We start from the raw sequence: 125704 nt of genomic DNA, 5'->3' as shown, positions 1-125704 counted from the left end.
CCTTATCTCGTTGAGCCTGCTCTGGCATGGGGTCTTCCACGGGCTGCAGGTGGATATCCGCTCCACTGTTAACCTCCATGGGCTGCAGGGGAACAACCTGCCCTTCACCATGAGCTGCAGGGAAATCTCTGCTCCGGCACCTGAAGCACCTTCTCCCCCTCCTTCTTAACTGTCCTTGGAGTTTGCAGGGCTGTTTCTCTCACATTTTCTTGCAATTTCTACTTAAGTGATTCACTATTTTGAATGGGTCTTAAATTGTCAGGCTTTTTATTCCCAAATGCAGGAGAGCATCAGTACATAGGTGAAAAGCACAGAAATGAGCCCCATAATGAACTCGGCCACTTCATTGCTCTCAGACTTGTATATTGACTAAAATTCATCCTTTTCAGTTAGGAGGGACAAGCAGGTGCTCAGATTCAGAAGCTGGCAATAACAAGGCTGATAAGAAATTCATGCTCTTTGTAGAGCGTGGCCACATCCTCGTTTTATCCTCTTGCTTTGCAACAGGATAATCGATACAAAATACTGTCTATGTAATGGCTCCAGTTACAGTTCAGGAGAAGGCTTCCTGCCTGCAGAAACAAAACCAGGAAACAGCTAAGAGAAAAGGTAAGCTTTCCTATGGAAATTGGACACTTCAGCTTCTGTACTGCCATGTTTTGAAAAGATTTAACAGTAAAATTGTCATTAATTTTGACAAGATTTATGTTATCCCATATGATTCTTTGAAATACTTATCCTTCCTCTGCTAGCAGGTAGATTTCTAAGTAATGGCATAAATAAGATTAAAGCTTTCATAATAGAGCCTTCTATGAAATACTAATATTTAAGTTTTGCTTTGACAAAACTTTCCATAGAAGCTTTGGCTGATCTATTTTTGAGATTGGAAAGACCATAATGATATATTAATCTCACCAACTGCACATAATATAAGCTGTAGAAATCCACACCTTGAATCTTGTATTTTTCTGTATAAATTATTTAGTGCCACATCTGACCTTCCAGTTATTTTGTAGGGTAGATAATGACTTTTGGACTCTTGGCTAAATGTTCTTATAAAAGCTCTCCGTCCTGGCTCCAGGTCAGGTTCTAGAGCCTATTCAGACTTTTTAGTTCAAAGCAGTTAATGTATTGGGCCATGGGTATGCTAAAGACCAAACTTCAGTCTACCAACAACTGAGGCAGCTGCTTACCTCTTAAGCAGTGCAGATCACAACGTCCAGCCTAAAGTCTGAGGAAACCAAGATCTGGAATAAGCTTCCAGTGATCAGAACAGGTCCAGGTTATTTAGGGAAACACTGCAAATCCTTCAAAAAATGAAAAGATTGTTCTGTTCATTTATCTCTTTGAATTGATTTGGAATATCCTACGCTCATGTCCCTCTTCTTTACATGGGGAAAAAAAAAAGGGGGGAGGGGGACTCGTGTATGTTAACACCTTGGGGCTAAGAGGATCTTGAAAGAGATTTGCTTTTCATTCTGCCCTGCTCTCCATACAGGTTTTAGCACTGATAGCCATTTGAAGCACTTTTTTCCATTTTTAAATTTAGTTCAAAGCAACCAGGTTAGGCGGCATATATTTCAAAGTGAAAGACAGGTACATGGGGAGCACAGGAGAACTACCTGTGTTCTTGCTATGTCCCTTCTGCTTTTCATTTGTGTGAACATTCACCTATCTCCAGCTGTGCTAATTACTGAATTTTAACTCTGGTTTGCATAGATCTGTACAAGATGGATACAGCACCAGAATGTACTGCCTTCTCGCTCCCTGAGTGCCACAGGTCTGGTGTGGCATCTGAGCAGTTCTCTGAGCCCCAGCAACTTCACTTACGATGCTCAGCACTGGAACTAACTGTTGTGCTAAATAAGAGCAAGGCATTATTATTCAGCATAAGGCAACACAACTTGTTGCCTTAAAACTGTATGACTTTTAAGAGTAGGCATTAACCCTACAAGTCATTGAGGTACTTCTGAATTTATTACTGGTGCTTAGATCTCTTAAGAGATACTTGTTCAATGTAAAATAACAAAATAATGTCAATGGTGATGTTTGACTCTAATAGCAACAATAAAGTCGGTACAGTTGTAAGGTGAGCAGATTTAAGGAATATTACAAGCCTGTGGGGACAGCTAAGGGTCACACAGTTAATGCTGGAAATAAACACGCTGTTCTATTTTTATGAACAGGAATGTTAGTCTTATCTGAATAATCCTGCCATAAAGCACTTAAAATAAAACAAACACAGAAGTAAAGAAACCAGAACCTCAGAACAAAACAAACTACTCTCAGCTGCTTTCATAGGTATGCTCTACTGTAGTATGTTTATAAATGGGTTCTCTATTCTTCTGATCTTTCTCTGATATTGTTTTGGACACATCTGTATTGTAAATGCTGAAAAACATTCCTTTTTTCTTCCTAACAGAGTTGATGAAATAGAAAATAAAATGGTTCTCCTTTTCTTCCTACCTTTGAGTTGGCCAGAAAAATATACAAATAAGAATACTGTCCCCTCAAGATGTGGGTGTGATGCCCCATTTAGCTTTGTAGGGGAAGGGAGCATTTCAGGCAGTTTTTATACTTAACAATAACAGCTAGAACACTATTGTGGGGCTTGCAGGGGCAAAACATAGAATCATTTAGGTTGAAAAGGACCTTTAAGATCATCGAGTCCAACCATAAACCAAACACTGCCAAGTCCCACTAAACCATGTCCCTAAGCACCAGGTCTACACGTCTTTTAAATACCTCCAGGGATGGGGACTCAACCACTTCCCTGGGCAGCCTGTTCCAATGCTTGATAACCCTTTTGGTGAAGAAATTTTTCCTAATATCCAATCTAAACCTCCCCTGGTGCAACTTGAGGCTGTTTCCCCTCATCCTATCACTTGTTACTTGGGAGAAGAGACTGACACCCACCTCGCTACAACCTCCTTTCAGGTAGTTGTAGAGAGCGATGGGGTCTCCCCTCAGCCTCCTTTTCTCCAGGCTAAACAACCCCAGTTCCCTCAGCTGCTCCTCATAAGACTTGTTCTCCAGACCCCTCACCAGCTTCGTTGCCCTTCTCTGGACACACTCCAGCACCTCAATGTCCTTCTTGTAGTGAGGGGCCCAAAACTGAACACAGTATTTGAGGTGCGGCCTCACCAGTGCCGAGTACAGGGGCACAATCACTTCCCTACTCCTGCTGGCCACACTAGTTCTGATACAGGCCAGGATGCCATTGGCCTTCTTGGCTGCCTGGGCACACTGCCGGCTCACGTTCAGCCGGCTGTCAACCAACACCCCCAGGTCCTTTTCCGACAGGCAGCTTTCCAGCCACTCTTCCCCAAGCCTGTAGCGCTGCATGGGGTTGTTGCGACCCAAGTGCAGGACCTGGCACTTAGCCTTCTTCAACCTCATACAATTGACCTCAGCCCATTGATCCAGTCTGTCCAGATCCCTCTGTTTTTAATTACTTTTATGAAGAAATTGTAAGAGGAGCTTTCTACAAGCTCCATTCAATGCCACATGCAATAAAGTAGTATTGGTCATTTCTGTGGGAAAAGAGGCGTGACACCTGCTCCTGCATGGAGCTGTGGTAAAGGTCTATAGCAATGCTTTCCTTCACGCGAGTGTAAGGTGCCCCCTTCAGCATATTAAAACTTTATGTAGCCAGGCAAGCACTAACAGAGAAACTTACAGAGGAATGCATTTCCTAATGTGTTCTGAACTGTGTGGCTGGGATTACATCTTTCCTGTGGTTGAAAGGGGTTTTTGGTTGCTGAGATTTTTTAAATAATAGCCATGCTGGCAGTCACATAGCAATCTGATGAAGGTCTATTGGTTTTTTCCATGCATTTTAGTTTCCTAAAAGGCATTTTCAAGTATCAGACTCTTCAGTTCAAAGTCTTGAAAATGCTGGAAGTCGAGAGAAATTCAAGTAGAAATCACCAGCCTCAACGCCGCCATTTTCCCTTGTGAACATGACTGTCCAAACGTAGCCATCGGGTAACTCTGCTGGGCAGAGGTAAGGGGGTGTCCTACTTAGCATGCATTTCTCCCAGCTTCACCGGTGGATTTTCTTAGTAAGACAAATTGGTTTCCCCAGATACAGCCTGGTTAGTGCAGTAAACCACCCCGAGCACCGTGTTCAGCCAGGATGGAGAAACCTTACTCGGGCCCCGGCACCACCGTCACTCCCTGTGCTAGGGGATGAGGGCCGCTCCAGGTCCCCGACGGCCACACCGCAGCCACAGCGCTGTGAGCACCGTCCTCTCTCGCAGACAACCCCCGAGGCGTCGTGTGGAGCTCGGCCGAGGCGCCGACACCTCCGCCGGCGACGGCGGGACTGCTTCTGCCTCAGCGAGGCTTCTCCCTCAGCGAGGGAGGCGCGGGTGAAGCAGCCCCAGACCGACCACCAGCGCCTCGCCCTGCCCAGCGGGGCCCACGCACAGGCCGGTGGGGAGGGGATCCCTCGGGCTCAAATGCTGCCTCGTAAGAGAAGAGCCACCGCGGTCCCGGCGGGGCCTCACCGCGGCTCCGCGCCTCCCCGGGGGCCGTCGAGAGCCACAGAGAGCCGCGCCGCGCTGCGCTGCCTGCCCCGGGCGCCGGGCGCGGGCCGCCAGGGGGCGCCCGAGCGCGGCTCGCCCTGCGGCGGCGGCGGGGTGAGTGGGGCCGAGCCTCCCTCGCCAGCCCCCCGCCCCGCCGCCAGCGCACGGCGGCAGCCAGACCATCGCGGCACCGCACGGCCGCCGCGCAGCTGCGCTCCGCTCCGCTCCGCTCCGCTCTGCCAGCGGGAGCCTGCCGCGGAGGGGGCGAGGATGCTGCGCCTCAGCCGCGGGCGCGGGGCCGGCCGCGCCCGCCGCCGGCAGCGGCCGTGCCCGCTGCTCCTCCTGTCAGCGCTGCTCTGGGCGCCGGCGGTGGTGGCCTTCAACCTGGACGAGGAGAAGCTGACGGTGTACAGCGGGCCCCCGGGCAGCTACTTCGGGTACTCGGTGGACTTCTACATCCCCGACCCCAGCACGTGAGTGCCGCCGCCGGGCGGGCTGGGCGGCCCGCTCCCCTCAGCGCGGCGCCCGCGGCCCCGGGGGGCGGCGGGGTCCGGCCCGTGCCCGAGCGAGCGCCGCCGGGCCGCCCCTCCTGCCTGACCGGGGTGGTTGGGCGCCGACGGGCTTGGGGGAGGCTTTGGGGAAGGCGGTGGGCAATCGGCGGCGTCCCGCCCGCCGCCCTCGGGCCGGTCGCCGGGGTGACAGCCCCTGGCCCACCGTGCGGGGGCCGCCGCCCGTGCGTCCCGATCGCCCCCACCGCCCCGGTGACTTCCCGGTGTGTTTCGTAGAGTCAGTGTCCTGGTGGGAGCTCCCAAAGCCAACACCACGCAGCCAGACATAGTGGAAGGAGGAGCGGTGTACTACTGCGCCTGGCCCGCCACCCAGTGCAGGCAGATACCCTTTGATAATACCAGTAAGTAAATCGCTGAATCTCGTAACGCAGCGTGGTGTGTGTTGCTCGGCTGTGCTCAGGTCCCGCTTCGGCACAAGTTTCTTCCGCACTCACTTTAATTGTGTCACTTATCCGAGTATCTGCAGTTCGCTGGAGAAATCCCGCTCCTGGGAGTCTGTATGCATGTGCGCTTGCAGGGAAGGGTTTAATGGTCCCCAGAGAAATAACAGGAGTAGGACCTCCAGGATCTGTCCATAGTTCATCTTACTGCTTTAATGAAAGGTGTTTGTGGCAAATTCCTTCTTTTGAAAATACTTTTTTTTTTTTTGAGTGTTCAGAAGGCAAAACCCCAAAACCCATGTCTCTCACACTTCTCTGAATCCTGGAAATCACAGGATTGCTAGTCTTTCTTTGCTGTTATTTTTAGCAAGGGGTTTTCCGTCTGTTCCGATGGATGAAGTACCTCATGTGGCATGCTTATTTCATTCTTTTCAGAAAGCAAGAATTTTATTTCAGAATATTGGAAGCTAGATGCAAACTGATTTAGGCACAATGTGGATAGATTATATCCACTTCCAAAATCCCAAGACAGATGTTTCTTATTTAATTAGAGGGAACACACATTTTAAACAATTCAGGCTGTTTATGTTTTCTGTTTTTTCTTTATAAGTCTTGAAAATAATTTAAACCTAGTGTTTGCAGGGACTTTAAAACTGATTCTTTTATTTAGGCAGACTTGGACAGTTTAATCATTAAGCAAAAGTTATGATTCATTAGGTTATATTTAATCTTAACATTTGTGGTTTATTTAAATGCGAACACAATACAATTCCGTTTTTTTCTGAGAGCACAAACTAAACTAGAAAAGCTTACTTAAATATAGCAAGAAGCAGTGCAGTTCTCTACTTACCCTGTCCAGCTCCAGCCTCCCACACATTCTACTAGTATGTTAGTGTTTAGGAGCTCTATTCAGGATGACTCTCCCATCATGCTGGGCATTCTTCAAAACAAGTAAGAGATAGCTCCTGTATGTGTATGTGACTACTTGGGCATGTAATACTATGTACAGCATATAGTTAAATATAAATGTGAATGTACAGACAGAGAGAGTATGCATACAATATTTTTATTATAATATGCCCTGAGTGTACATCTTTGAAATAAAACCAGTTTAGGAAATACTCCTGTATTTCCATCTTATGATTAGATAGTTCATGTAACAGAAGTGGAATATATTATCTTTACAAATTAATTTCAGATTTGAATAGAAAACTTAACAGGCCAAATGAAAATTCCATCGCATTTTAAAGGGGTGTTTTGAAAAATGAATGAAAACCTAGTGATGAAACCTAGAAGGACATCTGGCTTTCCTGTGGGAAACTCCAGAAAAGTTGACTAAAGAGACTCTGGACAACTCCATACTCTTGGCAGAGATGTCCTTTTGCAGATACTATGTTTCAAATAAAGACACAAACACAGGCTGATGAGTAAGTATTATCAACAAGGCTTTGGACTGTATCACACAACTGTTTAGCTTGGAATCTCCGAAGTGTGGTTCATTCAGTCTACCTGAGACGGTTGTTCTTGTCCTCTGGATACATGCCTGACCTGTAGACAGCTGAAATTAAGCCAGAGAGAGCCCATTGTGTAGATATAAATGCGCTGTACTTGGAGGAGGGACTGCAGCATAGGCAGGTTTAGCAGTGTTATCATTAGCTGTCTAATTCCGGTACCAAGGGCAGTAAAGGTGTCATTTCACACAATTCAGCAATGGCCAGCTGCCCTCGTAGACAGGGACCCCAGGAAGGTTTGCATAGCTTGTACCAACACCCGTTCTTCATTGCCGGCAACATAAAGGCCATCTCCAATACACCTTAGATGACTCTTTTTGCTGAAGTATGGATGTATGTTTCATGTCAGTTTTTTCTCTCCAAAATATGCTACTTACAGGACCGAGTTTTCCATCTTTTCCACTATTCCCCCAAACAGAGCAGTCCACATGAGCTCTATCCTAGATGATACTACTTCAAATAGTCTGTTATACACAGTTCCTTTTGAAGCCTTTGGTCATTGTATGCCTAGTGGGACTTAGATAGTCCTCAGTAAATATGGGGGATATCTTCAGTTTATGGCTCTTTCTTGTACAGGCACCTTGTACTCACTATGCCTTCTCCCTGCAACATCACTCAGAAATGCTGCTTATTCCCATTTTATATTTCTATTCCCCTTTTTATATTTATTCTGATAAACAGAAAAAAGTCAGTCCGAGTTGTCAAAGATCATACAGGAAGTTGGTGATGATACTGGTAACAGACTCGGGATTTTTTCTTCTTCTTCCAGTTCCTTAACCACAAGATTATCCTTTCTCCCAGAACAAAAACACCCAGTAATTGTTAGAAGACTGGAAATTCAGCTCTAGCAGCTTTAATTTTAAAGATTAATGCTTCATGCCTCGTAGGAGATTTTTAAAAGTCTTGGAAAGCTGTGGGAATGTTTTCTGAAACAAAACAGAAAAGCTACAGAAGCTGCTTCAGAGCTGGAAGATTTCATTTTGATGCATTTTTATACAAAGCTTCCTTTTTTAAGTACTTTTTTCTTGACTCTAACTAAGTAATATCAGGTCTTTCAGTTAGATTCACTAAGCACAATAAAAGAAACAAAACTGCTGAATAATTGAAAGCATTTTTAATTAAGATCAAAAGTAAAAATTGAGTGGAACTAGTAAGAAAGGGAGAGTATAATGTAACACTTAAAAGGCAGTGTGACCCAACAAATAGATAAAGAATTTACTAAATCAGTATTTTTCAGCCATGAGAGTTCAATAGAGAACTTCTAAATTCTAAAGAATTTGTAAAGAAAAGCAGATTCACATATACTATATCCCAAGGCAGATATGTGAAATTGCTGCAGGTCACAGAAACTGTGACATTTCCACTATAACTTAAACATTCAAGAGATCAACAAATCCAAGCGGTTGAAAACCGCTGGCTTAAATTACGTATGAGCATGAGGGCTCATGTCTTCCATTTCTGAGGACTGGGTACACAAATGAAGGTCAGGTATGTTGCATTCAATGCAAGTTATGTTCTGCTGTTGAGGAGGAAACATACAGTGCACTTGCATGTTATTTGGACTTTCATTGCCACAAATAAATGTGTAAGTGGGCACCTAATTGGTAAGACTCATATGTAACTGTATAGATTATTCCACTGTTTCCACAAGAACAGTGGACCTAATTTCAAGAAGGTTCCTTCATTTGCAAATGCTTTGATGTTATTTGTATTAACACTAGTAATATCTCGGTCCTACTAAATGAAAACAGTGAGGATATTGACTAGTATTCTGTGACGACTTCAGTCAAGATTCTGGACGTTTTCAAATATCATGGTGTTACAGGTGTGGAGCTGCTTTGTACTAATTTATAGTTATCCTGTATTTGACAGATATTGAGATGTTTACTGAATGAATGGATAGATATGCCTTGTTATAGGGCTGTAAAGTATAAAAGCTAAAAAGGAACAAAATCTCTCTCCACAAGCATTTAAGGCTTGTTAGGAGGCAATGATGAACAAGAACATGCTCATGAATCAAGGAAGGAAGGAAAAAACAATGATGTGTTGAGTTTGTAAAGTATGTATTGCCTTAGATAGAGGGGGCACTTGTTCAAAAGGTGATTTGAGGGAACCAAGTAAGTGATAGGCACCTTAGTGAAAAACTTAGGTTAATATTATGATGGTAAGCACTGAGATAGGATGGTCTTTGGTCCTGTAAAAGCTGTTTTGTTGAAGAGTTTTGGTTTTCTCTGTGAATAATATCTATTTTTAAAATAACTAAAGTTTTAGTTTAAAGAAAGTTATTCTAGGTCCTGCATGCCATAGAGTCCTGAAAGGAGAATACAAATGCTAAGGCTAACTGGACCTGACATCCTGACACTGGTGTAAGACAACTGCGATGTTCCCCAGTGGATCAGAGATCTGATACTGCAAGGGTTGCACCCAGGCTCACTGGCAAGGTGCAGCTAACCTCAACACTACACAGGCTGTGACAGTTGAGACTAAACTCTATTCATTGTGTCATGTAAGCTTTAAACGACAAAAGACAAATCCTTATGGTTTGTGAAGCTCTCTTGCTCTTTTTTTCTCAGAAACTAAGATCACATGAGGGAGTAGACATTACATTGGTTACTAATGTATACCCAACAGGAACACTCAGTATTCACTCAATTCCCAGTGAAAGGTATGAAAACACTTTAAAAAATGTGTGTACTTCTGAGTGCCATGTTCTAGCTGTCGAACACAGACTGGGTTCCTTACTACTAGCACTGATACTCAAAACCAAGACTACTCCTGAAATCATCTCCGTGGCACTGTGCAAATGTTAGGATGCCCAAGCTGGTCTGAGCGCTATGAGCAGCTGCATAACTTGTGTTAATGTGGAAATGTGCGTGGGCTAAACTACTCTGCTGAGAAGATGGCTTGGTTAGAGTTAATAGAAGTGCAGGAGTATCTGCATCCCATTCTTAAAGGTCATACCACCTAACTGAAATTGTTCTATAGGCAGTTCTCCCAGATTGCCACTAATTTCTCAGATCGCCTATCTCTGTTCTTCATAGTAGCTAATCCAGAGATTTCCAAAACAATGAGGTGCTTTACTTGCAAACTAACAGCAATACTTAATCCTACTGATGAAATATTGTTCCTGACAAGGGACAGGGGGGCAGAGGAGGGAAGGAGCATGAAATTTTGACATGCTGTAGGATTTGAGCCGACCCATCCATAAGCAGGTGATGTAACTGGACATTCCCATATGGATTGGCCAGTGATATGGCCTCCAGCCAAGAAGGGGCTTTAGCAGGAACTCTGCGTGTTTCCTGCTGTTGATACAGCACTGACTCTGCAGTCCCATGTTTGCAGTTCTTTAAAGCTCCCTAAATCTGGGCACCGGGGCCAAGACTCTGGGAAGAAGCTGAAAGCACTGCCCCTGAGAGCACAGCTGGTGCTTTAACCTGCTTCACTGCAGCGGGGAACTGAGATAAAGTATAATGGAAGGGCTTTTAGTATCCCCTTACTCCAGGAGATATGGACTGAAGGGCAGAGACTCTTCTCCCTTGTTTCCCTGCTTTGTAAAGCTGTCCTGTTGCATTGCAGTGTAAGCCTGTGATACTCTTTCATAGAATCATAGAATGGTTTGGGTTGAAAGGGACGTTTAAAGATCGTCTAGTCCAAACCTTAAACTCTTTTTTCTTTTAAACCCCTTTGAAACTCAATGAGAGGACAGGGCAACAAGCATTGGCATTATATTACAGAGCTGTGATCTGTCTTTCCTCTCTTATCTACACAAAGCTAACTTCTCCTTTTCAGTTTCTTCATTGTAAACCGCATTTTGTAATGACTATTTCTGCTTTAGCACTGAGGTAGAATTACCATGTCCTTGTGTTTAAGCTGGGTGCTCTTCCATTCAGCTGCCAGGAGAGGTAGCAGGAGAGCAACATGAAGAAAACTTTCTCCTCACTTCATTAACTGGGGAACTTCTGAACCACTCAAAGCATCTTGCAGCCAGAAGCAAACTTAAATGCCCCCTGAAGTGCACTATTGCGTTTGAAATCTGGTAAAGAGCTAATAGTTCATATTTCAGAAACTCATTATAATGGTCACTTTTAATTGTAATACTTAACAGACTGCAACTTCTTATGTTTTAAATTAGCTCCAAAAGGCAGAATTTTAGATACCACTTCCCCTAAGTTTCCAGAACTCACTGGGGTGTTGTCTTTGCTATCAGTTAACTTTACCAGTTTTAGTAAAATAGGTTATATTTTTCCAAACTAGCTGGAGCAAATTTGAACAACCTCTGAAGAGAAACAGGGGAGGAGGTGTAGATCAGTTCTGGCCAAGCGTGCAGTTGATAAAAAACATGAGCTAATCTGGCCAGCAGTTGAGCTGATTGTAACAGAACCCAGGTACTATATAAGGAAAGGATGTATTGTGGGGCTCGAGAGGTTTAGTTACATGAAAAAATCATTAGCTGTAAAGATGGTAAGATTCTAGGGAAAACTTAGAATCCTGTTATAAAACAGAATTTGCATCTCAAGAGAAAGTGCTGAGGGAGAGCTTTGTTGTACTTTTAAATGTTGACACATTTCAGTCCACTATGCCAGTAAGACCTTATCTGGAGCCTCATGGTTCACTTATAGCATTCTAATTTATAATAGATCCTCATGAGTTTCTTTTATAAGTCTCAGCCTTATCTAAAGAAGGGAAAAAATACCCTTAGCTATGTTAGTTCAAGCCCTGAAGTCTTAATTTGTTTTTGATCTGATTGTACATAGGGAAAAAATCCTATTGGGTTTGATGATTCTTTTTTTCTTGATTCATGGAATGAAAGTCCAAATAAAGCTCTCTAGATATGATCTATTAAATTAAAATAACTCATATGAATAGCATCTAAGGCACAATAAAAACCAGAAATTAAATAGATGTTTGTAGAATCAGATAAATCTAAAAATAGAAGCAACTCTTCTCCTCATGCAAGGGTTTTACATATCCTTACTGTCTCTAAACACTATGGAGTCTTTTTTCCCCCCAGCATTAATGTTGAAAGCAATTGCTTGGCTTGGTTCCCTAGATCATAGTCTTTAGCTTTGCATTTGTGTTCTGTCTCTCTGTTGAGGGTCTAGTATCAATGACCCTGTGAATGTTACTGACTTACCTTTGCTTAGTAATGGGTGGTATCATTGGAGTCTTTTATGGTAGTGATACCAAAAAGATATCAACCATATGTGCCACGGTGATATGGTTGACGAGATTCCCTCACTTCTAGAATATGGGACCATGTATGCCAGTACGAACCCTTCCCTCTCTCTCTTAACCTCCTGTAAGCCAGGACCCTAATGATGCAGCAGGGCTGATTTCAAAGTTAAATTAGGTTGCTCAGAGCCTTATGTAGCCAAGTTCTGAAACTACCCAAGGATGGAGATGCCATAGCCTCTCTGGGGAATCTGTTCCAGTGCTTAATCAGCCTCACTGTGAAGATTATTTTCTTTATATCTAATCAGAAATTCCCTTGCTGCAACTTGTGTCTGTTGCCTCTTTTCTTTTGCTGCATGTCTCCATGTGAGGGGGATATTCACTTTCCTTGACCTGTATATATTTATATAAATATAAATGTGGGGGATTTTTTATGTGTGTATTCTCACTTTATATAAATATGGACAGGTTGAGGTGATTGTTCACCTCTACTCTGTCTGTATATAGTTATGTATAAATATATGAAATATTACATTTTATATTATCTATATTTATTTATATGTATGGATTTGCATAGATACATACACACACACACATATATCAAAACAGGTATTTAAAAGGGATTTGCCATCCTGGATGTAGTCTGAGTAGGTACAGATTAGAGGGCAGAGTGTAACAGCCTGCTGCAGATGCCTGGTTAATGGCCATCTGCGTTTGTCCAGTACATACAGGCAAACTCACACAGAGCAAGTAAAGATAATATTTTTCAAAGTTCCTGAAGGGTGAGAACTTACCCAAAAGAGTTGCAGGTGTATTACATAGCTGGATTTGTTGCTTTGATTAGAAGCATTTTGTTCCTATGTTAAGTTTGATTAAAATATTTTTATTTGCTTTTGTTCGAGTATTTTCAAATTATAATAGATGCTACATTTTTTACTTCTAGTTTTCAAGGGCTGAATGAATTGCAATAAGCCACTATCAGGGTTTGCAAGTACATCTGTTTTTTATGCAGATCCTGATTACTACAACAGAGAAATATTTATAAGAGTAATGTTTGATTCATGCCTGTTAAACAGTTTATAATGTGCTGACTCAGTGACTGAGAGGAGACCGATCCCCATAGAAAGTGCCAAATTTAGTCTAATGTGTGCAAATTATGGATTTGCATTAACACTTGTTCCAGGTTCAGGCTTTAATTCCTAAAAAGGAATCTCCGCACTGTTGTTCTTACATATGTTTGCTTTTTACTGTCTGAATTCAAATTTTTCTACTTGTCCAGCTACTGCTTTGGCAATTTAAGGGGCCTTTTTCCCTTTGGTAGCCCCTGGGTACCTCAAGTCTAAAAGACTGGGTGAAGGAACACTGGAAAAATTTCTTTACTGAAAGAGTAGTGAAACATTGGAACAGGCTGCCCGGGGAAGTGGTTGAGTCCCCATCCCTGGAAGTATTTAAAAGACGTGTAGATGCAGCACTTAGGGACATGGTTTAGTGGACATGGTGGTGTTGGGTCGATGGTTGGACTCGATGATCTTAGAGGTCTTTTCCAACCTTAATGATTCTATGATTCTATAATTTTGAGAATCATGTTTCACCGTCTCCAGAGCTGCTTCTGAAGCTGGATTGTGGGGCAGTACCAATGTACAGGAGTCTTGGCTCCTGCAGTAGAAAATGAGATGCTTTTGGGTTGCTGAAATGCAGTTTAAGGATGTCCTTGCACCTAAATTTATACTTGTACATCTCTCTGCTCTTTGCATGCTCCTGGTTGTCTGGGCGTCAGTCTGCAATACAGTCTTAGGCAGTACAATTAAGAGTGACTCCAGGGCTGAGTTTCAAGCCAAATTTGCGAGTCATCCAGACTGTTGACCATCTGGAACAGCTCCTGGGCTGGGTCTGAAGCAATCCAGCTGGTACTCAGGCACTCCCTGGACCGCTCTGTGGACAGGCTCAGGCGTTGTGTGCCCAGCCCAGCTGCTGCCTTGCATTCTAGCTATCCTTGCACTAGTGTCACGTATCGTGATACAAGATAGCCTGGACTCCTTCCTAAAAGGGGCCAGGCATTCTCCTCCAGAAGAGATGACATTTGAATGCAACCTGAATTCAAGCCAAGTTTTTGCTGCTCACAGAAATATAGCTTAGCCTGTGGGTAAGGTACAGTATAGACATAGCCTGTGGGCCTCAGATCCCCATAAATAACAGAAGGAGAGATATTTCCGTGTCATATAAGGGTGTTGTCAGGACACAGATGTGTTATTTTTTGAAACACTTAAATAACACAGTTTTGAGGGATGTACCAAAGACAGAAATAACAGATTTTTTCTTTTGGAAAACTGGATTGGGATTTATCTGAGTAAACAAATAGCTTTTGTTTGAGTCTAGACTAAGTTGGTCATCCTTGGCTATCTACAGTTGGTAAAAAAAATTAAGTACTTTTAGGCCATGGTTCTTCTGACCTTCTCAGATGTTTGTTTTAGGAGAATTGTGCCCTCAGTTGTAAGTGGATGACTGGCTCAGAAGTGGACATTGTCAGTGACTTCATTCAGAGCCTTGTTGTCTAATGGAATACAATCAGGGTACAGTTAATGACAGTCTGCGTGTATTCAGACAAGTTAATTGTGCATATAGCTTCATTTTGATAAAGTTATAGGGGAAGCAGTAGCTGGGCCACAGCAATCTGAAATACTGAATGGTTGTTATATACAAAAAACTAAACTGTATTTTAATGCACAACCTCAGAAACTAGGAATATGACTCCATTGCTCCAGCAAGGATCCTGAACAAAGGAGATTTGAGAATTTCTGCCAGAAGAGATTTATCTAGGGGAAAAAAGCTATTTATGAATTTGGGTGTGTGTGATATAATTATTTTATAAAGAAAATCCCATGCCACATGATGAAGGATTCATACTACACCATATACCACTAAGTGGGGTGGGGTGTGTGTGTGTACAGTTCTTGCAGATCTACTGGTAAATTCAGCTATGGTTTTTATAAATCTGCAAACGGTTGTCCTAGTTTTAAAAGCAAACATCTTCTCAAATTTGAGTATACTTTGCCAGTAAACAAGTATGCTGTTTTGATTGAAAATGTAAGCTCTTTTTAAGTTAGAATACTGGTTGTGAGTATCCTCAGAGCTGGATTGGCTAGCATTGGCTGCTGTAAGCTGACCGTGGGTGATTTTTAAGCTTCAAAAGCTTTGTTTCTATCAAGACCTCATCTGTGGACATTGATCATGTTCAGATCTGCTGGAGCATTAAAAAAAGAAAAAAAGAAACCTTTAAAGTTTGAAAGGGTCTGACTTCACTGGAAAAAATAATCAAAAGTGGTGTTTGCCAACAACTAGGTAGAAGCTGGCAGCTCCTGCAGAGCAGTGTGTCAAAGTCGCTGTCTCCCACACTGTTAAAGTTTAGGCCTAACTTAAATAAATTGTATTTTTAAAATTAATGTTTTTAGAGTGATTTTAAATTATTCTTCCTGAATTTTTAAGATCTAAATAGTCCTGAAATTTATCTTTCTTATCTCTCTAAGCATGGATTTCCATACTAGCTCCTGTAATTAGTGCAGCACAGAAAAAAATATTTGTATGAAGGAAGGCATTTTCTCAGAGACTTTCAAACTTTCACAGATTCATTCTAATTCAACTTTCCTTCATGTTTATTAGAAAAATACAGAGATAGAGTACCCTTGTTCTCCAGATAGAATGCATTTTTCTTTCTAATTCAGTTTATATCTGTAACATTTATGAGGTTACCACGAGCTGAGGTAACTGGTGATCCAACATCCTAGAAAAGCATTCAGATATCTCCTTTATTCCTGTTGGGCAAATCCCGGGAAGTGTTGGCTTTTTAAAGGTGACAATTATACCAGCTGCATTTTTTTTCAGTTTTTAAAAAATGTATGTAAATCCATACAATATAATCTGATATTACTTTTTTTTCCTACATTCCAAAGTAGACAGTATATGATTTTATTTTCACTTAGAGTGAATAAAAAAGATTGATTCTTGTGAAATCCCTCCTGATAGGAACCAGAAACAAACACAAAGGAATGCAGATACAAGGGGGAAGGAGTAATGCCCTGCTTATGTATAAATTGAGAAGTTCATTAGGAATGACTGGTAAGGGAAGAACATAGCTCATGAACATATGGGAAATCAGTTTACTTCAGAGAACTGAGGGTGAAAGGAAGGGATGTCTGCTTTTTATTAAAACCTGAAATGCATTATAATTGGCCTGAGTCTTTGCCCAGATGGGTTCTCTTATGCTGACATCTGCAAGAGTGTTTATAAAGCAACATTAAGAAGCTGTCTCTTGTGACAGTGTGTACACATGTAATTCTGTTAAAAACTAAGTCCTTTGCTATCTGTAGTGTTGGTCTTTGAATAAGCATGCTAAGAAATGTCATTTGTTTGACAAAAACTAATTATGGAACATGCTTTTTACATGGAAAGTTTCTACCACGTATGAGAAAACTTTTTGCAGCTTTTCACCTGTTTTTGTAGATTCTTGTTCATTCATCATAAATTCCAGGTAATTAATTTTTTTTTTTTTTTTTTTTTTGCAGGGAAAACACAGGGTTTCTTCTTCCAGTCCTTTGTATTTTTTTCTGAAGTTTAAGCGTAATTATTTTGACTTTTCACATGTGAATTTAAGCTGTTTTCCACTGACCAGTAAAAAGCTTAAATGATACTAGAACATCCATTTCCTATTAAGCTGGTAGGACGATGACAGTGGGTGCGATGTAATATATCCATTAGTCTGTTCACTTGTATCTGTAATTCACAGGGTAATACTTTTTAAAATAAGCTGTCAACATACTGCTTCTTTCTTTGTCAGACAACAGGAAAATTAAAGTCAATGGCACCAGGGAACCTATTGAGTTTAAGACAAATCAGTGGTTTGGGGCAACAGTCAAAGCTCATAAAGAAAAAGTTGTGGTAAGTCTTAGGCATTTGGTATTCATTTGGAGATAATGGTTATTTTTCTCAAATGTATATCTTTAATAGCTCTCTATGTGTAGATTATGGAAACAACTCTATGATTATGCATGAATTATAAAGCAGATGATGTATATAACTCAGAAAATGAAAGCAGTCTATAAAATCAGGTTGAACTGATCAAGTGAAGATGATCCCACTGACGTGTGAAAATAGCAGAATGCCATATTGTTATGGAAGTGAATAATGATTTTTTTTAAACAGATAACGGATATATTTTAGACATATACAGTAACTGATAGCTATATGCTATAAAATGTTTTGTATTATGAAGCTTTATTTGGAATGTTAAATGCAGAATGTGATGGAAGCCAAGAACCTGTGCTGAAGATCAGTTAGTAAGAGAAAGCACTGACCTCTTTTGTCACATTTACATTGTTTTGAACAGCTGTGTCATAGTCATGGTAAAACAGCTGCAAAAAAGTCATGATAAAAAAAGCTCCAAATCAAGATTGCTGTCAAAGTGCAATGTCTGTTTTCCAGTTGCACTGAACATTTTACCTGCATTGATAGAGGACCCCAGCAGGGGGCAAGTACTTTTATTGCTTAGTAAAGTAGTGGTGATGCTGCTTATACACAGACATTTTATATTTGCAATTTATGCACTATGGTTTACATTGGAAATTTTGCTGAAATAATTGTGATAAGAGTAGTTAGTTTGGTCATTAGTGTTATTAGTTTTTACAATTGCAAAGCAATAATTTGTGTCTTGGGATTTGCTTAAAACTTCCAATTATTACTTAAGAAGTAGTCATAAGGGAAGAAGTATCTAAAGGAAATGCTTTCCCTTATATAGCATGCCTTGTGGTTAACCTAGGGAAGGCTTTTGACATGAAACAGGTAATGAATAAAACGTCACCCTATTCTGTTACAGAGCTAAGTAAACATAAAAATTCTAAAAAATTCTAAAAATAGCTGAAGATTTCTCATTTTGTGTACTCTACTAAGCAACAGTTCACAAACTGAAATAAAATAGTTCTTTACCACCATTTTCTGAATCTTAATCAAGGGAGCAGAAAACCTCATCACCGACTGATGTGCTGTGTCTGTACTGACGGAACTTTGTTTTGCTTCTGATAACTCTTCTCAGGCTTTCTGAAACAGAGATATAGTCAACGCTTTTCAGGCAAAAGTTTGAACAGCAAAGCTAGAAAACTTTGTCTTTTAAGCTTTGTAGACTGAAATGAGAGAAAAAGAAAATGTCATCAAGCTGTCAGAAACTTTTTTTTTAAACTACAAATGTGATAGCAAACTGTATTAGGTCAACGTTTATGATTATATTGAGATCTTGTTTCAATCCATTTTGCTCGATGTCAAATGTACCTAAAATCACCCTCACAGGACACATACTCCTCTTTGCTGCAGTCTGGTTTTGCTCTCTATTTTAATCTGTAAGGTCTTCTAGGCAGGGGCATGTTAAGAGTCCCTGTTCCTTAAACTGTTGTTCCAGAGCTCTGACTTTTATGGTAAGCTCTGAGTAGCACAGTGGTTCATCCAGCTGGAACTGATTGCAGAACGAAGGCTTATACAGTAATGTGAATAATAACAATGCCTTGCCAGAGGTAGACAGGTTTCTGATTGGAAAAGTAAGATAAGGTAGGACACGAATGAGGGATTTGTTTGTATCTTACAGAGGCGAGGTTGTAGGGAGAGGTAGTGTCTTCCCCCCCTCCCCTGCCCCCAGCCAATTGAAAAGTTTTAGGGCACAGGAACCCCTGAAGAATGACTTGCATACCTGACAGCTTATCTTTTTTATTTTTCCAATTATCTGAATTACTTTGAAAAAAGATAATGTCTCTCTCTACACAACTTGTATATCTTTTTTCCTTACACTGTCATGTTTGTAACACCACTACCGTAACACAGAAGATTAAATATTAGTTCACTAGCCAAAACTTACTTAGCAAAAACCTGTTCACTCAGAGAGTGTTGAATGCATTACAGTTGTATCATGTCTCCAAAGACTTGAACCAGGGGTTTATAAGAAGGCAGACAATCTGATGATTGTGATGGACAATATGACACAACACCCTGACAAATCTCCTTCTGCTAAGTAGAGTAGAATCATAGCAGTTCTGCTGCAATGGCCATTATCATAAGACATATCAGGACAGAAGTAAGAATGTCTTCAGCCACATGTATGTGATCTACATCTTAAACTATGGGATCAAGTCTTGTGCAATGAGCAGTAATAGAGCAAACATATTACTTGTGAAGCAGGCTTAGAGGGTATTTGTAACATATGCTTAAATGTGAGTTGTAGTCCCTGACAGATTTCACCTGCTAAGGGCTATAAGTGAAAGATCAAACTACGCTTTTCAGGTTATAATGAAATTACAAGAAGCAGTGGTCCTGCATTTTCTTCTGTCAATATGTTATGATCATTGCTGTATGACTGATACAATACCAGAGAGAATTCTTGTACGCTGTTTATTAAAAACTACATTTGCCAGATGCGTGAGTGTGTGAAAGGTGTGTGTGACATCGTTTCTGTTTCAATAGGCTTGTGCTCCCTTGTATCATTGGAGAACCCTTAAAGATAGCCCTGAGAAGGACCCCGTTGGCACCTGCTATGTAGCAATTCAGAACTTCAGTGCCTATGCTGAATATTCACCTTGTCGCAACAGTAAGTATTAATAGGGACAATCCTGTGTTGGAGGACTTGATATTGCACTCAATGTTTTCATCCTTTCAGTTTTCACACAGTCTTGGTTGAATGAAGATTACTATATGACATTATTGCATTGGATGAGGGTTTAAAGAAAAATCGACATTAAATTATATGCAATTGGATGCTTTATTGTATAATTGAAAGAGGTGAAATTAAGTAAATTAAGCGTATGCAGTTATAGTGATGAGATATAATTGGTTCAATTTAAATGGCTTTTAAATGTAGCAAACGGATCTAGATAAGAACCAGACAGCATTTTAAACCAATTATTCATGCTTATGCTGAGTATAAATCTCTCACCACAGGATCACCATCTGAAGACCAGACCCTGCACAGAAACACACAAGCCTGTATCACCATTCATGCCAATATCATCCACAATAGCTCATTTATGAAGGACTTCCAGCATGGAAGAGAGCCATGCACACTAGCACTGCTGTTCCACACTCCTCTATGCTATTCTGAGGATGTGGTAGCCATCTCTGGGCCTTACTTCTTGGGGAATAGGGAAAAAATGCATGTATATTTAGAGCCAAGTTCACTTACCTAGAAGTCTGCAGAAAATGCCACACATTAGATTATATCAGTCATTCATCCTGTTCAGCATCCTATGTCTAAGTGTTTATGATGGTTATTAATACCCTCATTACCTCAGTGCTCCAAATTATTAAAATCAATGTGAGGTATCCAGTGAGTTTACTGAGCTTTGGACTGGGCTAGGTCTATGGCAGTTTCTGCACTCACAGATCAGAGAGTTGTTCTTTCAGTTACTTTTCTAAGGGTAATGTGGGTAAGATAGCAAATATGATGGGCTTACCTATCCCTTCCAGGGGAAACCCTTACAGCAAAGCTATGATGTTGTTCAGTTTAGCTGAGATGGGTAGCTGTTTCAAGTTGCGTGTGCTAGCCAATAACACGAGAAGTCTGAATGTAGTTCCTTGTCATGATACCCTTTGTACAGAGCCCCTGTTATTGCAGCTAGCATTCTTGCCATGTGCACATGGGCTAATTTCAAAACACACCTTTTAACTGTTCCTCTACTGCAAACTGTGCTCCTACCTTCGAGTTTCTCATGGATTATTTTGCCAAGAAAGTAACAGGCATTTTACAGAAAAAGTAGACACTTACTTCACATAATTAAAAGGTCTCTTTCCTGTGAAGATCTAGAGACAGCACCATATCGTGTAGCTGGATTTTCCTGACATCTGCCAGATGTGTGATAATGTAGCCCAATAATGCTTTCCATGGTCTACCAGAAAACCTCCACACCTATAGCAACATGAGAAATTTGCATGTACATTCAGTGTTACTCTGTGGCTTTCCTTTTCTCACATTGTAGTATAGCTCTAAACTGAGTTGTGCTATGTCTTTCTTTTAAAGCCTAATTCTTGTCCCTGGATGGACAGGTACAGAAAGAAGCTGAATCTGTAAGAAATGGTGATCATAAGATCTGCTTCATGGACTTCTGATGTCTCACTGGGGCTTTGCCAAAGGCTTATGCCATTTGAAGAGAGCGTTCAAGTTGCCATTCCTGCTCTCAGTTTCCCAATCCTGCAGACTTCCAGCACTCATAGGAAAGTCCTAAAATGCATGTCAACACACTTTATACAATTATATAAGGATTTGGAGACTAGAAATAAAAATGGACAGAAGCACGAAGGATGTTTTTGCATGTACAAATGTGCATCCACAATTATATTACACTTCAGTCCTCATTGAGCAAATGTGTATCAATTAAAGGGCTGACCCTTGTGAAGGACATGTGCCCTTTTCCCTTGCCATAGTACAGATAACCAAGATGTTGTCTGAATATTGACCCATGCTGACCCATCCACTATGTCAACATTTTTTGAGGATACCTTAGTAATACCTTATTTTTGTGTTTATGGCAGAGCAGACTGTGGTGACCATTCTAGGATTTCTTGTTGTTTACTTTTGTATCTCCAGCCAAATTCAAACTGAATCCCTGATAGTTGTTGCAAGGGTCCTTCCTTGGCAGTGAGAGGAGAAAGTCCCAAGTAACTGGTCCTATTTTTCAAAATCTTCACAAGGGGGCTTCATGTTCAGGATCCTGTAGAAGGTCTTGATTTGCTCTGCCTCTTCTAAAAAAGAATGCACATCTTTTCACATATTTTCACATAAGTTTTGCATTTACAGCCTTACAGCTCCAGGGGTGTGTAAGCTGTCTCCCACATGCACTGTGAAATCAATAAAATGCTTCTACATTCATAATTGCAGGCAATGCAGATCCCGAAGGACAAGGCTTTTGTCAAGCAGGTTTCAGCTTAGATTTTTACAAGGTGAGATTCTGCTTCTGAAATACTTTGACCAAATGTAATTCTGATATAGCCCCAGTGTTCAAGCACTGTCTCAGTGATCAAGAGTTTAACCCCATGCTGTTGCATATGGAAAGTTTTGTGAAGTTGTTGCAAGTTCTTTCCTCCTTTGCAAGCTTCAAACTTTCTGGTTTCGTTAATAAAAGAAATACTGCAGTCAGCACCTGTTTATCTCTTTGCAGCACTCCATCTGACTCTGCTCAGTCTATCTTAGTAGATAATTAGGCAAAAAATTGTTTGTCCTTCTATCTCAGTGTGTTCCACTTACGATGCTTTCCAGAGACCTGACTTTCAGGAAGTAATGGGTAGGCACCAGATAGTTTTTAAAAATTAAAATAGCTTGTATAAGGTTGCTTTTGGAGGCAGACTAGTCATTGAGTAAGACCGTTGTCTTGTGGAGGTGAAAGTGAAAGCGCTTAAGGGAAATAGCTAGTTGTTCTTATATGCCAGGAGGGCCCAGAAACAATACTGTGGGCCAAAGAATAAACTTTGCAACTATTGTTATTATCTGTGCCATTATTACAGCACCAGGACCTCACATAACTTTGATCACTGCCATTGTTTTCAGTGTTCTGCAGCTACGTTGTTACTGACATTATTAATAGCTGAGGAGTAAAGACCTCATTGTAGGGTAGACAAAAGTATATTTCTCTATAAAACATTACTCTTGCTTCATTGAATGTGAAGACCCTTTTTTATGCTGACTTTGTTTTGTTACAAATAATCAGCAATTTTTAGAATGCTATGTTAGTGCTAAAAAACTTATGGTTTCATTCAAGTGAAGATGCATAAGGTGATCTTAACTTTATTTAAGTGTGGATTGTCCTGCACATCCATGCACCTACATCCTTTCCTTGAACAGGGCTATTCTCCTTTATCATGATTCTGATATTCTTTTCATCATTTAAATTGTTTCTCCTATGCATGCTTAATTTTGTTGTGTTCTTTTGTTGTGTAATTTTATTCAATTCTCCTTTTTGTAGAATGGAGACCTGATAGTAGGCGGGCCTGGTAGTTTTTATTGGCAAGGTATGTTCATCTGGCTGGTTGACTTGATCTAAGAAGTGAAGCAGAAAGTATTGTGGAAAATGTTTTTCTAGATTTCTGTTGTTTTCTCAGTTTAAGATAACCATTCTCTGGTCTTATTTTCAAGAAATATAAATCAGAAGAATTGCTTAACAAGCAACTGAGCATAAAAATAAGTCAGGGAAGATTCAGGATGTAGGTTGTATAGGAAGCAAAACAAATAGAACTATTTTTATGTTGGCATTTTAGCACATTTGTCATTTAATTAATAAACTGACTTTTTCCCTAGAAATACTGCAATTTTAAAAATAGCTAATATTTGTACAGCAAATGTAATATCTTCAAAGTTTTTGTCACTATTTGTTTCTGAACACAACCTTTTATTGCTATCTGCATATATTTTTAGTTCATTTGTGCCATCACTGTAGTTTCCAAGATATAGTTTCTCATGTAGATAAAACCTGAAGTGGTTTTGGTAAAGAGTTAAAAGAGTGTTTTTGCTTTAACCCGTTTTGGCATGTATGATATAGCTGATTCCCAGACTCTGCCTACCAACTTGCCCGTTGTCAGCCTCACTGATGTGTGTTTTTGCATTGCCATTAAAGAAGGAAGATCTAGTTGATTATGATGGTAGGGAATTCATAGCTTTGAATTCTCCATTGAGAAATTGCTTCCATTGGTCTATTACATTTGTACAGTACAGCATCGAGAGGTAGCTGAGCCTGAAAATGCTTGACTTTAGTTTGAATCAGCACGTTGAAATGGGTCTGGAGATGTTTTTGTGATGGTTCAACAGAGTCTCAATGCCTTGTTGTATTGATTTATGTGTAGTCTTGAGACTTTCAGGGTAATAATGGAGAAAGATTGAGAGAAGATGTCTACTCTTCGCATCTGTGCTATATTACCCCTTCAGCTCTGTTCTGATGTTCTGCTAGCCCTATTTTGTAGAAACTGTCTCTCCTTTATGTCTGTTTCATTTACAAAGTTGTTTGAATCCAGGTCAGGTAATCACTGCAAGTATTGCGGATATCATTGCAAATTATTCCTTCAAGGATATTCTGAGGAAACTGGCACGAGAGAAGCAAACAGGAGTGGCACCACCCTCATATGACGACAATTACATGGGTAAGCTAAGCTCTATGTCAGTTAGCAATATGTTCTAAAAGCATGGGGCTTATATAAATGTGAAAACAAGCCCTAAATTACTAACGTCCCAGTTGTGAGAGGATTTGAACATGTTTTGCCTTAAGCACAACAGCAAATCAGCAGTTTGCTAGTTACTTTAATGGGATTATGAACATTCTTAAAATTATGCACAGCAACAGAGTTTGAGGGTTGAGATCTCAAATGGCTCATTAGGGTTCTTATTATTTGATCTTAAATAATTAAGCAGAAATACAAAATTTTCCCATTTATATCTTCTTTCATTCCAAGATGATGGATTGAGTTTAAAGTCATTAAAGACTATTTCAATTTTTAATAGATAAAATTCAGTTCTGCAGTATTTTGTACAATACTGCACAAATACCCAATCTATTCTCACTGATATTTAAAAGATACAATTGAAGTAAGCAATAACAAAAGTCAGTTTGAAGATATTATGTAATAAATAGGAAAAAAGGTCTTTATGTACCTTTTATTAGTACTGGTCTCTAAGAATTTGCATGATAGTCACATGTCTCTGCATGTAAGACAGGTTTTTATTCACATAATTATAGAAAAGATGCAGTGGAATTTGAAGGCAAAGATGCATCCTTTCATCTCTGCCCATAGATTTGAACTACAGTCCCTGATACAATCCAAAAGTTTTTACTCTGTCAGTAGCAATTATCTCACAGGTTTACTAAAGCTCTAGGAGGTACTTAACTGTATCTTTGGAAATCTGTCATCCATATAGAGCTAAAACAGGATACTCACACATTACAGTACAGTAATGTGGTTTAATCTCAGTCGGCAACTGAGCACCACGCAGCCGCTCGCTCACTCCCCCCCACCCGGTGGGATGGGGGAGAGAATTGGAAGAGCACAAGTGAGAAAAAAACTCGTGGGTTGAGATAAAAACAGTTTAATAATTGAAATAAAATGATAATAATAATAATATGATAATAATAATACATAAAGCAAGTGATGCACAGTACAATTGCTCACCACCCGCTGACCGATGCCCAGCCAGTCCCCGAGCAGCGGCCCCCCCGGCCAGCTTTCCCCAGTTTATGTACTGAGCATGACGTCACATGGTATGGAATGTCCCTTTGGCCAGTTTGGCTGTGCCCCCTCCCAGCTTCTTGTGCACCTCCAGCCTTCTCAGTCAGTAGAGCATGGAAAACTAAAAAGTCCTTGGCTAGTGTAAGCATTACCTAGCAACAACTAAAACATCGGTGTGTTATCAACTTTGTTCTCATCCTAAATCCAAAACACTGTACCAGCTACTACAAAGGAAATTAACTCTATCCCTGCCGAAACCAGGACAAGTAATGAAGACCTAAATTGTGTCAATAGCTATTAGGGCTATTTTGTCATAATAATGTGATAAGCAATTTTCCTTTTTTCCACACAGTTTTAGTATAATAATGTTAGAAAATTTGCATTCTGATGATCAGATGAACAGACAAATCTGATTGTCCTTGCACATTTTTTTAAAGAAATGGTTTCTCAAGTGTCTTGCTTGTAATTTATCTTTAAACAGGATACTCAGTGGCTGCTGGGGAATTTACTGGGGATTCTGAACAAGGTAAGAAGCTATATACTTGAATGGAAACCATATGGTTGTGCACCTATTAAATTCCTCATTTTGGGTCTCTACGCAGGAACATACCTTTTATACATTTGAAACACTGGTGAGACTTAAGCTATCTGTACCCAATATTCTCAGAGGCAAATATTTTCTTAGAAGATATAGCATGACAGAGCAGAATTTAAGTAACCCAAAAGTCTGAATCTGTTGTTATGGTATCGTGCCTATGCATCTGTTCAGCAGTTAGAGCTGTGACAGCATGGTAGGTGGGGCCACTTAATTTAGCCAGTTTGGTGACCAGTAGTAACAAATGGAACCAACAGTGCAGTCCTGTACAGTCTTTCGGTCCATACTCAAGTTACTCACCTGCATAGAGGCTGCTGGACCTCAGCATCTGGCTGGCCAGATACAACGTGGCTTGGAAACATTTGTGTATGCTGAAGGCACACTTCTGACTGCCACATAAACATCATAAACAGCCTAGGCTAGGAGATAACATTCAGTTGCTTCTGGACAAAGACATGTGTCTACACTGGCATGCTAGCTCTTGTTGGTGAAAGCAGCTCTTGGCTCTGTAAAAGTTTCCCTAGTTCCAGTTCATGTGCCTTAAGGATGGGGTGCCTGGGGCAGTTCATTTGCTGACCCTTTTCATACATTGTATTTTCCTGCACAGGCATAATGCAGTAAGAACAAGTTCCCTGTGCTCTTGCTCCTACCCTGAGCCTTATATTTAACAGCAGGAGACAGAAGAATTGAATTATTTTTATTAAAACCTGGGCTTAGAGGGAGAGAAAACATTCTACAGGAAGATGAGGTGTTCAATTAGTCCCTTGAATTAGGAAAAGCTGAATTCACAGGAATATAAATGTCTGAATATAGAATCATGCCTGAGACTTTGTGAAGGTTCTGGATCAAGTAAGTTTGATACAGGACATATTTAGAATAATTTGCATTTAGACAGCAACTGTCATCCACAAAGAACCAGACATCTCACAGACTTAATAGCATTGCTTAAAAACATCATCACTGTGAAACCTTCACCTGAAATATTTCATGATCTGTAAAACACCACCTTCTGGGACTCTACATTCATGATTTGCTAAAGTAGAGCAATGTGCACTGAGGAACAGATTTTGACCAAAATTAGAAGATAAATATTTTTTTAAATGTGCAGAATATCATTACATAACTTAGAATTCAGCACAAACACTGAGGTTCAAGTTGTTCCCTCTGGCAAAAGGTGACACAGGTTATTTATTAGTTTCACGTGGCCAGGGAAAACTGCCCTGGAAGGTGGCAGCTCCAGTAACATAGTTCTGTAATTCTCTAAGGACAAAGTCAGAGCAATCCATCCTGCAGGGGCTAGGTTTAGCAGCAATAGTTCCAACAGTTCCACTGGGGCTTTACCTAAATACCAACAAGACTTAAACCTCACTTAACTGATGTGCTGAACTCATAGCACAGAGTGCTGTGGCAGGAGAACTAAAAACAAGCTGAACATTGTCTGATTTTTAAGTTGTAAAGTAAGTTTTGTGGGTGTGTTAGAAATTGAACACTAGTTTTTCTGTGTCTCTGCAAGTTGAATCCAGTGTAGAAGAAAAGCTCCTGTCACAGCTGTCTGTTTGGTAGAGTATGTTAAAATAATCAATTATAAATAGAAATTTGTCCATGATTTAGATATTTTCAGGTGTTCTGAAATTGTACAGGGTTTCAAAAAATATAGTTAGCTGAAAATATCTGTGATCCCTGGTGTTTCATACCTTAAGAGCTATGTTCCTTGTGTAAGGCTGACAGTCTGTCAGAAAGTATTGCTTAAGGGGTAGCTTTCTTGAGGGGGTGAACAGCTCCATGGTCCAGACTCACAAAGCCAATAGAGACATAGTACATTTCTAGAAATGAACCCAGCTCCCTAGAACTGCTGCTGCTTAATCCCTATAAAGTTAGAGTTTCCTGTCCTGTGCCACTATGGGTTAAAAAAAAAATAAAATTTTGAGCCGAATGCTATAATGTGGGAAAAAGATGTGTCCCTGGTAATGGAAGTCTGCAGCCACCTATATATATATATATTTTTTTTTTTTTTTAATGCATACTCACATTTTTATAATGGAATGTTCTTGAATCAATAAGTCATGTGAATGACTGGCACAAAGAATTACATTGTTGGCTGACCTGGGAATTGTCCTGTGTCCTGTTCAGTCCTTCGCTACTACTTCCATCTCCCCTTGACCAAACACATTCAACCACAGGGGAGTATATAAACCCAGAGAGGAACAGAGGAATGCTAGGTCAATACAAGCAGGTGTCTGAGGTGCTCTGGTATCTGAAGTTCCTGCTTCTGTCTTTTGATGTGGATATCCTAATGAGGGAAGGTTTAGACAGTAAGACTGCAGGCTGTGACTTTGTTCTTTTCTTCTTTTTTTTCCCATTTCTTTCACTAGTTGTTTAAGATTTCACCATTGAGCAGAATTACATCCTAGAAGGCAGCTAGGTCCAATGTTTCATGTTCTTGTTCAATGGATTCCCCCAATGCCACTCACAAAAATTTCCTTGTAATGCTTTTAGATAGCCTGTGCAGAACTTGTCAAACACTTCCATGGCATCAAGCCAAATAACAGATGAGACAAACTGTTGTGCAGCCAGAAAGAAAAGACGTATTTGTAAGGACAGTTTTGTTTAGCTTCTGTACTCTAGTGTGTGATGCCACAACTGATTCTGGTTCCATCAACCCACAGCTGTCAGGTAACAAGCTGAATGGTACTAAGAGCTTTATTATACTGTGCTATGCTAAGTAATGCTAGGCAGAAAGAGATCTCTGGATTAGTGTATTCAACAGTTCAGATGTAGTATTTCATGCAACTAGATGCACCGAATGAATGTTAATAGCTTATGAATTAATGTCATGAAGTGATTTGTAGGTGTTTCTGATACAGATAACAAACCCAAATCCTAAGGGTTATATGTCAAGGAACAATTTAGGTGCCATAGGATGCATGTTGCATGCACCACTCAGATAGCATAACCAGTTCACTGTTGATCATTTATCTTTTCAGAGTTGGTTGCTGGAGTCCCAAGGGGAGCACAGAACTTCGGCTATGTATGTAACTGGGCCCACATTTTATCCTTTTTATAATGAGAATGCAGTTAGACCATTTGGAAGATTAAAGTCTACATTATTTTTTCTGTCTCTCTGATCCTAAACTTTCTATTCAGAGAAATCTGCCACTGACTTTCACCCTCAGGCTTACCTGGCTGGGTTGAAATGCCTTACTGATTTGGGCTTTGGATATTAAGCACTTAGTCCTTTCTGAAGTTTGCTTTCAATAGCCAATTACAAGCATGCTTTGAGTATGACTAGTATCAGTGTTATCTGATCTAAGCTTACCCATAGGTTAGCATATTTCATGTGCAATGCTGTGTCCACAGTGGAGAGGAGTCCAAGTTGAGATTATTCATACCCACTCTTTATTTTCAGTGCGCTAAGTATATACACTGAATACCAGATGCAGAGAGTCATGATATGCAGTTAGAAGTGAAGGGAGAAAACAATATATGTGTGTGGATATATCTTTTACCTCATAGGAAAAAAAAAGTTTCAGAACTAACCTGATTGAGAAACAGAGATCCCAGCCACAGACACATTCTCTAGTTTCGTGGACCCAAAACTCCTTGTGTCTCTGGAACTTATTCATACCATTTTTCAGAGGAAAGGGGTGTGTGTGTATATATGTATGTATATATATTTCTTTATGTTTTAAGTTCATGTTTTCATGCGTACTAATGTGGTCACTGATTAGCTGATAGTCTGTGATTTGCTGCTGTTCACAGTGTCCAGTAAGGAAGGAAAATGGTCTTTTCCCCATTTTATTCATGGGGGACCTGAGACTTATAAAATCTTAGTGATTTGTTCAAGATCATACAGGAAAACTGGTGAAACGAAAGAATTGTTTTTTTCTTGGCCTCTTGGACCATCCTTCAGTGTGTCAAATTGGTTTGCAGTGATGTTACAGTGTAGCATCTCCATGTGTGCCTGAAACTTTCCCTATTTTTCTGTTACCAGGTCTCAATTATTAATTCTTCAGACTTGACCTTTATCCAGAACTTCACTGGTGAACAGGTAATGTCAAGCAACTATGTGATGAAATATCTCTAGAGGATATAATTTCATTAACATAGTTTCAAGAATATATAAAATATTTTTTAGAATTAATGACCATAGAAACAAAGAGGATTATCAGTAAAAAATTTTAAAAATTTATATCTGATATGAAAGCCTATCTGTTGTTTTTTATTTCCAGATGGCGTCTTATTTTGGGTACACTGTTGCAGTATCTGATGTTAACAATGATGGGTAGGTTACCAAATATATTCAGCTCCACTGAACATTCATAGAAGCAATGCCTGATATTTATTAATAAACACAGGTTTTCAGGTGCTTCATACCTCAAAACGCTTCTCTTCACTTCTCTGCTTTTCTAATTTTAATTGTTCATGTAGGCTTATCTTTGTGCAATCACAGTAGCACAATTATTTGCAGGCCTAGTTTGGGTGAGTTTATCTTCCTGAATATTTATTCAAAGCAGTGTAGCAGAGCGGGAATGTCCAAAGTCTTAGGAAACAGATCCAGGTAGAAGAACAGTGAATAAACAGCACTAGCTACTGCTGGGAAGAGATAGGTGAAAGTCAAAAGTTCATTCTCCCATTCTCAAAAGCAGGTAAGTCTTCTCACAAGTGGACCATCCATAGCTTCACTTCTCAATTTTAAAAGCTTTCCAATATCATCAGTTCCTCACTCCAGAAGCTGCCAGTTGGCCATCCATTTTCATCCTCCAGAGGACCAGAAAGTGTCTATGGCCCGTAGTTGTTATGACAGGCATTGAGCTTGTCTGAGGGAGAATGCTGCTCAGCTCCCAGGGTCATGCCTAAGACACTCAGGGATTTCAGGCCCTGTGGAACAAAACGCTTCCTAACTTTGAACTCATGTAAAGTCTGATTAAATGTTTTAGAAGACCAGGACTTTAGTCAGTGAATATTGATACTAGCTTTCTAGCAAGGAGATAAAGATCCCTGAAGCTCAGAGCCTTGGAAGTCTGCACAAAGGTGAGCCAGGATTATATTTAGAGCTGTGGCATACTCTTGCCTATTGCAAAATGTCTCAGATGTGTCTACTTCATAGTCTTTTCTTGTGATTATTTCTTATTAGGTGCTTAAACATAGTGCATTAAATAATTTTTCTGGGCTAAATCATTGCTTCCTATCAGTGACTAGTGACCCTTTACAGAGTGAGGGATACAAAAAAAGAGAAAATTAACAAGGTGATAAAATGTTATTGCAGTTCCAAAACAAACAAAAAACCAACCAAACAAAAAAAGAACCTTCAACAGTTTCTGTGGTGGCTTCATAGTACTCAAATCTTTCCAAGTTTCTGAGCTCAAATTTTGTCATAGTACCATAGCTTTTGAAAATTACTATTTTTATGATATACAGAGTCAGGATTAATTTAGTCCTACTGTAATGCATTACTAATGCGAAAGGGTGGAGAAACATTGATCTAAGTTACAATAGACACTCATTAGACTTTCGGGGAACTGGCTATTTAACTTCTCACTGAACCAAACTATTTCCTGTGCAGGTTATTTCCTGTGAACCATAGGGTTACTTGGCAGGTCTCATCTTTTCTGTGTACCTCTAAGACCACAGTTTATGTCAATAATATAATCAAACTGCTGTTGAGGCCTGTGTGGTCTCCCAGTCTATATCTTAAAAGAAATCTAATGACTCTCTCTCAGATCCAAACATCCCACAGAAAACAAAACACAAAAAGCTCTACTTGATAAACATGTCTGATTAGATATGTAGTCTGTCTTTGCTGGTTTGCACATATAGTCGATAGAAATATTTATCTGAAAGGGAGAGTAAAACAGAGCGAGTAAAAAAAAAGGCAAAAGGGAAATGACCACTTCAAATTCACTTGGGTTTTTTGTGCAGCTAAGGACAAAGGAGGTAGTGATGGCCTTATCGGTACAAGAAACCTGATTAAGTTATACGCTGAAAAGATTAATAGGAATGATGCTTTGCTGTAATAAAACTGATGACATGGGTCAAAGATTAGGCTCATGCTAGGAAAAAAGCTCTGTAGACCTTCTGCTCCAGCAGTTCTGCAGGTGTTCCAGGGTAACTCTTGCACTTTTATCTGCATCACATCAGGATTGTAGGCAGAGCAGGGAAATTGAGGATATTGTTTGAACTACTGTTTAGTTGCCCACTGCTAATAATGAGAAATCCACAATGAAACTTAACAAATCAAGCTTTGCCATCAACTTACAGACTGCATTCCTAGTAAAGAGGAAAAAAGAGAACACTTTCAATTTAGACTGAAACAGTCCAATAAAAATAGTGGAATAAACTGTTTACTGGTCTTTTATTTGACCTATATCAAAGCTTCCCATAGTTATATTTTGACCTCTTGACATTTCCCATACTCCTGTTTTTTATTACTCAGCAGGATACAAAGAAACTGCATACAGTCTCAGCAGGTGGTCAGCTTGTGCTTTTTAAAGATTTTTTTATCAGAAGGGAAGCAATACTGGCTGGTTACTTTTCTGTGCTGGAACAAAAATAAATATATAATTTATGTTAACTGCAACATCTTAGTGCAGTAATGAAATAAATCTGATGAACCAGTTCAAAATACCACTGCAAGCTGAACTGCACTTTATGGTTTAATATTACTGTCCAGGGGCTTTTGCTTTTGTTTTGCTCTTATGGCCTTTTAAAAGGGATCACATCAATCTGAATTTGGCTCAGAACTCTAATTTTGTAAATATAAACTGCTATAATTTAAAAGCCAATTGAAATATCCTCCTTCACCAACAAAAATGCATAATTCTAATCACATAGGTCCTTATAACCCAACAAGTGACCCCCCCTTGACTGCTTGATGTCTAAATCCTTAAACTGTAGGAGCTGGAAGGTAAAACTGACTATAAAGCATGGTAAGCAGCAATTGCTTGCTTATCACCCATTTGGAGAGAAACCAGGAATAGGTAAATGAGGATCAGAGAGAGCAGGGTAGCTGAAGAATCCTTCCTCTCTGGCTATAGTACACTGCTGTGACAGTGCAAAAAAAAAAAAACCAAACCCAAAACCCTAGAATGGCCTGAGGGAGAATTTCTTCTTGCAGAGGACTTGCTGAAGCAGCTTGCCTTGACCTACAGAGCTCAGCACTGACAGAGAAGGGGGAAAATCAAGAGGATGAGGAAAGGAAGGCTTTGGTGTGGGTGGGACATGCCAAGACTTGGAGGGAAGGCGAACTAAGTGCTGTGGGTGTTCCAGATAGCTCTGCTGCCCGTAACCAGTTTAGAGATAGGTCAGTGTAATTCAGATGACTACCTTCCTCCCACCTTTCCCTCAGCACATCAGAAGACGAGCTACTGGGTTCTGGTCCCTGCTCCCTGGACTATTCATGCATTTTATACAATCATTGTCATTTATTTTAACAAAGTAGAAATTTTCCTAGAAAAATATCCTAACACTGTGCACTTCCAGCTGAGATGCTGTGATCCCTGCACAACAGACTCCAGCTCCTGTCTGCTTGCTTTCTGTCTCACCTGGTGAATCTTGTATTCCGGGTTAGGCTTCTGCTTAGAGAATTTTAGGCCACTGTGGATGATAGATAGTCTGCCTCTCTCTTTTCATCATTTTAGGCATTCTGGATATTGCTCTATAGACCAGAGTTTTAAAGGTATCTAGGTATCTAGTTATTTTACATCGATGTACTGGGAGCCTCCTGGCTCTGAATCTTTTGGTTCCTTACCACCTCTAAAAAAATCTTCCTTTAGGGTTACAATCCTTCATTTGTAAAATATTCATTAGAGCCAAGCTTATCTTTTACTTCATAGTTTATACAGCGCATAACACCATGGGGTCCCAATCTTACTGGGAATATCTTGACTGCAATGTAATAAAATAATAATTGATGATACAGCTACTGTGTAATGCTTTTAGTACATGGCATATGTAAAATAACTTGTAAAAAAAAGAGCATTCATGATCTGTTTTTGTTATTGCTATTGTTTCATGGCAACCGTTTCAGCTGACATTCTGTCCCAACCATGAACACCTTCCATTAGTAGAGGAGGACTTTTGATGTTTCGTGTGAAAGGAAAATCCCACCTTTGATGTCAAGTCAGCATCTGCTTCCTTCCTTTTTTAGCTATTCATGCCATGGGGTAAAATCTGACATATAAAGAATAGAACAACTGTACCAAAGTGACCTGACATTTTGAATTACAGTTTCCTTTATGGAAACATACTATAAAACTCAATGGAAAAATAACATTTCTAGAAGTGCTTTGTCACAATGTATAGAATGTGTAAGTTCTACAATGTGATTAAAAGGCTTCTAGGTGAGATATTCTGTACTAAATTCTATTGTGTGTATCTTAGAACCATAGTATATATCTATGGTAAAGTACTAGCTGAGCTACTCCTAAATCTTACGGGGGTTTTTCTATCAGGATTGGGAAAAACAGTGTAGTGCAGTTTTACTAATTGATTTACTCATGGATAAAGCCTTTGTGAAAACATCACTATTGGGGATATGATGAATTGAGAGTAGAAAGTTTTCTACAGGTCTTACAAAGTTTGAGCAAAGTTTCATGTTAGAGCAAGAGAATATGTTTTCCAAATTAAAAATTCTGGCATCAAGTAGTACTAGTTACTTGCAGTAACAGGGTTCCTTAATATGGATGACCAATGTCCACTGAATATAATGGGAATTATCCTATTAGTTTATACAGTCTTGAGCAACCTTCAGAAATTAATCTGATACTATCATTTCATATCTCAGAATAATCTATTAAGAATATTTCTGCTTGTTACGTGTCTAGTGTCTATCAATCTTGCCTGATTCTATTTTTTTACTGTCCAGTAAAGGGTCTTTTTTTCCCACTAAATAAATGTTGGTAACATGTTTCAAAACACCCCCATTTAGAACAACAACATGCAAAATATCCTTTGATTAGTCTGTCTTCTTTTACTGATTTTTCTTGGAGTAGCAAAATGAACAGAAGGACTTTTCCCTCTAAGCCTCATATTTTTGTGATTTTATGATGTCCTTTCTCTTTAATACTTAATACAGCAAATTACATGAGCACTGCAACTACTCATGTACCTAATATTCAACAGAAGTGTTTTCAGAAATAAAGCTTTGGCTTTGTCTCCAGCTTCCATTTGAATTAGTGATGAGGCATTCTTTATTAATTGATGCTCTACCCATGTTTTATGTATATTACTTCAAAAATCTGCTGGAAAGTGGCAATTTTTGTTCTGTTGTTCACTTACTGATGTATAATTTTTAAAAGCTAGATTTTATACTAAAATTTGTCTCTCACTAGCACTGTTATCAGGATAGATCTACAGAATTTGTTCTAGTAACACAGATCCCCTCTGACTTCTGGGTCATTAACTGCAAAGCATAGCTTTTCAGTGTCTATTGTGGGCATAAATTGAAGTGCAAGAAATTCCGTTTAAACCTAGGAAGAAACATTTTTGCTATGAGGGTGATCAAACACTGGCAGCAGTTGACCAGAGAGATTGTGGAGTCTCCATCCATGGAGATATTCAAAACTGCAGTGGGCACGGCCCTGGGCAGCCTTCCCTAGTTGACCATGCTTTGACCAAGTGTTTGGACTAGAAGAACTCCAGAAGTGCCGTCTTACCTCAGTTAGTCTATGACCCTATGATAATTATCAGCTTCCTGTTTAACAAATACATGAACTGTGTTGATTACAATCTCTCAGTGACACTGGATTTTCTTTGACTGTTCCAGTTTAGATGATATCTTAGTTGGTGCCCCTCTCTTTATGGAACGAGAATTTGAAAGCAAGCCTAAAGAAGTTGGGCAAGTTTATCTATACCTGCAAGAAAGTGCCTTCCTCTTCCGAGATGCGCAAATTCTGACAGGCACTGAAGTGTTCGGTAGATTTGGCAGTGCAATCACGCACCTTGGAGATCTCAATCAAGATGGATATAATGGTAATTTATATGTAATGTAGTACTATATATCTCTGTATAACATTGAAATTAAAAATGGCTAAGCAGTGAATATGAAGTGTCTGTGCAGTGCCTGAAAAAGGCTTTTTAACATGCAACTGCCTTTGAAAGTCAGCAGAATTTACACTAATCCTAATGAAACTGATGGCCAACTCATGAAAATCTTACCTATAGGAGGACAGTCATATTGACTACATTGCTATTTTTTACTAAATAGTAGCATGTTCATTTGAATAAAAATATTATCTGTTGTTTTATGACTATAATTACATTTAAATACTTAGTTAAGATGTTGTATTTGTTTAAAAGCAGAGTTCTTCTCTCCTCAAATGCTTGGATGAGTTTGAGAATTGAATGAGGCTCAGTAAATGGAACGTTTTGCCCACAATGAAAAAAGAATTGGACAAGTACAGACATACTATTTTGGAATCAGACTTCCATTGGTACTTGGGCACCGAAAGAAACAGGTGCATAATGGGACCTTTTTCAAATGCCTATAGCACACGCACACAACAAAACTTTCATGTAAGTTAACTGGGAGCCTAAATTCAAGAAAACAGTCCAAGTAAACTAACTTGCTTAATTATCTGAGATAGCCTGGATGCCTTGAGCACCTAGAGTTAGCCTCCTAGACATGATCAGTAACACCCTGGTTTTCCCTGCATGCATTTCCTTACTTCTTATTTCCAGGATGTTAGGGATCTGCAAAGCAGGCATCTCTGCATCTAAAACCCCAAGGAGTTTTTCCTGGAGGAGATATTTTGCACAGTAGCCGTAAAGATAGTTGCCCACTAAGGAAAAATTAATGGACTTAACTCCTCCTTAACTTGAGGGCTGTTTTTCATGGTGCTCTAGCTACTAGACTCTAGGGCAATGTCACCCATGTGTGGCTCCTGTGCAAGTGATAAGTCATGTCAGGAGCCATAGAATTGTATTGGCGTTCAGGGTACACAAAATCCGAATACCATCCTGTGGGTAGAAGCCATTGCATTGTGACTGCTGAGAATACCCTCACTGGATTGTCCTGGAATCCCACCATGGAGTTCAGCCCAGCTGGACCCCACAGTAGAGACTTCCTGTTTTCTACCTGTGAGCAATAGCAGATTCCCTCAGCTTTGCTGGGCAGGGAAGGTTTGTATCCCTGCTCCCCAGCATTCTGGTGAGGCAGGGAGGAGACATTCCTGCTTTTCTCTCTCGCTGTATAGAGAAGGCTTAGAAGGATCTAGAGCCAAAGTCTTCTGCTTCATAACTGAAGATGACAGTCACAGAGCTTTGGTATGCTCCTGCCTTCAGAGTGAAGGTGCAAACTCCACGTGCTGAAGTCAAGTTTAATAAAGGAGTCCAGCACCAGCTCCTAGATCAGAACCTAAAAATGAGAGCTGTAGATATGTATCCTCCACTAGTGTTTCCAGCTAGTGCAGCTGTTGAACCTCAATCTAGACACATGATTCTTTCCATATCCCATGCATAGGAACTAAGAAGAGCATTGTGAGTTCCACTTCTTGGATATGGCACCTCATTTTTTTAAGGATTACAGTGCTTAATTGCATAATGCCCAAGGCCTTCTGTTAAATTCCTGACTCAGTACTATTCCCATTTCTCAATAAGATGTTGGCTTGGAATAGATGAAAACATTATATTCCATTGTTCTCTTTTGCATACTAAAGCACTGGATGTTTGAGGGGCATGGGTTTTTTTGCCTATGTTGAATATTTTATCTGGAAAAAGAAAATTATTTTTATCTAACAGCTGTTTCTTATTAATTAGGTAATAGAGGGAATCAAGGAAAATTTGTGTCTGTTGAAAAATATGGACGTAGAAGCAGGCATTCATTAGATCTTGGTTTATTAAAGCTTATTAAATGCCCTGGAAATATGCTAGAGGAATCCAGTGTGGGCTGGCTGTTTAGTATAATGCAGTAACCCCTTCATAGGATGATTTTATAAGCTTTTGTGATGAAAATTTGACACAGGAGAGACACTGCAAACATTTTTGTATATTTGCCTTAAAACTAGAATCCATACAGAAGTACAGAACTTTGAAGTTCTTGCATGTATGTAGCAGAAGCCATTTATATCTGTTTTCCTGCAGGAACTTAATTTTTGCTTTATTTTAATTGTGTCCATTCTTTTTATTCTTTTATTACACTGCAGACATTGCTATTGGTGCACCATTTGCAGGAGAAGACAGAAGAGGGAAAGTGCTCATTTACAATGGATATAGTAATGGGTTAAATACTAACCCTTCCCAGGTTCTCAATGGAGCGTGGGCCTCACAGTCCATGCCTTCGGGATTTGGCTTCACTCTAAGAGGAGACTCAGATGTAGACAAGAATGATTACCCAGGTAAGATTTTTCCATTAGAAAGGGAATTTCATACTTCCATTCTCTGGAAAATGCATCATGCCTAAACTGCTCCTTTTGGAAGGCAGAGGTCAGAATAAAGAACAGACATTTTTGTGTAGTTCTAGCTTGCTTTCCTGAGAGTTAAAATCAGACAAAACTCCCTTTCCTGTCAAAAGACATGATCAGAAAGGCAAGAAAGGGCTTAAATAGTTACATTAACATAAAGCATGTGAAGTTTACAATAAAAAGCTTAACCCTTTCCCCCCACTTCCAAAAACTGAATGCTCTCAGCTTATGTTCGAACTTGTAAGGTCTCCTTCATTCTGGCATTCTTTCTTAATTAAAAACGTGTTGTGTTGTGTTGTAGAAGAAGGGATTGACTTGGTTGTGTTGCTAAGTTGTTTTTTGCTGTCAGAAGAGACACTGAGCTTAGGTTCTTAATGGCATTGATTACATTACAAAAAAGCAGAGAGTGCAAAGACATTGCTGAAAGGCAGATATTTCATTTGGGCCTTTCCATCCCTTTTATGTTTTCATTCTGCTATATGGACTCTTCCTTTTTAGGTTAGCTTTGATTCTTCCTTATTAGTTTAACTGACATGCATTCAAATTTATCAAGTTTGTAACTTTAGTTGAGTTTCGCTGGGGAGGTAGTTATTTTTTTAAGAGGCATGTTCGTAGTATCATAAGTGGTTTGAATGTTGGAGCTATTTTAAATGTGCTTGTATTTACTCTCTCTTTCCTCTAGAAGCAAATCTGTTTTGTTTATTTTCATCACAATTCAGAAGCCTTAGCAAGGGTGTGCAGTAAAACATCATATTTTGTTATTGTGAAAGCTTCATCCACAGTAAAATGCTAAGTCTTTACTTCCCTAACTTAGTATGAAATCACTTTAGTTAGCCTGGGTTGTTTCAAGGCTAGTGTTCTTAAAAGTTGTATTGTTTCAAAAGTGAAAATTGTGATTTTCAAAAGGACAAAAATGGGATCTCTTTTACCTTTTTGTGATGGATTGTAAAAATCTTGAAAGAGGTGTCTTTTTTCAGAAGCGGAAGAGAGTTTCTGGGAAGGGGTGTTTACAATAGAAATTACAGTTTTACAAACAGAAAAGCTGATTGCAGAGTAGTAAAGTGAGGCTATCACAAGACTGAAGTCAGAGGATCTTTAGCATTTGAGAAAAGAAAGGGCTTTTAAACACTGTTCTGACTTTTTGTTTGCATATTGTTGATGTTGCTATTAATAGTCTTTCATTGTCCTTGACTGATGAGGTTCTTTTGGACAACGGAGCTCTTTATTAAAGTTTCAGCATTTAAACATTTCCTAAAGCAACCACAAGGCCCCCCAGCAAAACCAAAGAAAACAGGATGTTGCATTCCTGACATTTCTGAGATTGAAAAGATAGAGAGAGGGAAGGGAGAGATTCGTTCAGGTCTTCTTTGAGTTACACGGGGAAGAAAGAAAAGAAGTCTAACTAGTGTATTAGCATACTTTATGTGGAACATCTTTTAAGCTAATTTGTGAAATGTTTGGGTGATGGGTCTCAATCTTTTTAAATGTGTACTGAGGAACTGCTATAGTCGATTCAGTTGTGAGATTTCTTGGAGTTATTCTGCTTGTCATTGTTGGCTCCACTATGCATCCTACTTGCAGAATTTCACATTGTGATATCAGCTCACTATGTGTTAGATGGTTTCGTTTTATTACATGAATTACTTATTTTAGCAAAAAAACCCCTCTGCATTTACTGTAGCTCGCTTTTCCCTCCATCCCTCAGTTGAATATCTGGCTAGGCAGTCCAGAGTACTGGTGAGAATCTGTCAGAAAATGACAGAAGAAAAAAACCTTACTGTCAGTCAACCACCTCTTCCTTAATTCACAAAGACTTGAAGCACCAAAACAGAGCTATAAAAATAGCACAACCATGGCACAATATTAGCACAAAAATAGAATGCCTTCCTATGGGAAAAAGGAAAAAAAAGAAAGGAAATAATATGGGGAAATGCAAGTCCAGGACAAACACACTAAGCAATGAAGTAAGTAATCCTTCTTGTGTCAAAGAGCTTTTCTTCTTCACCTCCTGACGGAAATGCTGAAGGGCAGCCCTTGTACAAGAAGGAAACAAGGGACTGAACTTGGAAGGAATAGGAAGGAAGTTTTATTTTAGATGTCAGCTGAGAGGCAGAGTATTTGCTGACTATAGAAAGTCTAGGAAACTAGCCTTTAAGTCAGTGCTTCCCAAACTACTGGTCGTGACTGTGATTTGAAGAGGGTTGTGAAAGATTAGGAAAAAATCTCCCAAAATTTTCATTTAAGCGTTTTAATGTGTATATTACAAAATAAACCATTTTATAAAAAGAAAAAAGTAATAAAACCAAACTATGCTGACTCATCACTCTCAGAAGTTCAGTTCCCATAGACTGGGAAATGAGAGCCAACTTTAATGTCTGGCTGCAGGTGTAACCATGTATTGCCACAGTCTAAGGTGACATTCACCAAGCAATTAGCTCTTCCATGGCTAGAGTTCAAGTGTTGTGTGAAGACAAATGAGCTCAAAAAGGGATCACGCTTGCAAGAAGTTCAGGACTGACACCAATTTGTGAGGACTCATATAACTATAGCTGTGCTTGTACAATTTATTCAAGCCCTTGTGCCTAACATTGTCCATGAGGCAGGCATATCCCTGCTAGGAAATGAGAGGCTGAGAGATGGGAGTTACTCTGCCATTTCATTTTTAATGCACTGTGTAGCATTTTCAGAGCTTTTAGAGTTTCAGACCTTCTTTAAATCAGACCATGTATTAATGTTCTTGGAGCAGGTCACAGACCTGGAGGCCAGAAGATACCACCTGCTTGTGTGGCTTCTTATCACAGACCACTGAGCTTCATTCTGGGCTCGCTGTATTGAGCCCAGGAACCAGTGCTCTTAGAGACTGAGTTACAAGTTGGGGAATACAGTTCCTAAAAAGTGAGGGTGAATCACAGTCAAATTTTTCTCCTGTTGGACAAAGGTTAAATCCTCTCTTGGTTGGGAGTTCAATTCAGGCTGAGATCCACCTATTAGCCTTCTGGGAAAGAGCAGCCATTTGGTACAGGAAGTGATATCTTTCCCTCTTCATCCAAATGCCTGTATAAGCTCAGGAACAGAGAAGGAAATAGGGAGCAGACAGAAGTTGCCTAATACTCAGTGCTGTTCAAATCCCCCAGCTTTCCTGTGGATGGAAGAGTGGTTTCTCCTTCCTTCTCTTCCTGCAACTCCTGGCCAGCAAAGGGAGAGAGACCACCTCCTGCTTCCTGGTCTTATCTAGGAAAGGCAGAGGAAGACCCTCTTGTCCCCCAGGACCCCAGTTGCATAATAAATATGGGAGAAAACTGAGCATGGACAGGTTTAATGGTGGAGTAACAGAGCAGGCAGGGAAGAACATAATACAGCCATACTGATACAGGTGAAAGATCTGTCTAGCACCGTAGCGTGTCTCCAGCAGTGGCCAACAACAGATATCCAGGAAATTGCTCAGTTGTTGTAATATTTCCCAGAATATTCACCCAGCTCTAACCAACTGGAGGAGCAAGGTGTCCCTGAGTCAGAGGTGGCATCTTCAAATTTAGTAGCGCTTGACAGACTTTTCTTCCATGAATTTGACCTATCAGTTTTAGAACTCGTGTGAGCTTTTGGCACCCACAGCAACCTGTGTCAAGGGGCCCCACAGCCTAACTGCACATTTTGTGAAGAAGTAATTCTTTTCACTGCATGCCATTCAAGTCTTGAATGTTCCACTGGACAGTTTCTTTGGATGTGCCCTAGTTCTTATACTGAAGAGACAGTAAACAATTCTTTAGTCCACTCTTATTTTACAGACCTCTGTCATATTCCCTCCCTCAGCCATATGTTTTAGCAATCCTGTAAGCCTTGTGCAGAGGCAAATGGCACACCAGTCCTGCTGTACCAGATGATGGTTCAGTCTTGTCATCGCTGCTGCCTCTTCTTTATACTTTTTTGTGTAAAAAGCAGTGTGTAAAGTGTGACTTATGTCTGGCTAAAGCATTGCTTCTAATAAAGATTTTACCATTGACCTGGGTTTCAAACTTATCTGACATTAAAAAAAAAAAAGCTGTATGTTCCCTACTGAGAAGAAAATCAGAATTAGTACTTGACAAAACAATAATCCCAAATCTTTTTCATTGGTATCAGTGATTATGTTTGTGCAAGAAAATAAAAAGTGAGCCACGAACTGTGGTCTGGCTTTAAGGCTACATGGCACAGCACAGCTCACCAGCATCAGATGAAACCCTCCAGCCCACTGAAACAGGATGGCCATATCCAAACAGCCTTTTGGGAAAGGTCCTTGGCCCAGGCTATTCCCCAGACCATTCCTGGCCACTGTCTGGAAGAGTACTAACTTGCACACACAAAATCAGACCAGAGTCTGTGCTAATATAAAAATCTGGACAGTACCAACACAGTGCTCAAGCTCATGCCCTGACTTTATTTTAATTTCACTTGTGTAGCCACTCACTGCACAGAGCACAGGATACAGACAGCTGAACAGCCACCTGGTCAGCATCGTACCTAAAAATGAAACTTTCTCTAGTAGGGTCAGCATGCAGACAGGGCTGCTTTTCCTTCTCGTTAGCAGTCCTGTCAGTGTAATGACCATCTGTCTTTAGCTGCCCTGGCATAGATGTTATCACTGTAATAGTAACAGACCTCTACTCTCAGCATTGTGAAAATACAGGGATTTTTCTAATCTTTCAACAGGGAGGATTTAGTTTTTGTTATTAAGCACAACCCTTGGTTTACATCTCCACAGCTTTCCAGGGAAGGACTTCTGTAAATTGTCATACTTGCAGACACTCCAGATGTTACGTGCCCAGAACTGTTCCTTTATCAACACAGCAGGGGTGATAATATGGTAGTCTCTGCTTTGCAGGCTTGGAGGTAGTGGGAAACTTTCAACCCTGGGAAGCAGCAGAGGCAGAAAACTGTGCTGATCATCCTAACAGCTGTGTTGCTCTAAAAACATGCAGCTGCCCTCTCTCTGTGTTGGTATTCATCACCTTCAGCCCCAAACAGAGCTCTGTTCCTCATCTAGCAGAAGAATTGCAATGCCAAACAGTGGTGATGGTGGTAATGAATGGATGGATGCTCCTTCCTCTGTAGTCATGTAAGAGTTAGGCAGAACCTGACCAAACTTTATAGTTGGATAAGGCTAGTGAGAGGGAAGCAGCAAGAGGAAGGCAGATTAAGCATGTCAGTCAGATTGAATGTACCAAGCGAACTCTTTGCTTTTTGATGCGTCTGTTCAGGGGAACAAACAACGTGCATCTTTCTCAGTCTTCCAAGCATGACACTGACAAACTTAGTACCATGCTTACCTGAGATACTCAGTATCTCTCCAGTATACAATATGTACCCAGTATTTGAAGGAAAAGACCAATTAATTCTCTTAAGCTACATCTACACTATAAATATGCTGTTCTTTGGTTCTGAACTGTCACTGAACAGTCCTTGTCCATACTATCAAACTCGCTTTCTTGCCAAAACAGGGTTGCTGCGTGCTCTCTTTCGGAGAATAATAATTGGCATGGGCCAACTGCTTTAGGGCCATTCTAATGATACCCCTGCACAGACAGTGCAGGTACGGCACACAGGCACATTCTCTGGCACTAATTTACTGACATAATTGTAACATCTTTCAGCAGACAATCCATTTCACAGTTTTTTGACAACTCATGTTCTAAGGTCATATTCAAAGGAGAGGATCCGATCTCACTTATGCTGCTGTAGTAAATACTGACTTAATGCCATTACTCTGGATTGACAGTCATGCAAAAAAAATAAAGGGGATTAAAGAAATAAAGGGGGGGAGCAGTGAATGGAGTGAAAAAGTGTAAAAGATGGGCTTTTTTCATCAGTTTAAGTGCAAATACAGTGGCAGTTGGAAGGAATTATGTGTGAGATTCTGTGCTGCACTTTTCAGTGCCGAGGTTAGGACATGGCAAAGCAGCATCATGCTGTATCTGAGGCCGTACTGGCGAGGCCCTTAACAGTTTATATAGCTCTGTAATAGCAGCTCTTCAAGGTTTGCCCAAGATATTCTGAAATCCCTGCCTCAGCACAACCTTCCTGGCTGTCTTCTACGCTGGAATATCTGAGCAACATAATGATAACTTTCAACACAGCTTCCACTCCACTCGCCAGTAAATCTGGGGCTTTTAGGGCCCCTTTGCTCCATCCTGAGCTTTATTTGTGTCATCAAGGCCTGGAGCAGAGAATGAAGCCTCAGCTTAGACATGTATTTTGAGTTGTAGTTTATATTATTTATAATTTTATTTGTCTTTTTCTATTAGCATAGTTCAATTTTCATAGGAACAAAAGAAATCCATAAATCTGTTTAATGGGAAAGAAATTTGTTTCTTTTGGCTTCTGGGCATCCGTTCAAAGCTGGTCCCCACTGAGTGCTTGGAGTCTGTGATTATCTAGGTGATGGTGCCACACTTCCAGCTGGTTCATCTATCTGTGCAGGGCTCAGGCATCTGGAGGCTGTAAGGTCTCCACCCTCACATTTCAGCATATGTTCAGTCACTTGATGGCTGATTATAGCTGAGCAAATAGTTTATAATGAATAACGTACTCAACTCATTAGGCTTGCTTTCTTCTTGTGGCATATCCTCCAGCAGGCTGTGGTTTCTTCAAATGTATTTGTGAACCAGGATGATTTAACCAGTTTCTTTTAACAGTGTGGGTGGATTCAGAGCACTGCTCTAGATGAATTCACTATTCAAAGACTGTTGATTAGTTAATTAGTTAATTGCTCAAATAAATTATGTACTATTGTTTCTGCTCCCTGCCTGTTTAGATGCTTGTGTAAGTCTTCCTTATTAACTTAGAGAGTCACCCTGGAATCAGTGCCACTGAAGCTTCATCTTCAAGGTATCCCACTTTTATACAGACACATCTGTTGGCCTGTTCTTTTGGTTATTCTTTTTAGTCAAGCCTTTGTCAGCACAGGGAAATGTATAAAGGCATCTTCATGCCTTGTTATTTTGGACTCAGTTATTATCTTAAGACTAGCATATAGTTAATATAAACAAATGACTCTACAAACATTTTAAGAGGGAAACAAGTATGATAATCAGACAAAATTTCCTCAGAACTTCAGTAACCAATGTAATCTTATTAAAATAGGAGAATATAACAGCTCCATCCGCTAAGTACGTTAACTCAAACAGCAGGAAGAAAACCCTCAAGTTTCTTTCTGAGAGGCAAGGGTTCTTCAGCATTCATAATTTTTTTGAGAACAATAGGCATTGTGCCAACAATATCACAAATCGTAATCTGGTGATGATTAAATTATGAAATTGGTCCAGGAGATTTGTGGAAGAAAAACAAATTAAATCAATGAGAAGCTGCATCTGCTCTGGTAAGAGAGGACTGCTGAGCGTGGGAGCCAGAACAAGGGCATGGGTTCTGCCAGCAAATGCAGAAAAGCTGAAGTGTTTCTACCAGATAATTACGTTTTCACATGAATAATCAATCAAAAATGTAGTGACAAGCCAAGAATTTCATACAAATATGTTAATTTTATGGCAAATTATTATCTGTGTAATTTACAGGTGTGCTTTTCTAAAATTCTTTGAGATATTTAATGAAATCACAAAATTGTGCCCAATGTAATATAAGAATGAAGCAGTTAATCCCAGTAAGTAGGGATTTACTGAAGTGATAGAACATTAACTGGATTTGTTTGTAGTATAATGAACAATAACATTGTATTATGAAAGGGACTCATTCAGACAAAAGGGGAGCATTGAAATGAGTTAGCCTTAGGTGTTATACTTAACAGACCTGCTACCACAATGATTGAAAAACAGAGAAGGATCAAGGTGGTTGAGAATGGTAGGATTGGAAGAAAGTGACTCTGTTTTGGGTGGTGGTTGTTTGTAGTATTTAACTAAAATTCTTGAGTAAAGTTGGCTGAACTGGACAATCCTGTGTCCTTTATTATGGTCAAGCCTGAAGTAATGGCCATTTAAAGGAAATTTTATTCTGGACCTTTCCTACTGAGATTTGGGAGTCTAATGCTCTCTGAAATCCTAGAAAACAAATAGAAATCTGATCGTGGGCCTTTTTGGCACCTGATCCACTGAGGGAAATAAAAACCAAAAAAACCCATAAAGATTTTTTAGCAGCGTTTCCAGTTATGCAGTTTTCTCACTCTCCTTTATGAAATTTCCATTAACACCTGTACTCAGATAGGATTCTAGTTGTTTTCCAGTTCCTATTTATACTATGCAATTAAACTGACAGACTACACAAAGTGATGTTTAAAGCTGTCAGCAAATCATTCTGAGTCCATAAAGTCAACACTTGCCTGCTTGTATTCTGGTAGAGTTGCAGTGGGGAGGTGACTCAACTATCTATTGTTTCATCTTTGGGTTTCTCACAAGTGAAGTGTGTGCCAATTTTGTAGTCCTCCATTGGCTGTTGTTCTTGGCCACTGTCCCCCATGAAACGAGATGAGATACCATGCCTTGGCAATTTCTCTTGGGATTAATGGACAGACTACAACCAAATGTGGGGTGCTGAGCACGCCGCATGTTCCTCCCTGCTCAGACTCCCTGGGGCTGCATCTCTCACAGGGGATGGAGATGTGCTTTAAAAATACCGGGGGATCAAAGAGTTTCCTCAAGTTAATAAATGAATATATCTTGTTGAGACTGGGGGTAGGAATTCGTTGATCTTCCTACTTCCTCCAGTTGGTTGAAGGCTTAGTCAGCATCATGGCAAGTTTCTGCCCGTTATCACATGGTGTTTCAGGTCTGGCACAGCCACATGGCAGAAGGTGCAGGTAAACAGACCAGCTTATAAAATCCAGTGTGCCTTTCAGTGCCATCTGTGAATACTCTTTCCTTAACTTTTTATGATAATTTTATCTCAGAAAATGTATTTTCTTCACCAGACAACATCTTGCAAGCCTTCCCTTCAGAGCAAAGTAAAATTTGAAATAAGCATTAGGATTGTTTAACTTTGCGCAGTGCCCCTTGACTTCAGTTAAGTACATGCCAAAGACACTTGTTTCAGGATTAAGCTCTGTGAACTCCACCAGCTGGGATTTTAGGGCATACAACTCCCAAGCTGTGTTGAGATGCAAGTTGAAAATTCTTTCGGAGTCACTCCATGCTTGTTTTCTTAGGTTTTGCAGTGTGGTTGTGACCCCACAGCTCATTTATTCCACAACAGCGATGAGGCAGAAGAGCGCGGCTGCTGCCACCAGTCTCTCCTTACAGATCTCTGCTTCTCTGAAGGGTAGCAGATGATAAAGGATCTTCTCAATGAGATGACATAGGCAAAGTGGTCATTTACTTAAACCTATGAGGTCCCTCATCCTCCTGAAAACATGAAATATGAGAAAAGGAGTGAAGGAGATTTTGTGATTCTGATACTTCTCTCTCTTTCTTTCTCTATTTATACATATTTTAATCTGGGCTTGAAACCCCCCCTCACAAATGCAAAGAAGCAAAGGTTTTCATATGCTTTTCTTCAGACTCTGTTTGGAAGGGTTATAAGTAGTTAAGCTGGCTTTTTTTGCTATGTAATTCCAAATTGCTTGTTAAACACTTATTTTTCAGCTAGTGACCTTTGCATCAGTGACATTGCGTGTGTAGCATTAACAAGCAATGAATACAGACAACTTCTCTCTATTTTTAGGAGGGGAAAGTTGCCAAACTTCAGATAATTTAGACATCTCATGCATTTTTTCATAGAAATTATTAATAACTTTTCTTCTGCAGAACACACAACAATTTCAAAACTTCTGTTTATAAAAGTGTTCTGATTTGATGTGTATTCAAATCTCATGGATTCGTATCAATGTCAAAAATGTTTTTTTCCGATGATGGGTATAGGAGTTGCACCCCACAAGGCAATGAAAGAAAGAAGAATAAAACTACTGCTCTGTAACAGAACAAGTAGAAGCAAAGCAAAATCCCTAATGGATCTTCCAGTGAATACTCTGCTTGAATATATAATGCCTTGGTCCTCACATTAGATCATAGATGTTACTACTGGGTATAAGTATGTTTTATTGTTTGTCTATTCATTCTTAAGTCCACCTTTCCTACTGAGTAGTTCCACTCATTCAAGCTCTTTGGGTCAAGAATCAGCATGGCTTAGACCAGAGAATAAAGGACATGTCAGGGAAAAAGTAAGAGCTTCTAAACGAGAGCAGGATGAGCACAGCCCTGGCTGCCCTTAGAGTATGCTCAAATAGGGCCTTTGTGATGGTGCCATGATTGAATGTCCTCATCTTTTTTGCTGTGTCTCCAAACCTGGCTGAGGTGGCAAAGCAGAAAGACTGCTCATGGAAAACCAGTCTTTTGGTGGCTGGGGCCTATTATTGCTCCTCTAGACCCATTACCCTCTGTCTTCAAATAATCTGGGCTCTGTCCCAAAGAAACCAGGATTTAACTATTAAGCAGATGTACAAAATCCCCTTTAATATTAAAGTGGGGATGCCAAAATAGTGGGGACCTAAGTCCGCACAGCTGTAGATACTGAAATAAAGAGTTCACTCGTACTAGTGAGGCTAACTGCATCTGACAGACTCATTCAAACAGACTACATTTTGTTAAGATTACTCAAGCTGTGTGTTCAAGCTTTTCCTTGTGCCTATGAAGGGTTGGAGTGCTTTATTTTTTAATGAAAGACCAGATTATGAAATCATCACAAGACCAGGACCTGGATAAGTCCTGGATATCTACCTGTTTTGTCTCTGCCATAACATAGCCCTGTACTGAAACCTTTTGAGTTATCAAGTGTAGTATGAAACAGTACATATCGTAAGTCTGTTGCAGAATTCATAAAGAGTATTCAGCTGGGAACAACAGAACAGAAACCCCTTCCTTCTTGTCTTTCACTTTCTGTTCTTAACGTAATGTTTCTTTTTCCTTTAAAAAAAAAACCAAACACACAAAAAACCCCAAACACAAAAACCAAAAAACCAACAGAATATTAAATCTTTTGGGGTTACCATGGGTGTTGCTATCAGAGAGCTGCCAGGGAAAGTTCTGCCGTGTGCATTGTGTATGGCTATGTCTCAATCAGTTGTTTATTTAACAGGAAAATATCTTCAGGTTTTGGTACTGTGTGCAAGTTGTCTATAAAAGCTGCTAAAGAAAAGGACCCATAAATGTCCCAAAAAGGAGATAGATACACTCATTTTCTTCTGCTATTTAAAGAGTTCCTGACCCTGAAGCATATTTCTCTAAGGCCAATGGAAGTAGAAAAATGTAAATGTTGTACAAAAAGAGGATCAGACCCATAAACTGTCCATGCCTGCTCCTATTAGGACATTATTCAATGGAATTCATTGTAGGACAGGCTGTTGCCTGTGTGGAGTACTTGTTTAAACTTACAAAATCCTGACCATCTGAAAGGCAGACAGAGTGCTGGAAAACACGCTGCCAGACCTGGCCCAAACCCACCCAGCTGATTGGTATCAAAGCTTTGTATTTGTATCATGCTCGATGACTTCAGGGCTTCTTAAGCAAACCAGTGCTCAAACTATGGAAGCAGCAAGTAAGGGTTTGTTTACAACCCTGAGTACTGGTTTAATTAACTCATTTAGATCAATTTAGGTTGCCGGTCTGTACCACTGCAAGGTCTTTTGTAAGACTCGGTCTTCTGAATTGGACATGTGTAAATCAAACCGTATGATAACAACAGTGGAGTGAAAGGAGTGCCCAGATGGACACTAGGGGGGTTGAAAATGAAACAAAGCTCTTTCCTTTTCTTAAACTGTGCTCCAGCTAGAGGCAGCAGGAAAGTTGATGATTTTTCCTCACTGCTTGGCTCCAGCTTTTCTCCAGCAGGCCTGAGTGGTCCAGCAAGCCAGTCTGGATCTTTCCGGAGAGCCCTGTGTGGGGACTCCAGGCAAAAAGAGGAAATATTTGGGCCTGTAGATTCACAACCCAGGCCAGTGTCCAGTAACAAAGATGTGTCCAAGGCCCGGTGTAGCACTCATGTTGTTGATTCCATCTGTTCCAAATGGTGACTGATGGGGAAAAAGATGGCTTTAGACGGGTAACTATTGTAAGCCTTAGCACATGCTGCTACGATGCTGAAAACATTAGAAACTATGAAATCAGCCATCCTCCCACCTGTGCTTTGTATTTATGTACACAGAGATGTAATGCTTAAATTAATGAACAAATCACTTAAAACTCAAAGCAGGATGGGAAAGATTGTCAGGAAGGAACACCATAAATTTTCAGCATGACCTGTATGAGAGTGATGACTAAGTGGTTTGCATTTCTTTGTGTAATGGGCAATTAATAGTTTGGAATAAAATGTATAGGGGTTAATGGCATCCTTTTTCCCCTTTAATGCAAGTTGGAGAGAAGTGAGATTGTGGTATGGCTGACCTTGTGTTAAATAGATTAGCACTTACTAGATACAACCAAGACATTTATGAGCCTACCTCTGACAATGTGAAATGTTTTCTTTCAGGTACACTGTTGAAAAAATGACTTAGAAAGGAATTACCAATCACATTTGTCTTATGTAACTGCATTTTTAATATAATCTAATTTAGGCTGGAAAAAAAATATGTAAGAGGCTTCCATATAGTTCTTCTGAAGCTGTTTTGTTTTTCCAGATTTAATTGTAGGTGCATTTGGAGCTGGAAAAGCAGTTGTTTACAGGTACGTGGTAAATACAATGGATTTTTTATTTTACAGCTTTGGTGGGAGATCTGCAAATAAACAAATTTCACATTCCTGCGTTTCCCTGGTGCAATGTGTAAAAGGTGCTCATTACAGATGATGAATTAAGCATCTTGTGAGAAACAAATGCTTTTTTCCCATGTTCAAAACTTGTCATTTTCAATGAAAATTTCCATGCTTAGTCCTAGCTCAGGAAACTTCTGGAATGTTTGACTCCTCAGTTAATCTTAAATAAGACAAGAAAAGAAAATGGTATCTTTTCTATCTTTAAAGCAATGTCACACACATTCCTATACAGTCAAAAAGTTCTTGCTACAGCTCATCAGAGAGAAATTTAAAAAGCATAACATTGAAAATTAATTTCTTTCCTGGGGGAATGGTACTAGTAAGAAATTTTCAAGTGAGACTGATTCTTCGGAGGTCGTGTACATTAAGATGTAAACTATTTATTGAAAATAAAGACTGCTGCTTTTAGCTTCAGTTTAGAAAAAATGTACAAGATCCCATTTTACAAATCACGAAGTTGTTGCTGACTATGGATTTTCACTAAATGCACTGTTTGATGAGAGGTATAAATTAAAATTACCAAATACATAAACAAAAATCTGCTGCTGCCCTCTTAGTCCATCCATGCTGACAGTTCTTTGCCTTTAAATATTCACCATCCGTTGCTGCAACAATGTGGTCATAGTTCTTGATTCCTGTCTGTCTTCTTGTTGTCTGTATTCTCAACAGTACCTGACTGAGAGAAGGCATGTTCTGCTTCCCAGCTGAACGTTTGTCAAAGCATAAGAATTTTGTAGAACAGGAACGTTAGCACATTTTAGCTAACACTGTAGGTGCAGTGAGTAGACCTGATTTTCCTACTGCCCTATTTAAGAATCATGCAAATACTTTGCAATGCATCACTTTGCAGTGGCATGAATGACTGCACAGGATGTGAAACGTTGGAGAATTAGATCCAGTGTGTATTTTAGATAGCAATAAAAAATGTGTTCTATTTAATTTAAGAAAGTGAATAGCAGGAGGCCCTCAATCTTTCTGTTTCCTGGCCAGAATGTATCATCAAATATGCAACTTGTCATATTGGAGAAACAGCATTTTATTAACTGAAATTTGCTGGAAAAAAGGTTTTCCCTGTTGCACAAAAATGAAGAAAGTAATTTTATTTTTTAATGTCTTGCTGAAGTGTTGTGGTTTAACCCCAGCCGGCAACTGAGCACCACACAGTCGCTTGCTCACTCCCACCCCGGTGGGATGGGGGAGAGAATCAGAAGGGTAAAAGTGAGAAAACTCGTGGGTTGAGAGAAAGACAGTTTAATAGGTAAAGCACAAGCTGCACACGCAAGCCAAGCAAAACAAGGAATTCATTCACTCCTTCCCATGGGCAGGCAGGTGTTCAGCCATCTCCAGGAAAGCAGGGCTCCATCACGCGTAATGGTTACTTGGGAAGACAAACACCATCACTCCAAATGACCCCTGCTTCCCTCTTCTTCCCCCAGCTTTCTATGCTGAGCATGACGTCATATGGTGTGGAATATCCCTTTGGTCAGTTGGGGTCAGCTGTCCCGGCTGTGTCCCCTCCCAACTTCTTGTGCACCCCCAGCCTGCTCACTGGTGGGGTGGGGTGAGAAGCAGGAAAGGCCTTGACTCTGTGTCAGCACTGCTCAGCAGTAACGAAAACATCCCCGTATCAATCAATATCAACCCTGTTTTCATCACAAATCCAAAACATCGCCCCATACGAGCTACTATGAAGAAAATTAACTCTGTCCCAGCCAAAACCAGCACATAAAGTAATACAGAGAAGTAATCATAAAAGCTCAGCTGTGGATTAAAATATGAGGAAAGTAATTTTGTAGTAAGCTGGTTTTACCAGGATTATGTACGTTACTGTAAAATAGTACTGCTGTCTTAAAAAAGAATTTAGACCCTTTCTTGTTTTCATTTGTCTTCTAAATTGCTCTCAGTTATAGATTGTCTCATTACTTAATAACAGATTGTTATTCAGAGGGATGGTTCCCATCACCACAACTGTGTATTAATATACTCAGCAGAATTTTGTGATGATTATTCCTGGTTTCCAAAGTCAATTGTCTCAAGACATGTCAGACAGAGTTTACTTTATTATTGGCTCAAGATATTCTAGATCAACATCTACTTTAACCAAATTATGTTCATTTTTTTAAGAATCTTAAGCAGAGATAGCAAGTCTGAATATGTCACTGTTAATGGAGACAGTATAAAACAAATTCGACAGTATGAAATAATGGCCAAAGGACTGCTGTAAATCCCAAAAGGCAGACTCTGTCCCTTTGTGAAAACCCAATGTGATGAAATGTGTCTGTGCCTCAGTCTCAGGACACACCTATTGTTAACTGTAAGATACTGTTTCAGTGATGTTATTAACCTGTGATTTTTTTGTGAAGAGCTTTCAGAATGTCATAGTAGGAGGTATCACAGTTTCTTGGCAAAAAAAAAAAGTTCCTTTGGGTAGGAGCAGCATTATAAAAGTGTTTTCTCCCAAGTAACCCTACATTTCCGGCTTCTTTGTGGCCATCTCAGTTAATTGTTTTCTCTGCTGCAACTGAGTTACTAATGTGCTCCTTCTGTATGCAGTGACCCTTATTTCTGTTCCTCAGAGCCAGACCTGTTGTGACAGTGAATGCTCAGCTCATTCTGAACCCCATGATTGTGAATCCAGACAATAAAACTTGTCAGCTCCCTGCCTCTCAGCTTTTGGTGGCCTGGTAAGTTCATGATTAGACAAAAAAGTCCGCATCCTCTTTCTCAAATAACTTCCTATTCCTAACTTTTCTTGCAGCTTTTTGTTGAACGTGTTCAAAGTTAAAAAAAAAAATGTTCAAACATGCTATGAGTGCAACAAAAAAAACCCCTATATAGAACAGAGTTCTTTTTGATATCTTCCAGTACTTCACAGATTCTCAAAATGAAGTAGCGAAAAGTTGAGTCCTCTGATGCGCTGAGTCTCCTTCTGCATAGCAGGATGCTCAGTGTCTCCTAGGATCAAGCTGCAAATGCATATGCAGTGTTTGGATGAATGAAACGAGAAACAGCTAAGACAGACAAAACACAGAAACAATGACCTGTCAAAACATACATCTTTTTGAGATAACAGTGAAAGTGATGCAAAGCGCTGGTGGGCCCACAATTTTCTGTTAGAGAAAGAGAGATCTCAGTCCTTTGTGGAAGAGAGAAGATACCTGGCTGGCCATCCTGAGAGCAGTTCATAGGATGTTGTTTCTGGCTGTCATTGGTCAGAGGAAAGCTTTTTTTAGGGCATTGTACAGGACAATGTTGCATATATCTTTAAAAGATAAACCCTCCACCACAGTAGCATTTAACTTTGAAAAGAAAAAGTACATTCAAAAACTTGAAGCTAATTAAAACAATATAAGATCAGTTACAAATATAAAATGCTTGCAGGACAGTTGGAGGCTATATCATAGCACATAATACCACATAAAGGCACGTTTACTGCACTAGAAAGAAAGTCACTTAGAAAGGACCCCAGGAACAGGTGATAAAACAGGCTATTATGAATACGTAAGATACTGTTTGAAAGTGGAAATCATAACAAATGAGGAAAATAAAAACAAAACAAAGCATAAACACATGCAAGTTGAATATAAAATACCAGTAAGTCCTGCCAGAGACTGGCAGAGGAACAGATTTCCAAGACATAAAAACTAGTTGTATCATTTTATTTAAACACATTAGAGGCAGAAAGCCTGCCAGGACATGGACTGGATGAAAAGAATATCAAGGTGTAAAGTAGGACTCCAGAAGATAAGGTGACTGCAGAAATTTTGCACTGCTTTTAAACCAGAGGTGGTCAGAGAGATTCCCCACACTGGAGAAATTCTTTATAGGAGATGAGTTTTAAAAATCATCTCAAATGTAAGAGTCAGCAAAAGAGTTTTTCAACAAATTGATAAATATGAACTGTAAAAAATAATCATGACCAGAAGCAGTTCATTTAAGAGTCATAAAGGAACTCAACTCTGATACACTTAAACCACTAAATATATGGGCTTTCAATGCGTTTGATGCAATTTGTGACTCAGGAAGTTCCTAAATCTACTGATTGTGAAAATCTGGGATGGGGCTGTCAAGAGATTTTCATTTTTGCTCTGTTCTTTTATGCTTTATGGGACTTCTCATATTTATCATAATGTTCCTCATTTCTACATCCTGTGTAGAAAATCACCCATCTACAGAGCAATGAAGAATGCACTCGTTAGAACTATGCAGTCCCAGAACTTTAAAAAGCTTTGGCCTTTCTGGAATAGGATCCAGATCAAGGTCCGTCCTGATTTTTTGATTCAAGCACATTTTGTTTTAATAGTTGATATAATAGAGAATTTACAATATCAACATTGGGCTGAAACGTGTTCATTGATCCAAATTATGTTTTTTCAGAACTTCAGTTTTTAAGACTTTTTAAGAATGCTTTATGCCATAATGGAAAAGATTTCAAAACCATAACATTTACTGATAGTGTACTGAGAGAAAAAAGGTGTTTTTTTGCACAAGAGTAATAAATAAAAACATCTCTGTTAAAACAGTATTCCTGCTGTGAGGTATTGTTTAAAAAAGGGAGAAAAAACAAAGTATGCTCCTTTAACATGTAGTTTTTTCATTACTTTTCATTTTTGTGTTGCAATAAGCCAGAAGATGTTTGGTTCACATCTACAAGAGTTTTGATAGGAGCATAATTTGCTTTCTGTCTGCTTTATTCTAAAATACTCTACTCTAAAGATTTAGTTCATATTACAAAACAACTGAAGAGCAGCTGCTATTTTCCATGCCGTAATTGTTCTCCCTAGTTGATATAAGCTGGTATTGTACATATGAAAACAATTAGTAGGGAAACTCCAACAGGCAAAGAATTCCTCAGTCCCATGTGATAGATTTCTGTATCTCTTAGCCAGCTGTGCAACTTGTATAAAATGTCTACTGACTGACACTGCAAAATTAGAATGAAAGGAAACCTCCTACCAGAAAAGTTTCAGGAAGTGTGTGTGTATGAATAATGTGGATTATTGTACATTGTCGTGGTTTAATTTCAGTCGGCAACTAAGCACCACGCAGCCGCTCGCTCACTCCCCCCCACCCGGTGGGATGGGGGAGAGAATTGGAAGAGCACAAGTTAGAAAAACTCGTGGGTTGAGATAAAAACAGTTTAATAATTGAAATAAAATGATAATAACAATATGATAATAATAATAATAATAATACACAAAACAAGTGATGCACAGTACAATTGCTCACCACCCGCCGACCGATGCCCAGCCAGTCCCCGAGCAGCGGCCCCCCCCGGCCAGCTTTCCCAGTTTATGTACTGAGCATGACGTCACATGGTATGGAATGTCCCTGTGGCCAGTTTGGCTGTGCCCCCTCCCAGCTTCTTGTGCACCTTCAGCCTTCTCAGTCGGTAGAACATGGGAAGCTGAAAAGTCCTTGGCTAGTGTAAGCATTACCTAGCAACAACTAAAACATCGGTGCGTTATCAACTTTGTTCTCATCCTAAATCCAAAACACTGTACCAGCTACTAGAAAGGAAATTAACTCTATCCCTGCCGAAACCAGGACATACATTTTCAAGTGTTAGGAAAATATTAATTTTGCCATGATATAAATTGGAAAGCTGAAGCACAGAGGAAACATGCACAAAAAGTCATTTTTATGCCCAGCCCTAAGAGAATTGTCCTGAACTTCTAGAAACATGTAATTCTTTCTCTGCTATGTTTTAAACATGGCTATTTCTAAGTTCCCAAAACTAACAAATTTGGAACAAATTCTGCAACTTTGAAGCTATTAAAGAAAAGGTAAGAAGACTTTTTTTTTTTTAAGGTGTGAAAGTTGCAGGTTAATTTCTGTAAAAAGGAATAAATAAATCAAACCTTTACATTTTTAAAAAGCTGTTTCCACATCATATGATTTATTAAGTCCAAGACTGGGTTCCAGCTATCAAGAGGACTAATTTATCTCTGCCTTGGTATTTTTATTACCATTTGAGATCTGATTATCCACTAGCCACTTTGCTGCTACTTTGTGCTTAAATTATATCTGCAAATTTTATTTACTCCACCTCTCACTAGCTTAAGGTAGTGTGCAAATACTGTTACTTCCATTTGGCAGAGGAACAAGAGGTCAGAGAAGTTACCTGCCTTACCAAAAATTAAGTAGCACAGAAGTGTCTAATTATGATAAAAAGTCAATTTGCAGAATATATTTTTTATTTGTTAGTGCTTTTCAGGTTTGGATATCTAATCTGAGATGTGCCTTGGAGGCTTCTTCAGGGAACCCAGATATCCACCTTCTGTAATCCCACTAAACCAGAGGCAAACTGCTTAAAATTTCTGATCCTCAAGTTCCTACTATCAAAAAACAGTTTGAAAAAATTTTGTCATTCTTTTATCTCCAAATGTGTTGTTAGTAAAACAGCAATAAAATATTTATAATCTTGAGTCAGCTAGATTCAGTAAATGAAACATTTCTACATACACTTCAAAAAAAACCTGAATACAAAATTCCTACCAAAAATATAAAATCCAAAAATAATAATGTTTCAACTCTTCCTAACTGCCTAATTTTTGGATTATTTTTCTAATTTTGCTCCTTTCTACTGCTAGTATTTTCTTTTCCCATTGACTTAATTTGAAACTGGATGTGATCGGTGGCCCATGGATATGGACCTAAAGGCCTTTGTACTTTGTTGAGATGAATTTGTGTGAGAGTTGCCATAGACTGTTGGCCAGCCTGACTCCATGAGTCAGATAGCAAAGTCATGGCCAAGAGTCAGAAGATGCGTACCTCACACCTCAGGGGCTGATAGGAGGGAAGTAGGCAGGTGGTAACAGTTGCTACCCAGGAAGCCCATTGCTGTGTTGCAGACCTCTGCTGTGCCAGGAATGCAGCTGGGTAATTTGATGGTATTAGTTTTAATAGCCCTAAAGACATCCAAAAGAGTCATTTGAGTTACCTACCAGCCCTTGTGTTACCACAGCCTGGCCACGTGATGTAGCCTAGCCATGGAAAGCCTTCGGCATTAGAGCTCCATTGCTCCATGCTCCATAGAGGGCATTGTGGGTCACTGGGTTAGGCTGTGGCATAACAAAATCTAAAAGCAGGCCAAGTATTAGAGTATCATAATAGAAGCATATTTACTTGTTTTTAAGTATTATTCTCAAAGAGGAAAGAATTTGTTTAAAGGTCATTCACCAGTAGATGATAACAGCTTCTGCTGTTCTTCTGTAGAGGTTTGTGACCTTGCAGGTTGCGTATCAGCCTCACACAGAATGGAAGTCCATAGCATCAAAGCTTAAAGTGCCTTTCTGCTAAGGCATTATCCATTCTTCCTCCCCATGTGCAATCCTGTGTGCTAAAGAAATTGTCAACAATGACAAATGACGTCTGGTAGGATCTGGTAATTCCTTGCTTTTCACTTCCTGAAGTAAGTTTCCTATTTTTTTCACCTACTAGAATAGCCACACTAAAATAAATTCTTTCTGGTACAATCTGCGGTCTGGAAAACATTATTTGTGGGTAACTGACTTTTTTGATTTTCTAAGGAGTAACCATTTTGAGTAATATTAGGTAATTTGGTTTGACTTCTAAAGAGACTACCCCCATCTATGCCATGAGTAATTTTGAAGAAAGAGGAATAGTTTTAAGCTTCTTGTTCTAATAATATTAAAAATGTTTCTGTCTACCTGAAGAACATAAAATTATTTCAAACTGCTTTGTTACCCCAAGATGACCAGGAAAAGCTAGTGTGTTCAGTTTTAAGGCTTTCCCTCCATTTTGTAACTACAGTCAAATACTATTCAAACCATAAGCTTATAGTGATGACAGACACTGCAGAATAAATGCAATGTGGGGATCTCTGAAGAGAGTCGAGGTTGGTAGCACATAAAAGTTCATATGCTTTAGGGTGATGGACTGTTTCCCAGTTGTTTCTTCTCTGCTGAAGTTTTCTTCCTTTGATTGTTAGTTGTCTTGTTTGGTTGATTGCTCCTACAAGCAAGCTTGAAAGCTCAACTATTATATTTCTTACTGTGCCTAGGAGTCAGATCTTAAATCTCATAAATCCTTTAGACTCCTCTCCTCTTTTGTGGTCTGTCTCTTCCTCTGCTTTTCTTTTTCTCACAGCTAAAGTATCCCTCAACATCTCCATAGCATCTTCTTGTCGAAGTGATGAGCCAATCTCAATTTGTCTGGATTTGTGATCAAAATCTGTGATGTCTTTAGAATTATTTCTGAACTAAATATCCATAAAATCACAAATGTGTGGCAGAATTCTGCTAAAGCCATAGTCCTGTCTTTTGCATGGCCAGAGGCTGGGAGACTAATAAACTCCAAATTTTTGCTTTTTTGCATTGCCATTCCCTTTTTGACATGCTCTGCCTGGCGTGGAAGGATTAAATCTTGGCTCTTACAGTAATACTTAAGAACATGACTTTGGTTATCAAATGTGTGTGATGAATTATTCTATTCATTACAGTAAAATAAACATACACTGAAATTGTGCTGTTTAACAAGTAAAGCATTTCAAGCTGGATTTTTAATTTAACCTTTTTTTAAACATGACAGTGCAAAAATTATGTGAGACCTCCAAAGCAAGAGCACCAAGTTTAATACATGATGGCAGTTTATGAGTTTACATTTGGGAAAATACATTCTTATGCTATGACATGCGAGACGGGCCTGTGAAGCCTGATGTCTAAATTGCATTTATGCAATTACACAAGCTTTTCTCATTTTTGTTGTTCTTGTCCTTGAGTATTAGGAAATAATCGGTTCTTCATCCATTAACTCATAATTGTAAAGAAATAGGAATATGACTGAATTTGCAATTTCTGCATGGAACATGAATCAACACTCGTAATGTCATTTGAAGGCTACAGTTAAGTGGAGTTTAATGGCATAAGGCAATTTTTTTGCCCAAGAGGAAAGTGTTTAATAAGGTCATGAGAGTTACATGAATCCCAGATGTGGCACAGTTTCATTACATTTGTCAGAGGAAGCAAACATGCAATTAGAATGTGATTACAGGTTATTTTAAAGGTTATGTTACTGGTTTTGAATTCACTGCATGGAGAACTTAGTATATAGAATAACAGTAGTGAGGAGATTAAGAGCAATATCTAATTCAAATATGTTTTTATTTAACCCAAGCTGATTTCACATCTTCCAGTGCTGAGCTACAATCCTTGTTTAGCTGAGTCTTACATATACAAAACCAAACATTTTCTGAACCCATGAAAATATTCTGTAAGAATGATTGGTAACCAGGGACACTTGCAAGTTTTAGGAAGTTCCAAATCTTTCACCTGAGCAATTTTGTTACATTATACGGGACTTCTTTGGGAATAATGGTGTGGAGAACTAAGTCCTTGTAGAGTGTGACAGCAGAAATCAAACATGAAGAGCATCTTTCCAGTGACAGATTTCTTGTTTTGTCACTCATCAGGGAAGTACGCCCTGCTAATAGCATCAACAAGCATCATTACAACTGTTTCCCTAGCCATCCAGAGTAATTTGTGAAAGCTTTTGTGAAAATGTCATTCAGTTAAATATTTATATAACTTGCATAGACTCCTTACAAAGTGAAACTTTTCTATAAGCATTTATAATTTTTAGGGGTTTTTAATTAGTTTTTACAGTAAGTCTTGTTAGAAGGTATCAGCAAATAAAACTACAAGAGGCTTCTCCTGTCGGTTGTTGAGTATAACTGCAAATCTATTGCCTGTCTTACAGAGAAGTGGAAATAAATGTTTATTATGAGAAATAACTAATTATGGCTGAGGTGATGTTTGTATACTACAGTTATAATTGTAATGTGAATATTGCTAGGCTCAATAAAAGCTTGTTTTCAATAGGCTCAAAAAAGCTTGTTATAGACTATGAACAGGCAAATGAAAAACAAATAACTTACAATGTGTTGCATTGTGTAGAATGCGTTGCATTAGCATACTAAATAATGAATATGAATAACTAGTTTCTCTATGCTTTGATTTAGGTCATATATCTGCCAACTTCCACAAAACTTAGCAAATTAAATACAATACATTCTGGTTAGTCTTGTGCAACAAAAATTGAACAATTCAGTTGGTATGTTTGGAATTAATTATAGCCTCTTGAAATCATGAAGTCTTACAGTAATGCCAATGGAAATCATCCTGTGTCATTTTGATTTGCTAGAAAACATCTTGGGTGTTGACTATATGCTCAATGATTTTTCCTAATTGACCATGAGACTTCTGCAGACAGCCTCATACAAAGGTGGTTTGCTGAAGCTCAACATAAGGAACCCAACTTTACCAATAGTATTAGAAAGGTGATCTCTGTAGGCTGTCTCAGGAATTAGTGGGAACAGAGACTCTTCTCCATATCTTTCCCAGGAAGATACTCAGACCCTGTCTTCTTTGATTATTAGTGGAGCCTAGGAGACTTGCTAACTTAGTTAGGGAATATCTTAGGTTGCTAAATACAGATCTCAGTGTACATCTTTTTAAGAAAAGGAAAGGAAAACTTGAAAGTTATGACTTGGGAACTGCTGATTCCCAGGCCAGCTCTCTTTCTGCTAATAATTACTTCTTCTTTTTTTTATATATATAGCTTTACTGTAAGAGTCTGCGCAGCCTTTGAAGGTCCAAGTATTTCAGATGAGATAGGTAAGAAATGTTTTATATTCCTATAATTTACTCTGGCCCACTCAATTTCAGATGTATTTTTTTCTTACACCTTGAAAGACGATAGGAGTAAGATCCTCCTAAGGCAAGAAAATACAGTTTAAAAGATATATATATATATGTAGATATATTTATTTCACAAAGCTTTTATTATTCACTTGAAGGATTTTTATTCAGTTTAAGCCATTTTCCAAATAAAACCAAGAATGTACCCTGTTGGAGAATGTTCTGTTTAGAAAAAAAAATAAAAAATTAAAAAAAAAAATTGAAGAGATGGAAATCTGTACACGTATGATCTGTAAATGAAATTAGAAAGTTTAAATTACAAGTATTCCATACTTCGGATCAAAAACTAGTGTGCTGCTAAACAGACAGGCACTTAAAGCATGGATTAGTTTTACTTGGAAGACTTTGTTAGAGTAATTAACTATAATATATAATGAATTTTTGTACTATTTTTTCTTTCTGTGTTAAATAAATAAATATTTGATTTACTTGTATCCTTTAGTGCTGAAAGGTGAATTGCAATTAGATTCATTGAAACAGAAAGGAGCTGTTAAGAGGACCCTCTTCTTTGATTACCATCAGTCACATCATTACTTCTCCATTGTGATAGAAAGACAGAAACAGCTCCATTGCCAGGACTTTCTTGTTTATCTCAGAGTAAGTTGTTTAAAATATTTTGGACTGTCATCACCATTTGAGTATCAGGCATTTAAAGATAAGAATAAAAAAAGGAGCCACTGGAAAAGGAAGAACAATTTCCATTGTTCTTATATCCCAAAATTACAGAAATGTGAGATTAGAAAGGCCTCATCTGGGTGTCCAGAACATTCTTCTACCTGGGCAAAATTTCCTATGTAAATCTTTGGCTCATCTTTTGCCAATGTAACTATAAAAAAAAAGACTTGCTTTGAAGAGCATATGTTCCTCTGTGTACAAATACATTCATTTTGCGCTCTTCTGGAAATTCTGATTAAATACTGCATCTCCTGATACAAAAATGAAAGATTGCTCTCCCTATAGTATTCACAGTGGGATAATCAACTAAACATGTTAAAGGTCATGCCAATTCCATTTCAACAGGTATTTTAAAGGAGTGTCAGCAGCACTATTGGCCTAAAATTCATATATTTTAAAAAATATTTTTAGGATATTTTAAAATGTTTTTAGAAAAATTAAAACTGTGTTCTGAAGGAGAAAGGGTCATTGGTTACTCACTTGCAGCTGGAATTACCACATGCAATTGAAGCAGATTCCAGGGCTGGTCCTAGAAATGCAGTGGGAGGTGAAATGGAGGAATCTCAAGCAGTATGTAAGGAAGTATCTAGGCAATAAAGGTGGTGGAGTTTTACCATTGCTGATCCATATAAATTCTTGGTTATGGAACAAACCAACAGTATTACCTCCACAAATCCACACATGCCCTCCCTCCATTCCGAAAGGAAGGAGGGCAGTAGCTGATAGGAGTTGGTTCTGTGTGTCTCTTTTTAAACAGCTTCATTTTAGGCTAATGCTTTGAAAAAATTCTGAGTCTACTCAGCTCAGCCAGCTTCTTCCAGATGTGGGGCTGTGGAGGCAATGTGTTCTGGGCATTCCAGTTACTGGTGAGTCACTTTGCTTTCCTAATGACATTACATACAGCCAGAATTTGGCCAGCAGCTGTCAAAGAACCGTATCTTTACCTTCAGTAAAGACTGAAGTCTGAATCTGTTGCCATATCATACTAATCTGAAATAATTATATTAAACCATTGGTTTTTATTATGTGATTGTCACTCACAGGATGAAACAGAATTTAGAGATAAATTATCTCCCATCAATATAAACTTGAATTATAGTTTGGATGAATCCAATTTTGAAGATAGCTTGACTGTGAAGCCCATACTAAACTATTACCAGAAAAGCTCAGTAACAGAACAGGTATGAATTTTGCATGCCACATTTTCTGTATATAAACGTGAAAGCATTTACAAATACTATGTGTGTCGTCTTCCTTAAAACAGAATATCATGCCCAGAAATTACACAACAAGGATTTAATTAATTCAAAATGTAAATTGAATATAAATATAGAACCAGGCAGGCCTTTAAAGCATTTCCAAAACTTTGTTGTGTTCATAGTTTTGATTGCATTCTAGAATATGTAAGCCAAGTTAGTGTGGGAAAGGGCCTGAAAGATGATATTGTTCTGCTAAGGACGTAGTTGACAGTCTAAATAATCTCCAACTACTCATGTGGAAAGGAACTTATAGAAAGGAGAAGGATTAATTCACGAGCGCAGTGCTAGTGATATTTAGGACATTTAGGTTAGTGATATTTAATGAAGTGATTTGGACTTTAAAGCATGTACTAACTGTATTATAATTTTTTTATTTTGCAACAATACAGGCTTACATTCTGGTTGACTGTGGGGAGGACAACTTGTGCATTCCTGACTTGCAGCTTTCTGCTATGCCGTAAGTTAAATAAAATAAATGATGCTGTATATAACAAATTCCAGACACTTCTAACTGCTTTAACAGAATTAAATATGTAGAACACAGTTCTGTTGTTTGCTGTATCTACTCATTCTTACCTGATTTCCAGATCTTAATTTGCGCATCCATTTCATCTAGAAAACTGAGCAATGGAGAAATATACAGTTAAAAAATGTATCATTGTCAGACACATTCATGGTGTTTAATGGTTATAGAAAATATAGTTTGCAAGTGTTTGTTAGGAGTGATTCTAGTTCTCTGAATGCCAAGAGATAATACAAATCGTTGTTCAAAGGAGATTTTAAATTTGTTTATCTCAATGTGCCAGTGACTTTGAACTTGGGACACAATTCTCCTGAACTCAGTATACAGTGAAGTAAATGAATCTCAGAATAAAAAAATTCAAAACATGGCAACAATTCCTCCTATGGAGGGAGAAATATGCCAAGCAGGGCAAGTGGGGAACCTCTGACAGTTATCTGACTCTGTGCTATCAAAATCAGTACAATTCTGTGAAAAGAAAGGGCACAGTGCCGTTGCAGGTCTCAGGAGATATTCTGTCTTTGTTCATTTTACAACGGGCGTGAGGGGAAAACTGGAATCCTACCACCTTTGTGCCCTCACGAAAACAATGCTGATGGGATCCCTGTAGCAAGTAATTCCTCTACTAGATACTTCTTTCTGATTAGAAAGTAGTCAGGCTCTGAAATTTTATATAAATAACAGTCAAGTTCTGTGGTAGTCCACTTTGTCCATGGTGGTGTTTTCTCTTGATCTCTTTCCTACCCAGGTGCTGGCATACTTTTCCATGGGGTCATTTTTTATGAAAAAGTTTTATTCTCTGTTCATGGATGTGTTCATAGAACAGATGCTATGAGAGCAAAAAGTCCTTCTGCTTTATTCATACGTAAATTGTAGTTGTGCATGTTTTAACTCCTGACAAGTAGTATGTTCTATACAGAGATAAAGATCAGCTAATAATTGGAGAAGAAAACTGTGTCATGCTCATAATAAATCCAAGGAATGATGGAGAAGGAGCCTATGAAGCTGAGCTACATATAAAGATTCCACCTGAAGCAGATTACACTGGGGTTGAACGCAACAACAAGGTAAATGAAAATCAAAATGTTAGCAATAATAAAGCAGAAGAACTGAGAGCAAGGTTAACCTACATAGGCTATACCAGCTGAAAGCAGCAAGTAGAGAGGTGCCTCTTAGGCAGGGAGATTCCATTGACCATCAGCTATCCTTGCTCACACAGTCCAGGCTAAAGATTAGCTGTGTCAGCAGAAGATGGGAAGGTCAGGACCATTCTGTTCAGGGTCAGTTCAGGTCCAGCACCTTGCTATTAACTTAGTTATAATACCGCACAAATACTGTCACATTTCTCCTAGGGCTAGAGATGTTCACATCATTCAGATTTTGAACCAGTAAACCCTACCAGTAGCAGGGAGTGATAGTGCAGAATCCCCTGAGTGCTTCCAACTTTGGATCCCGTGGTACCAGCTCTCAGTCAGAGCTAATGAGCCCTGCTGAACCCCAGACACTTGGACACCTCTGTCTCATGCTCCCAGCACACCAGTGTTTTACCATTATTAAGGGTATCCCACTCTCTGATATCCTGAATAGTTGGACATTAACTGCAGTATAAACTTGACAAAGTTGATTTCCTTTGTAGTCAATTATTTTATCTTATGGATAGGCCAAAAATGCAGTCATAATGTAAAATGTGCCAGTGTTCACAGAAGGACTGATGTTGACTGAAGTCCTGCTGAGCTGTGCTGAACATACAGTGTTTCCTTTTTGGGTCTGTTTGTTTTTTAAGAGCAAAGATGAAACACTATCCTGCAAACAAGCAGAGTGTTCATGTATTCTCTGTTGGACAGCGAGTCTGAATCGCCTCATCTGCACATAAATCTCCCAAGCTGTTGCAACATGAGCTTGCTTTTTGCTGTCAGTGCCTGGAATGTTCAGAAGGGCCTCAAGGGTGAGAGTGGGAGAAAGCAAGTTAATTTCCTTTCTAAAGGCAAATGTTTTTAAGGAAGTTGAAAGTAACTTACAAAGTATTTCCTTATTCTCATTCTGTCAGTGTCTTTATTAATGGACTTTTAACCCAGTTTGAAAAAAATGACAAGAATTAATGATGTCACCGAAGATAAGAATACGGAAATTCTCTGCAACCTCACTCCTCAGAAGCATATCGTTGTACACAAAACAAATAAGTAAAGACACCAGCCTCTTTCTATTATTTCTTTTGTTCTCTTAGCATAGTCTCTGTTTTTTTGGACTGCGATCTACAAAACTTAAGTTCTCTTTAATATACTACACCTGGTTATGTTTTTCCTTTGTTGCTGTTGAGGAATCTTTGGCTGTTCTTTTGGCCATTAACAAGAATGTCAGGGGAGGCACTTATTCCAAAACCCACAGCATATATTAGCACGTATCTATCATTTGGACTGGACAGAAATCACTCAGGGCTTTTCATTATTTTAGGAAAAATTGAATTTTGTAGTGCCAGCAGGGTAGACTCTTGGGAAAAGGAAGGAAAAAAGAGGTGGGAGATTCTGGTGCTTTGAAAGAATAAGGAGAAGCTAGAATGGGTTGAGAAAGAGTGTTAATGTTCTTTTTCTTTTGAAAATAAATTTTTAAAAGCCCAGGAAACGTAATGCAACTTTTTCATTTTCTTCAGATTTTGTGGAAGATGATAAAATACATTTTTGACAAGTCCAATTCTGAATCCTTCTGGATTTATAGAAAAATTGCCTTCATTTTGCCCGCACTTACTTAGTTCACTACAACACAATTTATTTCATATTCTCTTACTTTCCATACTTATTCCATTCAAAGAGATGTCATTATGTTCTTTCTGAGAAGGATCAAAACATTAGTCCTACTATCTACATCATTCTTAGTGTCTTCCCTTCCACATTGCAGGTACAGTTTTCAAAAAGATTACATATGGTACTGAAAGCAAGTTTATTCTTTCTATTGTTTTTATACTGTAAATGTATATCTTTTAAAACTATGGTCTTCATGATATTATGGTTCCATTAAATAAACTTAAAAAATCACTTCTAAGTGCATTTGGAAAAGAAACTGATATTGTAATTTTCTTCAAAAAGACAAAGCTAAAACTTGCTGGCATTTAACTGCTGGTGGAGGTTGGCTCTTGTATGTATTCAGTTGCTTTTCTGTACTGCCATATGTCACCAAAAACTGCTGTGAACACGACAAAGAAGAATATAAAATCTTTGTAATTTAAAAAGAAAAGTTAGAATGGAAAAACATGTTTTTAAACTCAGACATTCTTTTATATACTTCCTGTTCTGTTTTCTCATTTAATTCATTCTGTCCAATGTACAAATTAAGTAATTTGACCACTCAGAACAAGAATTAGGAGGTTTTTTCAGATTTTTTCCCCAGAGTGATCAGAATCCTAGGTATCAGAGGTTCATGTGTTACCAGGATGACCAAATTTTTAGGGGTCATAGTATAAATGAGCATAAATTAAAGAGGGACTCAATTAATTCAACCTATAGGGCTTTAAAAAAATACGGCAATTTGAACCACTTGACAGGAGCACAGAAGAAATTATCACACTGGTATGCAGTAAACACTGAAGTATATGGAAAAAAGGTCTCGGTCTGTGGGTACTTTGAGGCATGGACCATAGATGAAAATTAACGTTTGGCTGTCAGTTGCAGTGGAGTCAGGATTTCACTTCTTATTTTTGTGTTTGGGCTGCGCCCTGCCAATGAGGCATCTGTGACTGCTCCTGAAATGTCCTTAATTTAATACAGAGTATTTTCAGCAGACAGGTGGATTTGTGGTAAAGCCTGTTGCAGTCATGCTCTTAAAGCTCTGCATCTGAGGATTTCACTGACCCTTCGATGTTATCAGTGTTTACAGTCCTCTGTGTAGCTGTTTTTCTCCAAACTGCAGAATTCCTTGTATTAAGGCAGAGATAATATTCACCTCAGAGCCAGCAAAACACGTAGACTGAGAGCAGAATAAATGAAATGTAATGAGCTGAATAAATCACTTGATACATTTCTGATGGAACTGAAAACTCTTTAGAATCAAATCATTCTACTATGCTGCCATCATTTCAAAGTAACTATACTCATAGAGGATATTAGGCTACTTTATTATGGGGCTACTCTGGATTTAGTCTATCTAATAGAGAAACAAATTTATCCCTTAAGTGCTTCCTGTCCAACCTGACTTTTTTGGAACAATTTGTTGGGTTATTCTATATCATTTGAATTACACTCGGAAAGTGTTAAAGTCAACACTTAACTGAAAATTCACTTGCCTTCTACCTCTTCTCTTCAGCTTTATGGAATACAATGTTTGACCTGCCTCAGTTGTCATTATCTTGTTATCTCAGGCCTGATTCTGTAGCATATTGTACATAGACAGTGTAACCATATCAAGAGTAGCATTTTGCAGAGATGTACATGATCATATGCAAGTGAAGAGCCAAGTGAATGTGTGTGATCTTAAAGTCTGAGGTCAAGGATATGATTTTGAAGTTTCATTGACTCTTGCACATACTGATACTTCCTTCAGTCAAAAGCTGATTATTGAAATATAATGACTTAAAATTAAATCAAATGTGTTATTCATTTGTTGTGTTGTGGAAACATTTAGAAGCTCCAGAGACCAGGTAAATGAGTAAATTACCACAGCTTTACAAGTTACTGGAAACCTGTTGGCTTGTAATAACTATGCATATGCAGTAGGTGTGGAGTTACTGGAATTAACTTCAATGAGAAAAGTATAACCTCGTTATATTATCTCACATTTCCATGGGCAGCAGTAGATCCAGAGACAGTATGTACTTGCTGTATGGTACATTCTTACACTGCAATAGCATGCCTGTGTGTTTGAACCCCAAGCCATTGCCTGAATACTGTGCACTAATCCTTTGCCCAGTGAAAGAGTTCCCCATATTGAACAGCTCAATCCTGCCTTAGTAGCAATGGCTGGAACCAAAATTCACATGGAATAATTAGTAAATCAGGCAAATACAAAGCCCTAATAGGTATTTGTTCCACACCAAAAACATTACGTGTTTTGGCATAACTGTCTCTGCTCAGGCTGGGAACTGCAGAATTATTGCAGATCACAACCAGATTTATGCTGCAATGGATAAGCTCCGAGCCATTATCCTCATGCCTTTCTGAACTAAAGCGTGACACTCTCTTAAAATAGGAAAAAGACCTGAAACCTTCTTGTCTTGCCTGAAAATTCTTAGAATAAGGACATGGTGACTGGCTAGATGAGATGTGATTTGAGCCTTGTGAGGACAAACTCTAGTTCTTCATACATCAGCTAGATGAGAAGCTAGATTCTGGCACCTGGTACCTAATCCATCCACTTTTCCTCAGAAAATAAGATTGTAAGGTGTTGATCAAGGAAAGAGAGGAGGTGTTTTACTCTGCAGCCTGTTGTGCTTAACTATTCTGGCATCAATTAGTAATTCATCACTAAGATCACCAGAAAGAGTTTCAAGTTTGTGGGCTGCCTGGATTACTTAAAGCATCCAATCATTTTCTAGTTAAAATGCACCCTGGGAGCACACGTGTTAATTGCTGGGGTTTTGCTTCTGCTCAAGACTGCCAAAAAGACCATGTGTTGCTATAAAAATATAAATTGCTACCAGTGGCAGGTAGAAGGGTTCTGTGGCAAAACCTTCCATCTGGCTGAGTTACATATGAACTCAATGATACTGACAATACTGGGTGTATAAGTCTCTGCTCTTGCTTGCTTCCCACCTGGTTTTAATTTTCCTGTTATGTACTTAACCACCTCAAAAAGGTGATTGGTGAAAAAACAAAGGCAATAAATCTCAGTATTGAAGAAATTCTACCACAGCTGACCCTTTGTCACATCTTTAGGCTCCACAAATTAGCTTTTGTGATGCTGGTCATATAAATTCTGTGCCGTTAATCATTTTCAGTCTAAGACCACAGCCTCCAAATCGTAGAAAACCCACCAAAACTCCTATTTGCTCAGCCTTTGAGGGACAAAAAATTGCATGATAAGGGCTGATTTACTCTGCACTGGTGTGTGTGATACAGCATTAATAAAGAAACTGCAAAATATCAAATATAGATGAATATTTATTTTCTAACATTTAGACCTCAATTTCACCCCCCCAAAAACAAAATCAAAACTATAAACCCACACATCAAGCTAAAATGAACAGTTTTCCAGACAAGTCTGGTTTCAGCTGTGTTAACACCCTCTCTTCTCCCATGTGTTGCTTCCCACCTCTAATTAACCAGCTGGAAAGAGTGTAAAAATCCCCCACTCCCAACCCTACAATGGCTTGGAAAGGCTACTAGTGCACTGGACATGCTGTGTAAAAAACTTTGTTTCCTCCTAGCAAATTGTAAAAGTGTCAGTATAGTGAGGTGTGTACTGAGGGCATGCTTCGCATGGGCTCCTTTTAGGACATGCCCTATCTTTTCTTTTGATCTCGGGAAATGATAAGGTCAGTGTGTCCATGCTGGCTTTTACAGATAGGAATGAATTGGTAGTTGGTGGTCTGGAGATTTCCCAGGTCTTTTTTATATAAAGAGCATGACCTTGCACGTATTGCTTAATCTGTGAGAATCACAAATGAGAGGAAAGGTAGTGGGAGAGCCTTACAGCAACAACTAGCTGCATCCTGCTTTTACAAAGCTGATTTACTTCTGCGCGTATATGGAAGTATTTTCTTTTATTGAATATGCCAGAGAGGAAAACAGAAAAAAAAACCAAGCATTTTGTTGCTTTGTCTTACTCTGTATCTCCTAACTTCCACTATTCTGTAGCTGTTCCTCCTTTTATACAGTCTTTTGTTTACAGATGATAACAACTAGTGATAAAGACTAAAGGGTTAAAAAAAAAAACAAACAACATAGGATACATTTTACATTAAGAGCTTTAGAGGGAAATTGTATGAGTGTATCCTCAAAGTTGTCAAACAAAACTGCCTGAGAAATGCTAGGTACAAACTGGACTTTGAATAGTTGCTGGACAAACAGTTAAATTTTACTTATTGCTATAAACAACGAAAACCTTAATATCTGATAATGTGAAAAGCTATCTCCTTTGTTGCTAAATTATAAACACAGGTAACAGTTTATGTTTTTACAGAAGTATTTAATGTTCTAAGTACTTTACCATAGGTTGGAAAATAAACTTCTAGATTCGGTCTGTAATAAAGTTCTGCCAATGCCAGAATTTCACTACAGAGACTTCTAGTGACGGATAATACAACCATTGCAATTAGCGTGAGGCCTATTCTCACTCAGTTTTGCCTACTCTTTTTTTCTCTGTTGAGTCATTATAGCTATAGGAATGATTCACAACAACAAAGCAGTATGTTAAAACTAGAAACAGAGTAATGTCATCATGGCTCTTAAGGTACTGGGAAACTTTCGTGTTTGTTTTTCCCTGGCATCAGTTTCCCCCCATTGTCTGACAATAACCAATTAAATGTTTTGCTAAGTGCACTGAGCAGGTGTGTGAAATCAAAAGAAATGTCACAGTCAAAAAGGCATCACTTTCCCAACTGGATACATTTCACTGTGATCTCTGACCTCCATATTGGTGTCCTTTTGTTACAGGCACTGCGTTTATTGAGCTGTGATTACAAGATGGAAAATGAAACTAGAATGGTGGTCTGTGATCTTGGGAACCCCATGGTGGCTGGCGCAAACGTAAGGGAAAACCAGATGCGTTTACTGATTTTTATCTAATTGAATTTAAAGGGGAGCAAATGGAAAACTATTCAATTAGCAGAATGTGTTCCAATAAGCAGCACCTAAACCAAATTATTTACTTGGACAGGAAATTGTTGGTGTAGTAAGAGGCAGAACTGTGCTTCTGAAAAACTAACAATTTGTTGTTCTAAAAGATTAATGACACTAGAGCCTGTGTTTTATTTCATTTACTCTAGATAAAATGAGAGTGACTCAATTTATGTAACAGAAGTTGCACTAGTATAATGAGAATCCCAATCCATGATGTGATCTGTTTATTTCTCCCTTTTAGTATTCTTTCTGCTTAGGATATGTATAGTAAATGACAGCTTCTTTAGCCTGGTTCTCATCTTGAGTGCGTAAGTGTTGTCTTATCAGTTTATATCATGATTTATATCCATGAAAATGTGGTTGGAGTCAAGTTTTCCTTCAAGTTATTGATGTAATTCTAAACATTTTCCAAAGACAGCTATTCATAAATCATAGTACACATTAGATAGAACATTGGTAGCATTGTTTTTAGACAAAAGTGGAACTGAATAATGACTGATCATGGACAGCAGATAACGATTAAGCATAGGTTTGGAGATAAAAAAAGTGCTACCCATTCCACAATTGTCATCACTTGTCCCTATTTCATGACAAAACAGTTCAGGGCGATCCCAGAAGTGTTGAACTCAGGAATGTTCAGCCATGGATGCCCTTGCAGAGGAATTCTAGTGCTGCTCATAAATTCATAAATGCTATGAATATTTAACTAAAAACAACTAATCCATGCTTTTATACCTAGATAAAAAGCTGTCCTAATAAAAATGAAGCAGTCAACAGCATGAGGAATAAACAACAGCTTTTAATTGAAAACTACCACTGTTTGCATTTCATATTGGGCCTGGGGCTTTGCAAAGAAACCAAAGCAGATCTCCTTAGTATTTTCAAAATCCCTGCTAAGTTAAGGTTTAGTGTTATGGAAGATCAATATTTCACTCTTCAGACTCTATGGAGGGATGTTTTCCTGGCCTGTTATGATCTTGAAGCAGTTCCTGTTGGACCCTCGAGAAAAGAACCAAATGGGTCATATGATAGGAGACTGGGACTAGAATAAGCTTGTTTGGATCATAGGATTAGCTTCAGATCAGTCACAGAGCTTTTGAAAGTGAGTGTGAGACCAGGTGTCTCATAGTTAACTGCCTTCATGGTCACAAGTAGTCCCAGGTGGACTCTTTGGGATTACAAGAAGCTGGAAACCATTGAAAAATGAACTCCAGGTGATAGATCCACTGGGAGCAGGAACCTGCCTGGTGAGGATCCTTCTCTGTAGAACTACTATGAACTAGAAGTCTGAAGGGGGTACTAGAAACATTTTCTGGGAAGGACATTGCACTAAGAATGCAGACTGGATAGACATTGGAGTCAACGAGTATAGAAAAGACAGTTAAACAGTTTTATAGTTTTTGTTTTATTCTACTAAATGAAACTTAAGAGTAATTGAAAACATTTCTGAGGAACGGAGTTTTCACAGTGAGATGATGGGAGGCAATGATGGGCCAAAGCACTAGATAAATCCCAAGTCAAGGCAGATAATTTCCTGTACCAGAAAACCAGCAAAATTATATATCTGCTTAGTGGTTTTCTGGTTAGTCTCATGGCAGAAGCAAATTCTCAAGATACAGACAAAAGTGGACAAGAATCTTGTGATTGTCTGCGGTGCAGTGGGGGGGAAGGAGAGCATGAAAACCCATGGGTTTGGAAGAGAAAAGGAAGACTAAACACAAGAGACACTAACATTGTATATCAAGCTAGGAGCAAATCTTTGTGGTTTGCATACTGTCATAAACATAAGCAATGGAAAGGTCTGAGCATGGAGGTATTAGAGTACAGCCCCTCACACTCCTCCCTTTGAATCCAAAGCCCTGTTTCCACATTGTCCTTGACCCAAAATGCTAGCAGTGTCAAGACTTGAGGAATGCTATTTGGTGGCCACTAAAGCAGTACTACTCTCACCTGTCTCCTTACGAATTCTCACAGCACAACTAATCCTGTTTTTCTTCAGAATCAGCTCTAGGGCTACCATAAATGCACTGTTACCAAATATTCCTAAGCAGAATACTTCATAAAGAAAGACTTAGAAGTAGCAGAATAAAACAGCAGGGCTCATAACATGTTTAAGGGTATTCTGGCTTATAACAAAAGAATCCCACCCTTGAAAAGTAAGGCATATGAAGATAGAGCATTACAAAGCCAGATGGCAAAAGCGTTTGATTATAGCGAGTGAAAGCTTAAAGCCTAACTTTATCTTTGAAACCAGCCCTCCTGGAAGCTTAGTAAAGGTGAAAGGACTTGAGCTTTTTCAGTCCAAACATATTTATGATGGCAAATGTACTTCCAACAGCGAAATACCAGCCCTTTGTACAAATTGTATAAATCACGAAAGGCTGCTCTGATCCATTTCCAATTTTGCAAAACAATTCTGCTCTGGCAAGAGATCAGTTATTCTCAAAATATTCGGTCAGAAAGGGACTCTTTGTGGAAGTTGTGAGGGAGTGGGAAGGGAGGGTTAGGTCAAAATCAAACATTCCTAAAACTTTTAACTATTGAGTCATTGTAATGACTTTTCAGCACCCTGAAATCCTACAATTCTTGAACTCTTTAAGATCAGCTTCTGAGTATGAGGGTTATGTCAGGATTTTGTGATGTAACCCACGGGATGTTACTTCAGTGGGCTACAGAGTTGTCTGACACTTCATATCTTCAAAATGCATTATTGTCATCAAAATTGGTATAGCTCCGACTTTTTGAAAATCTGTGTCCTTAAAATCGTTTACTGGCCACAAAAATTACTTAACCTTTTCAGTAATATCTTTGCAGTTAAAAAAAGATAAAAAGATAAAAAAGAAGATAAAAAGAAATGGGAAGGAAAATCACACCACCATATGGCCCAGAATGCAAACTAAATGTCTGTGATACCATCTCACTGGCAAAGAGTGCTCAAAGTTCTTATTTATGACGCTGAAATGGATCAGACTGACGAGCTTCCTAATGCCTGTTCAGCAGCCTTAGCAAGTGAGATGTAGGTTTTATTATAAATTCTGGTAGAACAATTTGGAAGTTAATAGAAATGAATAGAAGTAAGTTTAGAAGACTGGGAGGCTTGGAAGGTCTTGCCCATTTCCTGGTAGATACCAAACTGATTCTTCAAGAGCACAGAGGCTTTAGCTTTCATATGCACTGTAAGACATTTCAAAACAGGCTAGCCCTCTGTCTCCCAGCGTACTCCTAGATCCTGTTGAACATAATAACAGACTAAAGCTTATCAGTAATAGCAGAAATGTCATGTATTTCAAAGATAAATGATGTTACTCATGTGGAAAATAATGCAATTTTAATGAAACTAACTTCACTTGGAAAATTTTGAATACAATTAAACTAGTCTGATAAAATGAATGTCCTACTAAAATACGGAGGTTGAGTGATTGCTAAGTTACAAGCTCAAGCAAATTCAACTCCTTTGGCCTCAGTGGGTTTTCAGCAAGGGCATGTGAGCATCTTAGCCCCATTCTTAGTAGCAGTGTCAAGGGCTACTTGACATTAACAAAGTCATACAACCATACAAAGGCAACATCTGCAGCTTATTAGACTCGTACAGTAGGAGTGTGTTTCAGTATTAAATAAGGGATTAAGCCTCAGGAGTATAATAGATCATCAAAACTGCAGTTCATGTCTGCTCTGAGGAAAATTTTGTCTTTGGTTCATCAAATCTTTTTTCTGCTGTAAGTGGAAACAAATTTATATAGACTGATTAGTAAAAACAGTAAGAGAAATGCTGAATTCAATATTTGGAATTTTTTGTCTCGGAGATTAAAAAAATCATGTTATATTTTTAAAGGTGAATGAAATATCAATACAGTTGTTAAAATCATGTCCAAAAAGTGGTCTTAAAAATAGCTTACGTCTCAATTCCAAGTCAACTATTCAGCTTCTGTTTAATTTAATGAGCATTATCTTTTCATCTTAAAGATTTTGCTTCCAAAAAGAGCTATAAATACGACATTGAAATGGTCAGATTTCAAAGATTTGAACTTGCCATTTCTTTTATGATGACAACATTGCTTTCAGCATAGGACAACTGAAAGAAGTAATTGAAACGTGTTAGCTAAGTCTCGTTCTGGAGATGGATTAAGATTCAGTGATGCACCACTGCAAGTGAGGAAAGAAGGAGAATTGAATGAAAATTTTTAAAAAAATAATGCTTGGGAAAAGGAATTGCTTAAACATCTGAAATTACATCCACAGAGGAAAATGCCTCCTCTTCAGTGATGTTGAATCTGGGTCCCAAACATAAAACTCCACATTGCTGTGTCCTGTACTGTTGCTGACAATGCTACCCCAAGTATGTTAAGGAAAGTATGCCAAGCAGACAACTCTTTTTCTTCCCCCCCCGCCCCCCCGCCCCCCCAATCTAGTCAGATATTGGCAGAGATGAACGAATGATGTCCTCATTTCCTAATGCCTTTTGATGAATTTCTCAGGAAGATTGTTTCTCCACATGGAGAATATGGCTATATGTAACCATCCTTTTTGAAAAAATGAAAGCACAGTGTGCAAGTTATCTGGCAGGAAATTCTACCATCAGGCAATAGGGGAGGTAGGGGGGAGTGAGAAGTTGTACAAGATTACAGGCTGTAGACTTTGCTGTCAGTCTCAATGCAAAATCCACATTTCAAAAATTACCAGATTTAAATCACATGCAGTTGAAATGAGGCAATTAAAAACATTGATTTAAACATTGCAGTACAATTTTATTAATTTACCATGGAGGGCAGAGGGCATCTCCCCCTGCTCCCCTGCCACTTGCATACTGGGGCTGTAACTATGTCCAACGAGAGGGTTACAGAGACCCCACTGTATGCTATGGTATACTCCTTCTTTAGTTAGCCCTGCAATTCCATTCTCTCTTCTGAATTAACTTGTTCTGCTTTACTCCATGCCCTTCTTGCAAAGCAGATGGAAATTATCAGAGGGAGGAAGCAAGGTCTGCATAAACACAAGGGAGCACCAGTGGCAGCCCTTATCTCCTTCAGTTTTGGGAACTGTGTGTTTTACCCTTTATCTTCTGTGGTCACACACTGCAAGTTGTGGCAAACTGAACTGCAAATACAACTTTGAAGTTGTATTCCTCTTAACTGAACTATGGCTCCCAGAAGCTGCAATGAAAAAACTCAAACCAAATCAAACTAAAACATCAAGCTGCTGCTAATTTAACCTCTGGAAGAAAAACAGGTGATCAGTCAGCCCTGCAACACCTAAAGCATGCAGCTCATATGTCATGGCTGCAGAGACAATGGGAGGAGCAGGAAGCCCTGGAGACCTGGACAAAGCCATGCATGGATGGAGGCAGGGATGAGAGGTGCCAGACGGCTATTATTTTCTTTTGGCTTGGCAAAGTAAAGCAAAGACTGTCTGGATGAAGAAAGGCCCACTGCTGTGTTCTTGGGAGTATGCTCCTCTGTTCCTCTTGATCTTTCCTCTGTCCAGCCAAGTTTTCCATCTGGTGACATACACAGGCACGATGGTATTTTTTCCTGAAAACAACTAAATGATATTATTTCATACTAATTTTAAAAAGTAACAGTGTCCTATACAAATCTGTGAAATGCAATGTTGAACAGTACTGCTTTCTCAATATGGAAAGATCAAATCATTTTTTGTAATCTGTTGTTTTGTTTCTTTCCCAGTTCTCTACAGGCATTCGATTTTCTGTTCAGCATTTTGAAAATGCAGATTTCAGCATCAATTTTGAGCTGCAAATAAAAAGGTTAGATGTTTTATCAAGAGTATGATTATTTAAATTCTGAATTCCTGTTGATATCTGAAGTTTAATATATAAGAAGGTCACTCTAACTCTTCAGTGTTGGTATTTATTTCATGGGCTTTCCTATGGTAGCTTTCTTCAGGAGGACTTGTGGAGTTGGAGCCTTGCTAGCTTTTATCAAAATCAGTTTTAGAGTTATTCTGAGGATTATATTTTGTTAAAATTCAGAGTAACTGGTTTTGGTCAGTGGTCCAAGAATCTTCTACAGATTTGCCAAATTTCCACTTTGTTCTCCACTTGAGGGTTAATGAACAGTGATCACTTTGTTACAAAGTTCTGTATTTAAAAACATATCACGCTCTGAAAAAAAGAGATACGCCACTTCTTCACAACAATTTAGAAAATGGAAGGAGAACAGTTAAAATCTGCTCAACAAATTTACTGGCGTGAAGAGAAAACAATGTTTCAGTTTGATGCAGGTGAACCTTTGTCATTTTTCCATTAGTTTCCTGCACATTTGTGGGGCTGAAATATTACTGCTGGAGAATCTTCTGTTTTATGCAGAGCAGTATTTCCTCCACAGGGACAAAAAAGCACAGGACAGGCTGGGTTAGGATAACAGCAAGAACAAACCTAGGACTTTTTCAGTAGGTGGCGGGGCTTCTGCTCCATCTGTCCTCATCAAATACACACTGGAGTTCCTGATGGGGCCCTCCCTGCCCCACAAAGAGAGACTTAATTGCTAATGTCTGGCCTTTAATGAGGGCCTTGATCATGTTCACTATGGTAAATAACTGAGACATTTAAAATGTTTAAGTCATGTTTCCAGAATGTAACCCTTGAAGGAAAGGACATGCAGAAACTTGGGAAGGGCACAGCAATGCCACAGAAGACAATGAGGTGCCTGGTCAGGCTTCAGCCCTCTCCCAGGGGTCTGGCTGGGGAGCTGGAGAGCATGCAAACCTGGGCATGGGCTCCTCCAGAGAGAGATACAAGATATAACATCTAGCTTGTAGGTCCCCTGTCCATACCACTGTTCACTGTCAGGTCATTAATGCAAGCAATACAGTTTTAAATGGGTATCAGAGGCTCTCGTCACTACCTTTTTCATGCTGTAAAACTGGGGAGGTTCAGAGCTTTTTGGGTAGCTAGATCTTTTTAAGTAATAAGAGTTGAGGGTAGGTCACTTTCGTAGAAAAAGTGACAAGGCTTTACTGAGGAATAAGTCTGAACTTCAGGAGATAGCAACATCTCATTCTTCCTCCATGAGTGTGACTCCCTAAAATGTAAAGGGAGGAAATCTGCTGGGCTACCAAAAAGGACAGTTTCCACAAGCTGGTATCAAAATGCTGAAGAGCGCCCAGATACTTTAAAAGAAAAAAAGTAAAACTTCTTGCATAGGGAATGTACCCTACAGTTAAAACTCACTGCTTTGTACATTCCTTCTCAAGCAGCACTACAGTTTGTGCATTTCTATGTCCTTAGTGAACAGGTAAAACAATCTTAAAAGAAAGAGGAAACAGAAATCCATAAGGCAGAAAGAGGAAATTACCTAAATGGAAGGAAAGGGAAGCAGAGAACATGTCTGGATTTGTGTCCTGGTCTGAGTTATTCAAAAGAGAGACCTTTAATTTACTCCAAAATATCAAGTGGAAAATAAATATTTTGATTTGCAAGACTGAAGTTCATTACTTATAGGAAATAAGCAAGAGGCTGAGTAGTGTCTTGAAATCTGATTCCTCTTCTGATGGGGACTTTGCTAGGCAACTATATACCCCTTTAGAGAGGGAGATGTCCTGGCACTTTTATTTAAACTATTTTCTTCTCTACAAAAATACCATAAAGCACAAACAAGATTTGAATACCAAATATATAGGATCAAAATCTGTATTTTAACTCTATGGAAAGTAGTACCATTATACAAATTGGAGAGCAGCTTATTCTAACAAATTAGTGGTATAGTCATTTTTATACTTTAAGCACTTTTTGTACTCAAAGCAATGGCTATAGAGGATTACATTAAAAGTTCAAATTATGTTTGAGGGGAATCTGCATTAGTTAACAAACAAATTAGAGCTGCTCCTAATTTTAGCAATCTGTAACCAGAAAGCCTGGATCAAAGCAGTATTGCCTTTTACTCCTCAAGAGTCAGTCTCTGGGAATGCTGGCCGCCTCTGAATGTTTCCATTTGACTGATGTTACCCAGATGTGATAGCAGTAAACTGTGACAGCAATAGAAACTTAGTCTCCATGAAGCAAGGAAGTACTTCCACACTTCCTTGGAAAAAACCTCCAAACTTAGTATCATTAATCCCATAATTAAATAAAATCAAAGTCTGTAATTATTTATTTTCACTATCTTCATGAATTTGAACCTGCAAACCTTTCTTTACATGAATGGGCTATAGTCATAGGAATGGCCTTTTGAAGTAAGAGAAACTACCTTTACTACTAAGGATTTGCAATAAGAAAAGACAATAAAATGAGTGAGAGCACTGGGCTTTAAACATAGAGATCTGTTTTCACTGTTAAGTGGGATTAAGAGTGTAAACACTCTCTGGATAGGGGAGAGGAGAAAATAAGAAAGGTAAAGAAACAGTTTATTTTGGTTCTTTTTCTTCAAAGGCTCTGTCATGCAGAAGCCACAAGTTTGGAGAGTCATGAAAGTAAATTTTATTACAACAAAGCCTATCTTGTTCATTAACACTGGCTTCCTCCAATGCATGAAACACTGTTGTATTCTATTAAGATACTCCTATCCGTACAGATAGCCAAGTTGAACAAGGGAATTGACATGATATTCTGAGCTAAATAAATTTGTATCATCATATTCATGCATAGGATTCTTTAAAGGAAGCTTTAATTGATTATATTATTAAACATGTGAGGAGCTCAGATAATATCAAACTTTAATACCAGCATCCTACAAGACTGAAGAGTGGCAATAGCAAGGCCATGCTGTAATATGTGCAATGGTATCGCTTCCTAATTGTAGGCCTTGTGGTATTCAGTGCTGTATCTATAACCTAGAGTTCTGCTAGATAACCTTTTTAACCCTTGAACATATCTTTTCCAGTTCTAACAAGATTAATCCTACCAGCAATTTAGTTAACCTCCATATCAACATCAGTGCTGTGGCTCAAGTACAGATCAGAGGGTAAGTATTCAACCATTTCAATTCATAATAACTACTTTTTGTACTGAATCTTTCCACATATAATAATCCCATGTAGTGAATCTTTTGAAAAGCCTTATCCACCAAGAACACCTAAAAATTCCCGGGGAGTCTCACCCCTGCAAGCCTTGCAGGATGGAGCTACTAAGGACTTACCAGGTCATGTAGGGCAGGACTGCCCACATGGACTCCAGTAAGCTTACTGAGTGTCTGTGCAAATCCAGCACACTGTAGAAACCCACACTGTAGTAACACCAGTCAGAGCCAACATTTTATTTGGGCATTCAAATTGTGTATGGATGTTACTAGTACAAAATGCCTGTTCATATGTGTAGGTCTGCTTGTGCGACCACTTAGGCACTTAATTCTGAATACCAAAGCAGAATCTGCTGCTTTTATGACTGGAATGGTGAAACACATTATGGCAAGGCATATACTAATAGAAAGCAGAGCGAGGCCTTTGGAAAAAGGATGAATAAGGAATGAGCTATGACAAGAGGTCAACCAGCTACTACTGTAGGATTCTTACATTTCCATCTGAAGCAGGTGCCTGTCCACTGACACAAGGGATACCGAAACTAAACAAGCACAGGATATGATCAAAGATTATTATTTCTACCTCTATTTTCACATACAGCTTGGTTTCAGAAGCTATAAAATGCAATTTGGTGATAAGAATCTCAGACTGCCGTGTAAAATCTTGGAACTAGACTCCTATCCTGGCATTCTGGAGGAAGTCAGCAGGATGTTCTTTTAAAGCAAATAATTGCCCAAAATGCTTTTTGTCTGGGATCTCAGATTTCCTGCATCTCCTCTTCTCAAACTACAGCTGCAGACCTTAACCATTCTCAGCTCTGCAAGAGGAGAGCAGGAGGTACATGGCCCAGCTTCACTCCCACAGTCAGGCCATGAGGCCTGGCTGATGCAAGAGGGGTAGATGTCTCTTATATGATGCACCTCAAGGGGCTGCCTTAGGTGTAAACAAATAAAAATGCATTTATTTATGCTTTTATGGATTTATAGAAATCCGTTTATTGTTATCACTTCTAAGACAACACTTTGACTACTTAGTGCCAGCAGACAGTCCAATCGTTTTGGAGATCACAGAGATCATATTTTCTACTCTAATACTCAATCTAAACCAGGGAGATTTTTAAAGTATTTTTCGTCACATTTTGTAAGTGTTTTCTAGGTTAAGAAGACTAACCCTAAGGCTAGAGTTAGGTGGAAAAAAGAGGACTGACACTCAAAGACTGTGTGGATATATGTTAATGCTTATATTTCTGAAAAGGAGCAGTTGAAAGACAACATGTTTAACAAGAACAGAAATGAGAGTCTTATTTCATTTTCTGTAGTTAGTGGTGATCTAGGGAAATGAGCTGGATAGGAAGAGAGGTGAAAAATAAAATATTAGGGGGAAGGTAACACAGAAAGAGAAGTAGAGGCTGAGGAAATAAGAATCAAAGGGGTTAGTTGGTGGGCTGCAGATATGTGAGGAATGTTGGGAGCCAGCAACTGCTAGATGTTGCCATGGGTGGACACCCAGGTTAAGGACTGGCTGGAGTTTCAGTGCATCAATGAAATGGTTATGGATACATACACAAGACTTCTCAGTAAAGGCTGCTTCCAGTGCTGTGGATTCTGTTTATTTCAGTGAAGTTGCTCATCGCTTTAATAGAAAAATCTTACAAACTTTTTTGTATTCTTTGCAAACTTTTTGGAAACTTTTTGCCTCCATCATGTTCTTTCTGTGCCATAGTGTGTCCTTTTTAATGAAAAGTTCTGTAACAGGTAAATAGATAGACACCAAAAAATGACCAAAACATCCTCGGTTCTTAAAAAGAGCATTCCCACAAGTGGAAAAAGTGGCTTGAATTGCCGCCTGCAGTGCTAAGAAACAGGTCATTAAATACAGAGGAATTACTTCATTGAATGACTTCCAGTTCCTTTCCTCTTAAATCTTTTAGTTTTCTTATTAGCTATAGCATGCATGTACAAAGGAAAATTCCCAAATGCTTTGTTGACAGATTTTGTTAATTACTCAGAGATACTAAAGCATACAGCTCCGAGGGAACTGTTTGCTCACAATTTCCTAGTTAAAAATAAAAGAGAGACTGTGTCCACATTTGGACTGGAAAATATCTTGCATTGATTTCCCTACTGCTCTGCACAGAGTTGCATGAAGTGAGACTGGAATCATTGTACATTTTACTGAGGAAAAGTAAGTAGTTATCAAATTGTGCGTATGCGTACCTGCATATATACTTGCACAGTGGACCCATGCAAATACTGCCTCTATGAGAAAGGAAGAAATCTTCTTCAATATCCTATTCAAAAGAAATTTAAGGCAACTCCTTAGATAGTTCATTCAATGAGCAGTTGCTCTGATAACTGAGATTTGATTATTCTGCTTACCTTTTTTTCTATACAAATGTAAGAGTTTTATAGTTTAACTGTTATTTCCCACTACTGAAAGAGCACTAGAGGAATGAGGGATTCAGGAAGGAAGTAATTTGGACTGGGAGGATTGCAGCTGGCAGAATTCTTATTGTATATCCCACATAAGCATTTTCTGTAGAACATACTTCCTTTATCTTATTTTTCAGTGCTCTTGTTTGACTGATCGTTGTCACCTAAAAGTCTAGGAAAAATCCTTGTCTAATAAATCATTCAAATGTTAAAAATATTCTCAGTTAAATGCAAAATAAAATAATCAAAAGAGAGGATTTCTGTTTAATTCGATCTGATTTTGCTGCTTTCATGTCAATAGCAGAAGTCCTCAAAATAACTGTAAAATCTGTTAATATAAATATTCTTATATACTTTATAATTGTTTTAATTGAATGTCTACATTTACACTTTGCACTTTGTAATTCTGTGGATAAGAAAAACACCGCACAGGAAGTGTAATAGAAAACACTGGGTTTTGAAACCGCATGCCTGCTTCTTTTTGTCTATGTACACTTTCTGGTTTGCAAATTTTTGCGGTAGCTTACGGGTCTCTGTGTCTTGGCTTTTGTAACAATATAGGAAATTCCTATTCTCCAACAGCAATTAATAATTAAAATGCTACTGGAAACAAGGCCATTTGTGAAATGTAACAAGTTAGGCTAAGTACCTCATCTGAAATGACTTTTTAATGAATATGTTTAATTTCCTTTATTATTTGGTTTGGCTTGTAAATTTGTCCTCTGGCATACTTGTTAGTACAAACTGCTGGCCTTTTGAAGTCTGGGGAAGTATTTAAAGTTAGCAGGATACTCCAGGATACCCTAAATTTCATGAAGAGTTGTACTTTAGCTGGATGGTATTAAGTTGTTCTTCTCTGGGATCCCTTGCTGCTTTGAGAAGCTGTATTCTGTAGAAAAGTTTCTATCAGACATTTCACTCATTTTATATGACATAAGAGCTGAAAGCAAGAACAGTTTGTTTCTTCCTAAAGTATTTTAAAATGCCACCATTTGCAACAAAACATCCAGTCTTCTGTTCTCTTTTTCAAGGGGCAATCTGCAGTGGTGCTTTCTCTGTTTAGACTCAAGGGAAAGTGAATTAACATCGATGGATAGAAGTCTATCATTTTAGTCAAATGATACTATTCTGAAATTATTTAGTCAAATGATATATTCTGAAAAAAACTCATTAGCAATTCTTTTTTAACGGTTTTCTGTCAGCAAAATTCCAGCTTTGGCAAAACAAGCATTGAAATTTTATGGCTTTTCTTTAAGCTAAAGATTCTGGAAACCAGCAAAACTGAGTGAGAGTTGACCCTTGTAAAGAAAGAGTAATACTTACAATTTTAGCACCAAGAGCTACTTTCAGGACTAGCAGATGACAGATGTCTGTGCCAGAGCTCACCTACCATGCTAAAAGAAATTCTTGGGATCTGATTTCCCAACTTCTCAACAACTGAATAAGATTAAAGTTGGCGTCTGAATGGGATCCCTCCAAGGCACCTCCAGTTTTTATGGGAAATAAAATGCTTGTGATTCAAATAGAAACATTAACAGAAGACTACTTGGTCCTTTCTTGAGGTCAGACAGAGAAGGAAAGGAAAAATAAAATAGCAGACAGAAAGAAAGATGTCAAACATTGTCACTGTTTTCTTCATTTATGTTTGATTTACATGTTGCAAGTTGCAACAGTGTTTCAGGGAATGCCTTAGGTGCCACTTCGTTTGCGAAGCAAATGGGAACCCTGGAGCACTATTTCAGGCTCTAGTCCTGAATTCAGTTTCTTGATACACCAATTTCCATTGTGACTTTATGGAAGTGACAGTACCTCAGTTTCCCACCTGTAAAATGAGATAGACTACTTTGCAAGGTTTTTTAAAGGAATAATAACAGAGGTTATAAGGAATTTACAGTCAGAGCAGTTAAATAAATATCTAAAAATGCATTGCAGGGAAGGAAGATGCATAACATTAAACATCTACAGGCTTTAAATGGAAATGAGAAAATACATTTATTTACGTATCATTACTCTAGTTTTGTGGATAATGTATTCAGATACCTCATCAGTGAGAATGATGTAAATGCCCGACAGACTGCATTCCTCTCTCCAAATAGAGAGAGTCACTCCCTTGTCTGGAAAGGACCATCCATCAGAGGAAGTATGAAACTAAATGCACACCCTCAGTAGTCTGTAAAGACTGGGTAGTACTTTATGGAAGCATTGTATTGTTCACCTCACCTAATTCTAATGAATGTCGCCAAATAAAATGCCCTTAAGAGCTCAGGTTTCTATAGTGGTCTTAATTTTTTTCTAAAAGTAATGCAGCCGGTCACTGGTAACAGTTACTGTTTCAGCCTGGTTTATGTATTACAGAGTGTCTCACCCCCCAACAATTATTTTGCCGCTTCACAACTGGGAACCCAAAGATGAACCTACAAAAGAAGAAGAACTTGGTCCTTTAGTAGAACACATCTATGAGGTAAAAATGATACATGTTGCCACAGAACCTCATGCTGCTCCCATTGAAATCCTGATGAATTTGGCTTATTGTCTTTATCTGCAACTAGATAAAGCCACAAATGTAAATATTCTGACTTTAGCACATGACCCAAATTCAATCTGCGAATTCACAACCCCAGTATCTGTTCATGTTAGTGGAGGAGATATTAGTTTATGCTAGGAGTCTGTCTTTGATATTTAAGGGATCTATAAACATTTTGTGTGTTTGACAAGAATTAAAAACAGTGCTTAAAAGCTCATTACAATCAATGCCAAATATTTTCAGTGATTTGACTGGTTTCTCATTAAAAGCTGTGAGTGTTGTGCACAGGAAAAAATATGTTTCCTTTAACAATGAGCTAACTGAAAAAAAACTGTAGACATACATATAACTTGTTACCTCATTGCTCAGAAAATGTTGTGTTGAAAATAACTCTTAATATTTGAAGTATACATATTTCTACCTTCTATTGTTGTTGGGTTTTTTCTATGGATGATTCATCAATTAAGAGAGAAGAGTTCAGGTTAGAAAAAAGTGCATTGAGTGAACTACATCAAATACAGGCCATCTTTGGAATCTGATGGATGACCTTTATTCTAGGGGGTAAAACAGAGTGCTTCACATGTGGTTATAATTCACAAACTAGCACTCAAGAAAATACAAGCAACTGAGCTTAATCAGCAGTGTAAGATTACAATTTGCATGACTAATACTAAACTATAATGAATCAGACTGTAAAATACAAAATATTTGTGAATTCCTCACCTTAACACATTTCTCTAAACTGAAAAATCTCTAACAAATCTTCCTGTCTCAAGCATTTGGGCTGTTTCATATGTGACTTCAAATGTATTAAAATAGTTACAGTGATTAGTTACAGTGATTAAAGAAACTGCTTTCATGGTTTATTGATATCAGCAAAGCATAAAAAAGGCCAAACACCCACCCAAAAATCCTTTACTGAAGAAGATGTAAGATTGAAAGTGGGTTTTATTTGGTTCTAAATAAAGCTCATCAGTCACAAAAATTCTGCACATTTAAAAAAAGGAGGTTCTCACATCTCTAGAAATTTTGAGTAAAGCTCCATGGTGTTCTGCTTCTTTAGCTCTCATGCCCAGTGTTAACACATATCCAAACTTCCTGTGGTCATCAGATATTTTCAAAATGTAAACTGGTATAAGAAAACTATTTTAATAGCCCAGTTTTTTAAATTTCTATGATTTCTATCTTTACTCATTTTCCCAGAAAAGAATAATGTTCTGGGATGTTACTTTAGGAAAACTAGTTCCTTTTTTTCTTTTGGGGAAATTTGAACTGAGAAGTGTTGAAAGTAGAGTTTTTAACCACAAAAACTAGTTTAAGCTCTGCTATACCTTCTATTCCTGCACCCTGAAATGTGATTCTTTTGTGTCCTAAAGTTTCAGCTACTATTTTCAAGTATGTTCTGTTAAGGTTCATTGTATATATTTGTATAGTGTATTTTGCTAGTGTGTTTTGGTTTGGGTTTTTTATACTTTTTTAGGTAATTTCAGCTCTTTCAAATGTAGGAAAAAACGGGAAAGGTGATGGATTTCTTGGATACAGATTCAGACAAAAACAGTTGTTCTGCCAGATTTGCCACTGGCTTTGTGACTAACATGGAGAGGTCCTTTTCCCCTACCTGCCACAGATTCTCCATCAATAAACTGATATTAATAATCTATATAGCTTTCCCAAGGTACTTCAAGGCTGTGAACACTAAGAATTTGAAAATGTCTAAGTGGTGGTTGCTGTGTTTTTTGTTGTTATTTACTGCCTTGGAAAGTATTGATGATATTTGTTTGACAGCTTCACAATATAGGACCAAGTGCCATCAACAATACAGTTCTCCATGTCGGTTGGCCTGTGTCCAGTCGAGAAGAATTTCTTCTTTATATTCTTCATATTCAGACGCATGGACCATTGCACTGTCAGACGAGTTCTCCTATTAATGCAATGCAAATAAAGGTAAGTCAGCCCCTTTTATTTCCATCCCTGTCTGTGTTTTGCTTGATTTTTTCTGCCTACACTTCACAATGGGATGGAGCTTTTGGGGAATTTTTCACAATGACCCTAAGATCATTTTCCTGGGTAAGAAGCAAGATATAGATAGTCTATAATGTTTCTAGTGTGACAGTTGTGTTGCATGGTATGTGTTTGGTTTCTGTACTCTGCTTATCAGAAGAAACTTGTATTCTGATTCAGTATCGCAGCATTAGATAAAAGATATTTTTTTAATGGAAATTTGCAGGGTTTTCCGTGAGGGTCATTTTTAACGTGGCTTTGGATAGATGATAGAAAATTTTTCAGTTCTCATGGGACCCTGAAAATTCTTGTGTCCTAAGGAGTACATTAATTCAGAAAGTCATCTGTACAGCAGTGCTCAGCAGATGAACTCCCAAAGGTGACGTAAACCTTTGTTATGTCAAGAGATGCACATAGCTCTTCAGTTGAGTCTGATACAACCTAGCACTGGTTTGTTTATCAAAAGGTCTTACATCTGAACCTGTTAGCAGTGGGGAAAATCCTTTATAGCACAATAATGCAATATCATTAAATTGAAAGACATGAACTTCTCGGAGCTGTGTATTTAATAGAGAGCAGACAGCCACCAGGTATTGTAGCATTAAGTATTTTTAAAGGGTGTAACACAATTTTAGTTTTTTATTCCAATACAAATAATCTACAGCTAATTTGTATGGTGATTTGGTTTTTTAGGATCATAGGCTCATTCAGGTTGGAAGAGACCTCAGGAGTACTCTGATCCAACATCCTGCTCAAGCAGGGTCAGCTGTGAGATCAGACGAGGTTGTTCAGGGCTTTATCCAGTCTGGTCTTTAAAACGTCCAAGGACTGCAAAACCTCTCAGGGCAAATTCTGCTGCTTCTTGATTGTCCTTACAGGGAAATGGTTTTTCCCTACATCCAGTCTGAACCTCTCTTGTTTCAACTTATGCCCATTGCCTGCCATCATCCCACCATGTACCTCTGTGGAAAGCCTGGCTCCATTTTTGTGATAACCTTCTCCCTCCGACAGCTTCGGTTCCCCCAGAGCTTTCTCATCTCTGGGCTGAACAAGCACTGGTCCCTCAGCTTCTCCCTGCAGAACAAGTGCTCCAGCCCTGAGCATCCCTGGGGGGTCCTCCACTGAACTCATTCCAGTATATTGATCTCTGTCTTCTGCTGAAGCCCCAAAAATGGATGTTGTATCTACATGTGGTCTAATGAGTGCTAAGCAGAGGGGAGTAATCACCTCCTCAGTGTGCTGCCTTTGCTCCTGTTCATACAGCCCAGGATGCTGTTGGCCCTCACTGCTGACGGCACACTGCTGGCTCATGTGCAGCTTAAGCCAGGTCTTTTTCTGCACAGCTGGTTCTTAGCCAGTCAGTCCTCAGCATGTTTTGTTGCCAGCGGCTATTTTCTTGCACCAAGTATATGATAAGATACATATTTTTAATATCATATGCTATATTTTATATTATGGTTAAGTTCAACATAGTATGAGACAGTATAATCTATAAAATGGGAGTCATTTTAGAAGCCTATATATTTTTTACCTGTCAAAGTGTTAATGAATGATTTTAATTTTTCAAAGAACATACTTTGAATATCCTATAAAGTGAAACTATCAACTGGAATCCTGCATGGAATGTACTCCAGAAATGGAAGTTTTCATGTATTGTCACTTGATAAAAGGATTCATATAGTCTACAACTATTTTATGGCTTAACCAATATTAACTCATAAAAGTTACAACTTTTTCAGCAACATGACAGGTTTTTGGTTTTTCTACTTGGAAATGATTCTATAATTATTTTAATCATACCAGCAGAAAGGAAAAAATCCCCTACCAATTTTTTCATAAGTGTTACTCCTAGGTATTGTTTGCCATCCAAATTGCTTCCCCTTCCATGGACATAGTTCTTCTTTTATACCAGAGCTAGAAATCTCAGAGTTTGGAGGAAACACAAACAAGGGGAAGCCTAGTAGCGGCCTCTTCAGTAAAGTGTTGATATGCCAGTGTCTAAAAGCCTGTTTTAAGGTCTATGTTTGTGATGGCAGATCCCCCCAAAAGAGCTTGGTTTGGCTCCAAGCCAGAAGATTTAGCAAAACACAGCTCTACATATTATCCCATCAAAAACAAGGTATCCAATTTATTAAGAATAACTGATTCCAGACACTTCTGGAGTAAACAACACTTCTCGAGTTTAACCAGTAGCCTGTTAAACATCTTGTGGGAAGAGCTGCATTCCAAATGCTGAAAGTGCTATACGTCTTTTGCATACCAGGAGGGGTTTGAGTTCAGTACAGTGGATGAAAGTGGAGACATCTTTCTAGTGAAGGGGATTGCTCACAGCCACAGGAGCTACAAGACAAGTCTTTAGCTTAAAGAGACAGAACTACAATATATACTTACAAGAATATAGAAAAACTGATGTATACCAAATACATTATGGCTAGATTTTTGTGTTTCACCCAGGAAGCCAGAGAGGGGTTAGGATTCCACCCTTTTATTTAGTTTCTCTAGAAGAAGAAACTGAAGATAGAAAATGTTTCCATTTTGTACCCAAAGCACAGCAAGTTTGGAAACAGAGAATTTTTTCTATTAATCTTTTCCACGGCATTTCCACCTATTTTTCAGAAGTGGTGAGGAACAAGAAGCTGAGCTGCTGCATTTCTATTTGCAAGCCTAGCATCTCAAAGCCACTAGTCAGATCAGGTTGCAAGTGCATGAAAAGGAGTTCAGCATCCCTCCTCCCTAGCCACTGTGTTCTGTTTAAAGTTTCAATTAAGAAGCTGAGATGGGAGCATTACTGTCAGGAGGGCAGAGCTCCTGGGTAGAATAGTGCCACAGTTCTTAATGACATTTTCAGGCAATATATTTTTTGATGATTTTTTTTTAGGTTTTTGAGTTTGCTCTTCCTTCTCCTACTTGATAATGATTACATCTGTTACATAAACATGACTAAATTCTTGTGTGGCTTGTGTGAGAACTTCCTGTAATAATGAAATAATGGTCCATCTGTCTTAGCAGAATATAGCTTTAGATGCACAATCATTATTGCAAGAATTTAAACATCCTTTCCTTATTTCAGTTTTTCAAAGCACTGAACGGCATGAATACACAAATCAGTTTTCAGATATGTAATGCTTATCTATTGCTTCAGATGGGAAGAGGATACAGAGACAGCTTCCTTCAGGTTTTGTATAAACAGCAGGATGCCTGGCTCAAATTTCCAAATAAGGCTAAGGACATTATATGCCTGGCTCCTCTTGGATTTCAGAAGCTAGCTCTCTTAGGGTGCTTGGGCATTTCCCCTTTGAAATGACTTAGATTGTTCAATTTCAGTTAAAGCAGTATATTCCTCCCCATTGCTGAATTTCTTGTCTTGTAGAAAGGTTTCCTTTGTGCTTTGTTGTTTCTTCCACAAAGATAAATCAAACCTGTGCACACACGGGAAGACTCTTATTTAGGGACTTTTCCGTTTCTGTAGCTTATCTTTCTCTGAAGGCAGTGAGGGATGTGAAAGGATAATAAAGTTATGAATCTTGCAAAAGGTGTAAAGAGGAGCAAAAGGACTGATCAAAGATATGGAACAGATTCCCTTGCAGAAGAACTCAGTACACTAGGATGCTTCAATCTAGAAAGGAGGTGACTATGCACAAATATGATCCATGAGATCAGAAGTGGCGGGAAGAGCGTGGGTGGGGATTGGCTGCTCTCTGCCTATTCCAGCACAGGAATGCAGTGCGTTCACTGCACAGGAACTGAAGCATCAAATGAAGCCTGTAGAGCCAGATTCAAAACAAGCAAAAGGAAGTGGTGGTTCATGCGACAGGTATTAGATGTCTGGAACTTGTTGCCAAAGGAAGTAGTCAGGGTTAAAAGTTTACATGGTTTTAAGAGGAAACTGGACAAATTCACAAAAGAGAAGTCCAGTGAAGATTAATACATGAACAAAAACTTCATGCAGATTAGGAAGTCCCTGAGCTGAAAACATTTGGAAGCTGAAAGTTATTAGGAGAGAGCATTGTGTATGCATGCCCTGGTCCTACTCTTCCTTCCACATCTGCTTAAAGGCAGTGTTGATGAGAAGAGGGCTCAGCTAGATGGACCTTTGGCCTGAGCCAGTATTCCTGACGAGTCGGTTTTTTTTCCCCCAGACTGCTGGCAAAAGTTTTATGGAGCCAGTGCCTATAAATACCAGAGGTATAGGCAGTGGTTTCCAACTATAGTAGACGATACAGGGTAACACACATGGCACATTCTCAATAGCTGAGCACTGTAGTACCATGAGTGAGGCACCTGTCAGGGAAGCAGCGAAATAGCAGCTAAAATCTACCACATGGCTGAGGTACATCCACTAGCATGACTGGCAGAAGCTAACCTCCCCCAGAGGCAGTCTCTCCTCATGCTGCGGAGCCGTTATTACTGTGTGTAAGTCCTGGTCTGGAGACAAAATAATACCACCCAATGCATTGCTCTTGAATGGTCACTTGACACCTCTTGTATAACAGCTTTTACACAAAGTCCTCTTCCATTTCTGGTAGAGTTACACATTGCAGCAGGGGGTATTGCCTGGCTAGAAAAAGAGAAAAGCTAAACCGGGTTTTGAAATGAGAAGCAAAGAACTGGAGAGATCTGGAAATCTGCTCAAGGTGATGAGGCTTGGGAGAAGAAAGCAGTACAGTTTTTCCTGGTGGGGAAACCGAGACAGTCCATTGTAGTTAAAGGGAGGGAGCGAGAATCCATTTAAAATAAGGTATGGTGTGCTAAATATGTGGCATGTAAAATAGCTACAGAGACAAAGTTGTACAATTCCATGCTACTGGCTCAAGAAGGATAAAATAATATCTTTAACCTGAACATCTAGGCCACTGGAGAAATTCTGCTTTTAAATTGTTGCAGGAGACGTGTTTTCTCTTGATCACAGAGGGCTGTTTTCGAACCTTTGCTGTAATAATTTACTACTGAAGATGCTAACACTCTAGGATCTATGAAAAAAATAAGTAAATATAAAAATCATCTAGTATTCAAATGGACCTACGTATGTATCAGTTGTGATCATATATTGAGGGCTTCTTCAAAGGCATGTCATTGTATTGTGTTTCTTTTAATTTGTCATCATTAAAGAAGCCTATATATGCTGGTGAAAGAATCCTGGAAAGAGAATTCCCACATGTTATCACATTGAGAGGGAGAGATTTACTAGCTATTTAACTGTTCCCTTATTGCAAAAAGACAACGTTAACCTAATTAAGCAGCAGAAATAAAAAATATTCTTATTTTTGCTTAAGGGGTTTTCATCAGTTAATAAATTATAATATCTTTTACTTTGCAGGATGCTTTTGATTGAAGATCTCAGACGATGTCAAAATAGTTCCTTCTTTAGCCTCATAATTTTAATCAGATGAATGGTACAAATTTTCCAGATCTAGTACTACACAGCATTAGTGTGTGGAAGGTTTTGTGTGTTTATAGCTATTCTCTTCCCTTTAGTGCTACAACATTTCTTACAATTACAGACATTTTCTTTAGGAATTTGTTTAAGATATTTTGTGTTCAGAGGTTAAAGGAACTGATAAGGTGGATCTGATGTAGCTTTTTATAATCTGAGGCCCTTAAAGAATAGTCTTGTCTGTGTTCAGGTGAGTTTCTGTTGAGAACTTATTACAAAATTCCGTAAAATATATTTTATTGTGATTTTACATGATTGGATTGTCATAAATTAGAATTTATCTTTCCCTCCACAGCAATTGGGCTCACAGGCATTCTCTGAGGCTTCTTGAAAGAAGCTGTAAATGCTCTGTGTAGAAATTAAAGACAACAATAAAAATAGGTTTCAATCAGAGAATAATCTGTGAAGTTAAAGCTGAAGAGAGTGCATTATTATATGAGATTAAAAATGGACAAACTGTTGCATTATACAAAGTTGAGCTGTTATGAAAAGAAATCTGTAACAAATAATGATCAAAAGTTGTGTTGCCAGAATTCAGATTGCCTTTTTTTTTTTCTTTTACTTTCTAAAGCTGGTAAAGTCATTATATTTCAATAGGCAGATTCTGACCTGAACTAATGACCAGATTTTGGTGTAGCAACTTTGAATTTATCTTGTTATAGAGATCAGAATCTGGCCCCAAGAGTCTAACAAAATTAAATACAGCAATGAAATTGACACCAGTAAAAAGTGGAAAAAAATGTTACCTACTGTAATTCCTATAACCGGGCAATATCTTGCTGTGCTATTACTAATCATGCTCCTAGTTGAAGACAGTATATTCTCATGGCTGTGCTGTTAAATTGAAAAAACAGTGTTACTCCAAAATTCAAGACCTCTGAGAAGGGAACAAATCTGTTAGAATCACTGTATGTCATTACCATTCGCATTTTTTCTCTTTGCAGTTTGCTGTTCCACAAGACACTCCTGAACTTGCTGCTTTTTTATATAATTCCACAATTTCTCATTACATCAGGAGAAGGGATGTCACAGTGGCAGAACCTCACAGGAAAAACTTTGCAAAAATATTGGTGAGCTATCTAAAAACTATAAACTGGGACTATGTATGCAATATATCAAGGTGGCTGTTGGTTTGACTGCAGTTTATTTACAGACTTTAAATACTGTTCTAAGTGATTTTTAACTTTTCAGTTTAAAATATTGTTTATTACCTATCACCATGCCACAGGCTAGCGGTTTTGTTTGGCAGATTTTTACATTAAAAATCATGCATGCCAAATTCCTGGCTGTCTTACTCCTGGTTGTTTGCAGACAAACCTCTGTGGCCATGCAATGGCACACTTATCACAGGGAATTTCAGCACAGATTTAGAGAATGGACTCCTCTTCCACAAATTAAATTTCAGATTCTGACTTTTGAAATGTAGGTCTCTTCTTGTTAACTTGTCTCCTAGCATTCTGGCTCTTTCATAAAGAGTAGTTCACACTTAAATTTAACATTTTCATGTAAAGTAACAGTTCTGACATACAAATACTTTGGAGCATATTTGTTCCCCTCAGTAAGTACTTATATACGCATGGAAAGGTAAGACTCTTTCCCTTTACAGTACCACAAGCAAGGCAAATGGGACAGGTCACTGCGTTTTTAACATTCCAGACAATACTGAAGCAAGAGCAAAGATGTCTCTCCCAGGAAAATAGTTCTGATTAGTCCGTCTGGTACCTGAGTATTTGGACTTGGCTGTATTTTCAGAAGGTCGAGGTTTTTTTCATTCCTGCATTCGATGTCTGATCCTTAGCATACTTCAGCATTGTAGGTGTCAGGTCCCCTTGCCTAGAGGCTGTGTTCAGACTCGGTGACCTTGAGGTCAGTCGTGGGATTCATGCAGTCAGTGCTTTCCATTTATTTTTATGAACCTCGGGCAGAGTTTCTTTCATGCTGTCCAGTCTCTTATTAAGCTGTTTACTGCAAGCTCATGTTTGAATTCTTTGACATCACTAGAATTTGGTAGGAAGAAAAGAACCTCACAGACCTAAGTATTCTGGAGTAATAGAATAATTATGCTGCTTCTGAAAGTTAATTTGGCAATTTTTGTAACAGGAAGAAGATAGAATCTGAAAGTAATGAATACCATAATGTTATTAAGAACAAAATCACAGATGAAACCATTTTAAACAATAATCACTGTTGATTCCTATGTAATTCTTTCATCAACCTAATACCCTGGGAAGAATCTGATTCCACTGGGGCTGAAGGGAAAATGCCTGGGCTTTCGAAGACATACCAGTCAATACCACAGAACACTTAATCCATTCTTCAGTAATACCTTAATTATCAGTTATCTTTCTCAGTGATTAGTCTCATATGCTGCCAACATAGAAATTACTGCAGCAACAGAAAGTAACAAAGTTCTTAAGTATGTACTGTGTCTGCATCTTAAAATACGAAGCAGAGATTTTTCAGCTGCTTGATGTAGACAGTATTTAGCTGAGTACTTAGTAATATAAAATTGGCACTATGATGAGCAGTCTTCTAGTAAAATATGCTTTTGATAAGCACAAATTAGGATAGGATTGGGTACAGTGCTTACCACTGGATATATAGCAGGACTTCTTCAGGATGGGCATAGAAAAGCAATATATCATTTGTTCAGTTAGAAAGGTGTCCCGCTTCTATGTGCCTTTAGCATTGCATACTACAGATCCAGAAAAACTGAATTTTTTTTGACACATTTGAAGTATACATGGAAAGTGAATGTTGCTCCGGAAAATGACTGATTAGCCAAAGGTAATTCTTTGTTAAAATTTGTATTTTTTTTGTCAGAAATTTTAAGTTAATTTCATTTTCATCAAAGCATTTTCACAGAGAGGAAAAATGTTCTGAGAACCTCTTATTCTATTTATACCATTTATTAAACATTTGGTTTCTCTTCCATTCGTTCTAATGTTACAGTGTTCTGAAAATCACGACAGGCTAAATGCATTACTAAGAAAAGTAGAAATATGTGTTCAGGTCCTAAAATGTCAGCCAAAAGCAGACTTTTTTTGCATACTAATGATTTATTTTGTTAATATGTGGTTTTGGCCACTATGATTAATGAAAACAGCTCTCCTCCTTCCTGCAAGATAAATAAATCTGTTTGGAGGATGTTTAAATATGAAAAGCCAAATAAACAGATACTTTGAAATATTCATTTTAAAAAAAAGTTTATAGTTGCAAGTTCCAGGGTTTACAGTTTCATTTTCAGGCAGATTTAGAAAACAGTGATTAAGCATACAGCTTCTACTTAACTTGTAATAAGATAGAGATTTGTGGGGAAAGCTGTCTATAAAGATAGACGATTCCTTAAGGGTGTTTTCAGATCTATTACATGCATCATCATCTCATTTTCTGAAGTATGGGCTTTGGTAGTGCAGCCATTCTCACTCTCCCGAGGGAATGTACTTGTGAAAACTTAGCTTTGCTTTCGAGGTCACAAGACCTTCTGTCATGAGTGTCAATAAAGCATCTGTAAGAGAAGGATTCCCTGCTTTGTTATAAAAATATGAATCAATTAAAACCTCAGCCTTTCTCCTGAATCAAACCAAAACTTTTCAGGTAAAACCCATTTGTATATATAAACCTATACATTTTTTTACACACACTTTTAATCATTCTTCTATGAGATCTTTCTTCCTTTCTACGCCCCAAACAACCACATCATTTCTGTGGTTACCCCATGAGACTCTGCTCATTCCCTTCAGTGGCTTCCAGTCAGCTTTTAACCTCTTTTGTGGCATTCTTCTGGCAGACTTTAACAGAGTATACAGTTTTGAGTTGCATTGCTTGGCTTTTGTCTTCAACTCTGTGTATGAGCCAGAATCACAGCTCATCAGGAACATTTCATGGACAGCAAGCTTCAAGTAGAGCAACTAACGAATCTCAGCAAATGTTCTGGCTGCTATAATGTAAATATCAGTAAGAAAACCAGGAGAGTTAGAAGAGGGGAAAGATTCAGGAACATAAATAAAGACTTCAGGCATAGAGAACAGAAAAAAAAGTGTTGAAATCACAAAATGACTGATAGAAAAAGACAAAGCACTTGCTTCAAAGGATTGATAAGTACTTGGACATTTTAAGAGTCCTTCAGACTAGATATTGTTTAAAATTATTGCTTTTATTTTCATTACTACAGGTAGGTGGTTGTATTCATTGGTGGTGCAAAAAGAATCTCCCCCTTGGTTTGTAGTTCTCACAATGACTCATGGGGTATCTCATGTATATTAGATTAAATTACTGATTTCAGACTACTTATCTCTTTAAAGGAAAGTTGATTTGTTATGCTAATTTATAGCATTTGAAAGTGATTATATACATTTTTAAAGCATAGGTATGACTTCCCTTTATTTTGTACACAGAACTGTACAAATGTGAAGTGTATCCTAATTTCGTGCACTGTGGGACAACTGGAAAGAGGGAAGAGTGCAGCGCTAAAAATCAGGTCCCGGCTATGGGCCCAAACATTCCTGGAGGTAATGCACACAAAAATCTCTTTCTATACACAAAGACCCCTGCATCTTTTATTTGACCAGATATTTAAGAATGAAAATGATTAAATTAAATGGGCCAAATGCAAATCCTTTTTGCTGTCACTTTCTTTGAAGATAACATCTCACTGGTTCCTGTTCAGGTCACATGCATGCTGCTTACTTTTCTTTTTCTCACTATCACTGCCTCTCAAATTCATGTCCTGAATCTTACCTGAAAATTCCAAGATTATTTTTAAACATCTTTCCTGGTTTTGTTTCTGCTTTCCTGTACTGGCCCAAATCTCTTAGGTCTCCATGACATGCTCTGCATTCATCACATCTTTCCCGATGAAAGGTTTTTCTTGGAGCCGAACAGTAGGTGGTGTACACTGTGTCCAGCTTAAAAATTCATTGTTATTCATTCTCCATTAATCTAGGGAAGAGTAATATGTATCAAGCTCATATGACATAAAACACTCATGTAGTGACAGTCTGTGTCTTACCACTAAAAAGAAGGGACAGTGCGGACCATGGAAAAAATGTACTTCTTTTGCAAATTCTTGCATTTCCAACTTCATCTACTCTCAGAATTGTATTTGAACTGCATAAGGCAGAGGGATTGCACTGTGAGCTGTTACCTCGCAGCTGGCCATGTGTCTGTAGTACTATGTGGTTGTCATATCTTTAACACTGGGCAGTACACTGAGAAATTTATAATTCAGTTTGCTGTTACTAGGAAATAACTGCAGATCCTATCTTGAGCAAACTGATTGATTATCACCTTCCTTCTTCAAGGAATTTAGAATTGCCCCGCCTTTCTACCTGGAATGCAAGAACCTTCCTGTGTTCCCCATAGCTGTGGGAGAAGAATGATTTATCCCCACAGTACCTCTTACCCTAGCAAGAGAAGAAATGAGGATCTTCAGCTTACAACAGGAACTTTAAATTAAGCTCCTCACACCTTTTAAGTTAATTTCTCCCTTTTCTCAAATGTGAAAGTAGATAAAAGAAATTCTTCCTCGCTTAACTTGCTTTTCGGGAGAAACAAGAGAGCAGATGGGACAGTATTTACAGAAAGTTCAATGTCAGCTCAATAGCTAACCATCATGGCTCCAAATCCACAATGGGTGCATACTTTGGAGGTCATGGGTCTCTCTTAGTGTACTGGACTATGGCAGTAGCTACCGAAAGGATGACTTGAAAGATGTTTTCTACCTATCTGTCAGGACTTAAGGTCACATTCTGTGTTTCTTCTGCAACAGCTATTAGCACCATTATGAAGAGAGCATAGAACTATCTGGCCTTGCTTGAGAGAAAGTGATTTCTGTCTAGCTCAGTAACAAAGGACATCCTTTCAAATACTAGGTGAATTAATTCCTGATTTGTCAGTACATTTTCTTTCTATTAACAATCAATCCCAAGAAACTTTCATATCCTCTCTTCAGTTCCCTTAACACAAATACAATGCTTTTAAGAGGAGGCATATTTAGCTAATGTGTTTGAAAGGCTAGACTGGAGGCTCTTCATTTAGGTTTGCTCAGTGAGTCATCTGCTAGCGGGAAAAAAGGGCAGGCCCTCGTTCAAATTTAAGCCCAAAAGCTTGACAGCTTGGATGTCTCTCTGTCCTTCCAAATCTGGGTAACTGGGATGGACATCTTCTGGTGTAAGCTTTTGCAAAGATCTTACAAACCCCTTGCACAGATCCTTAGATGCCAATTTTCTAGGCTATTTACAGCTATTTCAGTGGGAATTAGCCTCATAAAAGTTTTTCTAAGTCCAGTTTAGTATGTAACAAGAAATAACTATAAGATATTAAAGCTAAACAAATTTAGTGAGAAACAAAGAGTGTTTCTCTGGGGTTTTGGTTGTGACGGAACAAACTAGCTACAGAAGACATGAAATCTCCTTTTCTTAGCGTCTCTTAATAAAGACAGAATCTTTTTCTAGAATATAAGCTTAGTTAGGCTGACTTAGGTTCAGAGGAAGGATAACTGCATGAAATTCAGTGGCATGTTTAATGCAGGAGCAGTGGGACTCATCTTACCTAATTTTAGTCATCTGAAAGTTAGATGCCAAGGCTGGTTGCCTAACTCTGTAGCCAGCAGCAAGACAGAGAGGTGTCTTAAGAGGGTGCTTTATGCAGCTGATTTGAAACACCTTTCTCTGCCCTCCTTCTGATCTGGATGCCTTGGGACACAGGTGTGTGCAAACACACCAGGCAATGCCAGTGCTGCAGTCCCTTTATTTCCTCCTTGCTCCTTAACAAATCCTGCTTGCTATTCCTGTACCTCCGTTCACTCAGTGAGCTCAAGGCAGAGGTGGAACCTTACACCAACCTGTGGGCAGGAGCAAGGATGAGTCATCTTGTAGGCTCCCTGGGTGCAGAGACCTCATGGCAAACACTCCTACAAGTACATCTTTTGCTTACTCCGCTGTCCTTACACACCCTTGCTACCAAACAAGGCTTTTTATGGGCTGTGATAATTTTACCTTTTATCTGTATCCGTAGGAAGCATTTCTGTTTCCTTCAGGCAGTAACTTACAAGCATTGTAAAGGCTCAGCAAACTCCACTTAAAGCAACAGGATTTTTTTCTAAGTATAAAAGGGTAGTCCCCAGAGAACTGTTGCATCCTCCCATTTACATCTAAGAAGCTGCCAGAATAACATGACCCCTGTTTCACATGCAAACTTATATATTGAGAAAAGAGAGAGGGCAAAAAGTATGATGGGATGTGGTTGCCTTCCTCCTACTCTCCTCACAACAGTTCCCTTTTTCACAGTCCCTTTTAAAATTAACAGTTATACAGCCATCACCATAAAAGACTGTAGAGCATAATTATTTTCCTAAAAAGGGCATAATCTGCCCTGATTAAGCCTGTAAACTTCTAGTTCCTAAGGTTATTCCAGAAGTAAACTAAAGTATACCTAAAAAACAATTGCTGTTAGCTAGGCTGAAATCTGCAGATTCAAACTGAGGATTAAAATACAGTCAAAATAATCAGGGCGTGGTGATTCTGAACCAGGAAGGACTGTTCAAGGGCCAGACTGAACCCCACAGTCATGGTTTAGTAAAGACACTTAGAGGAAAAGTTGCTGTCTCTACAGCAACATCCCAAACTCTTTTGCACATGCAATTAATGTACAAAATTTTCATATGCCAAAGAAAGCAGGATAATGGTGACGTACAACATTCCTCAACTGTGTTGTAATCTAAATGAAGATATGATGATCTGCAGAAGAAATTGTTTGTGCTCATTAAAGCTGAGAACACACTGTCATTATGTATTTTCTTCTCATAGATATGCCAATGCAAACCTGATGAGAATTTGATTGAAAGTGATTGATGAATGCTAGGATGAAATAATTCATGTTTCTCATCGAAGTTATATGGATCAGCCTGTATATTTTGTTGCCACAAAAGATCAGTCATGTATTGAGTGACTCCTTCCTCCTCCACTTAGTTTAACTGACAACAGCTGACCCTTTTGCCTCTTGACAGTTGTAATCTGTCACCTTAAAACCCAAACTCCCACAACAAATAACAGTTAAATGACATGCAATGATTAGACATGTTTGAGTAAATAAGCAGCCCAAATTTCCCAACCAGCCAACAAAGACAGAGACAGACATTGTGCAAAGGCCAAGAAGAATCACAGACTTTTTTGGATTAACTTCAAAGCCTGGCTGTAAATATGAACCCTCTGGTAAAGCTGACTTTTGGATTCAGACTTGCTGATCGAGCAAATAATAGCCTGAGTCATACAAAAGAGAAACAACCTTACATGGTTATGTTACGTTGTGTTCTGTTAGGGCTCTATTATGTCCCCATTTGTCTAATCATGGTATTTCTGAGGCATCAGAAGGAGATCCAAGGGGATCTTGCCCAGCATTCACTGAACTCTGATGGGTACTTTTTACTATAAGACTCAGGAGTTGGCTAGTAAAACATCTGTTTTGAAAATGTATTTCTAAATGATGAATCTGTGCCATCTGTCTGATTTGCGACATCCTTCCAGGCTCCAAGCTCTTTGGATACTTATAGCACTGTGGGAAGTGGAACTCAGCTCATTCTTGACTATTATTTCAGCCTGTATTGAAAGTTCCTCACAACAATAAAAATCTTGTTCTGGGAGAGCTTAGGGAGGCAGTAATGTAAAAAAACCACAGAGGGTGTGCAAGGTTCCCAAGAGGTTTAAAGTTTATTTTATTTTATTTTTATTTTATTGAATATAATTGTATTGTTTCTCTCTTGACTTTTAGACAGTTCCAGATATTTGAATTTGGCACCCCTGACTGCATGAACTTTAATAGCTAGAAGGGAGAAAAATCTAGTTTTAATCTGAGAAAGCTGAAAAGTAACAGAAACATGGCAGACACACTGTAATTGGTTGCTCCCTTAGTATACAAAGCCATGTTTTGGCTTCTCTGTTAAATACTTGTTATTTCAGTGTTTCTGAACATACACTGCTCCTGTTTCTTTTTAGATGCCTAAATATGGAAATATATGCTTGACATAATAAAGGTGATGAGTGCTGCAACACCCACATCTTAAGTGCCTGGCCCCAGACTGGAATCCAAAACCTGGAACTAAATACCTAGGCTCCCTATACAGCATACAGAGGCAATGAGGTACCTCAGACAAATTGACTTGCACTAACCACCAGGGTGGTCCATGAGGGCTATCGCTTAACAGGAGGATAGGCACCCAAATCAGGATTAAGCTGGAATATTCCCACCCTCTCAGAAGGCAGAATCCAAAAATGACTCAGGAGGTACCTACAGCATTAGTTGAAAGACTTAAGGAGGACTTTGTTTATTCAATATTCAGTGGCAGAAGCTAGAGCTGGCAGCCTAATGATTAGAGAATTCATGACTGGAAGACGTGAATTCACTTCCCTCCTCAGCTTGACAAACCCCACGTTCCTGTTTTACAGAATGATGGTGCTCCCTTCTGCTGAAGCTGCACCTCTACAAGGGCATAAAAAGAAATCAAGAGGTCTGGAAGGGTATAGAAAATGAGAAAGAACCTGATGTAATACCTTGTTATTTTGGGCCATCAGCTAGAAGTCCTCCCAGTCCTCTCATCTCCCTTTGCCTTCATTGCCTAGCACCTGGAGCTATCATCACTGTTAGAGTGTATGCTCTAATCGTAATTCCTTGATGAGAAATTTTGGTGAGAATCTCCATATTTTACTACTGGTGAACTCAGAGACTCTTTTTAGTGTGGTAGGAATCCTCTAGGCCAGGTAATGCTTTTGGGACTAGGATTCGGTTTAGCTGCACAAAGGCCATTGGAGGCAGAATGCAGATAACCAATGCAGTGGGGCCACACAGACTGTCCTCTGTGCAGCACGGGTGTGTCTGCAGAGGCTTGGAAGTCAGAACAGAGGTGAACTGGTGGAGGTGGTCCAAGACAGGTGAGAGATCTAGCTTTTGTATAGGCTCTTTTATTGAATCACTTTTCTCCCTCTCCTCTTTACTATGGGAGCAATTATTTCATCTGTAAGTGGGATATGACCCCAAGGAACAAAAATTTCTGTCCTCAGCACAGAACCTCTTTCTGTGCCCAGTGGAAAACATCTCAGTCAAGGGAAGCTTGCTTAGTGTTTTCAAAGCATAAATCTGCAGCCAGCCTAAATTCACTATCCATGGATGGAAGTGGGGAAGCACCAGAAAAATTAGTGAGAGAGAGATCTTGGTCTCTCACTAATTGCCATATGTAAGCCATATATGGAAGTTTAAGTAGATTATTTTAATTCAGACTGAGAATTAAAAGCCATAAATTTGATGCACTGCCCTTCAAACCACATATAATAACAAAAGGAGGAAGTCGTCAAAGAAATTTGCCTTTACGTCAAACAACTGTTATTTGAAAAAAACAAAATAAGTAAAAAAGAAATCTGTGTGTGGCCAAAAATACTGTATTGTGCTGGATTTGATTGTTTATGTGGAGTGAAGGCTAGAAAGAAAGAGACCTTGGCACTGGGCTGAACTAGCTGGAGTTTTTTTGGGTGTGGGCTAGTTTTGTTTTCATTCATTGTTATTTAAAATAATGTCAAAATGTTAACAAGAGCAGAACATGAGACTTGCTAGATGTGCTAAAGTATAGGTAACGTTAGGTATATGAAGAAATAAACCTCTTAAATCAATAACCATTAAAATCTGTATATTAAAGTGTTCTGAAATCACAACAAAATATCTGCCTCTATTATAATTTAAAATAGTCTGTTTAAATGAATGGAAAAGATATAATATGTGAAGTGTAAGAAGTTAGTGACAGAGATGAGGAAGCATTGATTTTCAGATGAGTTGTATTGTATTTGGTCACAGATACATTTGGGTGGATATACCCTCTTGTTACAAATAGCACAAGTACTTTTTGACCATGCACAGAGTCATACATACATTTTTTAACAAATTAATACAAGAACAAATAGTTGTATGACCTCTACTCTCAGCATTTATGTAAGCTACTCTATTTATTGGCAGTAGTTCAGGTTTTTGGAGGTATGGGTCAAAGAAAGCAAGTTAATGAATCCCAAAGCATATATTTAAAAGGTAACACCATATTGCTTACCCTCTTGTCTCTAAAATGTGCCAGACTCCAGCAGACACGAAGGGAAACAAGTTTTAATGAAGCAGGGCCAATATTGTTATAACAGCACTGAACTCTATATGCAACAGACATAAGTTCTGGGGGGAAAATTCCACCGCAGCATGCATCTTGCAATAGAGAAAGTACATGCCCTTCAGTTAGGGTGACTTCACTGGGCTACATCTAAGCAGAAAAAAAGTATTTCAGAGTTGAACAATGCTTTATAGAGGCAGTGGAACAAAGTCAGTCTGGGGAGTCTCTCCAGTAGTTAAACTCTTAAAACTTAAACAAAAAAGTTTTGTTCCTCCTACCCTCAGTCTAGCTCCCTGTGGGCCAGATTTGTCCCTGCATTTTAGTCTGATCTCTGACTAAGAGGCCTTCATATGCCTTAAAGACGCTTTGGGGAGACTTCAGATCTTTGCCTGAGCTTCCTGCAAGAAACCACCAGCATTCTACTGGAGCCTGGAGAACTCTCCTTCAAATTGTCCAAGATTTTCCAGCACTTCCCACATTATTTCTGTTTGTCTCAATTGTACTTAGGGAAACACTGTGCTGAATATTTATTGGGAAGACTTTCCTTCATTTCTGGATGCTTCTGTGTCTCGCAACTGTTAAAGAAAACAAAGGTTTCAGTTCAAAAATCTATTTGTAAAACAAAAGTGTGTAGAGAGAGAGCAGCCTTAATAAATACACCAGCAGGGATCTACCACCCAGGCAACACAGGGGATGGCCGTGTTTTGCCTACTTACCAGAATATTGGCAAACTACTGTCTCAGCAAAGCACACAAGAGCAGGGTCTGCTTGTTGGAAGGGAGAACCTCAAAAGGCCAATGTAGCTAGTGCTGAGCTCCCTACTGTTGGTCGTTAGGCACTGACATTCACAAATACCAAATTCCTTCTTCCCCTTCCTCTGAGCCATAATGAAGTCCTCAGCTTGAATTGCAAACCGCAGGTCCTGCTGCTTCCAGTAAACACTGAATATTTAAACATATGCTATTTAAAAAATGATACGGTAAAGAAATGCTGTTTCTTACAAATGACTTGAGAATTATAAACAAGGCTGTAGGAGAGACAGCTGCCTATATCTCCAAGGTGTTGGTACAAGTAAAAATCCTGTTTGCAACTGATGCTGACCAGAGTCATTATTTTAAAGCCCTTTGCCACAAACACATAATTCTGTGAATGCAGGAAAAACTCCTTAGTCTTTTACTCCATTCCTGCAAAACAATGGAGATGTGCAGCATTTCCAGGAGCCTAATGAAGGGTCAAGGAGAGTTGATAGCTGTGGGCACAACCCAAGGTTGTTAACCCCAGCCAAGCATTAATCCACAGGAAGTACCCTCCCCAATGTTCTTATTGCTGATATAAGCTGAAAATGAAATAAGCCATGTATAGTAGGTGAAAGGATTTATTTTTCCATGAGTGCTGTGTTTCCTTATATGATGTTTCAAGAGAGTTAATGCCTTAATTGTACCTTAGCCAATCAGGCTGTGTGTCTAATGTCTACTTCTTTAATAATATAACATACCCTGCCCTCTCCATTACAGATTTTATAAATCATATAAATCATATCCAGAATCCTGCTTAATATGAATTGCTTAGAACTGAAAACATAAGGCTTTTTTCAGGCTTTTTTCTGAATGCAAATCATTGCACAACTACAGAAACATGCTGGGACTTTGTGTGAGAAGTCTAGTGCTGTAGAATAAAAGATGAAGAATGTCTTGAGTCTGAAAATGGAAAATAATTAGTGTGATAAGGAAAAATTATTTTTCTGAAGACCATCTCATAGATGTTTAGCACCATGAAAGTGTATAAAAAATACTTATTTGCCAAGTCTAATATTAAATCGGTCTAATTTTTCATTGCAAACGTTGTTAATAGAAAAGGTATTTTTTCATTAGATGCCATCTACGTTAAGGAGCTGATTTGACTATCCCTATGTAGTCACATGAGGCAGTTTTCTTCATATTGCTCATTTCTAGTATAAGCCCCAAGGAGAGGTTAAATGTCCTGATAATAAACATTTGGCTGCTCTCAATATATTAAAAGAACAAAATTATGGCATAGCCAAATGAGTTCCAGAAGGCAATAAATGTGCTGGCTTCATGTCACCAGTAAACACTCACATATTTGAAGAGAAAACTAGTTGTTTAAAAAGAAGACAGAATGGACAAGGCAAATACCAGAACTACAACCCTGGACCTCAGGAGAGCAGGCATCAGCCTTTTCAGGGATCTGCTTGGAAGAACTCCATGGGAGATGATTCTGGAGAAAAGAGGGGTCCAGGAGAACTAGTTGATTCTCCAGGATCACCTCCTTTAAGCTCAAGAACAGTCCATCCTGACATGCACGAAGTCAAGCAAGGTGGCAGGAGGCCTGCATGGACGAACAAGGAGCTCCTGCTAAAACTCAAACACAGAAAGGAAACATAAAAGAGGTAGAAGCAGAGTCAGTTGACGCAGGGCAGGGACTGGGTGGGGAATATAGCGACACTGTCTGAGCCTAGCAAGGGACTTAAAGGGCATCAAGGAAGCTTCTATAAGTATATCAGCAGCAAAAGGAAGGCTAGGGAAAATATGGGTCTTCTGCTGAATGGGACATGGAAAAGGCCGAGTTACTCAATGCCTCCTTCACTGTGGTCTTTACTGGTAAAATCTGCATACAGTAATCCGAGGCCGCTGCAACCAGAGACAAAACATGCAGCAATGAAAATTTACCTTCAGTGGCGGAACATCAGGTTAGGGGAACATTTAAACAAATGGGACATACAAAGTCCAAGAGACCTGACAGGATACACCTACAAGTGCTGAGGGAGCTGGCCAATGTCAATGCGAGACCACTTTCAATTATCTTTGAAAGGTCATGGTGATTGGGGGAAGTTCCTGAGGACTGCAAGAAAGCAAATGTCACACCTATCTTCAAGAAGGAGGATACAGAGAACTACAGACCAGTCAGCTTCATTTCAATCCCTGAGAAGGTGATGGAGAAAAAAAATCTGGGAGCCATTTGCAAACATCTGAAGGACAAGAAGGTGATTTGGAGTTGTCAGTGTGGATTTATGAAGGGGAAGTCATGCTTGACCAACCTGATAGCCTTCTGCAATGAGATAAATGAGGTTCATCTTGGTGGACGAGGGGAGAGCAGTCATTGTTTTTTATCTTGACTTTAGCAAGGTTTTTGACACTGTCAAAATGAATGAAAATAGGTGGACGGAGAGGTAGATTCAAAACAGACTGAACTGCCAGGCTTAAAGTGTTGTGATCAGCAGCACAAAGTCCAGCTGGAGGTCTGTCACTAATGGTGTACCCCAGGGGTCAATACTGGGGCCAATACTGTTTAACATCTTTACTGTCTTGGATAATGGGACTCACTCTCAGCAAGTTTGCAGATGATAAAAAGTGGAAGGAGTGGTTGGTACACCAGATGGTTGTACCGCCCTTCAGAGGGACCCGGACAGGCTGGAGAAGTGGGCTGGCAGGAATTCCATGAAGTGTGACAAAGGGAAATGCAAAGTCTTGTACCACAGGAGGAATAGCCCGACGCACCAGTACAGGCTGGGGGCCAACCAGCTGGAAGGCAGTGTTCTAGCAAAGAATCTGGGGGTCCTGGTGGACACCGAGTTGAACATGAGCCCACTGTGTGCGCCCTTGCAGCAAAGAAAGCCAACAGCCTCTTAGGCTGCATTAGGAAAAGCACTGCCAGCAGGTCGAGGGAGGTGACTTTTCCCCTCTACTCAGTACTGGTGAGACAGATCTGGAGTGCTCTGTCCAGTCCTGGTCTCCCTGGGACAAGTGAGACATGGACAAACTGAAGCAAGTCCAGCCAAGGGCCACAACAATGGTTAAGGGTTTGGAGCTTCTGATGGACAAGGGGAGTCTGAGAGAGCTGGGACTGTTCAGTCTGGAGAAGAGAGGGCTCAGGAGGGATCTTATCAGTGTGTATAAACATCTGATAAGAGGGAGTAAAGAAGACAGAGCCAGGCTCTTCTCAATGATATCCAATAACAGGACAAGAGGGAAGAAGCACAAATTGAAATACAGGAAATTCCATTCAAACATAAGAAAAAACTTTTTACTGTGAAGGTAGTCAAACACTGGCATAGGTTGCTCCTAGAGTTTGTGGAGTCTCCATTCTTGGAGATATTCAAAACCCAGCTGGACATGGCCCTGAGGGTACTGCTCTAGTTGACCTTGCTCTGAGCATGTGGTTGGAATAGACGATCTCCAGAGGTGCCTTCCAACCTCAGCAGTTCTGTGAAAACTTTAGTTGGGCCATGGTCATCCAACTACATCCATGCTGGCTCCCAGGTTTAGGCTATGCTTATTTCAGGTCATGTTCACAAACAAACCTTTCTCCATCAGTGAAGGAAATAAACAGTAGCCCAAATTATCATGGGATCTTCTTACCTCAGTCTTTGCTCCACAAAACAGCTGAAAGGGGAGAAGCATTTCTTAGAGAGGGTTTATGCCTTTGATGCAACAGGAAATTCCAGAGGAAACCACCACCCAGCAGGGAGGAAAAGATGCTGAGTAATTACATAGGAACCAAGTCTCGTCAATGGAGCAGAACTCCTAAATGTGCCAGAAGCAGGAGAAAGAGTTTTGCAGAAGGCAATTTAGGAAGTGACAGTGACGTTCCAAATACACTGGACTGTATGCAGCTGGTGCCAAAATTAAAGATTGCTTTACTTACAAGGCTCTGTCTTTCCATAAATCAGTAGTCAAATACTGTGTTGGATTCTGGTCATCATATTTCAGAAAGGATTGAGACAGGTAGCAAAAATGATAAAAGGCTTCAAAAATACTATCATACAAAAGATTAAAATTATTTACCTCAAGGAGTCTAATGTAAAGGGATATAATGATAGTCATAATTCCTAGCCCTCTGGATTCCAGTGGACTTATTAGCACTTAACTATCTAATGCTTTTCAGAGCATATCAAAGCACTTTCAAAGGAGATCCGTATCATTACCCCAACTTTACATGGGATGGGATATACAAGATAAGTTGCATGTAGTGTCACCCAAAAAATCAGTTGCAGAGATGGAATTAGAAACAGGTTTGTTATCTTCCAGAAGAGCATGGTAACCACTCAGCCATCCTTCCTTGGGATAAAACAACAAAAAAGAGGACGTAGTCTGAGTGCAGGATCTTCTGTCTGTACAAAATAACCATCAGTGAAATTAAAACACGTCAAATTCAAAGTGAACTGAAAGATTTACTTGATACCTGATGTACTTAGCCTTCAAAACTAACTCCAGTGAGATATCCATGATGCCAAAGCTCAACGGGATTCAAAATATGTGTGTGGAAAATATTTGTATCTGTTGTAGTAAATGTTGCAACCATTAAGATTATTTTAAGGGACATGCACTTTCATGTGTCAGGGCTTCTGCCAGGTCATAACAGATTTAGGCAGATATTTTTTTCAGTGGACATACCAGCATTTAACTATCATTTCAAGGCAGTTTGCACAGAGTGGGAGATTATTGTCAAGGTCAGAACAGCACAATGAGACACACAATTGGTCAGATGTAGTGTGTCAGTGCTTACCTGGCCTCCAAATGAGGTGAAAGCACTAACTAAAAGTCACAGCATGAGCTATATGATGTAACAGGTTTTAGTCATTCTGAACCAGGGAAGGTAATACCTAATCTAATCTAGTAATATTTTATAAACACAAGCAAATATAAATTAAAGACAGAGAACTGACAGAGAGATATGTTTTGTTTTCTCTGCACATCTTTGGGTTTGTTGAAATGCTTAATGAGAGCTATATAAATATTTTACTAGGCAGCCAGTTAAACAATGACTGCTATGCATTCCTATTGCAGTTGCACAATGTGGTAAAAAAGCAAGGTGAGTTGTTCTGGGGTTTTTTAGCTCTACTGCAATAGGAAATCGATCACACTCTTAAGTGAAGTGCAAAGAAGTTTGTTCCTATTGTTGTTCTTTGATGGGAAGGCACAGCCATTCCTTTGATGCCATCAGGGAGCTCTACCAGCTGGGTCTCAATGTAGGCCTGGAAATCTTCTCAAGATACGCGCTTTTGTTGTTGGGCTTGGTGAGCAGAGGCAAGGTTTTAAAACATAGACACCCTATAAACTTCCCCCATGCTTCAAACTCACCAGTCTCCTATTTCAGAGAGAAATATGTGTATGTGTCTTTCTGCATATCTAACCCTTCTTTCCCATTTGAACATGCGGTCTTTGTATTTCAGCTTCATGCTGTATTATGTGTTTGTCTCACAGCTACGTACAGGTCCCAGGATGGCTGTACCCTTTACCAGAAGAAACCATCTTTGCCTTAGGAAATCAGTGCTCTGTATTTTTTCTCTGCTTATTTCTCATAATGCTTTTAAGTATAAACATGGGGTTTAATAATTTCTTTTTTATGTAATTTCAGAGAAAGAATGATCTCTATACTCTTTCTTCCAATGTGTCCTTCAAAGTTAAGAGCATGCCATATAAAGTGCAACCAGCAAAGCTACCCGAGGGAAGCATAGCAGTAAGTAACTGAAAACGATATCTTTGTGTGAAGCCCATGTATTTGGTCATTCTGATCACAGCTGTGAAAGTTTTTATAGATTAAAATATTGAGATCAGTCTTTTCTGTGTTTCTAGTGTAAATTCCTGAAATAATACCTAAAGGAAATACCTTTATTGCTTTCTGTGGAAGTTGCTGATATATGATACTAATTCCATTTTTAAATAATTTCTTGCTGCATTAATGTGCAGACTGCTTTATTGCAATCAGGATGGATTTTTCACTCAGAAGAAAACAACAAAACTGTGAAAGCAAGTGTCTAATTACTTTGTTTGGGGTAAAAAAAGATCTGGTGGAAATTTTTGTGCAAAACCCAAAATCTTGTTTCTGTCTGGTTTAGAGATCTCACTCTTCTCCCAGTCAGCAGTTCTCTCACACAAGCTTATGGATTATCTATGGCAGCTTCTCTTTTATCTGTATTAAGCTTCTTTGATACCCTGGCTTTCAGAAAGGTCTGCATGCCTCTCTAGTGTTTCCACCTCACAGCACATCAGGTGCAAGATATGAAATTACCTGGTAATCCCTATAGATAGATAGATTGATCGATCGATCAATCAATAGATAGATGGATGCTAAAGTACTTGCATTATTTGCAGTACGTTAGTAGTAGTACTGGATTATTATATCAAAAATTAATCTTGGAGGTGTAAGTTTGATTTAATTGTTTGCTGGTGCCAAAGCATTGAGTTTGGGGAGCAATTTAAAGGAATTTGCTTCTTATGGTGTCTAATACCATGGTTAAAATTAACTCTATTTTGTCATTACTGATGGAAATAAGTAAAATATGAGTGCAAAATTTGATTCTAGTAGAAAAGTAATCTGAAATTTGAAGGCTTATTGTTCTCATCTTTATAAAGATTTATCATTTACAGTCCTTCTTTTAAAAGGTAAACTCAGTAGAAACTTTTCCCAGTTAAATCCTGGTGCAAACATATCATATTAGTCTGTTGAGATGTAGTAGGGAACAGAATATTTTCTTATATGGAAAACCAACATAATAAACCACTTCACAGCTTACTTTGAATATATTTTAGAGGATACAGGCTATAAAGTTTTGTTTTGAACAAGCACAGATTGAATGGTTGATTGATACTTGCTCTGGGAAGACACAAGGTGAAATCTTGGTCGTATATGCTCAGTGACTCCAACCTCTAACATCAGGAGAACCATGATTTCACCAGAGAGATTTGATGCTTAATGCAGTATTCATCCAGAAAGGTTCAAAGGCTCCAAGCTGACAGATATACTCAGGCTCTTTTTATTTTCTTGCAGCATGTGTTCCATACCAGAAACACATGTTGTGCAGAACTCTGTTGATAGTGGTGCCTTCATCTGGACTGAAGTGCTTTACCCCAGGTGATAGCCTGCTGTTCTCAACAAGTGTCAGATGATCTACCAAATGATCAGATAAGCATTTTATTCTCTTACTCCAGCCAGTATAATGCTTGTTATTTGCTGCAGATGATTTACAGCAAAATGCCTGTAATGGCAACTGTAAAATGTTGAAAAATGATAGCGCTTTTATGTCGTTTCATATCTGGACATGGCAGTGGATGCTTGCCAGCTCTACAGCTTAATGTGTTATATGCACAAGCTCTTTTGATGTTCCACTTGCAAGAAGAAATATTTGCTTGAAGTTGGGCAATGCTTAATATTTTTGCTCCTTCTGAAAAAGATCACTGGTTGTGTTTTAAAAGTCTCCAAAGATTTATTTGGAAGTTTATGGTTTTCTTTCAGACAATGCAAGGGTGGAAGTGGAATTAAGATTTTAATATTTTAACATTAATTGTCAAAAGTATATATTTAATAATCAGTTAACACCTTACAGTTTATATAGTGAAGAGAATATATTCTAAAAGAACAGAGCATATGTCCTTCATTTAACTCATACAGCACTGGGTTCCAATTTTGCAGGTTGATATTTATATATTTAATTTCAATGGTATAAATAATCCTGTACACATCGGGAACCTACACAGTCATGTATGTATGTGCTTACATATTTGCAGCACTGAGGTATTTATTTCCATCATCATGGAATATAGGTCTGTATCTTGAACAGAGGGTCATTATACATAGATGTGTGAAAAGTTATGTAAGAATATCTAAATCTTTTATAGTAAAAAATTAGAGTGAAAATGGCATCAAACAGGAAATTAGCTTGGAACTTAGTGGAGCTTAAACCAAAATCCACTGAAATCAATAAAAGTATTTCTATTGATTTTGATAGGCTTGGAATTACAACTATATATTGTACAACTGGTTGGATTTCCTTGCTAACAGCTGTATCATTCAAGAGAAAATTGTCATTTTTTCCTAGAGTTATTATTATGGTAAATAATACTGTCCTACTTGATGAATTTCATGTGCAAGGTGAAATAATACTTATTCTAAAAAGTATAGTGTTAGAATAAGCAGTAATTTGTTCCATTTTAATTTATGATTCTTGAGCCAGTTTTGGAGTTTAATAAAATAGGATTGCTTTTCTTAAATGCTTGATGGGATCTTCAGAGGAGATGCCTTTAGTATAAACTGTTTGACCAGTGTCCTACAGTGAGTAAAATTTATTTCAGACTAAGGCTTTTAACTCTTTTTTAGCTATTACACGGTGATGAGTACTTTCATTTTAAATGTGCTTATATTCCTTATGAAATATATTTGCACAAACATTTGTGAAGTGTAAACATAAATGTCAATATTCATTATGACTCCAAGCTCAAGGGAGCTTTTACATTCTATTTTGAGCATTTTTTCAGAACATACAAAGAACATCACGCTGCAAAGGTTGGATGGGAACATGTAGGAGTACTAAAGAGTTTCTGTTTCTCAGTCTGTAAGCAAAATGAGTAACGATTAGAGGAAGGTCATCATGGGCAGTAAAAGGAGTAGCATTAGAATAATAATTAATTTAGCTACTGTTTCTTAAAGTAGCAGATTAAAAAATGGAGAAGTTAATTTTATATTTTTAAGTGTGTCTTTTAAAGGACAAGGGGGAAAAATAGCTTGGTGAGAATCTCACTAGCAGGCACTGCATTCTGACCATTGATGCTGGATGTTTGCACCAGTAAAACCTAATTCCCATCTATCCACAAGGGCCTGCCGATGAACCGGCAGCTTACCACACATGCTTCTCTCCGCATTGTGCTGCCTTCCAGTGGAATCAAAGACAATTTTGAAGCTACGTTGAGTAGCACCAAAATCAGAAGCAAAATCCAAACTGTACAAAAATCAGTGGCAAAAAACCTAATATTTCTTTTCTTTACTTACAATGTGCTTAACTGTGGCACATTAAAAAAAGGAAAATAAAATCCCCCCTATAGAATTACTTTCATGAGCAACAAGTGACTTTCATGGAACCACAACAGTGATTCTGAAGTTAAGACTATCAGAGAGCGTCCGTGCTAAGATGAGCTTGGATTTTATTTCCCATAGCAGACGAAGGCTCTGTCTTTAACTCTCAAGTTGGCTTCACCCTCATCTCGGTGCTTGAGCTGAATGGCATTCTTTGTCATCCCTTTGCATACAAAAGGTGTGAGAGGTTCAGCAGTGTGAAAGGCCAAAAGTCAGATGGCTCTGCTCAAGTCTGTGAGGTGTGCTTTTCACCAGCCTGACAGAGAAGCAACCACTGTTTTCAGTGTTCAGTATAAGAAAGTCTTCTAGCCCTGAACGGAGAGGAAAGCCAACATGCAACACTTGTATAAAAATTCCACTTCTTCATATTGGCCACCATAGATGAAAAGAGATAAATCCCTCCCAAAACGTTCCCTGGCTCTGATCCTGCAGTACTAAACCTACCACATGGAGAAGAACAGAAATCCAAACTGAATAATGGAAACTTGTCTTAAACCAAATCATATGTAAAACTGTTGTGGACAGCATGGGGTGGAGGAGGGACAGTCTTCTGTGGAAATGGTGAAACAAGGCAGGCAAAACTGAAGGGATGCTTTGTTTCTTTCTTCCCCTCCAGCTTCTGCCTCAACTCTGTGGGTTTTCAAGACTTGCAGTGTCAAACTGTTCACAAGGAATTGCATTAGTAGCCCTGCAAGTCTTTGTATAGAGTATAAAAGGAGGCAGCCCAGGGGCATTACATTCAACTGGTAATGCACACAGGCAGGAGTGAGACTGACTACATACAGAATCATAGAATCATTAAGGTTGGAAAAGACCTCTAAGATCATTGAGTCCAACCACCAACCCAACACCACCATGCCCACTAAACCATGTCCCTAAGCACCTCATCTACACGTCTTTTAAATACTTCCAGGGATGGGGACTCAACCACTTCCCTGGGCAGCCTGTTCCAATGTTTAACCACTCTTTCAGTAAAGAAATTTTTCCTCATGTCCAATCTAAACCTCCCCTGGCACAATTTGAGGCCATTTCCTCTCGTCCTATCGCTTGTTACTTGGGAGAAGAGACTGACACCCACCTCGCTACAGCCTCCTTTCAGGTAGTTGTAGAGAGCAATGAGGTCTCCCCTCAGCCTCCTTTTCTCCAGGCTAAACAACCCCAGTTCCCTCAGCCGCTCCTCATAAGACTTGTTCTCCAGACCCCTCACCAGCCTCGTTGCCCTTCTCTGGACACACTCCAGCACCTCGACGTCCTTCTTGTAGCGAGGGGCCCAAAACTGAACACAGTATTCGAGGTGCGGCCTCACCAGTGCCGAGTACAGGGGCACGATCACTTCCCTACTCCTGCTGGCCACACTATTTCTGATACAGGCCAGGATGCCATTGGCCTTCTTGGCCACCTGGGCACACTGCCGGCTCATGTTCAGCCGGCTGTCAACCAGCATCCCCAGGTCCTTTTCTGCCAGGCAGCTTTCCAGCCACTCTTCCCCAAGCCTGTAGCGCTGCATGGGGTTGTTGTGGCCGAAGTGCAGCACCTGGCACTTGGCCTTGTTGAATCTCATACAGTTGGCCTGGGCCCATCGGTCCAGCCTGTCCAGGTCCCTCTGCAGAGCCTTCCTACCCTCGAGCAGATCAACACTCCCGCCCAACTTGGTGTCGTCTGCAAATTTACCGAGGGTGCACTTGATCCCCTCATCCAGATCATTGATAAAGATATTGAACAAGACCGGCCCCAGTACTGAGCCCTGGGGAACACCGCTCGTGACCGGCCGCCAACTGGATTTAACTCCATTCACCACAACTCTCTGGGCCTGGCCATCCAGCCAGTTTTTTACCCAGCGCAGAGTCCACCTGTCTAAGCCGTGAGCTGCCAGCTTCTCTAGGAGAATGCTGTGGGAGACAGTGTCAAAGGCCTTGCTGAAGTCCAGGTAGACCACATCCACAGCCTTTCCCTCATCCACTAGGCGGGTCACCTGGTCATAGAAGGAGATCAGGTTGGTCAAGCAGGACCTGCCTTTCATGAATCCGTGCTGGCTGGGCCGGATCCCCTGGTTGTCCCGCTCATGCCTTGCGAGCGCCCTCAAGATGAACCGCTCCATAATCTTCCCCGACACCGAGGTCAGGCTGACAGGCCTGTAGCTCCCCGGATCCTCCTTCTGGCCCTTCTTGTACATGGGCGTCACATTGGCAAGCCTCCAGTCATCCGGGACCTCCCCCGTTAACCAGGACTGCTGATAAATGATGGAGAGTGGCTTGGTGAGCTCCTCCGCCAGCTCCCTCAGCACTCTCGGGTGGTTCCCATCCAGCCGCGTAGACTTGTGAGCGTCCAGGTGGCGTAGCAGGTCATTGACTGCTTCCTCTTGGATTATGGGGGGTTTATCCTGCTCACTGTCCCTGTCTTCCAGCTCAGGGGGCTGAATACCCTGAGGATAACTGGTCTGCCTGTTAAAGACTGAGGCAAAGAAGGCATTGAGTACCTCAGCCTTTTCCTCATCCTCGGTGACAATGTTGCCCCCCGCATCCAATAAAGTATGGAGATTCTCCTTGGCTCTCCTTTTTGTCATTAATATATTTGTAAAAACATTTTTTGTTGTCTCTAACGACAGTGGCCAGATTGTGTTCTAGCTGGGCTTTTGCCTTTCTCATTTCCTCTCGAGATCCCTGTACTCTTCTTGAGTCGCCTGCCCCTTCTTCCACAAGCGGTAAACTCTCCTTTTTTTCCTGAGTCCCAGCAAGAGCTCCCCGTTCAGCCAGGCCGGTCGTCTTCCCCGCCCGTTCTTCTTACGGCGTATGGGGACAGCCTGCTCCTGCGCCTTTAAGACTTCCTTCTTGAAGACCGTCCAGCCTTCCTGGACCCCTTTGCCCTTCAGGACTGTCTCCCAAGGGACTCTCTCAACCAGCGTCCTGAACAGACCAAAGTCCGCCCTCCAGAAGTCCATGGTTGCGGTTTTGCTGGCTCCTCTCCTTACTTCACCAAGAATCGAGAATTCTACCATTTCATGGTCACTAAGCCCAAGATGGCCTCCGACCACCACATCTCCCACCAGTCCTTCTCTGTTAGTAAACAGCAGGTCGAGCGAGGCACCTCCCCTGGTAGGCTCACTTACCAGCTGTGTCAGGAAGTTGTCTTCCACACACTCCAGGAACCTCCTAGACTGCTTCCTCTCTGCCGTGTTGTAATTCCAGCAGACATCCGGGAAGTTGAAGTCCCCCACAAGAACAAGGGCTAGCGATTGAGAGACTTCTGCCAGCCACTTGTAGAATGCTTCATCCGCCCCTTCATCCTGGTTGGGTGGTCTGTAATAGACTCCCAGCAGGATATCTGCCTCGTTGGCCTTCCCCCTCATCCTTACCCATAAACACTCGACCGTATCATCATCGCAATCATTGAGCTCTAGACAATCGAAACACTCCCTAATATACAGAGCCACCCCACCGCCTCTCCTTCCTCGCCTGTCCTTTCTGAAGACTTTATAGCCATCCATTGCAACACTCCAATCGTGGGAGTCACCCCACCATGTTTCTGTGATGGTGACTAAGTCATATCTATCCCACTGCACAATGACTTCCAGCTCCTCCTGTTTGCCGCCCATGCTGCGTGCATTGGTGTAGATGCACTTGAGCTGGGCTATCAATTTCGCCCCCAGCATTGGCATGCCCCCCCTAGGCTCATCTCTAGTGAGCCTGGTTTTATCCCCTTCCCCCTTCGAACCTAGTTTAAAGCCCTCTTGATGAGCCCTGCCAATTCATGAGCAATGATCCTTTTCCCCCTGTGAGACAGCTGAACTCCAACTGCCGCCAGGAGGCCTGGTGTCATGTAAACCTCCGCATGATCAAAAAAGCCAAAATTCCTCCGATGGCACCAGCCCCTGAGCCACGTGTTGATCAGGTGTGTTTTCCTGTTCCTTTCAGTATCCTTCCCTGCCACTGTAGGGATTGAGGAAAACACTACCTGTGCTCCCGATCCTTCAACCAGTCGCCCCAGTGCCCTGAAGTCCCTTTTGATCGCTTCTGGACTTCTGTCTGCAACCTCAACGCTGCCAGTCTGTATAACCAATAGTGGGTAGTAGTCAGAAGGCCAAGTGTAGAACAGAAACTGTAGGGAAGCTCAAACCTTACATAAGTAAGGTATATACACTGTATGTTGATAGTTTCAGATCCTTTTCAAATAATAATTTAAAAAAATATAACTTCTTGCTTGTGATACCGCAGCCTTTGCCAGCAGAGGAAGTGCACAGTGTGGATGAGTTGGGTTTTTTTAATGTCTCACTTTTTGCTGTCTTGGGGCCCATTGAATTTTCGCCAGCACTTCCCAGCTCTTGTGCTATATGTGATAAGGTCTTCAAGGCTTGCCTCAGGGCAGCATTCATGAAGATTTTCAAGCAGTAGAAGGGAGATGCTTGCTTTCTTGGACAGCTGAGCTCATTGCTTGCTACAGGCTTCGTACAGCCCATCATGTCTGCATCCCTCCTGATTTCCCTGGCCAGATAAGCCTTTTACTTGAATTCATCTTTTTCCTTAACTGGCTTTTCTCTGGGAGGAATCTCTGCAGACAGTTCAGATGACCTTTATCTCATTTTCTCTGCCCTTGCATTTTAATGCCAGATACAGTACCACTCTGAGACACAAGGAGAGCCATTCAAAAACATTTTGTCCTTACTAAATGAGCACTGCTCTTGCTGAATCTAATGATACAGAGAGCCTATGAAGTTTTGCAGTGGTTAAGAAGCAACATAAAGAGAAGGCTGGGGAAGGGAATGCCCTGCAGTGGCATAGTTGATCACTTGATCACACCAGCAAGAGATCTGTTGGGATCCAGGGGTGGGATTTCCTGGGGTTTTTTTACTAATTATGTTTGCCTTGAAATAATTTTTTCTTGCTTTAATTGGCTAACATATTTATTCTTTGTATATGCTATCTTTTTGAAGTCTTTTAGAGTAATAACTATTTACAGCTGCACTAGAGAAGTATATTAGCTGAATGTGTTTGTTAGACCAACAATGGTATGGCCAGCACTGCAAGCACATAATCTTCAGGGTACAGGTCAATGTTAAAGTTCTAACCCCAGAAGGACTGGGCAGTGTCTCGGAATTTTCTGTGTAATCCTCAGTGTAAGCTTTGGTAGAAGGCAAGTGGTATCCCACATAGAAAATTTGTCCCTATTTTCAACTATGGTCTGTGTCCCATAACAGTGAGGGATACTACAAAAAATACATGCATCAGTAGACCTCACCAGAATGCCATCTTTCTAAGTGCTGTGTCAGAGTAGGGAACAGTTGGCTGCACAGATGAAGTAAGTGGAAAGGACTGTTCCAAAGTGTCTTCCAATTAAGCGTGACAGTAGCTGGGAGACAGATCTGCTGGTGCTTGCAGAATGAAAAGTCCAGAAAAGTATGCAGAACGTGAGGAAGCGTGAGAGAGAAAAAGGGGGGGTTGGACTAGATGACCTTTAAAGGTCCCTTCCAACCCAACCTATTCTATGATTCTATGTTGCAGAAAGGCTGAAATTTGCCATCTTCAAGGAGAAAAGTGAGAGACAAAGAAATAGAATTAATTTTGAACTGGACTACGGAGTTGTGTCCAGTCTTCAAATTTAGGATGCTGTTCCATGAATGAACAAATTAGCGTTGTGCTAAATTTCAGGTGCATCAACCAGTGAGTTAATAGCAAAAAAACAAGTAGAAAGAGAATTTGCAATGAGTGCAGATCAGGGACTGGGCAATAGCCAAGAAACTTATTAAGAAGAGTGTATTTCCTAGCTGTACCTTGAGCACTGAAGAGGAAGATCATTTGAGAGTTTGTGTAATCAGTTTGCTTTGCAAACCGATTTCATTGTGTCATGAAGAAAATAACTTCCATCTGTCACATACTTATTCTGTTTAACGGAGACTAGGAGTAAATGAGAGAGGTCCAACAGAAAACCCCAGAGAGAAATAACTTCCTAGGCTAACCATAAAGAGGAAAGTTTGACCAAATAAACTAAAATTGAAGGGACATAATTGTGGCTGAGGAGCTAAGGAAAGCTCAAACTCATTCCTTCCCACTTGGGAGCAGCAGGGAGAGAGCAAATATTCAATGAGATTAACGAGGAGCTTTCCAAGCGGAGTCTGAGAGCGTAGAATAAATTTGGTACAAGGTATGGAAGGGACAGTGAGGAGGAGGTTACTTATGTGGATGGCCCCAGAAGGAGAAATACAGAAGGGTTATTATTACTCTTTGTCAAGATGAAGGTCTAAAGAGAGCATTTTGCCAAGTCAATTAAAACCTTTGATAACTCATGTTATACACACCTGCTGCTTTCTACAGCCTCAGACAATGAAAGAGAGCATTTCATGCTTATTTCCCACTTAGGTAATAGTCTGTATGCTTGGCTTCTTTTAAGGAGCATAACATCATACCGTGCGTTAGGCTTTATCACATGGACAATGCATTCTGCTTGAGTTTCATATTTGGACTGCTTAGCTGAAATGTAAGTCATAGGAAAAAATGTATACTGGTGTGTCAGCAGAAATTAAAATAAGAATAATGTAGCTGGTATCTGTTGTGGTTTGAATTAAGAGTTTGGGCTGAAGTCAACCATTGTTTCAGAGTAATTCAGCGTAAGTCAGTTATACTGGCGTAGGCTGTACCAGCATACAGGTGAGTAGAACTTTGCTCCCTGAATCTCCTTGAAGCATCTGCACAGAAGGGTATTTTTTGCTACTGTGTATTAAGTGAAAATGATTCGTATGTCTGATATGACAAGACTTTTGTATATGTGCAAATCCCATTTCTAGTAATTATCATGAACAAGTGGAAAGGAACTTGCAGTAAATTAAGCCAACATGGGAGAATTCCAAGCAATGTGTACTTCTAATCTGCAAAATGCTATTGAAGTGAATGCTTATAACCTCTGTATTCTACTGTCAGATTTGCTTTACTTGTTTAATTTTTGTTCATTTAATGTATTCTTTTTATTTCAGATCAGAACATCTGTCATTTGGTCCACTCCAAATGTCTCCTTTGTAATCCCTTTATGGGTTATAATACTAGCAATACTTCTTGGACTACTGGTACTAGCTATGTTGACCCTAGCTTTATGGAAGGTATGTTGCATCTTTACTGTTACTGTTGCCTTAAAAAAAGCCTGAAAGATACTGGAAGATACTAACAGATAAGAGAAAGAGCGGCTGGAATTTTGTGTTCGTTAACAGTTTGGAGCAAAAGCAACAATACACATATGTCTTTTTTGTTTTGGCATTTCTGACATGCTAGTGTCACTGACCTTTATGCAAGGATCTTGTTTTCAAAGTCCTCCTTTATTATTAAAGTCTGGTTATAAATGGGCATACAGAGTTTGGCTCTGTTTCCCAAGACCTATGATCCTCTTTTTCAGGATGTTTAGGTTCAAAAAGAAGTGACTCTAACTTTGTTTTCTCTGAATACTTCAGGAATTTCCAGTTTTTGTCAGCATGTAACAACACTCTCAGCTTTGAGAATTAATTTTTAGAAGATTTCCTTTTTTATTTGTATGTCATATCTTCTGTCTTTAAAGTTTTCTAGTTCTGTGTTGGTTGTTACACTCCCTTCACAAATTTTAAGACAAGTTACTGGAAACTGCTATATTGCAGGGAGCCAACATAGCTTTCGGCCATCCTCTCAGCTCCCATTAAAAAAAAAAAAAAAAAATTTCTTAAGTTAGGATACGGCTCATCTGCCTTTAGCTGCCTAAAGGTTATGGGTTAGGTGTCCAGCCTATGCTAACTTTCCAGATTCGCCTAGTCAGTTAACAACAACAGCAAAAAGCTATGTGTAAAACATGGGAGGATGAGAGGAATTACCTTTTGGTGGTACTCTCCTTTGACCTCTTGTGAAGCCTACATAACTTTCAACCTTTCAACCAAAAGAGTAACTTTTAGGCAGTTGAAGTTAGGTGAGAGGAATCTCATCTTTAGGGATCTTTAGTCTAGGTCAGAACACTGTCCTGTGCACATTTCCCAACACATATTCCACCTCTGTTGTTATTACTATCTGTCAATCTAAATATCTTTTCCGAATGCATGTCTTGCTGAACTGAAATTAGTGGTTTTCTCATTAGAGTCAGTCAGTATCAGCATTCAGACCGACTTTACATCTCCTGCAAAGACAGCTTTCATTTGAATTTTTAAAGCTATACTTTGGAACTCAATGCCTTGCACCGAAAACTTTAATTTTTCATAGGGAGCAATTTGAATAGAAACAAAAAAGCTTTACAGTCTATCAGCCTGCCATAGATTGTACCTGACTTTTCAAGTTGACTGAGTGAAGAATCAAACTGCAGCTGAATCTTCCTGTGGTTGTCTTACCATGATGCCTTTGCTTCTGTTGATTGTTTTCTGCAGTGTGGCTTCTTTGACAGAGCTAGACCTCCTCCAGATGACATGGCTGACAGGGAACAACTGACAAATAACAAGACTACTGATGCATAGAGGAAGAGAGTGACAGTTCAAGTCAGAATCCTGCCTGAGACTAGAAACACGATGAGGATTAAATGAAGGATTCCTTCCACCAGTCTTCCTTTGTACCTGCAAGTGACATGGTGTCGTAATCTGATCTATGCAACATTCTGAGAACATGCCATGTGATGGCCATCCTTGCCAAAGAAAGCAGCTTTATCATTGCCTTACAAACGTACTCACCACTGAACAGAATGTTTATCCCATATTCCAGTCAGTCTACATTTCAGCAGATGCTTTTGAACACGTGTGGTATACTGAGAACACCTGCATTGCTGTATTGTCTAGAAGATGGACCATGACAAAATTTCTGAACGCTACTGTATCATGCAGAATACCTTTGACACCTCCCTAAGAATAAGAACTTTTATGACATTATGGCTCAGGGAGACAAGCAATATATCAGTACTGCGAAAGTACTTCTGAAAAACAAAGGTAGTCTATAAAGAACTTTATAGATGGGGCACAATTATTTATTTTTCCACCTTTTCAGGATAAGTATCTGATATAATCATCAGCTTAGATTTTGAGAGAAGAAAGTAAAAAAAATAGAAATCATGTACTTACCTTGCATGTAAATAGAAAAGTAAACCCATTGTACACACAGAACACATCTTTCTTGGCTACAAGGTGTTTTGCAAAGCAGAAGATTTATGCAACATTTTACAAGACAAGACATGTGATAAACAAGTACATGTTGTATCTCTTTCAACTCAGAGCTGGCAGTGTCACACCCAAATAACTAAATCCATGCACAGTATAGAGCAGGGGATGAGTTGTTACCTTCTCATTGCATTGCTGATGGCTGACACAGCTGTACAGCTGACATAGGATACAGTCATTTGTGAAACACTGATTTAAATTATCATCACAGCCAAACTGGTGATATTGAGAAGGCTTGAGGGTTTTGGGCTAGGATAAATTTTCTTTGCCATTGCCCTGTTACTTTGTTGAAATGGCCTCTGAAAATGGAATGGCTACTGCCATTGTATCTTCTGTTTGTGTCATAGACCCTAACACTTTGTTCACCTAAAGAAATCTTTGCCTTTTTTTTATAATTTATTTTACAGACTACAAGATGGCAGTGTATTTAAAGTGTTGATTTCAGCAAAGTTTAGGGCTGAATATAATTATTTCTTAAGCAAAGTCTTGCAGGGAAGGTAGGCAGGATTTGTATTTATGCAGAAAAATAGGATCCCAGCCGGCCAAGCATGAACAAAAAGAAGGAAAGATATTTTGAGGTAAAGAGTAAAAATATACATTTAGGACTTCTTTTTTTCTGGATCAAGGATTCTGAAGAAGAGAGGCTTCATTCTTTCTCTTCGATCAGCAAATGGTCCTTATCTCAGCAGGGCCTCTAAGCTCTGATCTACGCAAATTTGTGCCTGAAAGCTTGAGTCTTCCAGTGCTGCCTGAAATTAGCTATATTGTATAAACTTCAGGAGGGATTGTTCATTTCCTGAAACATACACCACACTTTCCTTCTCCTGAGCTCCATCTCAGCTTCTTAATTGGCAAATGGCCTCATCCGTTCTGACACTGCTTGGCTCCTTTTAGGTAACTGCCCTTCTGCTTCCTAAGACTTCAGGACAGGACTAGCCATGAGACATTGTCAGTCTGACAGGAGATTTTACAGTTTTACCATTTCTTGCACGCAGGCTGACCTGTGAAATCCAACCAGGAGCTAGGAAACCTGAGCAGGTTGTATTCCATCTTCGTATGTAAGGCAAATTTGCAAGAAGATCTTTATGGAGTCTTCAGCTTACCAGATGCAGTGTGCCCATGAGACTTAATGAGAGGAGGAGACGCATGCCTCAGAAAATGGAGGTGCTTCACCTCTGTCTTCTGAGGATGGGGAGGCCTAGCCACTTCTCGGTCCCCCAGAAAACCATTAACAGACCCTTTCCCCCAAATGGGTTTGAGCTGACCCTTTGTAGATTAGAGAGATCAGCTGATAAATACCACCACAAAGCAAGCCTGTCCCATATTTGCACACGTCTGTATCCCGTACATTCCAGGCAAAATCATCTTCCCATGAAAAAGACAGTGAGCTCCTAGCTTTTGTAAATACTGAATTGTTGTGTGTAGCAGCTTGTGAAATAAGATCAGCTAGCTCATTACAGTCACATCACAGTTCACCGTAAGGAGACACGGAACATAGGACTTTTGTATGTGCAATACTTTATATTACTTATATACCTGAAGCATGTTTACACTGGCATTTGTGGTTGTTTTTTAAACTTTTGAATATACTGATTAATGATTACAATAAAGAAAAAAAAGAATAGGGAAAAAAAACTAAAACAAACACAGCTCTGTGCAGTATTTCTTGCAATGTGTTTTCAATCCTGCATTGCTCTGAGGATGGGACTAGGTGACCTAATAAGTTCTTTGCAGTTGTAACATCTATGGTTCACTTTTGAGCAATTACTCTCCATTTTAATAATGGGCAAAACATGTTCAGATACTAAATTTAAACCAAAAACAACCTCAGTGACTGCTGGGCCTGGCTGGAATCCATTGGCTGCAGCTGTGTAATGTCACTGGAAACCAAATTAGAGGCACATGATCTGACAAACAGTTACTTTGAGCAAAACTTTGTTTTATATTTCTACATCTTTGTAGATTAAACTTCCCCCGTGGAAATGTCTGGAGCCGTGTGCTGTCAAGGACTGTAGTCTTGGGTCCCAGCATTCGTGGATAGCTTTGGCTGCAAATTGCAAACAGCTTTGCAAAGGAGATTTCTGGGTTTCAGTGCTTGCCAAGAGTGTTTATCCCCTGGGGAGATTGCGTCCTGGATGAGGACACTAGCAGGCAGTTGA

At 39.2% G+C, this 125704-nt stretch overlaps 1 protein-coding gene across 1 annotated transcript; it reads left to right on the top strand.

The window, feature by feature from the left end:
* Positions 1-4799: 4799 nt before the first annotated feature.
* Positions 4800-125366, top strand: ITGA8 (integrin subunit alpha 8). The gene is made up of 30 exons (XM_076331614.1): positions 4800-5002; positions 5315-5439; positions 16993-17093; positions 19656-19779; positions 22063-22124; positions 23144-23189; positions 24186-24311; positions 25873-25917; positions 28971-29014; positions 29978-30034; positions 30216-30268; positions 35750-35955; positions 38127-38318; positions 50971-51016; positions 53680-53787; positions 61685-61740; positions 62267-62421; positions 63543-63680; positions 64148-64215; positions 65198-65345; positions 71859-71951; positions 77726-77805; positions 80879-80959; positions 85802-85907; positions 87756-87914; positions 94350-94475; positions 97803-97916; positions 110918-111019; positions 121371-121493; positions 122769-125366. Exons 1-30 carry the CDS (start codon positions 4800-4802, stop codon positions 122853-122855), a joined length of 3174 nt encoding a protein of 1057 aa, XP_076187729.1. The 3' UTR covers positions 122856-125366.
* The last annotated feature ends 338 nt before the right edge of the window (positions 125367-125704 follow it).

The sequence above is a fragment of the Aptenodytes patagonicus genome, chromosome 2 (genome assembly GCF_965638725.1).
Source record: "Aptenodytes patagonicus chromosome 2, bAptPat1.pri.cur, whole genome shotgun sequence".
NCBI lineage: Eukaryota > Metazoa > Chordata > Aves > Sphenisciformes > Spheniscidae > Aptenodytes > Aptenodytes patagonicus.
Note: the sequence above shows the minus strand (reverse complement) of the source record. Positions and strands in the feature narration are given on the sequence as shown.

Coding starts and splice junctions, on each gene's coding strand:
- ITGA8 (XM_076331614.1), top strand. CDS start 4,800: ATGCTGCGCCTCAGCCGCGGGCGCGGGGCCGGCCGCGCCCGCCGCCGG. Junction 17,094..19,655: donor CTCATAAAGAAAAAGTTGTG/GTAAGTCTTAGG, acceptor CTGTTTCAATAG/GCTTGTGCTCCCTTGTATCA. Junction 80,960..85,801: donor GCTCAAGTACAGATCAGAGG/GTAAGTATTCAA, acceptor TATGTATTACAG/AGTGTCTCACCCCCCAACAA.